This window comes from Microcebus murinus, chromosome 7 (genome assembly GCF_040939455.1).
Source record: "Microcebus murinus isolate Inina chromosome 7, M.murinus_Inina_mat1.0, whole genome shotgun sequence".
Lineage (NCBI taxonomy): Eukaryota > Metazoa > Chordata > Mammalia > Primates > Cheirogaleidae > Microcebus > Microcebus murinus.
Genome location: NC_134110.1, coordinates 70,836,343 through 70,974,331, shown reverse-complemented (window position 1 = coordinate 70,974,331; position 137,989 = coordinate 70,836,343). Strand labels below are relative to the sequence as shown.

General features: G+C 36.6%; 3 protein-coding genes and 2 pseudogenes across 5 annotated transcripts; 3 read left to right on the top strand and 2 right to left on the bottom strand.

Annotated features, from left to right (window-relative positions):
• Window positions 1-16,846: 16,846 nt before the first annotated feature.
• LOC105860684 (14-3-3 protein zeta/delta pseudogene) lies at window positions 16,847-17,516 on the top strand (annotated as a pseudogene).
• A 23,801-nt stretch (window positions 17,517-41,317) lies between these two features.
• Window positions 41,318-41,385, top strand: LOC142872062 (uncharacterized; annotated as a pseudogene).
• An 11,704-nt stretch (window positions 41,386-53,089) lies between these two features.
• On the bottom strand, window positions 53,090-60,842 carry LOC142871966 (uncharacterized). Its single transcript, XM_076005343.1, has 3 exons — window positions 60,754-60,842; window positions 60,053-60,656; window positions 53,090-54,280 (listed from the first exon to the last, which is right to left on the bottom strand). The coding sequence occupies exons 1-2, from the start codon at window positions 60,840-60,842 to the stop codon at window positions 60,059-60,061; spliced, it is 687 nt and encodes a 228-aa protein (XP_075861458.1). The 3' UTR covers window positions 53,090-54,280; window positions 60,053-60,058.
• On the top strand, window positions 59,763-86,352 carry OSGIN2 (oxidative stress induced growth inhibitor family member 2). 2 transcript variants are annotated; one of them, XM_076005173.1, is made up of 6 exons: window positions 59,763-60,062; window positions 68,693-68,847; window positions 74,158-74,294; window positions 74,813-75,004; window positions 81,327-81,418; window positions 84,455-86,352. In XM_076005173.1, exons 2-6 carry the CDS (start codon window positions 68,781-68,783, stop codon window positions 85,485-85,487), a joined length of 1,521 nt encoding a protein of 506 aa, XP_075861288.1. In that variant the 5' UTR covers window positions 59,763-60,062; window positions 68,693-68,780; the 3' UTR covers window positions 85,488-86,352. The 2 variants fall into 2 exon arrangements, with proteins under 2 accessions (XP_075861288.1, XP_075861287.1); XM_076005172.1 differs by lacking the exon at window positions 59,763-60,062 and adding an exon at window positions 60,549-60,884.
• A 1,333-nt stretch (window positions 86,353-87,685) lies between these two features.
• NBN (nibrin) lies at window positions 87,686-127,594 on the bottom strand. Of its 2 annotated transcripts, XM_012763197.3 has the most exons (16): window positions 127,424-127,594; window positions 125,785-125,918; window positions 124,584-124,732; window positions 123,961-124,120; window positions 120,932-121,035; window positions 116,286-116,403; window positions 115,499-115,692; window positions 112,436-112,533; window positions 106,330-106,459; window positions 102,825-103,100; window positions 100,350-100,794; window positions 97,807-97,890; window positions 95,977-96,126; window positions 93,919-94,032; window positions 89,004-89,053; window positions 87,686-87,862 (listed from the first exon to the last, which is right to left on the bottom strand). In XM_012763197.3, exons 1-16 carry the CDS (start codon window positions 127,458-127,460, stop codon window positions 87,832-87,834), a joined length of 2,274 nt encoding a protein of 757 aa, XP_012618651.2. In that variant the 5' UTR covers window positions 127,461-127,594; the 3' UTR covers window positions 87,686-87,831. The 2 variants fall into 2 exon arrangements, with proteins under 2 accessions (XP_012618651.2, XP_075861286.1); XM_076005171.1 differs by lacking the exons at window positions 87,686-87,862; window positions 89,004-89,053 and adding an exon at window positions 89,088-90,181.
• Between the last annotated feature and the right edge of the window lie 10,395 nt (window positions 127,595-137,989).

The following is a 137,989-nucleotide window of genomic DNA, read 5'->3' as shown; positions in this document are numbered from 1 at the left end:
CACTGATGCAGCTCACAGCTCAGTGTGACCCTCAGCAAAGACTATCATGATTTTTAATTTATTGGGCAGAGAGAAATCATGACCAAATTCTTTAGGAAAACAGCATTTTTGTCCCCGGTGATGTTCACATGAATAACGCTTGCAAAAGCGCATGGAAAATTAGTAGTGTGCATTAATAGCAAGGAAAAGATGGCCCTACATGTCTTGGGCAGAATGCCTCCAAACTACTGATCCCATGAAGAATTTTTAGAATGCTGGTATGTTTGAAAAGCTCATTGGAAATAACTGGGAAGATTCGTGAAGGGAAGGACTTGGTGAACCAAACTATCACGAGACCAAGTGGCAGCTATTTATTGACAGACAGGAAAAAACTGGTTCTCTCAAACTTAGAAAATATATTGTTTTTAAAACTTGTGGTAGAAAATGTGTTCTTAACTACAGGATATATTTATTAAGTGTTTTTGAATTGGTGTTCAGCAAAGAGGAAGTTAACAGACTTAAGTAATACCAGTCTAGATCTCAGATTTGCCAAGACATGTTAAGATTTGCTTATTCCTGTCCCTATTCTGGTTTTCATAAGGGTTAAGAAGAATATCGAGGGTTTCAGAATATAGAATGATTTTGAAAAGGTCCAGAGCAGAGAGAGGCTCATTTTACCTTAAGTTTCCCGGGCTGTATTTTGAGTCTATCCTGTGCTAATTCAAACTTACCTGTATTCCTACAAACTTCCTTTTTTCCTTTGACTGTTATTTTCAACTTACAACAACACAAGAAAACTATTTAAAAGACTCTGATTTTGCTGTTTACCTTCTCAGAAGTAGTATGCCAGTGCCTTGCAAGAGGTATTGTACAGTTAATTGCACAATTGACCACTTGAAAATAACTTCCGTCATCCTAAAGAATAGAGTGGGATTATAAATAACATAAATTAAACACATGAAATGTTGTAACTCCTTTTCTAAACCCAGAAGTACTCTTTACTCAAAGAATCCTTGAACTTTAAAGTTGGATGGTTTCCCACTCAAAAATAGTCAAATAGTCCAGTTGGAAATCATCTACTGCTTTAAAACTTGACCTTCATGAATAAGATAATAATTATAAGTAACATTGATTACATATTTAGGATAGACCAGATCCCGTACAAATTATTTAATCATCAGGAGATTCCTATGAGCTAGGAACTATTATTCTCTTTGTTTTTATTTTAAAAAAGAAGAGACCAAGGATCAGAGACTTCTCCAAGTTTATGCAATATGACAGCAAGTCTGACAATGAAACCCTGTTTTCCTAATGTCTTTGTGAAAACCTCTCCAAGTTAATAATTTTTCATGTGTACAAAAGAAAAAGTTAAAACACTGCTTTTGAAAATTATTCTAGGCAACACAAAACCTGAACAACCCATTGGAAGATTCCATCCTGACCCAGGACACACTGCACCAGCTGTGTATCCAGCACTTCATTCCCACCTAGGATGGGATGTGGTGAATTGAATTGCTGAAAAAATAAAGAGCTCTGAAAGGTACTGCTCATTTCTATTCTTATGGCCTGAAATTTTCTTCATATGTAAAAATCACATATGGAAGATTTAGATATGAAACTGGGGCATGATTTGGGGCTACTGTGATTATACAGATTTAATATAAAAAGTATAGAAAGCTTGGAACTTAGTTATGTCATACATGTTCACAAGAATTTTTGAAGAAATATTTGTAGGAATGGGCTTAGAAGGAAAGGCTGGAAAATTAGAGGTGAAAATAACATGTGAATAAGGGTTTAGAAGCCAGGCTGGAAGGAATGTAACAGAAGTGACATCACGAGCCTTGAGTGGCAGGTTCACCTCTGTGCCATCAGAGATAGTGTGGGAGCCAGCCTAAAGACATTCTTTCTAGACCTCCACACATGCTGTGTCCACTCTTTGCACCACTCATGTCCACTCTGCAGCATGTGGTTAACACTTCTACTCATCCTTCAAGTTTTGACTTGACCATCAATTTCAATAAGCCTTTCCTAAGCCCACACCTTGGAACCGTTCTTGTCCCTCTTCTGTGTTCCCATAAAGCAGTGCATTTCCTCTATCTCTCTCCGTGTTGTGGGTATTCATTGATTTTTCATGAGTTTCATCTAAACTGCAAACCCCAGGTCTCTCTTCCTCACTGTTAGCCCCCAGAACCCAAAGCAATGCTGGCACATAGTGGTCACTCAGTATTTCCCAAATAAAGTCAGCAAAGGTCAGGTGCTATCAGATGACTGGGGATCTTCAGGGCTGCAGGGAGAATTGACACCTTTGGAGAGTCTCAGTGAGGGAGCGTAGAGTGAAGACTGTAGGCTGGCGTTTGCTGTTGGGATTAGCTTTCTTTTGCTGCCGTAACAAATTACCAAAACTCAGCAGCATAAAACAACACAAGTTTGTCATCTCATTTGTGTGTGGGTCCGAAGTCTGACACATGTCTCATGGGGTTAAACTCCTGGTATGATAGAGCTACATTCCTCTGGAGAAGCTCTAGCTAGGGGAGATGCCATTGCCTTGTTCATTATTGCCAGAGTTCAGCTCCTTGCAGCGGTAGGACTAAGGTCCTCCTTTCACCTGCGGGCAGCTGAGAGCTGTTCCCAACTCCTCAGGGCTGCCCATGCTCCTTGGCTCATGGCCCACTTCCTTCAGGTTCAAAGCCAGCAAGGATGAAGAGAATCCCTCACACTTTACACTTCTCCTCCCTCTTCTCTAGATAATCAAGGGAATCTCTTTATTTTTTAAGTCAATTGATAAGCAACCAAAATTCCATCAGCAACCTCAATTCCCTTACTTTAACATAGTCACCATAATGCAACGCATTTGCAGACTTAACAGCGAGATGAAGATCATAGGGTTAAAATCCTGCCTGCCGGACTATCAGTGCCTCACAGTTTCCTCTTTCATCACATGTCAAGGATAAGCAAATGTGTTTTCTGTAATGGGAAGGGTAAGGACTCTTCTGTAACTATAAATATGCTTGTAAAGAAAGTGAATATAATTGACTTTTTCAAATCAAAGCCTCTACCAGTTATTTTTATTTCAAGATCAAAGTTTCTTAAGGGAAGAGGGAGTAGGGGATGGAGAAAGAGGAGGGAGAGAGAGATCTTAAAGAAACTTTTCTAAACTCAGAAGAAAATCACCACCTCTGTCCACGTGAAAATCTTCCATTTAGGATGCAATTCTAGTATTCTTCCGTTATTTTTCAAACATTCGAACAGTATAATGTCATTTACATTTTTCCTCTTAGGAACCTACCAATGGCCATTTGTGTGTCCGGGCCCACTGCCACCATCATTTTAGGTACTAATTAACGTGGTTTCTCACATCAGACACTCCTTCTCTCCTGGCCAGTGATGCTGTTGCCGTGGTAAGTTTGAAACAATCTACTGCCCTTTCCCTCTACTGAGTTCTTTCACAAGGGGAAAATGTGACCCATTTGCCTCTCCCTATGCCAGATTCATTGTTGAAAAAGAAATGAGGGAATTAATAGTGTGGGAGCATTGTGAAAGTGAAAGAAGTTAATACATGTCATGCTCACAACAGAGCTTGGCAGAGTCATCGAAGCTTACTCACCACAATTCTCTCGTTACACTGAGTTCGGATCAGTAAGAAATACTCACTACGGTCACAACGATCAGGTAAAGATCACACTGTGCATATGAAGGATCCTCAAGAGGGGTGGTTCTGATTCCCTATGGCAAGTGAATACGGACCCACAGACAGAGGCATAGGATTTCCTGGACTAATCTATTTCCAGCTAAGAGGATCAAAGATGGGAATTCCCCCATCATGCTTGTGTCACCATGTCCCTGACCTGGGTGGTTTTCAAGGGCCCTGAGCTAACTTACCCAATGTGCTGCCCAACAAACTAAGACTGTGCCTGCAAGAAATTCCTTGGAGGAGACTGCCTGATAAGAGTTGTGTTAGGGATTAACTATATCCCCAATATCCTAATATATGGACTGATTTCATTCCTTTTCTTTTTTAACCTTTTATTTCCAGCTTTGGAAACACTCCAGATTAGATATCCCTAGGTCTGCTTCCCAACCTGCCAGTTTTAGAAATGGATATTCTAACTCCCTGTAAAATTGAGAAACAAAAGAAGGAAGAATGCTATTTTGAGGCCTAACAGAACAGCACAGTGTGGGCTAATGTGCCTTTGTAAATGTAGCATTAGGTGCTTTTTAGAGGAACTAAACGTATGGAATATTTGTAAGCATGCATGGTATAAACATTCATTACTTTTCTTTTAGGTTTTTTTTTTTTTTTTTTTTTTTTTTTTTTTGCACCCTTTATAAGATCTGATTCTTTTAGGTTTTAATTGGATAATGTAGAATTTAGATATTTCCCTACACAAACCATAGGGATCATCATCACTGGGCAATTTTGATATTATTTGTACAGTTTATCAATTTCTCAAGTAGCATCAAGTCCATTCCATTTTATTCCAAATCTCTGTACCTATAATTAATGCTAAAAGTAAATTGTGCATGCTCAATTATGAAGGTTTTTTTTAATAAGCATTTTATTTCACTACCTCTCCCCAAACATTAATAATAAGGTCCTTGGCAGTGTTCAGTGCCTAATTCTATTACAGTCGTAATATCTTTTTTCAATGGACTGAAGTCATTGATTATTAAAGCATCCAGGTAAGTAAAACCAAATGTGCTGTGAGCTGTTGGTGTTTTCAAAGCTCAGCTAAGGGAAATCAGTAGCTTCTTAAGTTCCCTGATTCTAATGAATTTTAGCCAAGCCTTTTGATTACTTCTTGGTCTTGTTTTCACCATAACCACATTTCAGGGATTCCAAATGCCAAAATTAGGACTCTTTTTAGTCATGTTTGTCTTTCACTAGTTATGCATGAACATGGCCCATAACTCTAAAAAGAGTCAATCTATAAATGAATTCAGTAAAGTTGCAGGATATGAAACCAACATACAAAATTTGTGGCATTTCTACTCACAAATAATAACCCAGCTGAAAAAGAAATTGAGAAAACAATCACATTTATAATAGCATAAAAAAGAAATACCTAGGAATAAATTTAACCAAGAAGGTGAGAGATCTATATACTGAAAACTATAAAACACTGATGAAATTGAAGAGAACACAAATAAATGGAAAGATATTCCATGATTATGGATCAGAAGAATTAATATAGTTAAAATGCCCATACTACCTAAAGCATATATACCTTTGATGCAATCCCTAGCAAAATCCCAATGGCATTCTTCACAGAAATAGAAAAAAATAATACTAAAATTCGTACAGAACTACAAAAGACCCCAAATAGCCAAAGCAATTCTGAGGAAAAAAAGTTGACATAAAAATGGCCAACAGGAGTATGAAAAGATGCTCAACATCATTAATCATCATGGAAACACAAATCAAAACCACTAAGAGATATAGCCTCACACCTGCTAGATAGCTGTTAACAAAAAGATAACAGATAACAAGTGTTGGTGAGGGTGTGGGGAGAAGGCAACTCTTGTACACTATTGGTGAAAATGTAGATTGGTGCAGCCATTATGGGGAACTATATTGAAATTCCTAAAGAAATTAAATAAAAACTGCCATATGACCCAGCAATCTGTCTTCTAGGTATATACCCAAAGGAAATGAAATCACCACCTCATAAAGATTTGCAGTCCCATGCACATTGCAGCATTATTCACAATAACCAAGATATAGAAACAACATAGATTTCCATCAATAGATAAATGAACAAAGAAACTATGGTATATACATGCAATGGATATTGTTCAACCTTACAAAAAGGAAGCAATCCTGACATTTGCCACAACATGGATAGACCTGGACTGCATTATGCTAAGTGAAGTTAGCCAGACACACACGGAAAGATATTCCATGATCTCATTTACATGTGGAATTTTTTTAAAAAGTAGTCAAATATATAGAGATAAAGAATAAAACAGTGGTTACCAGGATTGGGGGTGAGGGAAGAAATAGGAAGATGTTAGGTCAAAGGATACAAAGTAGTAAATATGTAGGATGAACGAAAGATCTAATGTACAACATCAGGACTTTATAATAGTGTATGGTGTTCAAGACTTTGCTAAATGAGTAGATTACAGCTGCTTTTGCCATAGAGGGGAAATGGGGAACTCTGAGAGAAGATATGCATATTTGTTCTACCATAGTAACCATTTTACTATATATATATATATATATATATATGGAGCATCTTATAACAATATGTTGTATACCTTAAATATACACAATAAAATTTATTTCTCAAAAAAAAAAAAGATAGAGGGAGAAAGAGTCAGCTTTTTCTAGGATGTGGGAAAGGGTTTGCACGCAGCAGCTCAGTCACATCACATACTATACATAGTTGTTGGTCAGGATAATTACACAGCAAAGTACTAATGTGGAAAAATGCTGAGCAGATGAATACAAAGTGAACGGAGCCAACTGATGAGCACAGCAAAACAGGCTGTGAAAAATCAATACCCAAGCACACCCTCTCACAATGTACTTAAAATTCCCTCCTGCCTGCCCACGCAGGTTTGCTGCTTGGCCATCTTAGCTACGGTAAAGCTGGCTAGACTACTGGTGGGCAATCAGAGAGCTGCTCAGCAAACTATTACAAAGAGAAAAGAGGAGATAAGGCTATGGGCATGTTTGGAAGAAAATTTTGGGAGCATGTTCCTGTAATAGTTGGGATGGTGAATAATAAAGATGGAGCAGTTACCACAATCATTTGAGTCTAGTCTATTTTTTATTGAAATGATAATAACAAATTAGCTTTGCTAATCTCATTTCATTTACCATAACAAACCCTGTAAAATTATTGCTGCTGATGGAATCATTATCCTTATCTTTGAGTTGAGTAAACCAGCTATTCAGCATGATGTAACAGGGATTTATCCAAGACCAGATGCCAGTAAGGGGCAGAGCTCAGGACTCAATCTCACATCTCTGATTGCAGCTGCTGTGACTTTTCCACCACATCATGCCCCCTCTAGCCAGTGGTGAGTGATGCTGGCTTCTGTCCAGTGTAAGAAATGGCTCTAGTTTTTCATTTCCTCTTATCTATAGTAGCACTTTGTCCTGTCTGCCCTCATCCCACTCTTCCCCTAACTCCTGATAAGTGACTAAACCAAATGGTAAGTTTGAGGGGATTTCCAGTTCTACTAGCTTGTTCCCATGTGGTCTTCGGTTTTTCAGAGAGTAATGAGAAAAAAAAAAAAAAAAGTGCCTCATTATGTGTGCCATCTGAATTTCTCTCCCTGTCTTGCCATGTGTATTTACATAGAAATACCAGTTGATGTGTTTTCAGAGTGTCTAGCTGATGACAGCTAAAGCCTCTCATTCTTCACACCCATTTTCCAGGCTCTTTTATGTGGGCTCAAGAGAAGGGCACCTCCCCTGCAGTTAAAGCATGATCCACGTGGAACAATTCACACCAGTCCCCACTCTTCTCTTCAATGTAAGTAAATCTGATGTTCATCTTATAGAAACTGTTATTGGCAAGAATTCCTCTCTTGTCCCACTCATTTTCTATTTTCATATATCTGAGAATATTCACAGATCTCTACCAAGATTTAAAATAAGGGAAGTGCATCTTAAAGCTCCTTAAATCTATGAGGAATCTAAGAGCCTGTGCCAGAGACTAACCGGAGACAAGTAAGACATGAAGCCTGTACCAACACATGCCTCCTTTGGGTCTTCTGCACTCCTTCCCCTTTGATGGAACCATCAGGAGGCAAGGTCACCTCTTTTCTTCTTGACTTCCTATTAGAGTGTCAAGAGTTTTGAGTTTGTAGACTTGATTACAGTATGGCCACCGAAGCATTAGTTTTTCTCCAATAAATAATGGTGATTAAAAATCTCTTCTTCCCTGCCTACACACTGATGACAGCGACACTATCTTTTCAGGTTGTACTTGTTTCCTTTTGTTGTTGTTGTTGTTGCTTTATGAATTTGAGAGCGAGAGAAAGAGAAGAGGGCAGAAGGAACCCAATCTCTCCTCTATGCCCGGAGGGTCATTCGGTTGGCTGTCTTCTAACCACAAAAGTAGACAGTGCAGACATTCATTTGGTTGAATTCCTAATTTTCCATTGTAGCTGTCCATGTGTTTGAAAATAAGAATAAAAAACAAAGACTTACCTTAATGTTACTTTCAATCTATTGTGTTTCCTTGCAAACTCAATAGCTATTAGCATGACCCACAATGTTCAAGATCTGTCCCCAACAGTTTTGACAATCTCATCTCCTGCCACATTCAAATACACCAGTCCCTCTGGCCTTATTGCACTTACAAGTCTGAGGCATGGGTTATCCACTATAGCTAGAAAAACTCATCTCTATGCATTTATATTTGAACATTATTACCAACTAAATAGAAGGCAGATAGATTGCTCTTAGCAACTATTAAAAAAAGATTACTGGGTTTTTTTCTAATATATGGGACTAAAGTCTCTGTTCTGTCTAGTTTTTGACATATGAAGATTTATTTCTATGAATTATTGCAAGGATGAAAATACATTTTCTGCCTGAAAAATATTTATTCCTTGGAAACACTGTAAGTGGAGGATTTTGACATCTTTTCTACTGCTATAGCTTTGTCTTTATGTCTATGGAAAACATCAGTGGATCACAGCTTTGAGAAGCTCAGACTCATAATAATTACCACTTGTTTCGTGTTTGCTATGAGCCAGACATGGTAATGAGACCAGGGATTCAGAAATAACTTAGATGCAATTCCATCTCCAAAGAACTAATGCCTAATAATAACAATAGGGTTATGCCCATTGTGCGGGTAGCTGGAAGCCAACTTTGAGTGTAAAATAAGAATTATCTCGGGTGAAGCTATAATAGCGTGAAGGGAGCACAGAGTTGGCTTGAGATTAGAACGGTTTTCTAAAGAGGTCGCCCTCTCTAGAGTCAGCTTCAAAGTTGGGTGAAAATGATGAAATACACTGACAGTTACGGGAAGTTTAGGTGGAACAGAATATGTTCAAATCATCTAACTTAGTCACTGAAGATTAAGTAAGAATAACAAACAAAACTTGCCAAGCACTATATGGAGGGAGAGACAACCCAACCAACCATTATGATAAGATATGACCAATATTATATTAGAAGCAAGCACAAAGTCCAAAAAATGCATATAGGCGGGTGCTTTACTGAACTCTGCAGATTAGAAAGGCTTCCCAGAACAGTAATGCTTTAGCTGAGTTTTAATGAATAGAAATTTTCCCTATGGCCAGGGAAGTGGGGACAAAAGGATAGTTAAGGAGAGTTTATATAGGAGAAGGTATTGGAAGTAAAATAAATAATTTGTAGTTAGTTATTTGGCATTTATGATGTGCTTGACACTGGATGTGATTACAAGACAGGGTGAAGATTGACCTTGGATGAGACATGCAGCAGCCAGAGGGTCTTTTCAAAAAGTAAATCACATCATTCCACTCTCCTATTTAACCACCTCCAAAGGTAGGTTTCCCTTGCAAACACAGTAACTATTGTGGGCCCTTAGCATGACCCACAATGTTCACCATGATCAGTCCCTGACAATTTCAACAAGATCATCTCCTGCCAGATCCACATATTCCTGTCCCTCTGGCCTTTTTTTCTGTTTGGTTACTAGGACAAACCTTTTTCTTCCCCTGGGCACTTGCAATTACCGTTCCCTCCACTTAGAGTGTTCATGCCTCATTAGTCCGGTCTTAGCTCAAATACTTTGAGAAGCCTTTCATTACCATCCTAAGATAGTAGATCTTTCCCCCCAACTCATCACCCAAGACTATCTCTATCCCGTTTTCCTGTTTTACCATTGCATCATATTTATTGCAACCTTAAAATGTCTATTTATTTGCTTTGAGTTACCTGCCTCCTCCAACAAAGAAGCAGAGACCTTATTTGTCTCTTAGACACTGCTCTAACTTCAGCATCTAGAAGACTCAGCAATTATCTGTTAGATGAATGAATAACGAGCATGAGCGTGAATAAGCTAAGGAGTGTTCATGATCACGAGAAATGAGATTAATGTAAAGGGTTTTCCTGGGTAAGGGCAAGCTCAGAGTAGGAAACTGAAAGGCAGAATTTATGAAGACATAAATAATCATCCATGAGGAAGCATATTATAAAAGTTTCTTAAAAAGTGATCTTAATGTAGTAAGCATGACTATATGCACTGTGAATGTTTATGCAATCCTGGAAATTTATGCCAATTGAATTTAAATTTTCATCTGTATAACACTATAAATATGTTATTTGCTTTGGTAGGGCACAGTAGCTATGATGTATCTTCTGGTGGAAAACATCTTTCAACTAACTCATTAACTATTATTCCTTCACCTACTGGTTCTATGTTGGGCTTTCCACTATAAAATTAATGTACATAAGGAAAACACAGCCTGAAAGGCCAAGGCCATCAGAGTAAATAAAATATATGCTATCTGAACATGCCTCACAATGTTGTTTGAGGATAGCCTATGTTATTTGTATGATTTCTTGGTAAAAATATTTAAATAAAAGAAAGATATATAAGAAGCAAAGGCAACTTAAAAAAAAAAAACTCACTCTTTACACATCTAGAAATTTATCCTAAGGATAAAATTAAACAGAAGTGAAAAATTAAGTATGACAATGTTAATAATACATTTATTTGTAAAAGAAAAAGACAATAACAGAAGAAAATATGCATCAAAAATTTTATTGAAATGCCCCATTAAAAATACTCACCTAAAAGTCATTTACTTTCAAAAATTGTCACCTTCTTTGCAACACACTTTGTATTATAGATTTAACATTTATGTCTTACTACAAATACTAACTAGCTAATTTGTTCCTGCATCACTCCTAGCACTTGATGAATATTACAAATACTAATAGGCATTTCTATTGCCTCTTTTATAAGTTTATTGAGATACATATATACTCTTTTACCTAGAGTAAAATGTTTGTAGCTTCCATGACAGGAAAACATGAAGGGTTTATCTCACAGGTAAAAAAAAAAAAAAAAATGTATTAACAGATCCAGATGCTCTCATTCCTTTTCATTGTATCTTGCATCAGCAGAATCTCTGTGCTAAAGCCACTATTTTAAGTGACACTTTGCAACAAGTTATAAGTGTTGTTAACTATACTCCTGCAAATGCAACAGAGCATCCTCAGTTTCGTAATATGCTAAAGTTGAATGATGAGGTATTCAGTGTGCTTTCTTGCTTTTCAACCACTTATTGCTGTGAATCTACATTCTCCTACCTAACCCAAATCAAGATGCCCATAAGGTCACAAATGACTGATTCCCATCTGGAGGATCAGTTGAAACTATGGACCTCCATGCTGCAACCAAACATTCAAATGGATTCCAACAAAAAGCAGGCACAACAAAATCATTAAAAGGTTAGTAAACTTTAAAATTATCAAATAGTTTTCATTTTTTGAAATTAGTAAGTACATAGTAGTTAGATTTTCATGAAATACTATAGATTGTTAAGTATATCTAATGGAAGTTTCCTGAATGTAGCCTTATTTGATTACAGCTAAATTAACACAGCCTTCTAATATGAAAAGTTTTCTCACCACTGTTACTGGTGTCCAGCACAAATCTATTTTTATACAGATAATTGGGGGTGGTGGGAGTTGAAGTGTTTCTTAGTTGGAAGGCACAGATGAAATAATTTTCGTTTCTCATTCTTGATGCTTTTCATGACCAAGTGAAGATTGGGCTAAAGATTCTGATATTGGGTGCTTCCCATAGACGGTCAAGAGTCAAGTCTTCACACGGTCTAATTTTGCTGGGGTTTAGGGGCCATCTTAAATGTCACAATCACCTCTGAATTTATCACTATATTTGCAAAACTAAATCTACAAATCTAGACCTGTTGCTTTTATCACTTATGTAACAAGGTATAGCCACGCACCTTGTGGAGTAGAACAAGGTGACACTAATGGAAGAACTTGTAAGCATCTTACACTGGGAAAATAGTGAAATAAAGAGCAGTGTCAGAGAGAACAGGCCACCTGGTAGCTCCTATATTTATATAATTGTTTATTTTGTTTTCTTATATCCCTAGCTCTAAGTCTCTTTTTTCCTATGGCTTTTTGCTTATATACCTTATTCCTGGTGATATTCCCACTATACACTGATACAACCAACTCCTTAATTGGAATTGGAATTTCTCTGTCTGGAATTCCTGTATATTTCTTGGAAGTATATTTACCAGTAGAAATACAACCTTCAAGTTTACAGAGATTATATGGTAAGAAATCCAAGCTCAATTTTCTTCCTATTGCACTATTTGATTTACAGTGGTAACCATGCAAATGGAGTAAATGCTTGGATGTGCAATATGAAAGGACTTCCCTCTTTCACTTCGCACATGCACACACATACACATCTGAAATACTCTTAGCAATGTGTTCCACACAAAACAGACACTAATGAATGCTACTTTGCCTTTCTTTTGTGCAGGACAGTGTGTTAACCACCAAATATCACCTTACAAATTAGTGGGCAAAGCAAAAAACAGGGATAGAATAGCTTAGTACTTAGAAATAAAATCTTTGGTGTTAGACCTGGTTTTAAATTCTGGCTTTACCATTTAGCAGCTCTCTGTTCTTAAGAAAATTACTTAAACTCTGATCTCAGTTACTTCACGTGCTTATGCACGCAAAGCTTGTTGTACAGTGCCTAGAACATAATATGTACTCAACTATGAAAACAAACTGTTTTACATTTTTTTAACAAGCATACCCACTAATCATTAGAAAAAATGAAAATCAAAACCACAATGAGATATCACACCCATTAGTATGACCACTATGTTGTTTTCTAATAACAAAGAATTGATGAGGATATAGAGAAATTGGAACCCTGTGTATTGCCAGTGGAAATGTAAAAACTCTGTAGCCACTATGGAAAACACTATGGAGCTTCCTCAGAAAACTAAAAATAGAATTACCAATCACCATATGATCGAGTATCCCACTTCTGGGTACATATCCAAAAGAATATAAAGCAAGATCTCAAAGACGTGTTTGTACACCTATGTTCATTGCAGTTCACTATTCACAATAACCAAGATGTGGAAGCAGTCCAAATGTCTATTGATACCTGAATGGATAAAGAAAATGTGGTATATAGTGGAATCTTATTCAGCTTTTTGAAAAAGAAGGAAGTCTTGTCATATGCTACAACATGAGTGACCATTAAAGACATTATGCTGAGTAAAATAAGCCAGTCACAAAAGAACAAATACCCTATGATGATCCACTAATATGAGATAACTAGAGCAATCAAAATCAAGGAAACAGAAAGTAGAATGGTGGTTTCCAGGAGCTGGGGGGAGGGTGAAATAGGGAGTTGTTATTTGATGGGTATAGAGTTTTAGTTTTGCAAAATGAAAAAGTTCTAGAAATCTCTTATACAACATTGTGAATACAGTGAACACTACTGAATTGGTTAGGATGGATAAATTTTATATTATGTGTTTTTCACCACAATATTTTTTAAAAATAGAGCACACATTTAAAAAAGAGTGCATTTATAAGAATCTTTTCTCCAGTTCTTCTTCAATGCCAGAAGAGAGAATGGGGAGGAGAAAAGAGAGAAAAAGATAAAGAAAGCCAAAAACCACTTTCAGTTTTTAAAATTGTTTAAGGGATTCCTTCAGGTTCCTACAGGGAGAAGAAAATCTGCGTAATAGGTAGACAGGGCTGCTCAGAAGTATCCTTTCTCCTTCAACTTTAGGTCAAAAGAGGATAAATAGAAATAACACATCATGGATATTCAAGTATCTGTGAATGTATTTGTATAAATGCTTTGCCTCAAAATTAGAAATGAAAAGAGTTGAGAGGAAGAGAACAAAACTTTGAAAGGAAGAGCAGGAAGAAGGTATCATAGAAAAAGCCTATAGATTAGAATCAAGATGATGAGTTTGAATTCTCTTTCTATAGTTGCTCATCTTCTCTGGGGATGCCTTTATTTATCCATAAAAATGGGGATGATTGTACTGTTCTAACAGAAATGTTATAAGACTTAACCCAAGATATTGTATTTGAAATGTTCTTTTCATGTCATGAAGCACTATTCACGTCTTACTTGTGATTTTCACTGATAAGCAAACTCTAGCTAATGATCACCACAGGGAAAACCAATAATTTCTGCCTTCCTATTCATGGGGCTGATCACTTATTATTTTGACACCTATTGTTAGTCTTGTTAATGAATGTCCATATTAATTCAATATGGGGAAGTGTGGAGTAATTCTTTTGTTCAAAGTAAAAATGTGACAACATACTCCCTGAGCATCATAAGCAATAAATCAGAGTGTTCTTTCTTAAAACAAGGAAACAGTGTAATGTTCCTTAAGGGACAAATAATTGTCTTGAATCATAGCTCAAGAATGTGGTTCTATTCATTGTTCTCTGTTTCTCTACAAATAATCTTAAGTATTTAAAAATAATAGGGGGGAAAGGGCATTTATTGAAACCTTAAAATTTGTACCCCCATAATATGCCAAAATAAAAAATAATAATAATAATAACCAAATTCTTTTTTACTTCCAAGGAGAAAGGAGAAAATTTTACCATGAAAGATATGAAACAGAAAAAATTTTGTACAATAAGGCTGATATGATAATGGATCTTTTTCCCAAAAGGAAATATGGAATTATTTCCTTGGTTTGTTTTTTATTTGTTTTGTTTTGTTTTTGAGACAGAGTCTCACTTTGTTGCCCAGGCTAGAGTGAGTGCCGTGGCGTCAGCCTAGCTCACAGCAACCTCAAACTCCTGGGCTCAAGCAATCCTTCTGCCTCAGCCTCCCGAGTAGCTGGGACTACAGGCCTGTGCCACCATGCCCGGCTAATTTTTTTGTATATATATTAGTTGGCCAATTAATTTCTTTCTATTTATAGTAGAGACGGGGTCTCGCTCTTGCTCAGGTTGGTTTCGAACTCCTGAACTCAAACGATCCGCCCGCCTCGGCCTCCCAGAGAGCTAGGATTACAGGCGTGAGCCACCACGCCCGGCCCTGTTTTGTTTTTTTTGAGACAGAGTCTCACTCTTTGCCCAGGGTAAAGTGCTGTGGCGTCAGCCTAGCTCACAGAAACCTCAAACTCCTGAGCTCAAGCAATCCTTCTGCCTCAGCCTCCCGAGTAGCTGGGACTACAGGTATGCACCACCATGCCCGGCTAACTTTTTCTATATATTTTTAGTTGGCCAATTAATTTCTTTCTATTTTTAGTAGAGATGGGGATCCCACTCTTGCTCAGGCTGGTTTTGAACTCCTGACCTTGAGCAATCCTCCCACCTTGGCCTCCTAGAGTGCTAGGATTACAGGCTTGAGCCACCGTGCCCGGCCTCATTGGGGTTTTTAATTAAAGGTCTTCTTCATCCTAAAGTATGATGGGAGAATGTTCATCAGAATGCCTCATGGAGTAATGGTTGACAATACTTAGAGTTAATATTTTCCAAAATTGTGTTTCAATAATGTGAGTTTCCATGTTTTGTTTTTCTGTGTGTGTTGTGGCTTCAACAACAAAACACATTGAGTTCTATGCTACTCTTGCCTAACAAATTTGGACAATGGGCAAGAAAAAACAGGAAAAATCTAAGTAGAACTCAATGGATATTTACAATCATGTGCTATGTTCTAAAAGAGCTTGGATTTATCTATAGCCTAGCTTCTTCTTTTTTTTTTTTTTAGTTGAAAAGTCCACTCATAAAACTTTTATTCCACTTACATGAACTTAATACACATGTTCCTAACAATTATGCTTGCATTGTTCATGAAAATCTCATAAGACATTTAAACAAAGCTAGCCATCATCTCGAATTATTTCCCTGTTAACTATTTTTTACAGCACATGCATGTTAGGCAAGTATCAAAAAAAAAAATCACAAAAGCAAAAAACCTAAAAAAAGTTAAATACATGAGTTTTTTTGTTTTACTGCTGTGCTTGATATACACGAAGTAATGGATATCAAGCAATTCATTTTACTGCATCTTTACTTTTACATTTGTTCTTAGGTTGCCTAAAACATTTAAATACAAATAAAATGAGTGTAGCAAAATAAAGCAAGCAAACAGCAGGTAACTTTACAAAACATGGAATGTGAACCATTTCTGCCCTTATCCAGAGTAAATTGGCCCACAGTTTTGTCTGAAGTAACGCTTTGCAGCTGCAGTCAAGGGTGTGCACATTAAGATTGAGTATCCCACAGATACACATGGTTTAACATGTACATGACATATCTGTTTCTGTCACAGCCTTATAAGTGCTCCAAACCTTAAAAGTACCCACAATAACTACACCGGTGACTGGAACCAATTATCCCTTTTATCCCCCACCAGGACAAACCAATATGTAGGCAGTTTTCTTTGCTTAGACATGGAAGCAGTTTTAACACTGGCCCTTGTGAAGCCACAATGTACCAAAAGTACTATGCCGAACATTTATAACTTGCATAAAAATCCCACATCCCCATAGTGGCCACCTCAAGATGAAAACAGATAACTCCCTAAATGTTAACTGGCTCTACTCTCCTAATATTAAACATAAAAACCACATGGGAAATACAGAAATTCAAATAGAAGTAACATAAATCTGTCATAAATCATAAACAAAAAACTATTTGTGGGACAGCATGGGTGACAAAATGGTCTACTCTGTAAATTTTAGAATGAGGCAGACAAAAGTTGGAAGGCCGGTTAATTTTCCCTTCCTTCTCCTGCTTCAGCTTCATCTCCTTGGGTATCTGATGTCCACAATGTCAAGTTGTCTCTCAGCAATTGCATTATTAGCATGCTGTCTTTGTATGACTCTTCACTTAATGTATCAAGTTCAGCAATGGCTTCATCAAAAGCTGCTGAGCCCCTGTCCATCCACCCACCGCCACCCACTGTGGACATAGAACATACAGTGATGGATAAAAATGAGCTGGTTCACAAGGCCTAACTGCTGAACGATATGATGACATGGCAGCCTTCATGAAGTCTGTAACTGAGCAAGGAGCTGAATTATCCAATGAGGAGAGGAATCTTCTCTCAGTTGCTCATAAAAAGGAGCCTGTAGGTCATCTTGGAGGGTCGTCTCAAGTATTGAGCAAAAGACGGAAGGTGCTGAGAAAAAAACAGCAGGTGGCTCAAGAATACAGAGAGAAAACTGAGACCGAGCTAAGAGATATCTGCAATGATGTACTGTCTCTTAAGGAAAAGTTCTTGATCTCCAATGCTTCACAAGCAGAAAGCAAAGTCTTCTATTTGAAAATGAAAAGAGACTACTACCATTACTTGGCTGAGGTTGCTGCTGGTGATGACAAGAAAGGGATTGTGGATCAGTCGCAACAAGCATACCAAGAAGCTTTTGAAATCGGCAAAAAGGAAATGCAACCAACACATCCTATCAGATTGGGTCTGGCCCTTAACTTTTCTGTGTTCTATTATGAGATTCTGAACTCCCCAGAGAAAGCCTGCTCTCTTGCAAAAACAGCCTAGCTTCATTATCAGTTTACTTTTTTTATATTATGATAACCCTTTCTCTGCTGGAGTTGGTTTACTTTACTGCTGAAATTTTTAGAATATTTGTTAAATATTTTGTATCAGTATTTGTTATGCATTATTTTAGCATAAAATTTCAACGAGTATCATAATTTGGGCAGAAAGATACATACCCAATATTAACAACACTTGCTTATGATCTTAAGGAGTGCATTAAAGGAAAGTTAATAAGTAATATTACCGTAATAAAAGTAAATAAGTAAATGAAAGTTCAGCTCTACCTTCCAATAGTTATTGTTTTTAGCAGCTCACAATGAACCAGCATTAGTTTCTTTTGTCACTGTTCTCTGAATACCAACAGTAAAGAAATTGTTCCATTGGTTTTCCACTTCACTGATCTACTCTTGTTTCACATCAACAGCAAACCTTTCCACTTAGTTATCTCTTTAGACTGGCTTTCATCATATCCTGTTTATGTGCAGACAGTGGGAAGAAAAGAACTTACACCGCATATGAACAGAAAGAGAAAGATGAAGAAATAAAATGGCTTTCAGAAAAGTAGAAATTTCTATGAAAATCCCTAGCATATTTTTTAAAACACTATCAACAATCTTTGTGAATCATCCAATCTGACTCTTAGCTGTCATCCAGCAAACCCTTTAAGATGAGGAACTTGGACATTTAAATAGAACTAAATGACACATATGCTTTGTCACATTGTCTTACTTCTCTAACTAAACCAAGAGTTTGTCATGGAATTTGTTCTTGAATTAGGCTTCACGTCCATGGCATTATGGTTCAGAGATACAAGCACTAGAACTGGGGTCTGGATTCTAGGCATCGCTGTCTTGTGATGGGACCTTGGGCAATTTCCCTTAATTCACAAGGCCTTACTTACTCTGAAACTGTCTAACATTTCTACCTTTAAGAATTTGAGAATATTGAATTTAACAAGAATTTGTAAGTCCAAACATGTCAGCTAAAAAGAAAAAGAAGAACATCCTGCTCTGGGCCTCCTTATGAAGACATCAGTTTGGGTTACCTTATTGAATTAGGAAGATGCAGAAAGCTCCACGGTGAGGTGTGGGGACAAAGAACAGACACAATTGATTGAGGCTGAGTGTATCAATGAAAGGAGAAATGTAATGGGTTATCCTGGCATCCTTACTCTGCTCTTTTCCCCAAGGCCGCACACAGTTGGCTGAGACATTTGGAAGTGACATGGCTTGAAAACCGGCTATTGAAGAATGGAAGGAAGACAATTGACCCAAAAGGCACCAGGAAGCTAGGAGAAAGCTGTAGCCCTGACACTTGTCAGTAAAGTTCAGGAGTGAAGATTATATCTGAGGTTGCATAGAAAGAATAGAAGATCAAATATGGAAGCATGGAAAACATAAAAAACTATATCTCTGTTCAGTTAACATACATTTATTTGTTGAAAAGTTCAAAGTTATAGATAAATAACAAAATAAATTCACTACAGATAAGCACAAAAATAAGCACTGCTAACATTTTGCGTTATATCATTTCAGGCTTTTAAATATATAAATCTATAAATAAATATACACTTTAAAAATTAGGCATATTCTAAAGTGCTATCAATTTCTAGGTTTAGTAGAAATCGTATCATATTGATGGGAGGTTTGTTTGCTTTTCAAGATGTATAGCAACAGCCTTTAAGTTTGGGAGCCCCCATGTCATTGAAACGTGTACTTCTGCAGGTATGAAAAGTGTCAGATTTGACTATCTGTGGGTTGTGCTTGCTAGACAAGTCTTAAATTGTGTATTTTTTAGATAAAATTTCTATAATTTCTTGCAGATCATTGGGAAAGGGAGGGTCAAGCAATCAAGATAGCTGTTTCTGTAACTCCCATTTAAAATCTAATCATCTCACATTAGTAGGACAGTTAGCTTGTTACCCAGCAGAACTACATTTAAAACAAAATTTAAAACTATTTGTGGCCTACATGTGTGTAATCTCGATTAGAGATAAAGCTTCACAATGCTGTTTTATTCATCACATTAACCAGCTGTAAAACACAGACCTTTATCTACAACAGAAAAAAAATTTCAGGATTTATATACAGATAGCCTGTAAGTCATGTGATTTTAAAATTAGTGTTTCATTATGAACTATGAAGTTGCTTGTAAAGCTAATCTAATTAAAAGTACACTTAAATGGTTTGGGGCCAGGCGCGGTGGCTCACACCTGTAATCCTAGCACTCTGGGAGGCTGAGGTGGGCGGATTGCTCAAGGTCAGGAGTTTGAAACCAGCCAGAGTAACAGCGACACCCTGTCTCTACTAAAAACAGAAAGAAATTAATTGGCCAACTAAATATATATATATATATATATATATATATATATATATATATATATATATATATAAAATTAGCTAGGCATGGTGGCACATGCCTGTAGTCCCAGCTACTCGGGAGGCTGACGCAGTAGGATCGCTTGAGCCCAGGAGTTTGAGGTTGCTGTGAGCTAGGTCGAAGCCATGGCACTCTAGTCCAGGCAACAGAGTGAGACTCTGACTGGAAAAAAAAAAGTGTATTTAGAGGCCGGGCGTGGTGGCTCACGCCTGTAATCCTAGCACTTTGGGAAGCCGAGGCGGGCGGATTGCTCAAGGTCAGGAGTTCGAAACCAGCCTGAGCGAGACTCCGTCTCTACCAAAAATAGAAATAAATTAATTGACCAACTAAAAAATATATATACAAAAAATTAGCCGGGCATGGTGGCGCATGCCTGTAGTCCCAGCTACTTGGGAGGCTGAGGCAGTAGGATCGCTGAGCCCCGGAGATTGAGGTTGCTGTGAGCCAGGCTGACGCCACGGCACTCACTCTAGCCTGGGCAACAAAGTGAGACTCTGTCTCAAAAAAAAAAAAAAAAAGTGTATTTAGATGGTTTTGAAAAAATAGGCTTTTGTTCTAAATACTACTTTTTTATTGAGGCGAAATTCGCGCACAAGAAAATGAACCATTTTAAAGTGAACAATTCAGTGGCTATTAGTATATTCACAGTGTTGAGCAACCATCACCTCTACCTAGTTTCAAAAATGTTTTGTGGCCGGGCGCTGTGGCTCACGCCTGTAATCCTAGCTCTTGGGAGGCCGAGGCGGGCGGATTGCTCAAGGTCAGGAGTTCAAAACCAGCCTGAGCAAGAGTGAGACCCCGTCTCTACTATAAATACAAAGAAATTAATTGGCCAACTGATATATATATAAAAAATTAGCCGGGCATGGTGGCGCATGCCTGTAGTCCCAGCTACCGGGGAGGCTGAGGCAGAAGGATCACTCGAGCCCAGGAGTTTGAGGTTGCTGTGAGCTAGGCTGACGCCACGGCACTCACTCTAGCCTGGGCAACAAAGTGAGACTCTGTCTCAAAAAAAAAAAAAAAATTTTTTGTAACCCCCCCCCCAAAAAATTTCATACCTGTTAAACAGATGCTTTCCATTCTTCCCCCCTGCCCCCAGTCCTTGGCAACCACTATTCTGTGTTCCATCTCAAAGGATTTGCCTATTTTGGGTCTTTCATATAAATGGAATAATGTATCATATGCCTTTTGTGTCTGGCTTCTTTCACTTTGCATAATGTTTCTGTGATTCATCCATGCTGTAAGTGTCAATATCTTCTGTAAAAAGTGTTGAATACTTTTTATGACTGAATAATATTCCACTGTATATCTATATCCATATATACACACATATCTGAATAATATTTCACTATGTGTATATATATATATATACACATATATATCCCAATTTGTTTATCCACTCATCTATTGATGGACATTTGGGGCCATTTCCACCTTTTGGCTATTGTAAAAGTGCTGATATTAATATATATGTACATGTACTTGTTTGAGTACCTGTTTCCATTTATTTGAAATTTTAAGCATAAAGAATACACTAAATTGCAATTAGAGTAATTTGTTTTAATTCTTTTCAAAGTATTGATATAGGGCTCCCTAGTTATAGACACTGTTTTTCTTCTGATGAAAAAAATAACATTTTTTAAGAGCTGGCAAAAAGTTGGGAACAAGTTATAGCTACAACTGTAACCTGTTCAACCTCCCTCCCCCTCCACGCATGTATCTCTCCTCCCATCTCTCACCCTCACTCTAAAAAGTTAACCAGAATAGCTAAGTAGCCCATGAAAAGTAAAAAAAAAAAATTCCTTTCAAGTAAAATGTTTAAATGAGTTAAAGTATTCACAAGTATTAGGCCTGCCAGTTCTGACCCCTTTAAATCAATATTAAGATGGACATACAAGACTTGGTGGGGAGATAATTGCTCACTACAGACATCTCTGGCTTAATGTGATTCGACTTACATTTTTCCACTTTCCAATGGTGTGAAAAGAGTACACATTCAGCACTCTCCTCAACTTATGTTGGGGTTACTACAAGATTTTCAACTTGGATGAGTTTATCGGGACATAATTCCATTATGATTCAAGGAGCATCTGTACTTGCATATACCCAGGTGGTTCTAGACATTTCCAATCAGCCTTCCTAATTTTATTTACAATGGTTGTCATTATTCTGAATTTTTCACTAATATAATGTAACAAAAATGTTTCAAAATACAATGATAAATAAGTTTAAACAGATTTTAAATGGGTTAGTGAAAGCATCAGAGTATTTCTGCCTTTTTTTTTTTTTTTTTGAAGAAAAACCATATTTATTTTGGAATTGTGAAAGATTACCCCAACACATTTTGAATATACTGGGCCTTTGGTTGCTTTTCTTTCCTTCCCAAATTTAGCTTTCATTTTCAGTAAAGTGCTTCTCACTTGGCAAAAATAACATACCAAGTTAATTAAGTTTCATAAAGAATATCGTTTTGGATGCTGCAAGCTTCTGCCTTTTCAAAAGAATTACAAGGTTAATGGATGAAAAGAAGAGGAGAAAGAAAAGGAGATTCAGAAGGACCAAAAAGGTAAGAGGAAAGTCAAGAGCGTGTAGTATTAGGGAAGCTGTGAAAAAGTCTCAAAGGAAGGGAGTGATTACAGAAAAGGAACCAGGAGAAAAAAGGCTGCACGTCCCCACCTGAGGACCTGATCTCTCTTCCCCTCCTGGCTCCTTCCTCTGTGCCTGAAAACACAGTCAGTTCTCCTCTGGCTACTAGCTCCCTCCTTCCTTTCAAAAATTGGTATGAAAACGGGAAGGTCATTTAAGTGTAATAGCATAAGTGAAAGAATGGAATCTGTAGAACGCTGTACGTGATGAGAGTCAAGTCAAAGTCTGCTGGTCTTCTAGATGACTCGGACATGTCTCCCCAGTGGAGAAGAGTTATAACACAGATCAGAGGCGACTGATGGGTCCGCCACCTCAGGAAGAGGAACTATTACGTGTGAGATGTTGCACAGCAAATTTTTCAGAATTTGCTACTTATTCTGCCTCTATTTCATCATCAGTGATTCACTCCTTATTCTCTTACCTTAATGCCCCTGAGTTAACAACATCATGCAGAGAGTTATTTCAAAAGCTCAGACTTTAAAAGGACAGTTACAAAATTAGTAGCAGGGGTATAAAATAAAAAACAGATTGAGATTCATGGCTGTATCTCTATGAATAATGCCAGGAATGCCAAAGCTTTAAATGAGTTTAGACTTGAGAAAAACAATTAGAGGTGAGAGATAATAAAGACAAAAGGGATTCCTTATCATTATTGAAGATGGTGCAATGTTTAACAGGTGAAAAAAAAAATTAGAACTGCATAACTTCTGCTAATTTTCTTCTTTTCTATCAAGAAAAAGATCTTTAATGAAAAGTTTCAACACTTGAAAAGATAGAACAAGCACATTTAAAAAAGAACTGAAGCACATTTGATAAGTAAGGAATGATAAGACCATTTAGTTATTTTCAATGTTCTAGTGAAATATTTTTTCAGAGCACTATAAGGAGTTGTCCATGTCAGCAAAGAGCTATCAGTAATCTTTGAAAATTTTCAGAGAATGAAAGAGATGCGAGAGCAATAGACATAGGCAAGCCCTAATTTAGGAACAGAGAAAAAATGTTGTCTTCTAGAAAGCATATACTGGACAAAGTTGCTGTGACCCCCTAGGGGAACTTTCTAATAATAACCGGTTACCATAGAATGCAGTGGCTGCCTGGAGACATGCATTCACCTCTCTTTCCAAATCCCATAGAAATGTCAGAAGACTGAAATTAAAAACAAAAATAAATCTAAATAAACTTTTAAAAATTCAGAAGGGGTAGGCCGGGCGCGGTGGCTCACGCCTGTAATCCTAGCACTCTGGGAAGCCGAGGCGGGCGGATTGCTCCACGTCAGGAGTTCGAAACCAGCCTGAGCAAGAGCAAGACCCTGTCTCTACTATAAATAGAAAGAAATTAATTGGCCAACTAATATATATAGAAAAAATTAGCCGGGCATGGTGGTGCATGCCTGTAGTCCCAGCTACTCGGGAGGCTGAGGCAGCAGGATTGCTTGAGCCCAGGAGTTTGAGGTTGCTGTGAGCTAGGCTGACACCATGGCACTCACTCTAACCTGGGCAACAAAGCTAGACTCTGTCTCAAAAAAAAAAATTCAGAAAGGATTACTGGAATTTATCGAGAAATTTTTGGAATATATGGATGCTGAAATGTAACAGAGCTAAGCAATTCACAAGTCCAGACCTATGAAAAAGAACTCCATTTTCCCAGCAGAATTCTGCAAAAGCCTCACAATCAAAATAAATAGGCTGGCTGCAAGAAGTGAGCCCTGGGGAGCGGCCGGGTAACTACCGTGTTTCCCCGAAAATAAGACCTACCTGTAAAATAAGCCCTAGCAGGATTTTTAAGCATTTGTGCAATATAAGCCCTACCCCGAAAATAAGACCTAGTGATGGGCGTGGCTACGTAGCATATCTGCACAACCCATGCATTTCCTCACTGAGCGGGTCCTTCTCATCTGCCCCATGAGAGCTCTATTGCTCCACATGAGAGATTGGGGCCAATGGTTCTAAAGGAAATAGAGTCGCGAGAAATTCAGGATGGAATTCGGGGTTTGGAGAGTTATGATGATGTTCCAGAAGAAGACGACTTAACTATATTCAAATAAATGTAGATTGTTGTACCGTACTTAAAAAAAATAACACATCCCCTGAAAATAAGCCCTAGGGTGTCTTCTTGAGGAAAAATAAATATAAGACCCTGTCTTATTTTCGGGGAAACACGCTAATAAAGGCAGAGCTGGTCCTTGAGCCACAGAAGGGCTGGTGCCGATATGTGCTCCAGGGTGTACATAGTGAAGGTTCTTACAGAACAGACTCTCAAATGGACATTGAGTCCAGAGAATCAGAGCTCCGTCACAGGCAAATGAGAGCTGCCTGTCTTTTAAACAAACTATATTCACATCTAAAGGAAAAGCCCACCCTTTCTCTTCCACACACAACTACTTGAGTCAGAGCTGATTTAACCCAAACTTGAGTTTCTAAGCCACGCGAACAAGAATTCTTCCACTTTCCAGCCACCAATACTATTCAAATTAGTATCTTATTTCCAAAATTACCGAACAATGAAGAAGATGGCAAGAGAAGCACTAAACTCAATAAGCAGAACTAAAACCCAAGAAAACGCAAGACAGAGCACACAGTACAGTGCTAAAAGAAGTGTGTTTAATATCTTCAGAGAGGTTCCAGGGAGTTCTGAACCTACTACAAATGAAATACAAATGGCTATTAAACATTAATAATGATGTTTAAGATTATTCAAATATTTAAACTAAGAAAAAGAATGAAAAAAAGGGAAGCAGTGATCATTTCAAGTCAGCGTGAACTTGTGAAGCACAAGTCATGCCTCAACCATTTCATTTCCCTTTTCGAGAGATCATCAGACTGGTAGATAGGGGAATGACAGTGGCATGATGTGTCTGGTGTCTAGCAGACCATTAAATAAATTATTTCATGATATTATATACACTGAAAACAAATTATATTCTACCATCAAACAACAATTGACAGCTAGAACAACAAGCTAATAGAAATTTACATCACTGAGTACAGAAGTATTTTGTTTTGTTTTGTTTTGTTTTGTTTTGTTTTGTTTTGTTTTGTTTGTTTTGAGACAGAGTCTCACTCTGTTGCCTCGGCTAGAGTACCATGGCATCAGCCTACCTCACAGCAACCTCAAACTCCTGGGCTTAAGTGATCTTCCTGCCTCAGCCTCCCGAGTAGCTAGAACTACAGGCGTGTGCCACCACACCTGGCTAATTTTTCTATTTTTAGTAGAGACGGGGTCTTGCTCTTGCTCAGGCTGATGTGGAACTCCTGAGCTCACGTGATCCTCCTGCCTTGGCCTCCCAGAATGCTAGGATTACAGGCGTGAGCCACCGTGCCCAGCCTGTACAGCAATTCCTAATTTGTCTTTTCCCTCAAGATTGTCAACTTCTTGAGAGAACGAAACATATTCTGTATTACACTCAGCCTATGCTCATTGCCTAGAACAATACTTAGCAAAATGATAGAATCTCAATGAATATTGATTGAATAATTAAATTTAACTGTAGTCAATACAAAGTCTCTGTTTAAAAGCATATAGGAGATGAAAGGGGAATAGCTGGCTGCTCAGTGCACTTGGGATTGATGTGGGGGTTTAGCTGATTTACTGCTTAATGTCATTACCGTTGTGACATGGCTGACAGGACAGCTATTGATAAATAGTGAGGAACACAGAAGAGCTGAGGCAAATCATATTTTTCCAAACAACATCTGCCATCCCACATGCTCGTCTTACAACATGACTTGGACTTTTGACACTCCTCCATTTGACTGGTGGGGGTGGGGAGGGTCCTATGTTTCTGCCCCTTGAATCTGTGTGGGTTTGTCACTATGGAAGAAGTACTATCTTGTGACTTCCTAGGCCCAGTCAGAAAAGGCAATACAGCTTCTGCCCAGTTTTTTTGTGGGATACTCACTCTTGAAACCCAAGATGCTACAGCTTGGGCTTCCGCTGAAGTCTCAGTTGACGGCCAGCATGAACCACTAGATATGTAGGCAGACAGGCTTTCAAATGACTCCAGCCTTAGCCACCAAGTCATCCCAGCCTTCACATCTCCCCAGATGAGGTCCCAGACACTGAGGAGAACGGGCAAGCCGTCTTCCTGTGTGCCTTTCCAACTCTTGACCCACAGGATCTGTGAGAAGAACAAAATAGTTTTTGTTTTGTTCCACTGAGTTTGGGGTGATATGTTATGCAGCCATTGATAACTGGAACAATAAGGAAATGGACGTGCAAGTTGTGATATATTTACTCAATGGACTGTTAGGCTGCCACAATAAGAAGAGTTCACATTGAAACAGGAATAGAATGTTTGTTACTATTCATTTACTCATTCAATAAAGATGTTTGAGTATACGATGTGCTAGAGCATATCCTCTGTTGAGGATACAACATTGAACAAAACAAAGTCCCTACTCCTTGGGTTCAAATACCCAGTTCTATCACTTGCCGGCTTTGGAACCCTGTTACTTAATCTCTTTGTACCTCAGTTGCTATAACTATAAAGTGAAAATAAAAATGACCATGTCATTAGAGTTGTTATGAAGATTTTTTTTTTTTTTTTGAGACAGAGTCTCGCTTTGCTGCCCAGGCTAGAGTGAGTGCCATGGTGTCAGCCTAGCTCACAGCAACCTCAAACTCCTGGGCTCAAGCAATCCTGCTGCCTCAGCCTCCCGAGTAGCTGGGACTACAGGCATGCACCACCATGCCCGGCTAATTTTTTCTATATATATTAGTTGGCCAATTAATTTCTTTCTATTTATAGTAGAGACAGGGTCTTGCTCTTGCTCAGGCTGGTTTCGAACTCCTGACGTGGAGCAATCCACCCGCCTCAGCTTCCCAGAGTGCTAGGATTACAGGTGTGAGCTACCGCGCCCAGCCTGTTATGAAGATTAAGTAACGTGAAGTATAAACAAATTCCACTGATAGTTTCACTACTGAATTCTATCGAATATTTAAAGAAGAACTAATACCAGTCCTTCTCAAACTTTTCCAAAAAATTGAAGAAGAGGGAAAACTTCCAGCCTCATTTTATGAAGACTGCATTTTCTTGATATCAAAACCAGACAATGACACTACAAGAAAATAAAATTACGGGCCAATATTCCTGATGAACAGAGATGCAAAAATCCTCAAAAAAAAAAAATAGTAGCAATCAGAATTAAACAGCACATTAAATGGATCATTCACTATTCACCATGACCAAGCGGGATTTGTCCCTGGCATGCAAGAAGGTTCACTGTACACAAATCAATAAGTGTGATGCACCACATTAACAGAATAAAGGACAAACCAATACGATCATCTCAATAGATGCAGAAGAGGCATTCAACAAAATTCAACATCCTTTCAGGATTTAATAAAATAAAAACTTCTCAACACATTAGGCATAGAAGGAATGTACTTCAACACAATAAAGGCCATATACCACAAGCCCATAACTAACATCACACTCAATGATCCATAATCTTCCATGAATGGATTTAAAAAATTCCACACAATGGAAATCCTGTTGTCCTGTCATTTGCCACAACATGGATAAACTTGGAGGATAATGTATTAAGTGAAATAATACAGATACAGAAAGACATATAGCTCACTTATGATCTTATTTATATATGGAGTGTAAAAAGGCAGACTCATGGAAACAGAGAGTAAAATGGCGGTTACCAGAGGCTGCGGGGATGGGAGGCTTGGGGACATGTTGGTCAAAGGACACAAACTAAGCTTGAATGTTGTCTTTTTCAAACTCTGCTATAATCACATAAAACATTTTCCATTATTATAATTTCTGTTTTTAGTTATCCTTTAAAATTACAGTTTTACTAAATGTTTCTTTTCTGACTACAACCTCAACTCCTAGGCCCAAGCTATCCACCTGCCTCAGCCTTCCTAGTAGCTAAGACTACAGGCATGCACCACTACACCAGGCAAAAAAAACACACACACAAAAAAATGGGTTTTTTTGTGTTGTTTTTTTGTAAAGACAGGTTCTCGCTTTGTTTCCCAGCAGGCTGGTCTTAAACGCCTAGCCTGTAACGGTTGTCTTGCCTTGGCCTCCCAAAGTGCTGGGATTGCAGGTGTGAGCCACTGTACCTGGCCAATCTAAATGTTTCTTAAACAACATTTCTGACTTGATAAATACTTGTTGTTGTATAAAATTAAGTGGAAATAAAAGCAATTAGGTTTAACAGAATTAAAAATAACTGAACTGAATTGCAAAATACGTGCAAGCATCACAGTTCTTAAATGTGTATATATTATTGTCAGTAGGGGGAGCTCAGCACTTAATTTGTATTCTAAGACAGTCCAGCCCCCTGGCAATCAAAATAGCAGTTTGCATACCATTGCCCTGTGTGTAAGGGGCTTTCAAATAAATCAACACCATTATTTTTCTGAGAAAATGAAAGTGACAGAATGCATTAGCTCTCATGGTTTTCAGGGCATTTGGGGCAAGTATAAATGCCTTTGTCTCCGTGGCGCCACTGTCAAAATAACACACACACTTCTCTGAATGCAGCTTCAAAATGGCTCATGCCCTTTGCAGTGGTCCAAGATGGAAAGGAGGAATAATGATGAGAACAGCATGCATGAAATGTGCTCCAGCAGCTTCAGCACAGCGGTCTTAGGCAGAGAGTCTACGCAGGACAGACAGCACAGTAACCACAGGGACAAGACCTGGACCTCAGGCGGTTCTCCAACTTTAAAACCTGTATCATTATGATGTGTGATGATGTGTTCACACATCAGAGTGATACACCTCTTGTGATGGATGCATTTTACAAAACAAAACAAAACAGGGAGACCTCTATTTTGTCACCACTATTTATGACCAAAACCCACTGAACTTTGGACTCAAACTGTTTTTCAAAAAGATTAGTTGAGGCATTTAGAAGACAATAAAGCTTTGCCAAGTTCTAACCAAGGTGGAGGGATTTTGAACAAAAATAAAAGACTGCTCTGGGCTTTATAGAAATAATGGAATCAAATAAGCCTGCCAATAAAAATTAAAAGGATATTAACATCACACATATTTTTTTCACAAGTCTGACTTCTAGTGAAGAAGTAAAACTTAATAAAAATAAGAGATCCAGGCATTCCCTTCTACATCCCCAGGCAAGAGCCAGTGAGTGTGAGCCTCAAAACACTCTGAACATGGTTATTTGCATAGTCTGGGCAGAGTGTTGAAGTTCATGAAATCACAGACACTTAAATCTGGAAGGAACTCAGGAGCAGTGTCTCTACCTCATCTACCCAGAAATGCCTTTTGCCACCTCTGGTCCCTGTGCCTTCTTGGGTAATTGTGGTGTTCACATAGTGGGGAGGGGGTCCCTGGACTCTTGTTGGACCAGAGCAGCCTGATCTCTTATTGGATAGCTCTGAGTCTGCTAAAGAAACTTGTCTATCTTTGAAACTGGAATTTTCTACTGTATAACATCATACATTTATTCTGATTTTGCTCTTTGGCAGAAGGTAAGAAAACTCTTTCCTTGTTGTCAGGAAAGTGTTGAATCTGAACATGGACAAAATGTGCTCCCCTGAGGCTACTTCCTTCTGCCGCAGCCCCATGCTCCTCCCACCAAGACTTTGCATATACAACCCCAATATTACAGGTTTATATGTAATATTTTTTATTAAAATGTACTTTTATCATTTTTATCTTGCTATAAAACTTGGAGAAAAACTAGAAAATTCAGACATGCCAAATGAAGAAAATAACTTTAATGCTTAGAAATAACCTTAATTTATCTTTTTCCATGTCAACAACATATCTATTTATTAAATTTTTTCATTAAAACGTATTTATTGTTTCTAAACTCTTTCTCATATAGCCAATTAATAAATCATCTTTTAAAAGTAGAATAGTACATTTTTAAAGTTGAATGGCACTCTATTGTGTACTCATACCATATTTATTTAAATAATTCACTACTGCTGGATATTTGGGTAGTTTTGCAATTTGGCTATTATAAAAATCACTAAAACATTCTTGTGGATGTATTTTTTTTACAAGACACTTGTATTATTTTCTTATATGTTTGTTTCTAAACTAAAATTCCTAGTTTTTAATGTAAAAATACCACTTTAAAAGCAATATTATAAAAGTAATATGTTCTTTGTTTCCTCAATAATTTCTTATGAAACATTGTCTAAATCCATTACCATCATCATAAACTTCAAAATCAGAAGAAATGTCTCTGGACACTTTTTCTGAAAAGCTGCCTCCCCCCTCAAATATCACTTTGTCAAGGAAGCTTCCTGAGCTCCTGGTCTAGATTAGCTCTCTGTCATCATGCCTCATCACTCCTTTTACGTGTCCTTCATAGTATTTTTCATTCTTGTAATTAAATAGGTCATTGTATAATGATTCGTTTAACTATGCTGGCCTGTTAAATTCACAAGAGTAGAAACCATGTCTGCTAATTCAATGTTTAGCAAAAAGCATGTACTTAATAAATAAAATATTTCTTGAATAAATGGAAAGATTTGTAGATTTTAAAGCAGAGTGCATGTGGACCAATGAAGTCTACCATCTCTGGTGGGCAAGAAATATGATTTAATGTTCTATTAATACATTCTGAGTCCTTACTCTGCAGGGCTGGTAGAAAGCTTAACCACATCCTGTCACCTCACCTTCCACTGAGCCATAGTTTGGAGATTTTCTATACAGGGCTAAGGCATTGGAGAAGTCCTTCTGATCATCGATCATCAGTGTGAGGAGGAAGCTCTGTTGGTAGCATGTGTTCCAGTACAGGCTTTGGAAATTGGAAGAAAAAGTGAGTGGCATCAGGCAGGTGAGACATGTTCTTTATTGTCCGGGGGGATACAGCAGCGAATAGCACAGCTGAGAACATGGCCAGCGTTTATATATGGCTCTGAACAATAGTGGCAGCCTGCCATGGGAAAGCATGATCACATGGGTTCACATAGGAGATAACACCTTGGTTACATGAGTGTGCTGACTCATGCCTCCTCCAAAGGCCTGCTAGTTTGTGGGGGGCGGAGGATTGGTGGCCAGGCCAGAAAATACACTGCAGTAGTCGTCTTAGTTTGGCTTAAGAAACCTGTTGCCTATACAAATGCATTTTCCCTTACAATGGGTCCAAAGACATTACCTGTCCACTGTCCTTTCTGCATAGACTCATTAGGTTTGTTGCTCTTCACAGCTTCTATGACAGGCCTGGGACATGTCTTCCTCCACAAAGGTCCACATCCATGACACACAACACTCAGCCATCTCTCTTTAGGCCTTGCCACCTCCCCAGTAGGTGCAGGCAACCGTAGATTCCCGCTGCTCTGCTGACCCACAATGACCTTTTTCTGTCTCTTCCCCCATCAGCCTATTGAAACCTATTTCTTACCTAACTAAAAATTCAATAGAAATATAGGTAGAAGTTATGAGAATAGTTTATACACACACATAGAAGGAAATACAAATGGTTTTTAAACACATGAAACAATATTAAACCTCAATCACAGTAAGATCAATGCAAATAAAAATTACAATGAGATATCATCTTTCATTTAGCAAAATTATAGAGATCTGAGAATTATAGAGAATACAATGCCAGCAGAGCTGTAGATAGGTCCTACTTTAGATAAAAGCTGGCTGAAAATTCTTTGTCCTCAGCCCCTAACTGTTCTAGACCTTCTAGCCCAGGTGCCAGACATGTGAGTGAAAAGTCTCCAGATGACTCTGCCCTCAGGAGCCATCCAACTGCAGGTGTCCGGGAAGCCCCAAGCAAAAACCGTCCAGCTGAGCCCATCAACCCACAGAACAGTGAGAGGTAATAATAAGTTATTAAGTTGGCAACAGTTGGACATATAGCAGAAGATAACTAGAATACATCTTTTGGTAATATAATTTGAGAATAGTTATCAAATTTTTAAATTGATACATGCTTTAACTCAGAAATTTCATACATTTATTCTACAGATATACTGAAACACAAACAAAGTAACATGTAACAAGATAAGCTTTGTTTATAATAGCAAAAGACTGGAAACAATCTACCTGTCTCCATTGAGGAAAGGTTAAATACATTCTGGTATATAGAAACAATGGCATACACTGCTATTAAAAACAAAGAGGAGTCACAGTATACACTAATTTTCCAAGTTATTTGTCAACTTTATGACAAGGTTCAGAAGAGTGTGTTTAATGTGCTATTATTGTATGATAAAAAATAATGTGCACATGTATAGACTTGTAAATGCGTGGAAAATCAGTAGAATCCACAAGAAAAAGGGTAATAACAATTACATCTGGGAAGGGGACTTGGACATCTGAAGGAAAAGAAGGGAGAGAAAGACTTTTCATTGTAACCTTTTTCAACTCTGTATCAGGAGCATGAATATATTACCTACTCAAATAACTAATAGTGTGTTGTACTTGATCCAGTCACACTAATACGATATCCTGATTCTAAAGATGAGAAAACTAAGCTCAGAGAGCTAAGGTGATTTGTTTAGCAAGGTCTGGAAATGATTCCTCACATGTAGCTCTTTTCTTTGGCTAGAATCCCTTAAGTTTACTCCTTTTTAGTAAGCTCTTTCTCTTAGCACCTCCAGGAAGTACATTTTTTTCCTTCCCAGTTTCATCCTGTTTCTACTCCCAGACTAAGTCCCTTAGGACTGAACAGATGTGTGTCGTATTAGTTTCCTATTGCTGCTGTCACAAATGATCACAAAACTAGTGGCTTGAAACAACACAAATTTATTTTCTTATAGTACTAGAGGTCTGAAGTCCAAAATGAGTCTTGCTGGGATAAAATCAAGGAGTTGGTAGGGCTGCATTCTTTCTGGAGGTTCCAGGGGACAATCCATTTCCTTATTTTCCTTTTCCCCAGCTTCTAGAGATGCCTGCATTCCTTAGTTCTTGGCCCTCTTCCTCCATACTCAACTTCACTTAACCTATCTCCTTCTTTGATCATCTTTGATCCTCCTCCCTCCCTCTATTAAAATGCTTCTGATGGCATTGGGCTTACCTGGATAGTACACACAGGATAACCTCCTTATCTCAAGATCCTTAACTTAATGACATCTATAAAGTCCTTTTATGATGTAGGTAACATTTACAGGCTCTGCGGCTTAGAACCTGGACAACTTTGAGAGGCCATTGTTCAGCCTACCACATTAGCTCTAAAGGGAAACAAGTCTCATGAACACTCTCTGTCTCAGGTTCTCCATCTATAAAACAGGGATAATGCTATTTATTTTGTATGGTTATTGTACAGATTATATAAATTAACATATTTAAAGAGGATAAAACACTGCCTGACACATTGAAAGCACTGGACATACATTATTTGTAGTAGTTGTTATTTTCCTGATCCACTAGTTGACCAGCATGTCAGAGCTTTTCATCAGGAGGATTGATAATCTCTTACTTCTTCCTTTAGATCTAACATACACTTAGGATACAGAAGAGAAGATTTTACTTACGTTTAGCAAAACACGCTCTTAACAAAATCAGTTTTGAGGGGAAAAATAATACAACAGATGAGTAGAATTAATTTAGGATACTAATTAACATTTTATATAGTCTTTTTCATCCGTGCACTTTCAAATATGTAACATACACAGTGAGCCCCTGTAATCAATCCAAAGTGTTTATTGAGAATGTACTATACACAAGCCCCACCACTGTGGTTCTCCTGGTCTGTTCTTTAGAGAATTTTCCCTGCCAGTCTCTCAGGACAGAAACACCACTCGTTGCCACTATCTGGCATTGAAGTGGCAATTTTTGAAATACAGTTAGTCTCTCTTACTGAGAAAAACAATAAGGCTTTTCATTAATATAATCCTTTCAAGAAACAAATGTCTTGATGTGGAAAGAGAGCTAGATTTATAGATAATTGGATCAGGGACCCGGCTCCACCACCTTGTAAGCAACCTTGGGCAGGTCAGTTACTGTTTCCAAACTAGTTCTGGAGATAATCTCTGCCTATGTGAAATCCAATATTTTAGTAAAAATTATATAAGACATTTGAATGAGTCAAAATTTCTGTAACTCAATGTGTATAAGAATCACTTGAGGGCCATGATTAAAACGTAGAAAGCAAGTCTCTACTCTCAGATATTCCAATGTAATAGGTCTATGGTGGGGCCCAGGAATCTGCCCTTTCAACCAGCATCTCTCCAGCAGTAGAGTCAGATAGGTCAGGAAACTCAGAAACACTAATTAAAGGTACTGCTTATTTAAATAGTTGCAGATATATAATTTCATGCTCTCGGCAACCTTTTAAAGTACTTTGAACTGTTATCTTCATTTTATAGGTGAGAAGACTGAGACTTTAAAAGCATGATGACTGGCAGCCCCAGATCTTCTGTGCAGGTGAGGCCTTGGTGTGGCAATCTGGCCAGAGGGCTGGAGGACTGGTTTTGTAAACACTGCTGCATAGCAGGTACACTGATTGTACTTAGGTTCAGTGGAGCTTGAGGCTGCTAATGACCTCTCCCAAGACCCTGCACCTTGCCCCTTAGTCCTGTCCCATTAGAGACTTGCTTAACTTCTCTCAGTCACTATGCAACAGAGTCAGAACCAGAGCCAGGCCTTCTGATCCAGTTATCCAAACACTCCTGCCTTACATTGGCACTAGGTTTGTTTTCAGAAATACAACACCTGCCTGTAGTTATGCTATCTTTTTAGTTAACATTCTGCCCTTAGTAAATCAAGAAAAGTAATGCATTCCGTAAAAATTAAGTATTTAATCAAGGGTTAGAGACCTATTTTTCTAGACACCTGCTTTGCCTACCCTAGGAGGGGACATTAATCAATATAACAATGGTAATTGTTATTGCTACTACCATGTCATAGAGTAAGTAAAACATCTGCTTTACTGATGTTTTATTCTGTGGCAGGTAGTGTGCTAAACTCTTTACATATAATACGTCTAATCCTTACAGCAGTACAATCAGATAAATGTCATATCTCCATCTCATAGATGAGGAACTGAGACACAGAGACATTAAATAGCTCACTTAAGTTCATATGGCTCACTACACAGAGTCATCATTTAAAACCAGGTCTGTATGACTCTAAAGCCCTGATATTTCCTCTGTGTCACTTGGTCTCCCCGTGTTAGTAGTCATTACACTAATGATCAGAAAGGCTGAATCTGCCTGATATATAACACCTGTCTATATAAATGTTTGTCTACTAAGCTATATGTTCCTTGAGGACAGAAGGGCATTCATTTTTTGTATCCCCCATACCTAACAAAGTGTCCGGCACATAGCAGATGCTCAATAAATGTTTAATGAAATAAATTTTTAATTTTTGTTGAATATATAGAAATATCCAGTATTTCAGACAAGCATGCTTTAAAACACTTTTACTTTTTCCAAGTCAACAAAAGTCTTGACCTCCAGAAAAAGTCTTTGTCAGGCTACAGTTTTTACAAAATATAAACCTTTCTTTGTTTCTCAATAGCTGAGCTAAAAGTAACTTTCTCACAGTTAGGGAAGGATCATGAGGTCAGTCAGTCCACCCTGGAATGGAATGCCCACTTGTTGCTTGTTCAGGGAACTGATGATGCCAACAATTCTTTGTCTTTGGTATAATCAGACTCTGAAGTGTGTCCAGGCCTCTCAGTTCTGGCTGCCAATGCTGGCAGCATCGCTTCCAGATAATTGACCTCGGTTCTGCTGACTCGGAAAGTCAGCTCCCAGAGGCAGACAGGGCTCCTATTCAGATGGGACCAATGTTTCTTAACCTTTTATTTGGGGGCAGGGAGGAGATTCATGAAACTCTATGAATTAAAAGGGGATTCATCTGAACCCTGATGCCAACGTCAATGAACACCTAAAATAAGATTTTGAAGGGAAACTATTTTGCAAAGCCAAATATTTTCTTTCCCTCTTCTGAAATATTTTCTACTGGGAATGATTTGAATTGGGTAAGGTATAGTTTTCAGTGGCTTATCTAATAAACTGAGAGACAACAGAGTGATTTGGGGTGCTTCTTAGGACCCAAAACATTATCCAGCAGCAGCTTGTCCATGACTATTTTGTCATTCTATTGTTGGCATTGGCACATCTGGAAAAAGTTTATAGTCCCATCAAAGACAAGCACCAGACTAGATGCAGTGGCTCATGCCTGTAATCCCAGCACTTTGAGAGGCCCAAGTAGGAGGATCGCTTGAAGCCAGAAGTTCAAGACTTACCTGGACAGTATAGCAAAACCCTGTCTCTGCAAAAAAAATAAAAAATAAAGAAAGAAAGAAAAATTAGCCCAGTATGGTGGTGTGTACTTGTAGTGTCAGCTACTCAGGTGGCTGAAGGCAGGAAGATCACCGAGCCCAGGAGTTTGAGGTTGCTGTGAGCTAATGATAACACTACTGCACTCCGGCCCAGGCAACAGAGGGAGACCCTGTCTCAAAACAAACAAACAAACAACAAAAAACAAAACAAAACAAAACAAACAAAAGACAAACACAGGTTAAAATAAAAAGAAATTGGGTCTGGAAGTTTGTTAATGACAATGCCTATTGCAAAGAAAACTATACAATATACTTTTATTTCCACTAACTGAGCCTGACAAGCTATCACAAATTTTACACCTGAAATTCAATATGTAAAATGTTAATTAACAAGGGGTTATAATCGCTTCTTACACATTTAAAGGCAGCAATACATGCTGAGTTATAGAATAAGAAGAGTCTCCCTACAGCCATTCTCAGAGCCAAAAGAGTGCCCCGACCACCATGTTTACAAGTGTTTTTGACTTTGCAGTATCTGCAAGTACAGATAGCACACACAAAATGTCCCCAAACAGTTTCTTGGCAAAACCAGTTTGGAAACTTTATCTTACTCATAAGGCATGTTTCTCTTTTGTAATATAGCACCTTATGAAGATTCACAAGGCCAGGAAAGACTGACTGTACCCTGTCTGGTATTCCTAGATCAGAGGTGGAATAATAAAGAAGTGTGAACTGATAAGACTATAACGATAAGATGTTTTATGAAGTTATTGTTGAGGCAAATTGGCCTTTACCCAAAGGCCTTCTCTTTCCTCTGGCAAATATCATTTTACCATTTTATAACCATGAAAACCAAACTTTGGAGAATTTAAGTAACATCCCCAATATCACCTAGCTAAGATGAGACAATAAACTCAGTCTAATGATTTCATATCCTAATACCACACTGACTTTAATATTTTTTCCTTAACTTACTATATGTGAAAAATAGAATTGTTTAGTTATTTCAGATACCATGGGAGGCAACAATAATGTGCATAATACAGTGTAAATAAAAGACGTATCTCCTTAAAGTTTGGAGTGTGTTTCTATATCTATGTTTGGATATGAATGTTGCTAATACTCTGAAAATTCATAGAACTGCCTCATTCCTCAAAGCCAAGATAGGTAATTATCTTGATTTCAAAGCAAATCTCATATTTATTTCCCTTTCAATGACTTTTGGATTTGGAACTCCAAAACAACAAAATGAGATCAATGTACTTATGGGAATAAAAGCACGGATTTGAAATAAGGATTGCCTGGAACACATGAGGGGTGTACACTGGAAAGGTGATAATATTAACAGAGAAGTTATTAAAGCTGAGCCAATGAAAATGTTATGGGAACGTTAAAGGCAAACAAATGTCTGTTTTTTTTCCCTGCATTCCCAGGACGAGGCAGGTGATACTTTAGTGACAACATGCCTAGCTATTTCTAAATCACCGAGGAGACAGAAAAATGTTTGGAACTAAAAAAGCCGCAGAACGAACTAATTTGCAATGGTGCTTTCAGACTGAAATGTTATATTCTAAGTTTCTGAAAGAGTTACATTTTATAGCCGGCTAAAAATGTTGGAAAGGAATAGACATGTTAAACATCTTGACAAATATTTTCCTATCTACAGGGGTTTTAAATCACTAAAATGTCTGCAGCATATGATAATAATGGAAAATCTAGGTAAAACTGTTTTATACAATATAGGGTTGTGGTTTTCATTAAATAATAAAACATCAAAAAATTAAATCAACAATAAAAGCAATGTACACTTTTGGAAGATTTAAAACAAATTTTAAAAAGAAAATTTTAAATTAAATTAAAAATTCAATATATTGAAAGGTAAATAGCAAAAACAAATCCCAATCCCCCCCCCCCGAACACAAATATTGATAACATTTTGATGTGTTTTCTTCTTATAATTTTTTCAGACAAAGTTTGGGCATTTTTTTACACATATAATTGAAATCCTACAAATCTATATACCTGCTTTGCATTCTGTGTGAATTTAGCTTATTTTATGTAACTGTTCTCTTATAGTCAGAAATACAGAATATTTTAGTATTTTCAAATATAAGACACATTGTTGTGAACATCTTTGTATACACATTTTTCTGCATTTATTATTTATTCAGGATACATTTCTAGCAACAGAATTGTTGCTAGCAAGAGGATCAAAATATATAAATCATTTAAAATTTTGTTCACAATTACAAACCATTTTTCATTGGTTCTATGATGCACATGTTTTCAAATTTTAAAATCTCTGAAATTGGGGGATAATATACAACCCATGGCATGAAACATCACTTTCGCCAGAGAGCAGTTTTCATTGCCTGTGTATGTATGAACTTAGTGGTTATACCTGGTGACAACTGGATCACTGTACCCTTCCACATTTTGGTCCACAAGCCTGTTAGGGATCATTTGAAGAAGAAATAACAGCCTTGGTTATTCTCTGAAAACTTTTTATTGACAACTTCTAGCAAGATCAAGAAAGCATGTTTCAAAATTTACATAATGGGTTTTAGCCACCTGGAGCTCTCCTTGAAGGAAGTATGTTAACACTTTATCCTTGATGGTACAGAAGACACAATTGTATAGAGAAATTTGGACATAAACAACTCCAAGTAAACTCCACATAATTTAGTCTCTTCTTCACAACTTACTATTCTTTGTCCATAAATAATGGAATCTAACTGCTTCTTTGGGTCTTCATTTCTTTATGACACCTTCAGTGCCACCTAAAACTTATATTAAATAAATTTGTATGCTTTTTTCCTCTTATGCCAATTTAATTCTAGGACTCAGCAAGGATTCTAAGAAGACGGAGGTGGAATTTTTGCTGCCCCTACAAGATCAATGACATTTTAGATTCAACAAAGCACATTGTATTGCCAAATTACTTTTCAAAGGTGTTATATAATTTTATAAACCAGTAATGTATGATAGTGGCCAAACAGTTAAACATTTTAAAATTCTATTAAATGTAGAATATATTAGAAGATAGAAATAGAGTAATATAAAATATGAAAAACATTAAAGAATTAATATTTATGAAAGACTACTGAAAGATAAATGTCTATACATCTTTCACCTTGTGAAAGATAGGTGCACAATAAATATTTGTTGATGATAATATATTTCTTTGTGCTTTGGCAGCAATTTTAAAATATAATATTATTGAGGTAATATTTAAACATTAAATATTTTAACATTAAAATAGTCTACTTTTTGAAAGATATTTGTAATAAAAGAAAAGTTATAATAGATTCACCCTTATCCCCTTTACAACTAATACATCATAGTTTTTCTGAAGCTGTATCTCCTTAATTGTCAGAACAATAACAGTTGGGTTCAAATCAAGATGAACCAAGATCTAGAGGTTCTAGAGAACATGATAATAAAAATAGAGAACAAAATATTTTTAGTTTTCATTTATTAAGCATCTACAGGATCAGGCCAAGTATACACATCATATCAAACAAAAATTTCATGTAGTAGGTATTATTATTCTTAGTTAACAGAGGAGGAACCCAAGTCACAGCCCAAGAATTTAGTGTGAAATCGCCATAGCAATCAATGTCAGTGAGGATTCAAACTTAGGTCTCTCTGACCTTGAAGCATTTGGAAGCTCATGATCTCAACCATTACATTCTCAATTTGTAAATTCAATATTAAATCTCTTCTATACCCAAGCAAAATTCTGTTCTCTAACTTTAGAGTTACAAGAGCTAATGAAAATATTTTCAACATGTAAGATGAATGATTTATACCCCTTAGAAACAAATTGCTCCCACAGACAATGCTAATAATAGTCATACATGACAAGGCAAGTCTAGGGAATGGCTAATAAACATATTTAAAATACTTAATCTTACTAATGAATGAGGAAGTACAAATTAAAGTAAGATACCTCTTTCATTTATGAGCTATACAAAAACTGAAAACATTCCAATGGAGGAAAGGACACTCTCTATACTATTTCTGGGAATATATAATAGTACTTGTTTTTTAAAAAAGTAAAAATACACATACCCTTTGACTTATCAGGTCTATTTTTTAGTATCTCTCCAATAGAAAAATTCATACAAATGGGAAGGAATATAATATTTGAGAATATTCTTAATAGCATTTTTAAAATTATAAAGAATTAAAACAAATTTAAAGTAAATCATCAGGGGACTGGTTAAATAAATTGTGGTACATTCTTTCAATCAAATAAAATTCAGACTTTTAAAATAATGAAGTAGATGTATAAGTAGTAGAAGGATAACTATGATGTGTTATTGAACAAAAAAAGCAAGTTACAGAATAGTGTGTTAATCATGATACAATTTGGTTAAAAAAAGATATATATGTCTGTATTGCATAATGAAAGGAGTAATGGGATAGAAACTGACTTGTTAAAAATGGTTACATCTAAGGAGAGAAAGTTGCAGGGAAAAGTAGATAAAGAAGAAACATAATTTCAATAAGATTTAATAATTTTCACCTTTTTAAATAAAAAAGATAAACATTTTTAAAAGTGAGAGGAGTACATTCCTAAATGTGTTGCATGGATAGAAACTGATTTAAGGAAATCTCAAGTGTTACAGCTCTTTTAGAATTTGTCTAACAGGTTTTCCTTCCAGTCCTCACCAGAAGAAACCCCCCACAACAAAAAAAAAAAAAGAAAAAAAAAAAAAGAAAATCTCAAGAAGATCAAGTTAAAGAGAGTTTGAAACCATTCAGTCCAACCATCTATCAACTGAAAATCCTTCTAACACTAAGAATTGAAAAGTGCTATCTTTTGTTTACTTGATTTTTTTCATGAGAATTATTAAAGTATAATTTACATATAATAAAATTGAACCAGTTTTAAGTACACAATAAATTTTTACAAGTTGTGGAAGCACCACCATACATTTAGTCTTAAAGCTTTTTGTATCACTCTAGCTAAGGGTTTGATAATTCATCCTTTCAGGCACATTCCCACCTTCACAGAAGTCTGTTCAGATGCTTTACGCCAAGAGTATAAAAATCTTGTTAGAATTCTACTTCTATCAAAGCACTTTATGCCAGGACAAACCACCCATGTACCATGTACCATGTCCTAGGCCACTCATGAAAGCAAGATACAAATAAATATCTGTGAGATCTCTAGAGTTTAGACAATACTAACATTCTGGAAAATAAATTACTCACTGGAATTCCCATACATCTCCTGCCTATTTGTTGCCAAGTCAATGGTGCCTGCCAATACTCTATGCCTCAGCTTCTCTGTTCAGCAGCCTCAGTTTAGTGAGGCTCCCCTTGATTTTGGCTAACCTCTGAACCCTCCCCTTGTTTGCTTGCTGTTTTTACCTTGGCACACTTCTACAGTGCTTTGCTCACTTCATTAGCATTTTCATCTTCTACTCCAATCTAGCGTCTTGGAATAAACTGTCTAACCCCTCCCATGGACACTTGGAATTCAGTATACTTTTTAAAGGAGGAAAAATATTTGGGAACTTTTCCCGGTCAACTCACTTCATACTGTGAAGTCTTTTCTCCTTTGTACATGATTAAATCTGGTCCTCTGATCTTCTTTTTACATCTTAGATTTTATATTTACTTTGCCTCTTAATTTCGACTAGACTCTTTGACCCCATTTCTAATTGAGCAGCCTTTAAACTTGAGTTCACATTTGGGGGTAGTAGGGGAATGACATTATAAACATTTATTTCATTTGATCATTTTTTCCTCAACCAGCCTTTTCCAACTTTTAAAATAAAAATGGCACTTTAAGACACAAAGAGTAAGACAGAAAGGCATAGCTATTTTAAGGGAATCATTTGCCAGACCTTGATCTTCATCATTTACAATGGCTCATCTCCCTGCTCACAAAAGAAAGGCATATTTCTCAATCATCCTAAATTTTACTATAATGCTTCAGGTATAAACATCTCCAGGATACAAAACAAAGGGAAAATCTGAAGTAGTAGAGTTGGTGTTGAGAAAGTGAATTATTCTAATGCCCGTGTAACAACCATTTTTGCAAGTGAGGGGTTTTTCCAATTCTTTGTTTCCATAAGAACTGAAGGAGGACCTAATCTAATATATCAACTGATAGATATTAAAAGTAACTTTTAATAATCGATCATCATGTGCAGGGCTTTGTATCGTATAACTTGGAAAGGCTTCAAAATGACATTGCTATGACCAAGCTTTTACATTTGTATTTGCTTATTTATGTAAACATAGTTTCTCACCACTTAGATGTTTTAAAAAATAAGAATGGAATCTGTCTCATTCTAGCAACTAATAGTATTCATTAATGTAAAATTATACTAATTCAAAATTTTCTTTAAAAAGATCATCCATCTCCTTAAGAGGTGCAAATCCAATAAAACTTTATCTTTCGCTTTTCATAACTGCATAAATTTTATGTAATATTCTTCTTTTATGTGCCAATTATGATTGCATTGAGAACCTGAGAAAAAAACACTCAGAGCTTTAGGATCACAGAGAATAATTTTTAAAATTCAACGAATGTGGATATTATTGTTACCGAAAAGTAGAAGTGATCAAGATAAGATTTTCAAGCTTAAAAATTACATTAAAAGAAAAATAATCATACCTCACAGTTGTGGCTATAGGAAAATCAACCTGTTTCTTCTCTTTTCAGACAAGCATCACACAATTCTCAAATGCAGCTCTCTGAACAAAGGTGCCATGCACACTCCTTGAGCATTTCTTCCCACACCAGAAACACCAGTGTTAGCAGTGGGAAATGGCCTCTTATAAAGGAATTATATCAGCTTTATTAGAGATGTAACTTAAGAAGTGGGTTCTCCTCTGCTTCATTTACATCCAGTGACTAATATGCAAAAAATGATTTCTTATAATATGATCATACATTCTATAATAAAAATATTTGCTTGGTCATGTTATGAGGTTTAAATGGATTAATATGTATAATGATCTTAGAAGTACCTGACAAGCATTCTGCAAGCATTAGTGATTTTTATGTGCCCTCTTCTTTACTCTCATGCACCGATCCCTTGGAATCATGCCAAGCACACACTCCACATCCTTGCTTCCAACTGCTTTCACCAAAATAACATGATACTGAAGGGGTAGCAGTTTCAAGATGTGGTTCTATTGGTCTAACATCCAAATTACCCTGGGTTCATCTGGGGGAGAAGCCGAGGAGAGAATCTCAGCTCGGCCATTTCTAGGCCTGGACATGGGACATTTGAGATGTCTGGAAGCAACTACTTGTTCTTGCTGTAAACTCAGTCCCTGTTGGAGGGCAGAGCACTCTCCATTCTCTGTGAGGAGTGAGGAGGACTTGCTGAGGGATTTGGGAAAGGAGGATTGTGGGCTTCATTCATTCTTGTTCCCCCTCTCCCTCCCACCTCCCCCTTTGTGGTCCCATTACCAATTCAAATTTTGGATTGTTTTATTTCTAACCTAGAGTAGCTGGCCATTGAGCTCTGCCTTATTTATACAATTATGAGGTTGATTTTTCTAAAAATGAAAATACAGGTCTTAAATTTTGGAAACACAGGTCTTAAATTTTTTCTTTAAAATTTTTTTCCAGCTGGTGTTTCTGTGTTGACATTTTCAGATCAAATTAGTTTCCCTTAAAAGTAAGACAATATTGTATACTCAAGTTCTTTAATTCATCTCAAGATTGTTTGGTTCCAGATAAAGAACTTGTTTTTCTGGTAAGTAATCGCTTACCTTACATGAACTCCCCTCTTAAAGCAGTGAGCACAGCCTGGTGGCTAATATAATCTGTGAAAGTACATAGCACCGTTTGCTTTCCTTTCTTTCTTTTGAAGAATTTATGTCAGATCATGGCCAGATTTGAAGAGGAGGAAAAGAACTGTGACAAAGAGAGGGTCATGACCATCTAGCTTTCTCCACAGATAACTGGATTGGATACAAAAAGACCTCAACTCTGAGCCAACCCACACTTGTACTACACAGGGGGGTGAAAACACACAAAGCGTTCAGAATGGAATCTGCCTGGTTTAGTTGTTTAAATTACTAGATCCCATGTTTTATGTCTAAATGTTCAGTAATAAGAAATATAATTAAATATGGTAAAATATGAAATATAGTATATACTATGAGGAAATGATTAAAGTAACATTTTAAAAGACTATTTCATAAACGCAGGATTTTAAAAGTGCGTATATGTACCTATTATGTATTTATATGGGTATATATGTGTCTATTATAGAAAAGAATATACAAATATATTAATAGTGGTTATATTTAGTGCTATGATTCTTATAACTCTCATTTTCTTCTTTTTATAGAAATGTGTGTCCTTCTTATTTTTTTATAATGAGCAGATATTACTTCTAAAGAAATTGAAATATATATTTTTAATAGGAGAGGGTTATTAGCTTAAATGTGTTTGAAATTATTTAGATATAAATGGTTTTAAAATATTTCAGATATTTGATAAACCCAAAATGTCTATCCGTAATAATGTTCACTTTTTAAAAATTATTAATACTAAACTACACATATCTAGATTCTCCTAATTTGTCCTCCTCAACGCTTGTCTATGTCTTTGGGAATAATAAGAAATTTATACTCTTACAAATTTATTCATTTTAACCTATGTTTTTGCTTGTTGCTTGATTACTGATTTACTCATAGCAGTCTATCAGCAGAACATGATGAAAAATATCAGTGACCCTGGAAATTTTCATTCTCAAGATTCCAGAACGGGAACTCTGTGTCCACAACTTAAATCCATGCCTTATCTTTTTATTTTTAATTTTTTTAATTTTTATTTTTTTATCAGGCCTCTTTGCAGGAACATGCCTTATTTTTAACAATAATCAGTTTCAGCTTAGTGTTCCTGAAAGTGGTTAATGCTGAATCATACTTGCTATTCACTAAAACTTTGTTTTGAAGGATTTGGCAAAAATTAAATGAACAATAATTAAAATACTTAAATTATTGCTATTTTTAATTTTATGCCATGTTTCTGCTTCCTGTGGTACATACTGGAGCCAAGAGAGCAGAAAAAGCATAAAGTAAGTTGAAGATAATGAAGATACAAAAGCTTAGACTTAGAAACAATAGACTTAGAAACTTTGAAGTAGGGAAACTAAAAATTATTATCCTCATTTTATATAAATGAAGAGACAGAAATCTGAGAGGTTAGGTAATTTGTCTAGGATCACATAGCTAGCAAATTCCAGCCCACAACTGAACTAAAATCCCCAGCCTCTTCCTTCCACATTGTAATATTACGCTATTGTATGTGCTAAACCAAAAGTTCCTTCCTTGGAAATCTCCCTTATATTATGCAAATCCTTCTCTCCAGCAACCAAGAACTCCATTAATGTTTCAGTTTCAACTCCTTTGACTTTGATAAAGACTTTTAGAAGTAACTCAATTAACTAAATTCTTCAAGAGGTTAAGAAGAAACCAGCAAAATACTATTATATAATGTATCTGTTTGGATTGGGTTCAGCTATCAGGGTGAGAAACCCCAAATAACTGTGGCTTAACTTATTCTCTCATGTGAAGATAAATCATTGAGACTTGGTAGCATGGCTTCACAAACTATTGCACTATCTCTACTGCACCAGTGAATACTTAAGAAGAATTAGTTGATTGAACCCTCATACCCTCATTCTCTACTTGATAAAGAATTGTACCTAAAATCTAAAAGTACTCTCACAACTCCAGAATAAGAAAACAAACAACCCAATAAAATAATGGGCAAAAACTTGAATAGCCACTTCACTAAAGATGACATATGAATTACAAATCAGCACATGAAAAGATGCTCAACAGTATTAATCATTCATGAGAAGCAAATTAAAATCACAGAGAGATGCCACTATATATATTACCAGAATGCCTAAAATTAAAAATCAATCAAAGGCCCAGGTCATGATAGCTCACAGAACAGATCTGGTTCAAGATGTTTTTTCAGAGTAGGCCCGAAGAAGCCTGACTCTATCTGGCCCCCTTTAACAATTGGCTATTAAATCAAGTGGAGTCATGTCCCTCCCCTAAGATATAACACTGCCTATTTCACAGCACGTGGGACCAGATAGACAACTCTAGAAATGAGCCTTCCAAGCCCCGAAGTGGGACCTCATGCTGGTTATTGGCCTACTCATGCATTCCATGGAAGGATCTTTGGCCAACAGGGGGAACTGAGGACTGAACTCTGATCTTTTTCTTTTGCTAAAAACTCTTTCCTAAGGAGGCCAGCTGGGTCTGGCAGACAAACGGTAAATTCCCACTAAACGGCTTTTGTTAACCAAATGAAGCGGTGGTTTACTTCCCAACCTGATTCTGGTATGGCATTAACATCACTTAAAAGATAGGAAGCCCCAGTCTTAACTCAAGCATCCTAGCAGATGCCTATCATAAATTTAAAATATCTTAAAGCATCCTAGCAGGGGCCTATTGTAAATTTAAAATGTCCTCCTGTCTGGACCTCCCAGAGTGCTCATACCCTTATCTTAAAGTAAGCATATCCTTTCTGGTCTTCTAGATAAAGTCTAACTCTCTCAGCCAATTGCCAGCCAAAGAATTTAAACCCGCCTATAAACTCTAAGCCCCCCACTTCGAGATGTCCCACCTTTTTGGGCCAAACCAATGTATACCTCTCATGTATTGATTTGTGACTTTGCCTGTAACCCTTGTCTCTCTGAAAATGTATAAAACTGAACTGTAACCCAGCCACAGCAAGCCCACTTGCTCAAGGAGAGTGGCTTGCTTCTTGAGAGTGGCTCCAGGCCATGGTCCTCAAATTTGGCTCAGAATAAACTTCTTTCAAATAAAAAAAAAAAAGACTGACAACATCAAGTGCTGGTGAAAATACTGAGCAATTGAAACTCATGCATTGCTGGTGAGGATGGAAAATGATAAGATCACTTTGGGAAAGAGTTTGGAAGTTTCTTATAAAGGTTAAGCATAGTCTTGCCATATGACTCAGCATTTCCACTCTCAGGTATTTCCCCAAATGAAATGAAAACATACAGCAACACAAAACTCTGTATGCAAATGTTTGGAGCAATTTTATTTTTTAATTTGTATTTATGATCATTCCAAACAACTCCAATGTCCATTAACTGGTACGTGGGTTGTGGCAGTTCATGTAATGGAATTCTACTCAGTAGTATGAAGGAGGACATTCCAGTGAAAGGGGACGACTGGTACAAAGGCTCAAGACAAGAAACAGCGTGGTATATTGATGTTACTAGCATTTGGGGGTTGCTGGAAGGTTGTGTAAGGGGGTAAGCAGCAGTTAAAATCAACTATGTATCTTGTATGCTTTGCTAAGACTTAAGATTTATATTCTTAGTGAAGGGGACAATCCTACAATTGGGTTTGGGCAAGATAAGACAAACAAGCAGTATGTACTTTTCTACATAAGATAAGTAGAAAAGAAGTATTTGTTCCACAGAGCAAGAATTGGCATATTTTCAAGGAATCCTAACCTGCACATAGGCTAGGAAGTCAAAGACAGGGAACAGTGGCATCTTTTAGAATTTTCCAGAGAGTATGATTTACATATATAAGACAGATGAGATCCACATGTAATTTCTGTGTGTTTGTATTAGATGTAGAGTATGTCTTTCAATGTTGAGGTTAATACATTATTCAAGTCAGCGAAGTAGTGACTGTATTGACACTACCAGAAATATGATGCTTTTTCAAATAACCAAAAGACTATTGAGGAAAAAAGAATGTAATATTTCCTTCTATCAATAGAGCAAATAAAGTTTTAACTCTATTGTACTTCAGGTTTTGGCCCAAAATATATTTTTATAAGATGAAGCCAGACAGTTTTAAACAAATCACATAGAGTTTACAGACCACCCTTCAATTTAAGGAACTTGTTGAACAAAGTCCATCAGAATGGGTTGGCCACATGAGTGTCCTGGATAGAAATATAAGGTAGGATATAAGAAGTGGATTATGGTCACCAGTGAAAAGTTAGAACCAAAGACAAAAAGGAGGTAGAGGAGGCAGGCGCCAGAACTGTTTCCAGAAAGACAAGTTACAATAACAGAGGCTCACTGCCAACTGCTGCCTTTCAACCAAGCTTCCTTTTGGCAGTCCTGAGTGCTCTGCCTGGGCCTGCAGTGTCTGAAAGAGGTAACCAGAGGACCATGTTGGAAGGAAAGAATGCATGTCTAAAGGAATGAACAACAAGTAGGGGATGAAGACTAGGTGTAAGACAATGAATTGGCCCCAGTAGGTTATAACCCCGTCTCCAAGAGTTTGTAACCCACTTGGACTCATTTAATTTGTGGTTGTGCCAAGTATGCCTCAGCTCAGCATGATGGTTCAGCTTGTGCCCTTGTGCCTCAATGCTGGTAACTAGGTTTCTATTGTAAGCCCAAACTCTAGTGCCTGCTTTGACTCAATTCAGATTAAAAAATAGACTTACTTTGTCTGATGTGTCAGTGTCATTTCCTATTGGTTCTCCTGGTAGTTCAGTCTATTTAGAATTTTCTTGGCTTTTGCTAGTACCATTCCATGGAATAGAATTCTGACTCTGAGTAATGAATACATTAAATGTAAATTCTACTGCCAAAGTAGTTTTACTACCTGTAATTAGATGCCAAATAATAATAAAGTGTTATGTATGCATATTAAGTTCAAAGTACAGGTTGGATCCTTTTGAAAGAAAAAAAGAATTATTTTAATCTGCCCTAGGAATGATGATCATTCAGAAACCACATAATATTAGACAAAATTTAGTCAACTATTTCCAGGAGAAAAAAGGAAAAATTCTTTACTTATCATCTTTGTATTCATGATATAAGTAAATATAATTATAATGATAATGAAATAATTAATAAACCCAATCAGAAATCACAAGAATCAATGAAACAATGAAAGATTAGAAAGACTTGCATATATTAAAGAAATGGATAAATTTTAGGTTAACATATCAGCACAAGCTGATATTAGAAGGACCCCTTTCCTACCGATATAAACACATGGACCAAATATTAACATAACAATGGAAAATCTGGATATTTTGTCATGCTAGAAATTGATAGGAAACTCTTTAAACTGTAAGTTTCCTGCATACAACCAGGAGTCAAAAGGGGCTGATCATTCCATGAAATGGAAAAAGGTCAGCCATTGGTCCTGCCTAGGAAACTGCAGAAGCTTGCCCTCTGGCTTGGGTCTTGGATAAAAAGAAGTCATTCACAGGAAACTAGCACCTCAGCCTGTGGGTACCTGTGGAGTCCAAATTCACTGTCTACTTGGCTAGAATGAATAATGTTTGTATTATAACTGGTCCAGTCCAGATATGGCAAAACCTATTTAGTTAGTTCAGGCAGAGGCAAATGTGAAACTGCCCTGTGGTTAAGATTCAACATCCTGAGTACATAGCATGATCCTCTAAATCAACCCCCTGGTGGAGATGAAGATTATAATCTGTTTGAGGAAATGAATCATAGTGAGAAAATATTAGCCAGACATAATGAAGAGGAGAATTTGTATACCAAGGACTAGAAAAAAGGATACAGTATAGTTGTAAAGACATGCTTACATAAATATTGATAAGGAAGGAAGGAATATAAATGACAACCAAAGAACAAGACAGTATTTTAAATAAGAGCAGGCAGCTTTGTAAATGTGCCAAACAGAATCCTCCTGCAAATGAAATACATACTCACAAGAAAAAAAACATAGTGGATAGAGTTTTAATCTTTTTTCTTTCATTAGTTTATCTAAAGCTCTGGTGTCTTTTGTTATATAACTCTGGAGATTAATTCTTGCACACATAGTATTTTTAAACAAGAAAGAAGATTGATTTTTTTCCTCCTGGAACTGCACATGGAAGGTTAGATGTGTTTTACATGCTTTTTTTGGACACTGATTTCAAACTCTAGTTTTGAGCTCTGGATGCCACACTAAATTTCTAGCATACTTAGCATGAGTGCTCATTGATTTCTATTAAATTAACATAAAAGTATGCACAAATAAGCACATTCCTTGTCAATCCCCCAAAAGGTCACCCTTATCAAATGTTCTAGTTATAGCAAAGTAACAAGCAGTTAGATAGTCAAGCAAATGATTATTTTAACTGTGTCATGACTGGTACGTAGTCTACAATAAAATTTAAAAACTATTTATATTTATGATTAAATCTATTATTTCTGGGATTTATAAAAATCTAATTTTAGACTGAGAGCAAGGACAAAAATGTAGTTATTCTAGTAATCCTACGCACCTGCTAATATCACTGTTACACAAATGCAGACAGCTTTATTTTAAAAGTTTTATAATTTTAAATGCCTTAAAATGTCAAGTCAATAATTCTTATTTTACCATGGAAACATATCAAGAATAAATTATATAATGGTGGAAATTTAAGTTTCCTTTTCAAATATTCTCATCTCTGGTATAATTGATACCATAGTTCTTTCAGTTCTGTCAGGAATAAATGCCAAACAGCAGATTTTCAATAGGAGTGAGAATTTATGAATAAGTCACTTATTTGTTAAGTACCTCTGGCAACTGAAATCCAAATCAAGAAGCAATTTAATAATGAATATACATACTATACATATGGAAAAACTGCTAGGTCATAGAAACTTTTGTTTACTGAGGAGACTAGTCTTTATAAGTAAAAGAGAATTTCCCAGCACAGTGGTGCATGCCTATAGTTTTAGCTACTTGGGAGGGCTCCTTGAGTTCAGGAATTTGAGTCCAACCTGGGCAATATAGCAAGACCCCACCTCTAAAAATTTTTTAATTAAAAAAATTAACAGAGAATAAAGAGCAAAATATCAGAAATATACTCACAGAGAAGAAATAGTATCAGTGGCCTTATGAAATTATCCTATTTGATGACATAAATTTAAATTCAAATTCTGAAGCCTCTGAGGTAAAATGTGGGAAATGGGTCTCGTTCCCCAAAATAACTTTACCATGCATCTTAGAATTCCCCCTGATTTAATGGACAAATAAGCATTGAAGAAGATGATTAGGTAAAAAGAACTACAGTTGTATTTGCTGTAAGCCTTTTTTGTTTTTTACAGATAAAACAGATTAAGGGAAGATAATGTACTTTGCAGGATAAGTTTATACAACACAAACAAAGTGGCAATATTTAAATCAAATAAATTGTGCTCTATTAAAGAAGCAACTAAAACCATCCATTTTTCTCTAGTCAATATTCTTTTTTTTTTTTTTTTTTTTTTTTTTGAGACAGAGTCTCGCTTTGTTGCTCAGGCTAGAGTGAGTGCCGTGGCGTCAGCCTAGCTCACAGCAACCTCAAACTCCTGGGCTCGAGCGATCCTTCTGTCTCAGCCTCCCGAGTAGCTGGGACTACAGGCATGCGCCACCATGCCCGGCTAATTTTTTATATATATATATCAGTTGGCCAATTAGTTTCTTTCTATTTATAGTAGAGACGGGGTCTCACTCTTGCTCAGGCTGGTTTTGAACTCCTGACCTTGAGCAATCCGCCCGCCTCGGCCTCCCAGAGAGCTAGGATTACAGGCGTGAGCCACCGCGCCTGGCCCTCTAGTCAATATTCTTTTTATTTTTTTTTTTTTGTGAGACAGAGTCTCGCTTTGTTGCCCAGGCTAGAGTGAGTGCCGTGGCGTCAGCCTAGCTCACAGCAACCTCAAACTCCTGGGCTTGAGTGATCCTTCTGCCTCAGCCTCCCAAGTAGCTGGGACTACAGGCATGCGCCACCATGCCCGGCTAATTTTTTTTTTTTTATATATATATCAGTTGGCCAATTAATTTCTTTCTATTTATAGTAGAGACGGGGTCTCGCTCTTGCTCAGGCTGGTTTTGAACTCCTGACCTTGAGCAATCCGCCCGCCTCGGCCTCCCAAGAGCTAGGATTACAGGCGTGAGCCACAGCGCCCGGCCTCTAGTCAATATTCTTAATAACTTTGCCGATAAAGGCAGAGCTACTATCATCATCCAAATCTTACTATGGCATGAAATTAGCACTTAATTGGAATAAACTCTAAAACGAATATATATCAATATAAATTAATGGAGTTAAATTAAATTATCCCCACATTTACCATTTTCAGATATTGAAAAGCCTAATTCTATGAAAGCCATCAAAATTTTACTGTATTCCTATGAACCCAAGAGACAGAATATGCAAATGGACAATGACCAGACCACATATTAAAACAGAACTTTGGGGGCCAGGCGCGGTGGCTCATGCCTGTAATCCTACCACTCTGGGAGGCCGAGGCGGGAGGATCGCTCAAGGTCGGGAGTTCGAAACCAGCCTGAGCAAGAACGAGACCCCATCTCTGCTAAAAATGGAGAGCAATTAATTGCCCAACTAAAAATATATGGAAAAAATTAGCTGGGCATGTTGGCGCATGCCTGTGGTCCCGGCTACTCGGGAGGCTGAGGCGGGAGGATCGCTTGAGCCTGGAGTTGGAGGTTGCTGTGAGGTAGGCTGATGCCACAACCCTCTAGCCTGGGCAAGACTCTGTTAACAAAAAAAAATAAATAAATAAAAAATAAAATAAAACAGAACTTTGACCGACAGCCAGCAGCAACCTGCACAGGAAAGCAGACTTCCAGGAAGCCAAATTGCTATTTCTAGTGAAAATCCAGGAAGCTAAACAATAACATCTGCAACAATCACTCCCAAATGGATAGGGCTTGATTAATAACTGATAGCTTCCCTAATTTTTGTTCAACTCAACTTAGAACCAACTAGACAAAGCAAAATAGAGGAAAAAATATGCGACCCGATCGCATTAGGATCAATGCAATTGATCCTAATCCATTGCATAGGATACCCTGCTGCTAGTTAGCCTGCCTCTCATCAGGCCATCCCAGACGCTTTGCCACTGTTCTGCCTGCCTTTGAGTCTCTGCCAAAATGCCAGTGACAGTGGCTGACTCCCTTGCTGTAGCAAGCTCAGAAAAAATAGACTTCGTTTTTCTCATTTAGTTGATCTTCATTTATTTCCACAAACCCATGTAACATAAAGTATTAAGATTAATTTTTCGCAAAAAGCCAACAGCTAACAGTTTCTGAGCCCTTAGCGTGAATCATTCACTGTGTTAAATGTTTTTACATGGATTATCTAATTCAATTTCACAATAAATATAACAATGCCTATTGAAATTGGTATTACTACCATATTCATTATATGGATGAGGGAACTGAGGCTGAGAGATGTTGAATAACTTGTTTAATACTGAGGTAGTAAGTAGTAAAGTGAGGGTTAAAATAAAGACAGTCTGGTTCCAAAGAGCATAACGTTTAACTACTATATCAAATTCAGCTTGAACTATGGAGATAGGTGCATGTTTTAGCTGCTTTCAAAAGAAAATACAAAACACGAAATTAACATTTTATTGCATGGGGAAGAGAAGGGAAAGAGAACTTTCAAGCTCACAACTGGTAATGAAATAGAAGGGAAAGAGAACTTGGAATTCATTTTTACCAATCTCTTTCTTTTATAGATCACAAAAGTGAGACTCAGGGGTGAAGTAGGAAAGGGTAAAGCCTGGATCTTCTGACTGCCAGCCCAGATATCCAGCAGGCCTCACAGGGAGACAGAACATCTGCCTGGGGAGATTTATAAATCCACAAAGACTTTATGTAACAGTGTAATGCTAGCACATTCCAAACACATATTACATAACATGGCTAAACACATATCTTTTGTGGAGATAATGAGCTAAATGTTATTGAAGAGGCCACTGAAGCTCAACAAGTATTATTGAGTGCTCACTAGTGTTAGGCACTGTTTCAGAAACTTAAGTTTCACTAGTGAACAAAACCAAAAAAAACCAACTTACCTTATTGGTTTACATTCTAGCGGGAAGAAACAATCATTACACAATATATATAAGTTGGCAAATTATATGTTAGTAGCTGGTGAGTGCTATAATAAAAATAAAAGTAGAACAGAGTGAGATTGGGAGTGCCATTTTAGGATATGGAGGGTAGGTCAGTCTCACTGAGGAGGTGAAGGAGTTAGCCATGCATACATGGGGGAAAGTGTCCCAGATAGAGGGAACAGCCAATGCAAAATCCCAAGAAGGAGAGCTTGTTTGGTATGTTTAGAGAACAACATAAGGAGCACTGAGATTAAGAGGTGAGATTAGAACTATAAATTGGTGTGTGTGTGTGTGTGTGTAGGGGGCTTCTGGCCATTGAATTAATTTTATCTATGAAATAAAAGCTACATATTTTCTATTTACACTAACTATATCTATGTATTATAAGGTCAAAAAAGTGAGTGATGCTCTTAGATTTTAATTATATCACAAATATTAGAATGAAAACGGTTGATAAAGTAGTTTGACACTAATTTATTTTGAGAATTCCATCAATTGTACAGAAATTGCATGTAGATTGTATATTAATGATTTGAATCGCAGACCTAAGGGCTCCCTGGGTATGCAGCCATAGGAGAGAACCACTACTCTGGCATAGGTGACAAAGAGAAGGTTTATCTCATTCCTGCTCCCAAGTAATCTGTTCAATATGCTCACGATCCTTGCTGCTCCTGTGTCATCATTACCTGGAACTCCAAAACCACAAATGCCCTCCACAGAAATCCAGGGACCTCACCCAACCATCCCACTGGAGGGGAAAGGTAGGACAGGTCATATTTTTTCCTTTATTGCACCATTAGTGAGTTCCCTACAACACCAACAAACAAGACTGTGTGGGGGTGTCAGGTGTCAGAGACTGAAAAGTTTGTTAGGGAATAAGAATATAGGAGGAATGGTGAGAGAAGAAGGTAGTGACATGGTTGACATTGATTGGCTAATAATAATTTTTAAGAACATTGCTAATATCCAATTTTATATTTTGGCACTGTTGTGATACAAAATATCCTACTTATGACATTACTGAAGATTTGGGGAGATAGGATATTTTCTCCTGGCACATTTTTTGGCATACAACAAATATCCGTTAAATGAATGAATGAATTCAAGTGGGCCGAATACAAAAAGCAATAGGCCTGAACCCATCCTTTTCCAACCCCTCCAATCTTGTTTCCCAGAGGCAACCACATTTATCTCTGCTTTTGGTTACCCTCCCATCTGTAAATAATATGCTTATGATGCAAATTTTTGATATATAACCTTAGATCTTGCATATTCACCTCCAGCCAAGATAGACAAGGATCTAGCTACTTGAAACCACCTCCCATTTTCCCTACCCTTAACAGCTAATAAATTATATCACTGTTGTTAGCTTTTCCATTGATTACATTTGCGATTTAAAATAATATATTAAAACTTAAACTCAGGCCGGGCGTGGTGGCTCACGCCTGTAATCCTAGCACTTTGGGAGGCCGAGGCGGGCGGATTGCTCAAGGTCAGGAGTTCGAAACCAGCCTGAGCGAGACCCTGTCTCTACCAAAAATAGAAATAAATTAATTGACCAGCTAAAAATATATATACAAAAAATTAGCCGGGCATGGTGGCACATGCCTGTAGTCCCAGCTACTTGGGAGGCTGAGGCAGTAGGATCGCTGAGCCCCGGAGATTGAGGTTGCTGTGAGCCAGGCTGACGCCACGGCACTCACTCTAGCCTGGGCAACAAAGTGAGACTCTGTCTCAAAAAAAAAAAAAAAACTTAAACTCATATTTCTTGTTTCAATATAAGCAGTATCTCTTCATTTTGTCCGATAAGAATTTCGTATCCCACACCCTTCTCTTCATCTCTCTTGTTTCCTTTTACATTACCATTCTGAACATTTATAATGTGTTCTGTATCCATAGTTAAGCAATTCTTGCTTTGTCTACGGTAGACTGCAAACTTGAAAATCAGTAAACAATGTTATATCCATGTAATCACTTCCCAGGAAAGTTGCATTCTATAATTGTTTTTTGTGCAACTTTTTGTCATACATCCTGTCCTCACTGGATTACAAATTGTCTTTTCACTAGATTTTGAATTGTCTACCTTTATGGCATCATTAGAATAAGTTCTTCCAACACTTCTAGAATACTATCAAATCTAGGGACGCCCTTTTTCCTATAGGTAGTTCTTTCTTACAGCCCTGAAGTCTCCTTTCAATCTGGACAGGTAGACCTCTTGCTGCAGATGACAGTTGTCAACCTGGAATTTGCCTTCATTGCATTTCTGAGTTCATTCCACTGTATCATATTTAATAGATCTGATCTGCTCTAATTTCTTGGATAATTTCCTTGTTTTGCCAACCTATCTTCTCATATAACATCCCAAAAAAGAATATTTGGCAGGTAAAGCTTTCTCAGTTTATACTTCATTTTATTTTTCATTCTATCCCCATACTTTATTACTAGCTTGGCTTGGTATAGAATTCCAAGTTCATTTTCCCTTAGGAACTTTCAGGACATTGTTTATTTCTTAATAACCAGTCCTGTCTAAGAGAAATCTGTTGCCAGCCTGATGCTCATTCCCTTATAGAGGACCTGACTTTGTTCCCTGGAAGCTTTTAGAATCTTCTCATCATTCTATCCTTAAATTTCATGATATATTTATATGTACATTTTTTCTTTTTCCTGCTCAGAACTCAGTAGATCTTCTCCATTTGCAGACTATGTTTCCCTTTAGTTCTGAAACTTTTTTCCTTGTTCAGTAAGTTTCATCAACAACTTTATCTAGTCTCACTTTCTGGAACTACTATTCTGATGTTGAAAACCTAGATTCTTAGAACTTACCTTTCCTGTCTCTCTTGTTCTCTACTTCTGCCCTTTTCTCTAATCTTGTAGTAATACGAATAGCGCCTACTAATTTACCTTACTGACCATGAAACAGAGAAATGAGTCTCTTATATTTCATGTTTATTTCTACCATTTAGTTAAAGGCTTACCCAGCATCAGCTCTGCTGGATTTATGGGGTATTACCTATGATTGCTGTATGTTCATTCCTTCAAGCCAAGATCTGTTCTCTCGGCTGGGTATACAACAGTGAACAAAGAAAAAAGTTCATGACCTCCTGGACTTACTTTGCAGTACAGGAAGACAGACAATAAAAAAATTTAAAATATTACATGTCAGGTATAATTCTGGAGTCAGCAGCTGTAGCTACAGCTTTCTGTTTTGGCAGGCAGCTCCCTTAGTGGCCCGCTCTTGCTGTGTGACTTTGGGAAATTTTTTCTTAGAGTTCTACATGTATTGTTTCTTCAGCCCTCCTATGATACTGCAAAATATAGTACCCTGTAAGAAATTCTTATTATCCTTAGAGTGAATTCTATGAATTCTGTTCCCTGCAACTGAACCTGACTGCTACAATATTCACAAAAATAAATTGTACTTTTTAAATTATAAGCCTTCTTGGTATATTTCTGTCTCCTGAGATCAAACTGCAGGAGCAAACCTCAATGTAAGTTCCCAGCACAGCTCCTGCCCCCTGCTCAATTTAAATATACTCAGGGAGGCATTCCTATTATTTGCCATCTAGATAGACAATTGAACTGATGAGAATTCCAAGCCAACAGCTAAATGGAGGTATTCACTGTACCAGAAAGTATCAATGGACTGGAGGACAACAAATCTGAATTATCAGAAGTAATCTGAGCCTCACAGAGCTTTAACAGAGGAGGGACTGTTTGCTAGAATGTTTTCTACAACCCTCTGAGTCCTATGCTATCAAATTACTATCTTTTAGGACATGGTCCATTGATGACCTGCTTAGAGTTTATGAAACGAAAGTTTATTTTAAATAGTTCACATTAAAATTTTTTGTTTGCTTCTAGAAAATGCAAAAACATACTACCTTAGCTCAGCCTGCCATAACAAAATACCATAGACTGAGTGGTTTAAACAACAGAAATTTATTTTCTCACAGTTCTAGAGGCTAAGAAGTCCAAGATCAAGGTGCCATCCAATTCCACTCCTGGTGAGGACTCTATTCCTAGTTTGTCATCTTTTTGCTGTGTCTTCACAGGCACTTTGTGTTTTATCCTCACAACCAATGAAATTCTATAATCTGCATTTTACAGATGAGATGCTAAGAAATTTGCCCAAGATAACACAGCTAGCATAGTAAAGATTCCAACAAAGACAATCCCCTTAGCCACTACATTATAATTTAATGTATAAAATACTGGCACATTATATATCAGTAGGAAGCACTTATTCAGCAAGAATTCTACCACCAGGTGACACTGGAGACGCAGAAGGTACCACGAACTTGCATGGTTACATGTGTGAGATAAGCCCCACCCTAAATATACTAGGGTAGGCACTGAGTGGAGGAGTGAGTTTCTTTCACTCAGGTGTTGGAATTTCGGATTACACACAATTTGCACTCTAACAGTAGCAACCTCACCAACCTGGGTTTTATATTTAAACAAGACTTTACCTACAACTTCAAAATACAAATATGAAAATACTGATCTGTCCCATTTACTATAAGAAAAATCCTCTCTAGTCATTGTGGCCTGGTTTAATCACAAGCCATTATCAAGAGCAAACCATAACAGCAAGTTCACAAGGTTAAATGCAAACCAGATTAAGCCTAAAATTTGAAATACCACTTTACTATTTGATCTTAAAATACTGCAAGAAAACTCAAAATGAAAACAAAGCCATAAAGGAAAAATTTATAAGAAGTACTTATAAACATTCTGATAGTGTCAGATATTTAAATTCTCTGGGTTGGACTTTCAGGAATTTAAGTCCTTCAAAAGTATAATGGTATGAATATTAAAGGAAAAGTAACTACATGCTTCACTTTCAGAACCAATGTTAATGTGAAATGAACGTGTCAAACTGTCAAAACTTCAAAAAAGAGAAAAACATTTTCTTTTTTTAAAAAAGGTAAATATACTCTTAGATTGCTTAGTCTTAGAGGCAGGCTGAGTCCTACGATTTTCTTTTAAGCTCCACAGAATCTAAAATACCTGTTAACCGCGTTTGTTCAATGACGATATTCTTCAAAACTTAAAAGGACATTTTTTGAAGCTACATTTTAAAATATAAATGCATGTACAGTATAGTTTAACCGCGAAAATAATTAGGGCTCTTTTAGGGGTGGGAGACAGACATTGCATAGATGAAATCGATCCCTCCTAGTTTTTGTCCCCCACCCCTTTAAATTTTTACAAACACCGAATAGGGACACTCACTATTCAGTACTTTCCTAACTCCCAATTGCATCACAATCGCCTGGAGGGACTTAAAAAGCAGCTCTCGTTCCTGCCCTTCCTATCCTCCAAACTGACAGGGTGGGTCTGGGAAGGGCATGAACACCTGGATTTTTAACCAGCGTTGCGGGTAATTCTCACACTCGTGGATGTTTGAGAGCCTCTTAGTTAAAGGAGACTGACCCCTTCCAGGAAAACGGACTTCCATAATAGAAAGCCGGAAAGACGGGCGAGGCCCGAGCACCTGCGGTTAGGTGAGTTCCCCCGAGGGACTGTGATGCGGGGTCAAGGGCGGGAACCACCCGGAAGCTTCCGGCGTGTGCACCGGGGCCAGCGCGCGGAGATACCCGAAGGTGGGTTCTCGGGAGCGGGAGGCTCGGCCATTCCCGGGATCCTTGGCGGGATTGCAAAGGCCGCGCCATACACAGGATCTACCCCCGGGTCCTCCCGCGGGCCCGGTTAGCAGCTCCTTCTCTTCCGCTCGGCCCTCAGCTCTCTCGGCTCCCTCAGCTCCCATCCTCCGGCCTCGCCAAGCCCCACGCGGAGGGGCCGCGGAGCGCAGGCCGAGGTCCGGACCCCGGTTGCAGTCGCCACAGCCGCCAGCAACCTCGCCCCCCGGCCCGCCTGCGCAGCCTCGGCTCAGTCTGGCCATCCCTCTCGACCCGGCCGGGGTTCCACCAATCGCCGGCCTCGCCCGCGGCCGCCGCACCTGCGAGGAGGAGCCCGCGCGCCGCCGCCGCCGCCGCCGCCGCCGTCGCAGCGTCCCCGCCCCGCTCCGCCCCCATCGCGGCGCCCCGAGATCACCCGCCGCCGGCGCCTGGCTCCCCGAGGGCGAGGAGCGGAAGCTGCTGTCCGGAGGCGGACTCCGGTGCCTCAGATCCCAGGCAGCCGCAGCAACGGCGAGGCGCTGGGCGGGGGCGCCCGGCGGACCCCGCGACCCCGAACGAGCGGGCGCCCGGAGCGGGCAGCCGGGCCGAGGGAGGCGGTGGCGGCCAAGGTGGCCGCGCTCGGGTGCCCCTCGCGCAGAGCTCCATGCCGGTGTGGTGCTGCCGCTGCTCCCTGACCGGTCATTTCAGGTGACTTGCCCGCTGGGGACGAGAGGGGAGCAGGCCGGGGGTGGAGCGCTGTTGGGTCCTGCAGCCGGGCCTGGGCCGGGGTGGAGGGCGAGCCCCTGGACCGCAGTGTCCCACCAGCGCGACCCGTCTCGGCCGCCCCTGCTCGAGGGGGGTGCCCCTTCCCTGGGAGCCCTACTCTGTTGTCCCCTGTTCCTTGCGCTGGACCGCACCGGTCACGGGACTGTGGGACCAGCTAGGCCCTGCCTGAGTCGGTTACGGCGAACTAAGACTCCCAAGTAGTACAAAGTTTTGGTGAAAGATTCCACGAAGGGCCTTCCTTCTTCAAAAATATAAATTAAAATCTTCTAATAACATAATGGGGTTGAAGGAAGGTAGGGAACTATGTTTTAGTGTCGTCATCTAGTTAAGAATAGGTTCTGACTTACTGAGATATTAGTCATTTTAAGCGGTGTATATTGTTTAAATTTGAAAAATGTTGCTATTTTACACTCAGAATTATGGGGAAAGTTTTTAGGGATGATAAAGATAATGCAGTTTTAAAATAGTAGTGTAGTTCTTAGATCTAGCACAGTTGGCTAACACTTAAATTATAGGGAGAGAGTACAAAGACACTAGAAACTGGTTTTAACTGTGAGGTGAAGAAATGTTAAGCTTAAAGACTTTAGTACCTTGTTTTACATATATGAATATTCCAGGATAATGATCTGTAAAACTTCTTTTTTGGTAAAGTATGAAACTAATCAAAAATTCTTAAATAGGTTTTCATAGGTAGAATTTAGGTGGTGCGTGAACTTGGATGGAAAGAAAGGTATATTATTTTCACTAAACTTTAAAAGCTAACATTTCCTTCAATAGAAATATAAACAACAAATCACATGAAAAGATGCTCAACAGTATTAATCATTCATGAGAAGCATTTCTGTCAACAGAAATTACGATTATTTTCATATCTCATGACAGTTGCAGATATTTAGAAATAGTTTATGCTTATTATTTCTTTAAAATCACAGTAATCACACATCACTGAATTTATTTAATGCAATGGAGAAGCACATATATAAAGCAAGTCTATATTTTAGTTTCTAAGTCTATATTTTAGTTTATAATAAATTTCTTTGTAATTCCTATATGTGTTTAATAACATTATTCAGAGAAGAGGTCTAGAGGCTTCACAAAATTGTGAAAGGATTTAAGGCACAGAGAAAATTTAGAACTCCCATTATAATGGCAAAAACCTAGGCTCGTCCAGCTTCTCAGTAAGTTTTGTGTGAGTCTTTAAATTCTAGATATTGAAAAAAATTGTTTTATGTGATAAAGTGCTTGATTTTAACTTTAAGGCAAGTTTGTTTCAGCCGGGTTTGGTGGCTCATGCCTGTAATCCTAGCACTCTGTGAAGGTGGGAGATGGGAGGATCACTTGAGCTCAGGAGTGAGAGACCAGCCTGAGCAAGAGCAAGACCCCATCTCTACCAAAAAGAAAAAATTAGCTGGATGTGGTGGCATCTGTAATTCTAGATACTTGGGAGGCCAAGGCAGGAGGATTAGGTGAGCCCAGGAGTTTTGAAGTTGCAGTGAGCTATGATGGTGCCACTGTTACTCTACCCAAGGTGATAAAAAAAAAATTTGTTTGTTGACTACCAAAAGACAGTGTTTTGAGAATATCAAATTCACTTTGGAGAGTTTTAGAAAACAGGTTCCCCTAGTGAAAACACATTAAACTGAAACTGTTTAGGAACTAACATATCTTTCAGAAAATACTGTCTAAAAGCCATTTGAGACCTTTTGATATACAGCATGGGATTCATATCCTTTTGATTAACCATAGATGGTTAATACCATATGCTTACTGCTATGCACAGAAATTTGGAGTAGGGGCTGAAAACAAAGTATTTGCTGTATTTTGGTCTAGAGGGACAGAAAGGAAATCATGCCTGCTAGCCAAAAGATAAACAATATGATTAATCAGCCACACTTTCATTGCAAAACTGTTGTGTCTAAAATCGAAAATAAAAGTTGGCCAGCTTCTTTAGGGTTATGTTTCTAATTTACTAATGCTGTTCTTTGAGCAAGTTTTATTAGAAACATACATTTTAAAATAGGTTGTGACAACATTTACATCTTGGATCTTGTTTAATATCTGGATGGGTATTGGGACCTAACTCTCCGCACACTTTTCAAAGGAGTAATTAAAGAAGTATTGCTATGATGTGGAAAACGGTTTTGTGTTATCCAAATATTATGTCTACACCATCCTTAATGTTTCAAAATAAAAAATTGGAAGGCCTCTAAAATCATCTTAAATGTCAAATAGTCTTTTAACTTGATGCCTAAGTATAGGGTTAAATATTTTTTATGTGCATTAAGTGTGTTCTTTACTATTTCCTAAATGTAATTGCACATATTTTCCAATTTAATTGGTGTCCCAGATAAAGGGAAGGTAGATTTTTATTATTCAAAATAAGTTCTTATATTAAATAGAACAAACATTCATCAAATTGGAGATCGAAAGTGGAGATTAACACTGTTCATAGTTCTGTGATATAGTATGCATAGACTATAAAACGTACAGCAATACTAAATTTATAACTTAGGCTCTGATTTTTTTTAGAAAGAATAGTTCCTAGTGGACTTTTATTTCATTATTGCTTTATGTAAAACTAGTGAACCATATTTTTATTTTTTGTTTCATTCTCTTGATTCATAGTTTTTCATATTTCTGTGTTAAGCCACTATTAAATTTATTAGATAGCGAGCAAGTTTATTACAGATAGTTTGTCACACAGTTAATACCAGTGACTACTAAAAAATTAGAACAAATTATCTGTGTAAATTTAGATAAGCTAATATATAGAGAATTTAGGTAAGCTAAAACTTTGGTTCTTATTTTTCTCGAGTCTCGGGGCAGACTAGAGTCAAATTACTTGAGGGCCACACACAATAAAAACTACCAGACCTAATAATTGAATTCAGCAATATTGCAGGATATAAGGTCAACATACCCCAAAAATGTATTTCTCTATATTAACATTGAACAATCTGAAAATGAAATTAACAGAAGTTCCATTTATTGTAAAATAATCAAGAAGTGTCCAAAATAATGAAATACTTAGGAATAAATTTAATACAAGAAAGCAAGACTTGTACATTGGAAACACAATGTTGAGAGAAATTAAAGGTCTAAATGAATGGAAAGGAATCCATATTCATGGATTGTAAAACTTAGTATTGTTAAGATGATAATACTCCTGGAATTCGATCTACAGATTCAATGCAATGCTATCAAAATCCCAGCTGCCTGGCCGGGTGCGGTGGCTCGTGCCTGTAATCCTAGCACCCTGGGAGGCCGAGGCGGGCAGATTGCTCAAGGTCAGGAGTTCAAAACCAGCCTGAGCGAAACCCTGTCTCTACCATAAAAATAGAAAGAAATTAATTGGCCAACTAATATATATAGAAAAAATTAGCCGGGTGTGGTGGCACATGCCTGTAGTCCCAGCTACTCAGGAGGCTGAGGCAGGAGGATTGCTTGAGCCTAGGAGTTTGAGGTTGCTGTGAGCTAGACTGATGCCATGGCACTCACTCTAGCCTGGGCAACAAAGGGAGACTCTGTCTCAAAAAAAAAAAAAAAAAAAAAAAATCCCAGCTGCCATTTTTGCATAAATTGGCATGCAGATCCAAGAAATTCACATGGAAATGCAGGGAACCTAGAATAGCCAGACAATGTTGAAAAAGAACAACAAAATTGGAGGACTCACACTTCCTGATTTCAAAACTTACTGCACAGCAACAGTAATTAAGAAATGTGCTGGTATGAGGGTAGAACTATAGATCAGGGCCGCCTAGCACATTTATCCAGCCCTCCAGGTGTTTTTGCCGCTACTGCCTGTCCTGCTTAGCAGCATCTTGTCCCGGGCCCACAGTGTGTACTCTCTTAACGATCTGAGGGACAGTGAACTGGCCCCCTGTTTAAAAAGTTTGAGGACCCCTACTATAGATCAATGTGATAGAATTCAGAGTCCAGAAATCCTTTTATGGTGAACTGATTTTTGACTAGGGTCCTCAGGCAGTGGGGAAAGAAGAGTCTCTTCAGCAAATGTTGCCAGGACAACTGGATATCCACAAACAAAAGAATGAAGTTGTGTACCTACCTCATAACATACACAAAAATTATCAAAGACCTAAGGTAAGCACTAAAATTAAACTCTTAGAAGAAAACACAGGAGTAAGTCTTTGTGACTGGATCAGGCAGTGATTTCTTAGGACACCAAAAGCATAGCAACGAAAGATAAATTGGACTTTATCAAAATTTAAAACTCATGATTCAAAGAACATCATCAAGAAAGTGAAAAGGCAAAGCTGGGCATGGTGGCACATGCCTGTACCGCCAGCTACTCAGAAGGCTGATGCTCTTGAGCCTAAGCGTTCCAGACCAGCCTGAGCAACAGTGAAATCCTCTCTCTTAAAAAAAAAAAAAAATTAAAAAGACAGTCCACAGAATGAATCAGAATACTTTATTTGTAAACTATATCTGAAGAGGAACTTATATCTAGAACACATAAAGAACTTTTAAAGCTCAATCATAAAAAACCTAATTAAAAAATGGGCAAAGAATTTGAACAGGTACTTCTCCAAAAAAGATATACAAATAGTAGGTAAGCACATGAAAAGATGCTTAACATTATTAGTCATTAGGGAAATGCAAATCAAAACTATAATGAGAGGCTACTTCACACCCACTAGGATGGCTAAGATAAAAGACAAGTATTAGCTAGTATGTGGAGAAATTGGAATTCTTACATATTGGGAATGTAAAGTGGTGCAGCCATTTTGGAAAATAGTTTGGCAGTTCCTCAAAATGTTAGAGAGTTTATGGCCAAGCCTTTGCACTCCTGGGAATATATCCTAAAGAAATGGAAACACTGTCCACACAGAAACTTGTATGTGAATGTTCATAGCAACATTATTCATAATAGCCAAAAAGTGGAAATAGCCCACATGTTCATCATCTGATGGATGCATAAACAAAATGTGGTATATCCACACAATGGAATGTTATTCAGACATCAAAAGGAGTAGGTACTTATACATGCACATGAGTGAACCTGAAAACATGCTAAGAAGTATAAGAAGCCAGACAGAAAAAGCTGTATATTGTATGAGGAGTCTCATTCATATAAAATGTCCACAATGGGCAAAAACAGTGGGACTGGAAGTAGGTTAGTGGTCGCCAGTAGCTTGGGAGAGGGGAGAATGGAGAGTGACTGCTAATGGGTGTGTGATATATTTCTGAGATAGATATTTTCTGGAATTATTAGTGATGGTTGCAAAACCTTGTGAATATATTAGAAACCATTGAATTGTGCACTGAATTTTATGTGTGGATTATATCTCATTAAAGTCTCATTAAAGGTCTCTTATTTTAAAAAAACAAAAACCAAAAAACTTTCTTTCCAAGTCTCCTTCTGTTTACCTTGATTTAGGGCCTGATCAAATGATCTGTTGTTTGTCTTATGTTTTTGAGCTCTTGAAAGCTGTTTGTCTTTTTTAATAAGCCCAACAGAGGGTATTTTATTTCTAATTGTCTTAACTTCTCAAGTTACTTTTTTTTTTTTTTAAATATAAACTGATTTGAGAGGACAAGTTCAGTGTAAGGAGAGGTACTTGTTTGTAAAAGATATAGTCAGTATATAGAATTGATAGCTGTATTAAAAATCCAAGGCTTGAGACATTATGACTTAGAATTATAAATGCCTCATAATAATGAGTTATACAAAATCGAGTTCTGTACCTTTAAGCAAAAGTGACGTGGAATTTCTTTAAGCCAGCATTCCTAGCCGTGATTTGTCTTTAAGGAATTTGAATATTAAGTATTTATTAATATTTCACAGCATTTATTTGTAGACTTAAGAAACTGGCCAAGGCATTTTAGGTCATTTGAGTTTTGCTTATAAAATTAACTGTGGTAGTAACTGCTAACATGTCTTAATTCACAGTTGTTTTCAAAAGATCCTAAATTTGCCTTCAGAATGTACAGGGTATCAGGGAATATTTAAGTAATCTCGTTTAGTATGTATACTCTCAATTTGGCAATCCCCTCCCCCCCGCCCGCTTTTAATGTAAAATGTTTACGTTTTGAAGAAGGAAACATCTTTGTAGTAACCAAAAACTTAGAATGATTATCATTTTTATTAATTATTTCTCATGTTATATATATGGAAGCAACAGTGTTTGAGGTAGGGACTGTCCGAGAGAAACTGAAGATGAGATCTCTATCTCCAGAAAAGAATTGTGGCCTTTACAACAACAGTGATAACCAGGCCAAGATTACTTTGGTCAGACGCCTCCAAAGGGAGCAGAGGAACCTATCTTTTGCACACACTTTGGAGCAGGGGTCCTCAAACTTTTTAAATGGGGCCAGTTCACTGTCCCTCAGACCGTTGGAGGGCCGTTGGAGAGTGCAGCACGCATTCCACACATGCGCACTGTGGGCCTGGGGATGAGTCGGCTGCTAAGCAGGACAGGCAGCAGTGGCAAAAACACCCAGTGGGCTGGATAAATGTCCTCGGCCGGCCGCCTGTGGCCCATGGGCCGTAGTTTGAGGATGCCTGCTTTGAAGAAATATTAGGGACAAGGCCAGAGTATAAAATACTCATGTTGAGTTCAGTTGCCAAGAAGAGGCGCTGGCAAGACAGCAGATGCATCTGGATTTGATCAGAGGCAGTAGTTGGAATGATTCAGAAAGGGATGAATCGAGTAGAAGACACTTCTTCCACGGGTAGACTTGCAGTGTGAAGAAGGGTTTCCCTTAGCAGCCATGCTTGATGCATATGTTTTGGATGCATATGTTAAAGAAGCCATGTAAGGGGAGTCCAAATATTTGGGGGTAGAGGTTACTTTCTTTGACTCAGGAAATTGCTTAGTATATCCTAAGAACTCTGCCCTATGCTAGGCTAGATTGTGAACTCTGAAAGTTATAGGGAAGCAGAGATTCCTATTTCTCCTTAATTCTTTCGATTGATCAGTCTCCTCTGGGATTATTGAGTTGACTTGAGTCCTGTGAAATAACTGATCCACTCCATATTCATTTATCATTTGGGAAGAGTAATAAACACACTCACCCACTAGGAGATACACAGTTTAATACTTCCAGAAATTGTAGCTATTGCTGATTGTATGAAGATGAAAAATAATTTGGGCATTCTGTTCTAAAGTAATGCAGAACAGTGACTGTGTTCATGGCAAACTCCATTTATTGCGTGAACATGTCAAAATGCTAAAACTAGTTTCTAGGGAGGCAAATGGGAAAGAAAGATTGGAAGTCGACATTAAGCTCATTTTAATTTATTTTTGAGGATAAAATATACGATATTTCTTTTACCAAAATGCACAATTTATAAGTATGATAACTTTTACATAAAATATATGTGACTATATATTGTCTTTAGTACACTCACTTTTTAGTTAATAGGAAAAAAGTAAGGGAGAAATTAGCCATTCCTAGGAGATCTCAGAGAATTATAAAATCCCCAATACAATGCCGTCTTTGGTCATTAAGGAGAGCTGCTTATTTAGTAGGGAGTTGTCTACAAGATACTAATGAGAGATAAGAAGTTATTTAGGATTTGGGGCTTTCAAATTGGTACAGGTTGACGTAGCTGAGCTACTAATTTGAAAGCATTAATCAGAAACAATTTCCTTTTCTCCTGTGAAACTATTATATATATTCTGGCTTAAATAAAATCTGTGTAAAGACTATAAATTCTATGTTGACTGTATCTCTTGTTTTTGTTCCTTTTTATTTTTTCTTTAAAGAAACTATAGTGACACTGAAACTGAAGGAGAGATTTTTAATTCCTTAGTGCAATATTTTGGTGATAATTTGGGGCAAAAAGTTAAAGCTATGCCATTAGTTGAAGAAACGTCTTTACTTGAAGATTCATCAGTGACTTTGCCTGTGGTAATAATAGGTAAGTTATTGTATTTTTATCTCTTAAAATTACAGTATGACCCTTACTGCTTTTATAAATCTATAGGTAGATAGTGCAAGTTCTTAAGATTGTATTGAAAAGTATTATTAAGTTGTTTTCTAAAATATTTGCTAAAATAACTAATAACCAAATCATTGGAGTACGTAATGGCTTTATCTGATGTTAGGGTCTGTGTTAAAATGCAATTATCTTTTCATTGAAGGGCTGATATTACTACATTATTTTAAAATATTGCCTATCAGTTGTGTTAACTATATGACGGTTTTGTGGTAGTGATGATAACTACTATTATTAGGGCTTTGTATAGAGAATTCTGTGTATTATTGGATTATACCTTACAACTCAGTAGCCTTCTGATGTTAGTAGGGCACATACAGACAGAGAAACTGACTCAGGAGTGACCTATGCAAGCTGGTAACCAGTGCTCAATTAGCAATGACATTATAGTACTCTACAGTAATGTTTATAATTACTTTGGCTGTAACCTTACTTTTATATGTCCTTTGTACCACCTCAACAGATAGGCATATAAAATACTAAAAATTAAACTATTAATACAACCTAATTCAGAATTATAAATTTTTATAATTTAGTTTTATTGCATGCATCTAATTACTTGTCATGTATATTTTTCACCTAATATACAAACTCAAGGAAGTCAAACAAGTATTATACTTTAGTGTGCAGCTAAGCCAGAGGAGAGAGTTATGGGATGTAGATGTCTTGGTGGCATATGACTTCCTGAATTTCTTTGATAGTTTGTTTCAAAGTTAGTAGGAAAAAAGAAAGATAATTAATGTCCTCTGACTGGCATATGGGAGATGCTATAATGGAAGGAAAAAAAGGAGGAGAACAAAATTGTTCTTTTAGATTCTCCTCTAGAGGATCTAATAGAGACAGTTTTTGTAGTAGTTCCCATCTGAGATAGATCTAAGGGACCAGACATTGTGTTTCATTTTTTTCCTGTTTGTCCAACCTTGTTTTTCTATCCTGTGTATCTTAGAATGAGTAAAGGAACACTATCTTCTTAGGCTGGTTAGGCTATGGGTTGGTCAGAAAAGGAAAGAATACCTTCATCTGCACCTGCCCATTTCACTTCTCTCAAGACTATCTATCCCTGTTTTGCCTTAGCCAGCCCATAGGTAGCTTAACCTGATGATAGGCAAAGAGATAATTTCCCTAATATATGTATTCGTTTTCTGTTGCTGTTGTAACAAATTACCACAAAAGAAACCTGGTGGCTTTAAATAACATAAATGTATTATCTTACTGTTGTGCAGGTCAGAAATTTAACACAGGTTTTACTGGGCTAAAATCAGGGTGTTGATAGAGTCGTATTACTTTCTGGAGACTCTAGGGAAGAATATCTCCTTGCTTTTTCAAATTTCTAGAGACTATTCACATTTCTTAGCTTCTGGCTCCATTCTACATCTTCAAAACCAGCAATGTTTCTTTCTTAACCTTCTTTCGTAGTCATGCCTCCCTTTCACCATAGCTGGGAAAGGTTTTCTGTTTTTAAGGACTCATGATTAGATTGGGTTCACCTGGATAATCCAGGCTATTGCCCATATCAAGGTCCTTAATCACATCTACAAGATAACACTGGCAGGTTCTAGGGGTTAGGACTGGGACATCTTTCTGCGAACTACCCGTTTGTATTCTTTGCTTACTGTCTTTTGTGTATTGCATCTTTTTGTTTCCAGAAACTTAGCTGTTTGCCTCAGATCCTAACTCCCCCATTTGTCATTCATTTATGTATTTATTATTAATAGGCTCTATATTTCACAACAGTTTAGGTTTACAGGGAAATTGAGCAGAAGATAGAAAGAGTTTCCATATACTCTTCCTCTCCTCTTAGTTTACCCTGTTACGAAAATTAACAGCTTGCATTGGTATGGTATGTTTATTACAGTTGATGAACCAATATTGGTATATTATTATTAACTAAAAGCTGTAGTTTAGGGTTCACTCTTTGTGATGTACAGTTCTGTAGATTTTCTAAGTGTATACGTCATGTATCCACTATTACAGTATCATACAAAATACTTTCACTGCTCTATAAGTCTGTGTTCTACCTATTCTTACCTTCCCTCAACCTTCAACCCCTAGCAACCACTTATCTTTCTGCTGTCTTTATAGTTTTGTTTTTTCCAGAATGTCATATAATAGAGTCATGCAGTATGTAAACTTTTCGACTGACTTCTTTCACTTAGCAGTATGCGTTTATGGTTTCTCTATGTCTTTTTGTGGCTTCATAGCTCATTTCCTTTTATCATTGAATAATATGATTCATTGTATGGATGTACCAGTTTGTTTACTCATTTTGTTTACCTTTTGAAGGACATCTTGGTTGCTTCCAGTTTTTGACAATTATGAATAAAGTTGCTATAAACATTCATGTGCAGGTTTTTGCACAAACATAAATTTTTAACTCATTTGAACAAATACCTAGGAGTATAATTGCTGGATCATATGGTAAGACTGTTTGTTTTTGTAAGAAACTGCCAAACTGTCTTGCAAGGTGGCTAGATAATTTTGCATTTCCAGTAGCAGTGAATGAGAATTCCTGTTGTTCCACATCCTGGTCAGAATTTGGTGTGGTCTATATTTTGGATTTTAGCCATTCTAATAGGTAGGTACTGGTATCTCATTGTTTTAATTTGCAATCCATAATGATGTATGATGCTTAGCATCTTTTCATAATATTATTTGCTGTCTCTATTATCTTTGGTGAGGTATCTGATCAGATCTTTTGCCTAGTTTCTAGTTGGATTGTTTTGTTTTCTTATTGTTGAATTTTAAGAGTTCTCTGTATATTTTGGATATGAGTACTTTATTATATATGTGTTTTGCACATATTTTCTTTGATTCTATGACTTGTCTTTTCATTCTCTTAGTAACTTTTGCAGAGCGGAAGTTTTAAATTTTAATGGTGTCCTATTTACAAATTTTTTTTTTATGTATTCTGCTTTTGGTGTTATATCTAAAACTCATTAGCAGACCCAAGGTCACCTAGGTTTTCTTCTAGGTTATCTTCTAAAAGTTTTACAGTTTGCATTTCACATTTAGGTCTATGATCCATTTTGAATTAATTGTTGTGAAAGGTGTAAGTTTAGTATCTAGATTTATATGTTTATAAGAGGATATCCAGTTGTTCCAGTGCCATTTGTTGAAAGATTGTCCTTTTTCCATTGGTTTGCCTTTGCTTCTTTGTCCAAGATCAATTGACTATTTTTATGTGGGTCTATATCTGTGTACTCTATTTTTGTGCCATTTATCTGTTTTTCTATTGGTTCATTAATTTCATACTGTCTTGTTTATTGTAGCATTATGGTAAGACTTGAAGTTGGGTAGTGTCCAGTCCTCTGCCTTTGTTTTCTTTAATATTGTGTTAGCTACTTTGGGTCTTTTGCCTTTCTATATAGACTTTAAAATCAATTTGTTAATATCTACAAAATAACTTGCTGGGATTTTTTAATTGGGATTGTGTTGAATCTATACCTCAAGTTGGGAAGAACTGATATCTCAATAGTACTGAGTCTTTCTATCCATAAACATGGAATATCTTTCTATTTATGTCATTTTTCTTTAATTTCTTTTATCAGCATTTTGTGGTTTTCCTCATATAGATCTTGTACATTTTTTGTTAGATTTATACCTAAGTATTTGGTGCAGATGTAAATATGTTGTATTTTTAATATCGAATTCAGCTTGTTCATTGCTGGTATAAAGGAAAGTAGTTGACTTTTGTATATTGACCTGTATCCTGCCATCTTGCTCTAATTGCTTTTTAGATCCAGGAAGTTTTTTTGGTTGATTCTTTGGGATTTTTGACATAGATGATCATGTCATTTGTAAACAAAGGTGGTTTTATTTCTTCCTTCCCAATCTGTGTATCTTTTTTGTTTTTCTTGTCTTATTGCATTAGCTAGGACTTCCATTATGGTGTTGAGTAGGAATAGTGAGAGGTGCTTCCCTGTCTTGTTCCCTATCTTAGAGGGAAAGCATCTAGTAGATTCTTTGTAGATTCTCTTTATCATGTTGAGGAAGTTCCCCTCTATTCCTGATTTATTGAGAGGTTTTTTTCTTTTTTTTTATCATGAATGAATGTTAGATTTTGTCAGATGTTTTTTCTGTATCTATTAATACTAGCATATCATTTGTCTTCATTAATTTTGTCTTTCTTTTTGATTCAAGCAAACTAGCTACTTGCCTCAGATCCCAACTCCTCCTGTTTACCGTTTGTTTTTTATTTTTATGAAGTCAAATGGTTTATTTTCCCTTCTGTCTTTAGAATTTTCTGTCAGACTTAAGTCTTCCCACTCCAGCAGTATAAGTAGAAATATTACCCTGTTTCTAATATTCTTATGGTTTATTTTTCTTATTTACATCTTTGAGCATATTTTATTTGGGGTAATGTATTAGGCAAGAAATGGGATTCTTTTCCTTCATGGCTAGTAAGTTGTCTCAGCTGGATTAAATTTTTGGTAGAGATAATAAAGAAGTGTCAACCCAGACTAAAAGAACTACAAAAATGGAAGTAGTTCACCATCAAATCCAGTTTAGTTTTATTTAAAGAACATAAACATAGGAAGGCAGTGTTAGGAGTTGGGACTGAAAATATGGTTGAGACCAGAACCCAGATGGGATAGTCAGAAAGAAGCACGAGAGGCCTTTAGAATAGAGGAGTAACGTGAGGACTATGTGTTACCAAAACTTTTCTGAATGTAGTATATGAAATGGTTTGGGAGTGGGTGAATCTTAAGAAGGAGAAGCAGTAGGAGACTTTTATCTTTTAGGTGAAGGTACAGGAGTGAGAATAGTCAAGACAGCTGAATGGATATGGGAGCAAAATAGGTTTAGAACCAGACCTTATTAACTTTGGAGTTTGCAAGTACAATCTTTGGAGATGGGATGGGGTTTGAAAGAGAGAGGTCATCTGAATGAAGTGACTCATGAGTTTCCTTTTAAACACACTGTGTTTAAGTTATTGTCAGTCAGGTGGAATGAAGAAGTAGCATATGGAATGTGGGATATATCTCCTGTCAGCCTGGAGAATTAATTTTGGGAATCAGTAGCATAGAAAGTTGAAGCATTGAATAGATGAGTTTCTCAAAAGAAAATAGAGAAACAAAGGTCAGAATCTTGTGAAACATCTGGATCGAAAAGATTAGAGAAAGAAGAATTGGTGACGGAGAGGAGCCAATTTTGAAGTAGGAGAAAAGCCAAGGAACAAGAATATTAAGTTGCATGATGTATACCTTTCCACCTTTTTTTTTTTTTAAATAGGAAATGGACCCTCAGGAATATGCCTTTCTTATATGTTATCAGGCTACAGACCATATTTATCATCAGAAGCAATACACCCAAATACAGTCTTACATAGTAAATTAGAAGAAGCAAGACATCTTTCCATTGTTGATCAGGTATTATTTCTTACATGTCCATCTTGAAATTTTTTTTTTTTACTGAAACAATTAGATTTTATTTATATAGGCATTGTTTCTTAGACAGAAACAATACCTTCTATCCTTTTTATTTTAGATTCACAAATATATTCTGCTGAGTTAGTTCCATTTATGTTCTTGAATTTGGTAGAGCAGAATTCCTAAATTATTTCTTCATGGAGTTTTAATAGGTGCTCTGTACTAAAATAAATTTGGGAGGTACTGCTTTTTATTATTGGAGTGTCGTGGTAGACATTAGCACATTAAAGACATCTTCAAGTTTTGTGGTATAAGAATCTGGTTAGCTTTATTGAAACAACCTTTTCCTGTATTTATTTGATCAAAGAATCTATTAAGATTTCAAGGAACGTCAGTGTTTTATATTTTATAGCCAGGATATCTGAGAAGTTCTGTATTAGAGTAATGACTTTCACTATTATTATGATCACTGTTTGGGCTTTTTAAAGACTCTATCTCCTTTTTTTTTTCCCATTCAGGACTTAGAATATTTGTCTGAGGGCCTTGAGGGCCGATCCTCCAATCCAGTTGCAGTACTTTTTGACACACTTCTTCATCCAGATGCTGACTTTGGGTATGATTATCCATCTGTTTTGCATTGGAAATTAGAACAACATCATTATATCCCTCACTTAGTTCTTGGTAAAGGTCCACCTGGTGGGGCTTGGCATGTGAGTATATACTTTTTAACTTTTTAGTGTATGTGAAATTACTATATTTCATCTTGATAAGACCATCTTGATTTTTTATCATATTATGATAATAGTGTAAATATATGTTTATCACATTTTTGTCTGAGAGAAATTTTAATGCTGTCCAGTTAGTTAAATTTACGTTAATTACTAATAGCAGTTAATTAAGCCAAATTAGATTACTGATATAGTCTTAGAATAAACATTTCTCTATACTATCTTAGCATTACATAGAAAACATTTCAAGAATGTTTTATATAAAAAAATTCAAAATTCATTTATTCATTTTAGAGTTTACAAAATCTCACATGGTATTTCAAACCAGTATCTGGTATTTCCCCACATTTTCAAGATCTTAAAGGAAAAATATACTGTAAAAGAAAGAGGTTATATTAGTCTGCTTGACCACTATAACAGAATATCACAGAATGGGTGGCTCAAACAACAGACATTTATTGCTCACAGTTTTAGAGGCTGGAAAGCCCAAGATCAAGATTTCAGCCAATTTGGTTCCTGGTAAGGGCCCTCTGCCTGGCATTCAGATAGCTGCCTTCTCGCTGTGTCTTCATGGCAGAGAGAGAGAGAGAGAGTGCCAGTGAGCAATCCCCCTTTCTCTTCTTATAAAGTCACGAATCCTGTTAAGAGGGTCCCACCCTCATGATCTCATCTAACCCTGAAGCTCCATGTCCAAGTACACTCACATTGAGGGTTAGGAGCTCACCATAAGAATTTTGAGAGTATACAATTCAGTCCATTACAGAGGGTAAACTAGAGAACCAGTAAACTAAAGATTCATTTAGCGTATTTCATTAGAGGGCCAGTAACTAATAACTATCCTTCACTCCTGTGTCCTTAGCAGTTAACACAGTATTTAATGTGCAGTAACTGTTCATTTGTTGTACAAATAGATGTTAAATAATTTAGTTTGTTGTATTATAAAATACAGAATTCATGGGAACTTTATTATATTGAATATAGAATTTTTAGTACAGACTTCAGTTGGCTGTTCCTATATTAGTGCAATATTATATACATCTAAAATTGTTTACGTTTAATAAGTGACTGTTTTAGGGTAACGGGACAATTCTAGATTAAATATATCACTGATTTTCTTTTTTGAATCTTGATTTTCTTTATGATAATAAATAGCAGCTACCAAATTATCTGTGCCTTTTACCTTAAGTGTTATCTTTTAGTTCTTTAATATCAGATTTATTTAAGCATAATTTACATACAATAAGCTGTACCCATTTAAAGTGTATAATTTGATGAGCTGTAACAAATGTCTGTAACAGTGAAACCACCAAGATAAGAATTTTGTCGCTCCCAAAGCTTAAGTGTCTATATTTGCTTTATTAATGAGTAACATTCTTAATAAAGCTACATTTCTAGAAAAAGCTGTAATACATTTGGGAGTAGGGAGAGCATTTAAATTGCCTTAAATTCCTGAGGTTTTATTATACTTAAATTTTTCTGCTTAGAAGAATATATAGGCAATAATTGATCTTTGTGTTAACTTCATTTTTTTCACTTACATATAGAAAAGTTAAAGTATAGATAAACCTCGATTATTAAAAACACATTTTGAGTTGGTATAAAGTTTGAAATATACCTAAAAATTCCTGATTTTTTTTTTTAAGGCATTTATTCAGTAGAGAAGGGATATACATAAATGATATCTGAGCTGTGATCCAGTTGTCAAGCATCACCTCTCTGAAGGTTTCTGACTTTCCCAGGCAAAATTATTTGTTCCCAGTTGTATTCCATATCTTATTCTTAGTCTTTCCATTGTTTCCTGTAGTACTACTTACCTGTTTATGCAGTCATCCCCCCGCCTTGCTTTATATGCATCCCAGTTAATCTCAATCATTACTCAAGATATAAGCTCCTTAAGTCATTTCTTCTGTCATACTCATCGCCATATAGTTTTCTGCTTCATAATCATCTCTATGCAGTACTCTGCTTCTCTTGTGATCCAGCTTGTCACCACTCTCTTCTCTTCCAAATTTATTGACTATGCCATCTTGAACCCCACTTAGTGATAAACAAGCTTTCCTACATTCTTAACCGTTTCAGTAGAAGCAGCTATGTGCTGCTTCTACTCCCTTTCTTGAAAGCTTACTCTTTCCTGAAGATAGGGTTCACACTGCCGCCCTCTGATGTGGATCCTGTTCATTCTCCCATAGTTCCATGCCCTGTCTTACAGGTTGGCTAGTGAGGTTGGTGTTCTCTTTATTCCCCATTGCTCTTGTGTAAAATCTCTTGTTCCTTTGAACAGGTCTTGCCATTTTTCTGGCTTCTCTATTATTCCACACTGTCTCCATCAATTACTGAATCTGTGGCACCTAACTCATGGTCTTCCATTATATTCCAAGTTTTAATATCACTTTGAATGAATTTATCTGTACATTCATGACACAGGCCAACACCTTAATCTCTTAGTCTTTTAATCTTCTCATTCCTAATGATACTCTCTTTTATTGTTCATTAGCTACTGTCTTCAGTGGCTCTACTGTAGATCTTATCTTTCATAACTACTCAACTTGTGAAAACCTCAGTTCTCAGATATCTTACTTTCTTATCATAACTTCCTGTTATTCTAGCTGCATCACTCAGTTACTCAGACCATAAGTAATCTTCAAACACAGAAAGTGCTCCAGGCCCTGATCTTCACCCCCTTATCTATCCAGCTTAGGTTCAGTAGTTCATTGATACAACCATTCTCCTTAATTCCCTTGACCCATTGTCCTACCATCACGTGGGTTTGGCAAAAAAAGCAATTAATCTATTCATCTAACTGTCCACTTGATCTTTTCTTATACTTGACCTGTCAAATCCCCAGGTAAAAAAGCCATACAACTGTGAAAGTATTTTTCAGCCTCAGTTGGGCCCTGAGTGCTGCTTGACAACTTTCCTTAAGTTCTTCTCGAAACTTTATCTCTTTTTTTCTCTGTCATGCTTAGAAATGCTCTTGGTTCTTAATTTACAGAGAAAATGTAATCCATCAGGATTGAACACACTTTCAGAATTAAATTTTCACACACAAACCTACAAACTTATCTGTATTCGTGCTAATTTTTTGTTTCTTGACCCCTGTTATAATGGAAGAGGTATCACTTCTGTGTAAGGCTCACCTTCCAGCTACATTCTGGATCCCTAGCTTCTTAAGGACATTATTTATTTGATTTTCCCCTTCTCTTCTTGCATCTTTAATTTCTCTGCTGGCTTCTATTGGTCATGTAAACCAGTATAAGCATGCTAAAATTATTTCCATCTTTAAAAAGATTTTAGGTGCCAGTTTATCTGTATCCTTTGCTTTATAGCCAGCCAACTTCTTGAAATAATTACCTTTACATATTATTTTCATGCCTTTTCTGTTTACTCCTTAGCTTACTCATACTAGCTTCTGTCACTGGTTTTCTACTAGAAATGTTTTTTCTGAAGGTCAGTAACTTCCTTTTTTGCTTAATTTGATGAAGAGTCTCAAAATTTATCTTTCTAGACTTCTACAGCATTTGACAGTGTTAATGTCTTTTTAGGTTCTCTGAACCTTCAGTGTCCTTGTTTTTCTTCCTATTTGGTCACTCCTTTTCACTTACTTGGGCTCCTGTTCTTTTAAAACTGTGCTTCTACAGACTATCCCAATTCAAGCTCTTCTCTTCATACTGTTCATTCTCCCTGGGTTATCTTATCTACTTAAGTGACTTGGGTATGGATGCCAATTGATTCCTAAATCAAAATTTCTGGCCCAAGATTGCTTTTTCTCATGTATCCAACTAAATATATTCCCTTGATTATTTCACAGATTTCCGCACTCAACATGCCTAAAACGAATCACCTTTATTATCAAATGCTTTTAATTTCCTTATCATTAATGGCACTGTCATATACTTACTGAAGTCAGGAACCTGGGATTTCTTGAAACCTTGATTTCTCTTTATTCAACTCCCATTTCAAGTTAATCACCCAATCTATTCTTTCTAATAAACATATTTTGAATCCATCTATTCTATTTCTCCCTGTTATAATTGTAACTTTGCTAATATTTGCCACCATTGTCTTTCACCCAAATTATTGCAAATCCTTTCAAAATGGTTTTCCCACTCATCTTGTCATCTTCAGTCCATTCTCCATACTAAAGCCAGAGTTGTTTTTCTAAAATACACATCTGCAATGTTATACCTATGGAGAAAACCCTTCATTTGCTCCCCATCCATCCAATGTACAATGTGCAGACTTTCTAATGCATTTTACTATATTCCTTGTGATCTATCCCCTCCTTAGCTTTCTTGCCTTACTCTTCTTTCTCTCTCACATTCTGTGCTCCAGCATACTTGTGTTAAGAAGTCCAAGTTCACCCTCAGACTCGGTGTTTACTAGGATTCACAGGACTAAGAAAAGATAGTATACTCATGGTTATAGCATATTACAGTGAAAGGATACAGATTAGAGTCAACAGTGGGAAAAGACTTACGGGGCAAAGTCAAGGAGAAACCAAGTAAGCATCTAGATGTCCACTTCTAGTGACACATGGGGATGTGTGTCAGTCTGCCAACAACGAGGCATGACAACACTTGTGAAGAGTAGCCAACCAGGAAAGCTTAGCAAGCTCACCCATGAGGGGTGTCCAGGGATTTTTTTTTTAATGGGGTCAGTTATGTAGGCCAGCAGTGATTCGCTTTAGCTACTCTGACCTCTGCCTCCCAGAGCAAAAACTGATATTCACATAAATCACATTGTTAGGATAAACCCACATGGTCACACTGGTGCAGCATGGCCAAGGCCTCAGGCATGCAACAAAACACACTCATCAGGTAGAATATTCCAGAGGCTCAGGTTATCTCCTATGAGGTGGCGGCCAAGAACCAGGGATACCGAGTTAATCCTTTGCTGCACAAGGCTGCATTTCTTTTAATTCCTTGAAGGATTTTCATGTTCTTTCTCTTTATTAAGCTGTCACATGAATTTTTTATTTTGCCTGGGATATTCTTCCTTTGTAATGGTACACTCCTCAAAGCCCATTTGTGTCCTTAAAGAAATAGATACTTTTTATATGTTCCTGCTGTACTTCTGTCCCATTTACATCCGTTAATACACTGCAGTCTCCATGATAGCAGACATTCACACACAACATGTAGATTGCATAGGGAAAACAAGAAAGGCAGATTAGGAGAAAAATGAAGAGATCAAGGGACAAGGGTCTCAGCCAACTGGGAGAACGGGTGCATTGGGAATAAAGTTAGGAAATTGCTGTCAAAAAGCTGGTAGTAGTATTTTAAGGTTTTAGAGTTCCAGATGAAACTCTTACGGCTCCAGAAAAATCTCTGATATGTAAAAATATTCTTTAACAGCTCCTCTTATGATGATTGTGGTTTTCCATTTTCTTGGTTCTGATCCTAGTATCAGGGCCAGCCTGCCTCAAAGCAGTGGCTGCTTGCTCCATTTTCTCCCTGTGGTGATCTATTAATATGTCCTGTCACAAATTATGTCTCACAAGGCCTGGCATATAGTAAGTACTCTGTGAATGTTAGCCAGTTGTAATAATAATATGCCTCATTTCCAAACTGGGCTGAATAGAAGCAGGGCAGGAATTTATGAGAAAAGAAGCGATTGCCTAAAATTTAGAGTTGCTTGAAAGAGATCATTGAGGTTATTGGGATAGTAGATCCTTGGCCCCGGGGTTTTTCCTGCTTTGTATTGAGCAAAGTAGAAGTAGGTCAAGGGAGCTTGATGGTAGCATTATTAGTCTCAGCAGTGAGTCTATTTCTCAGGCAACCACTGCTTATTTCTCTATCCTTAGGAAGAGATACTGCTGTATCCAAGTCAGCCTAGACTTTAGAATTATAACTGATGAAGGACTAAAAGCTTGTTGCTAATCTTTAAAAATGTGTTAATAATATTAAAATAATATTAAAAATATCTAAAATTTTGGAAATTAGTGAACATTTTCCTTTTGTTTAAAAAGTGAAAATACTGGTTTGTTCTCTAACATGATACTATACTTCTGAATTATCATGTTGATCATAGGCCAAAGCTGTCAACAATTGTGTAGCCATTGGGTAATACTGTAAATGTATTTTATAAATGTGTAACTATATGAAAGAAGAAAAACAGATGGATAATACCAAATGATGAAAGTTTATAAAAGCTTATTGGAATAAAGTTTTAGAGGTAATTTACGTAACCATTTAGGATTGCTTGACCTTATTGTGATTGTAAATGACATCGGTTTGGCTAAAAAAAAAAATTCAGGTTGCTACTTAATTGTGTTTTTTGACTGTGCTTTTTTTTATTCCAATAGAATATGGAAGGCTCCATGTTGACAATCAGCTTTGGAAATTGGATGGAGTTACCTGGACTTAAATTTAAGGACTGGGTGTCAAGCAAACGAAGGTAAAGATCAAACTCTGTTAAAATCCATTGCTGCACATTGAAAAACAGACTGTGGGAAAATCACAAAATATTTGTGATTCTCTCACAGATGAAGCATATAAATATATATGTCTTTCAAATAAAAATGCCTTCTTAAAGCAGTGAGTATAATGAGCTAGTTTCCATTTAGAGATGATGTAAAATTAAGCACAGAAGTGTAAGGTATTATCTGCAGGTTGGTTTCCTATGAATTTATCCCACTTTCTTGTTAAGTCATTCTCTGTTTAGTTATTTTCTCATCCACCCACATAACTATTTTTTACACTTTCAGCTACTTATTTCTGTGAGTTGATATATAACTTAATATATGCATAGCTCATGTGTATATACCTAAAGTTTTTGACTTTACTGGTAAAGAGTGTGTATTATGTGATTGGTTATTTAGAATGATGGAATAAACAAGAATTTGGGATATGGTTGGCCTCTTGGTATGAAGGTAAATATTTAACAAAAAGTATGAAAGTTGGAGTAACTTAGAAGAAATCTCATCTTAGAAAAATAATGTTTTTATTTTGTAGTAAAAGGACCCAAAGTCTAAAAAAAGAAAAATTAAAAACTGTATCATTTTTCAAGTATATTAAAACTTAGATAGGAATTACTAAAACAGAGAATCTAGTTTGACTATTCACAGAAACAATGAGTCGAAGCAGGAAGTTACTTAAACTTTGTTAGAACAGGGATGTAACATTTGAGTACTTGACTTCCTGCTAGATAGAAAGCATTCTAATCCATAGAAATTTTCCTTAATTTGAGGAGATTTAAGAGAACAAATCTAGATCATTTAATAGCAATTAAACTTTTCAAAAAATTCATTTTAGGTTTTTAAGGAAGGAATTATATATGAGTTTGAAACTTCAAGTTGTAAAATCAAGCAAGATTTACAAGTTCTTGATTTTCTTAAGTAAGCAAGTGAAATTGGGTAACACATTCTTCCCTTTGTAAAATGTGTAAAAAAGGGAAAGCTTTATGATTTATGTTCCAGAAACATTTATTTTTCTGAATTATGCATATCGTATTTTGAAGTAATATGTGAAAATGATTGTTGTCGCAAATATTAGCTTTAGTTGCTGCCTTTGTGTAGGATTGAGAGCAGATTTTTAGGTCTCTAGAGATTGGCAGAGTTTGAGTCCTGACTCAGTAACTTCTAATGTTGTGACCCTGGGTAAATAACTGAAACTAGTTGCCAGTTTACTAGTCTGTAACATGAAGATGATAATACAGTCTTGCGTCACTTTAACGATAGGGATACATTCTGAGGAATGACGAATTCGACATTCTAGGCGATTTCGTCATTGGGTGAACATCATAGAATGTACTTGCACAAACATAGATGATATAGTCTACATACCTTGGTTATATGGTATAGCCTATTGCTTCTAGGTTACAAACCTGTACATGTTACTGTACTGAATACTGTAGGCAGTTATACCACAGTGGTAGGTATTTTTATATCTGAATATATCTAAATGTAGAAAAAATACAGTAAAAATATGGTATAAAAATTAAAAATGGTATTGTATAGGGCACTTACAGTGAATGGAGCTTGCAAGGCTGGAAGTTGCTCTGGGTAAGATAGTGGGTGAGTGGTGAGTGAATTTGAAGGCCAGGGATATTATTGTACATTACTGTAAGCTTTATAAATAATGTACACTTAGGCTACAATAAATTTATAAAGAAAGAAAGAAACTGTGCTATGACTTTAGGATGGCTACAGTGTCGCCAGGCAACAGGAATTTTTCAGCTCCATTATAATCTTGTGGAACCATTATCATATGTGTGGTCCTTCGTTGACCAAAATGTAGCACATGATTGAAGTAGTAACTACTATGTAAGGTTTCTGTAAAAATTGAGCTAATATATTCTAAATCTTAATCATTAAACTTTAAAAAGAAATATTTTTACAAATTTCTAATTATAGACAGTCCCCAACTAATAATGGCTTGACCGAACGATTTTTCAGCTTTAGCATGGTGCGTATCTACAGATAATGCATTCAGTAGAAACCATACCTCAAGTACTATACAGCCGTTCTGTTTTTCACTTTTAATACAATATTCAGTAAATCACATGAGATACTCAACACTTGATTATAAAATAGGCTTTGTGTTGGATGATTTTGCCCAACTATAGGCTGGGGTAAGTGTTCTGAGCATATTTAAGGTAAGCTAGGCTAAGCTATGATATTTGGAGGTTAGGTGTACTAAATGCATTTTCAGCTTGTGATATTTTCAACTTATGATAGGTTTATCAGGATGCATCCCATCATAATTTGAGGAGCATCTGTATAATGAACTATGTCAAATGATTTGTTTTGCTGCAGCTTACCTCTGGGGTAGGGGATTTAGAAACATTACTGCTCATCACTTTAAATTGTACCTTTTTCATAAAGAACAGATCATTTTTAGATCGCTTTATGTGTAGGAAAACAGAATTGAATGTTATCTCTGATTTATTTAGACGTAAGATGATTGATTAGCAGAAGACAGATCTGAATTATTTTCGGTCATTAGGAAAACAGAAAGCAACTTACTAAAAATTGTGTCAGGATGGTATATATAATCTTTAAGAAGTATAGATATTACAATTAGACCGGTAGTGTCTCAGTGATTATAATCTAAATCATTCAATCATTACAGAATATAATTGTGAGAAATAAAAATAAAGTCTGATTTTCAGATATCTACATTTTAATCCCTTCATTTATTTAGTGAAAGATTATCAAGCAGCTAATTTGTGCAGACACTATATATGGCACTGGGGAAACAAAGATGCATTAAATACAGTCTCTGTCCTCATGGGTCTTCCTTTGTTGCTAATTCATTAACATTTTTAACTAAAAAAAGAAAAAAAAAGCTTTTTTGGTAAAGTGTTAAGATAATTTATAACAGACAATCCAGAAGAATTTGAGATACAAAACTTACTAGATGGAGAAGTAATAACCATGGAAACTAACAGTACTATTCTTCTCATAGGATATTTTTTCTTTTCCTTTTATAGGAACCTAAAAGGGGATCGAGTTATGCCAGAAGAAATAGCTCGCTACTATAAACATTATGTGAAAGTCATGGGTCTTCAGAAGAATTTCAGAGAGAATACTTATATAACTTCTGTATCAAGACTCTACAGAGATCAAGATGATGATGATAGTCAAGACAGAGACATTTCAACAAAGCATTTACAGATAGAGAAATCAAAATTTATCAAGAGAAACTGGGAAATCAGGGGTTATCAGCGAATAGCAGATGGTTCTCATGTTCCCTTCTGTCTTTTTGCTGAGAATGTAGCTCTGGCAACTGGAACATTGGATTCTCCTGCTCATCTGGAAATCGAAGGGGAAGATTTTCCATTTGTGTTTCATTCAATGCCTGAATTTGGAGCTGCTATAAGCAAAGGAAAGTTGCGTGGCAAAGTGGACCCAGTGTTAATTGTAGGTTCTGGGCTTACTGCGGCTGATGCAGTACTGTGTGCTTACAACAATAACATCCCTGTGATACATGTATTTCGCAGACGAGTAACGGATCCAAGCTTAATTTTCAAACAGCTTCCCAAAAAGCTTTATCCTGAATATCATAAAGTCTATCATATGATGTGTACTCAGTCATATTCTGTAAACTCAAATCTTTTATCTGATTATACCAGTTTTCCTGAGCACCATGTGCTTTCCTTTAAGTCGGACATGAAATGCATCCTTCAAAGCATCTCTGGATTGAAGAAAATATTTAAGCTTTCTGCAGCAGCAGTATTGATAGGTTCTCATCCTAATCTGTCTTTTCTGAAGGAACAAGGATGTTACCTAGGCCATAAGTCCAGTCAGCCAATCACATGTAAGGGTAATCCCGTGGAAATAGATACATATACCTATGAGTGTGTTAAAGAAGCCAACCTTTTTGCATTGGGTCCTTTGGTCGGAGACAATTTTGTTCGATTTTTAAAGGGAGGGGCACTGGGTGTTACACGCTGTTTAACTATACGACAGAAGAAAAAGCAGCATTTATTTGTTGAAAGAGGAGGAGGAGATGGGATAGCTTAAAGCAAGTTTACAAGAAATTTAAATGGACGGTCTACCATTAAAGTTTTTAATAGTGGTTTTGCAGTGTACTGGCTTGAATTTTTAGACTCGACTGAAGGGAAAGCCTCAAGCTATAGTAACTTCATTTTTTAAAGTTACTGGAAGTTGGTATTCTGATTTATATTGTAATTTATCAAAGGTGTCACTGTCAGACAAGTAGAAACACTGCCAACTTGGTATACTTTAAGCTTTCACTTAACTAAAACATTCTTTTCTTCCAAGACTTATTTTTTGTGATATTTTTGGTATTTCTTATATTTGATTCCAGAATATTACAGTCTTGAATCTATAAAACCACAAAGTCATTAGGCCAGAAATTATCAACTATATAGTGGGCCACCTTGTTGCTAAAAGGTGGTCCCAGGACTAACAGCATGAGCTTCATCTGTAGCTTGTTAGAAATGTAGACTCAGGCCCCACAACATAGAGTCAGAAACTGCATCTGAACAAGATCCCCAAGGGGTATGTATGTATGCTCAGAAAAGATTGAGTCACTGGTCTAAATGAATATGGGATATAAGGTATGTATGCCGGGATTGGGTGGGGGTAGGAGGCATTTACAGCTCAGGTTTTATTTATTTTGAAATTATCAATTGTATAAATCTAATTTATTACCAAATATGATGGTCTTTTGAAAATATTTTTATTGTTGAAGCCTTGACAGATGCTTCATATTCTTCTAATAATTTAAACAATCCAGTTATGTTGGTATACACTTTGACATCGAAGAACCCACTAAGGTATTGTTCAGAGATTTATTCTCTACTTAACCACCATAACAATTAATCTGATTTGCAATTCAATAAATTGTGAATGGAATTACTTATCCCTGTGTGTTCACTGAGTTAATTTCTATGACTGAAACTAAGATATTTGGGCATGGTAAGTACTTCTAAAATTGTATTACTGTTTGGGTATTATCAGAATTATTATATAAGTTAAAATTGAAAAGATTAAAACCCTCTTTCTCCATTCCCAAGGTAATTATTACTTTGAGATCTCTACTAGTGTTTGTTCATTGAAGATGACATGGCAGCTCATACCATGGTCTCACTGGATTTATTGGCTGTAATTATCTTGACTTCTATTTATTTAGGTGGACTTAATGTCGGTATTTTCACACAAATTGCTAGAATTTTTTTTTTTTTTGGAGACTCGCTTTGTCGCCCAGGCTAGAGTGAGTGCCATGGCGTCAGCCTAGCTCACAGCAACCTCAATCTCCTGGGCTCAAGCAATCCTACTGCCTCAGCCTCCCAAGTAGCTGGGACTACAGGCATGCGCCACCATGCCCGGCTAATTTTTTCTATATACATTAGTTGGCCAATTAATTTCTTTCTATTTATAGTAGAGATGGGGTCTCGCTCTTGCTCAGGCTGGTTTCGAACTCCTGACCTCGAGCAATACACCCCCCTCGGCCTCCCAGAGTGCTAGGATTACAGGCGTGAGCCACTGCGCCCGGCCTAAATTGCTAGAATTTTTAGTGTCAGGAAAGTCTTCTGAAGTTCTCCATGGCAAATTGTGGCAAATTGAATTTCTCAATCATTTTCTGTTTTTTTGGTACAATTATTTCATCTGGAATGTGTTCATTGAACCTCTAATTCTAAGAAGTGGGTATCATGAATTTTTTTCTGAAGTGAACCAAACAGCTAAGATAGTGGTTGGAAAGGTGACTTTAGTAATTTACATACTCCTACAATGTTGAACTGTGACTCTCTTTTTTTTTTTTGAGACAGAGTCTCGCTTTGTTGTCCAGGCTAGAGTGAGTGCCGTGGCGTCAGCCTAGCTCACAGCAACCTCAAACTCCTGGGCTCCAGTGATCCTTCTGCCTCAGCCTCCCGAGTAGCTGGGACTACAGGCATGCGCCACTATGCCCGGCTAATTTTTTATATATATATCAGTTGGCCAATTAATTTCTTTCTATTTATAGTAGAGACGGGGTCTCGCTCTTGCTCAGGCTGGTTTTGAACTCCTGACCTTGAGCAATCCGCCCGCCTCGGCCTCCCAAGAGCTAGGATTACAGGCGTGAGCCACAGCGCCCGGCCAAACTGTGACTCTCTTAACTACTCAATAAATAAAACCCATTTAAAAATGAAAAAAAAAATTTCATGAGATGACAAAGGCAGAAAACAGAACAAACAATATTCACAAATAAAAAGAAATGGAGTTTTATGCATTTTATTTAACAAATTTAGGCCATAAAATATCTGTAACTTGAATATTCTCTATATTCATATATCCCAGTTAGCCTTAAGTAATGCTTCTTACTAGGTAAGATTTTTCCATTGCTTCTTTTAAAAATCCTCAGTTATCTTCTCCTTTTTACATTAGGATTATATCTGCAAAGAAAAAAATAGGGTTAAATGATATTTAGATAAGGGATGGTATTTCTTTTAAAATCAAAGGGCTTTAAAACTAGTCACACTTTGGCAAATGCTAATTTTGTCTTTAGGATCAGATATTAAGCACTGACATTTTAATTTTCATTTATCCCTCTGATGTTGCTTTGATGAATATTTGGTAAAAACAAAATAAAAAAATCATGTAAAGCATTAAAATAATTAATCAAAACAGTTTAAAAATCAAGATGTGTTTATACCTCTTCCAGTAATGGCTTCAAACAAATCCCACATTTTACCTCCCCCAAATTAAAGTATATCATGTACACAAAGGACCATAAGAACCTAAAATATAGTTACCACTTTACAAAATTTCCTCCTATAGCAGCTGAACAAATCTAGCTGAGAAAAAAATCAGTATTGTTTGTCAACGTTTTCACCTGTGATTTATATTGTGCATTACGAAATCAGAGAATGCAGCCAATCAGAAATCTAATTGGCTGCAAAACAGACTCAAAAATATAGTATTTCTAGGGTAAGAAAGTCTGGGAAAATGTTATTAATACTTTCCCTTAGTATCTACCTCTAATATTTTATTACTATCTGAGAGGTAATTCTTACAAGGTTTGTTAGGCCTGCAGGAATGCTGAAAGTGTACTAAATCAGAATTAAATTATAATCACCTATTATAACTCCTTTAAAACCTCCCAGAAAAACCTGCTTTGAAACTCTAATCCAGTCTTTCGTTTTCATGCATGTGCCAATGAAAACTAATGAAATAGTCTGGCATTTTGTCTTAATTCAAAACCCATTTTACTTGTAATTCTACTCAGAGCTGACAAATCTCACAAATTTAATTTATAAGCCAAATTCACCCAGTTGAGAAATCTTTTTTGCCTGAATCCCCCAAATTTTAAGTATCTTGTGATACAGTACAACTGACCAACCCCAAACCTCAAAGCTATATCCAGTAAACCCAATTAAGAGGTGTTCAAGTAATAAAAAGAAACATTAAAAAAACATTTTTTAGGTGAAGGAACTAGGTGTCTATAAGGACAAAAAAAAAATATTTCTATGAATAAGAACTAGATTTTATATACATCTCTCAAAAGGTACATGAGGTAGTTGAATCAAACTTTACCTAAAAAGATCATCAGCAAGAGACTCTTCTTTTGCATGTTGATTTTGTACCTGTCAAAATTAACATAATTTCAAACATTTCATAGTGAATATATGGTTAATGAACTGATACACTGGTAGGTCACTGTCATCTTTGAGATTTCCACATACTGGAGGTCACTAAGTCTCTTTCAACAGATCTTTATTTTCACTTCATGCTAAGATTACTGCAAAATGGCTCTAATTAAACTATTTCCTCCGGCCGGGCGCAGTGGCTCATGCCTGTAATCCTAGCACTCAGGAAGGCCAGGGCAGGAGGATTGATTGAGCTCAGGAGTTGGAGACCAGCCTGAGCAAGAGTTAGATCCCATCTCTATTACAAATAGAAAAAATTATCTGGGCTTGGTGGCATGTGCCTGTAGTCCCAGCTACTCGGGAGGCTGAGGCAGGAGGATCAATCTGAGCCCAAGAGTTTGAGGTTGCTGTGAGCTAGGCTGACGCCATGGCACTCTAGCCCAGGCAACAGAGTAAGACTCTGTCTCAAAAAAAAGAAAAAAATAAACAATTTTCTCTAATCAATCTCTGTTCAAAGGCAACCAACATATATTGGTAAGTTTTTTTAACTCTTTCCAGCACAACCCTTTTACTAAGTGAAATTTCAGTGCTTTGGGGTCAGACCAGTGATGAGACTGACCAGGTGCTATTCACCCCACTTTCAACTAGAGCAGGCTCTGCAGAGAAAACATCTCCCATCCTTTTGGTCCCAAATCAGGATGTATAAGCTGCTGCTAGATTACCTCACCTACAAAATACTTTTAAATGCAAACTCACCAAATTCCTAAAGCACCTTAGAGAGTTAGGATCAAAAAAGCACTGTGTTGAATGCATCTTCCTGAAGTCTAGCTAAGATTCTATCATTTGCCATTTGAAACCCTTCAATGACGTCTCCCACCTACCAAAGAAAACACAAACCCATGAGTCTGAAAATATGCAAGGGTCTTCATAATGTGGCTCAATCACTCCTGTTCATGGACTCTGTATGCTAGTTATAACTGATTCACAAAAAAAGAAACAAAACAAAAACCTAGATCACCTCCTAATAAAGATCCTGTGACCTTCTCTCTGCTTTTGTTCATGTTTCTTCCTGTGCCCAGAAAGATACCTCCTTTTTTTTCTTTTGCCTCTTCCCACGTGGAACCACTGTTAAAGGAGTATTCATTCAATAATTATTTAGTGCCTGCCGTATGCCAAGGAACATATTCTTTACCTCTTTAACAAAGTCTTCCTGATCCCCTTTATTTAAAAAGAATGCCTGCTATGAAGAAATCCCCAAAGACTTCAGCTACAGAACTCCTAGGATGCTTATTAATTTATACCTTCTGTTGTAATTATTTATATTTACTTCCTAGCCTCACTAAATGACTATAAAAGTTCCTTAAATCTGGATACAGTAAGTCCTCACTTAATGTCATTGACAGGTTCTTGGAAAGGATGCATAACAAAACTAATTTTTTTTTTCCTCATCAACATTATAATGAAATGACATAATTCAAGGACCTGCTGCATGTCATCTCACTTAAAGTTGCAGTTTCCAAGAACTTATGGACAACATTAAGTGAGGACTGTTTACTCTTACTGTTAGTAATTTACATTTGTGTACTTGCAGATACTCTCTTAAACTCTTTATTTAAAAAAACCTCATTTAATCTTCATGTAAATTCATTACTGCTATTACATTGTTATCCAAATTTTAACCATTGAGAGAACGGAGACTTAGGTTAAGTACTTTGCAGATGAAAAAACTATCAGTTGGAATAGCTAGGATTTGACCAGGTCTCCTTTAACAACTAAAAAATCTGTTTTCTTTGATGTTCTCTTGGTCTTCTTTGACATGATGGGCTGTTAAGCAGACAGAATTAAAAAATACTGTCGATCTGTGCAACTATTCACAAATTCCACTTTAAATAGAAACACAGGGCACCACTGTCAAAAGCTGATAACTGATAACAGACTGGTGTACTTGACCCCCATAAACTCTCACCAACCAGCCTCCTGTGGTAGTGGCACCAGTCAGGCCGGGGAAGTTAGACCTAAATTGTGAGTGTAGCAGCCATCACTTTAGCCTTATGGCTTACTAATGTCTAACTGCCAGTCAATCTGGGAGGATTATTTGAAACTTATTTTATTCTTTAGTATTATATTCATTTAAAAAATAAAATATAAAAGATGAACAAAATCATATTAATAAAAATAAAAGGATTTTTGTTCTGTAAAATCTGGATCAGTCAGAAGGCCACACTTAAGGACCTAGAAGGCCACATGTGGCCTTAAGACCAAAGGTTCCCCACCCCTGGAGATATCTGAAATCTGAACTTTTGACATAATGAAAGAGCTTAGGAAATCTATAGTGAATGTGGAAAAAATAGATGTGGAGGGCAAAGGTGATCCAATAAAAGAATAGTTATGTCTTAAACGTAGAAAGCCCAGCAAATATAAAAAAATTCCTAAAGATATAAAAGATCCTTGAAATGCAAAAGAACTATACACCACAAATCAAAATAGCATACTGTATTCCAGGAAAACCTAATGAAGAATGATCAACCCTGAGATATATTCCGATTGTTACTGGCTTTCAAGCTGAAGAAAGAATACTACAGACATGCAAGTCACCTAAAAAGAGGAAAAATAGGACTGGCATAAGGTGGGGGAGGGGAGGTGGGAGGAAGTGCAAATAATGTTCTCACTCCTCACAGCAAGGAGCCAACCATTAGTCTCTAAAATTGAAATATGCAGTCTAAAACAAATACTGATTCCAACTTAAAATGATTTTCATATTTTCCCCCCTTAAGCTTAGAGGGATCTCAGGAACTAAAATATCTTGGAGGGAAGAAACATTTACACAAATCAGCAATGCCTTCAGTTTAACTTCCTTCTGTCAATGTCTCTCCCTCCCTTCCCCAGTCTATCCCTGCCTCTCACCACTTGTCAATGAAGAGATGTTTAAAATATTATTCACTTAACGTTTAAACAGGTGATCTCTGGGCTTTGGGTTTCACTCCTTCATTCTTTTGTACACTGATATAGTTCTTTGGAATGCACATTTATAGAATAATAAAGCCAATTATTCTTTCAAAAGAGAGGAGAAAGGATGTAACTTCTCATTCTTTCATTTTATGACAATAAAATGAGTTACCTTCCTATTAACCCTTATTTAAAAATAACCCTGATTAAAAAAACATTAAAAATAATGAATTGGTGAAGGATACATTATACCTAGAATAAAGCAAAATAAGGAACTCTAATAGGTCAACAAGTACCACAGCCAGCTTTTGCTCTGCCCTGCTGGTTTCTGCAAACTGTGAAAACTTGAGCTCTGCTTTGATGTATAGGCCCATAAGGTATGAGTGATAGGAAGGAAAACCCAAGATGGGGACTTTAAAAAAAAGACCCAGCACTAAAGGAAGAAAGAGAAAGAAACCTTACAACACAGAAGAAGATAGCAAAAAAACTTGCCTGTCTTGACCATGGCACTTGAAGGAAAGAAATGAAAATCTCATTTAAGTTTATAATAACAAGCCAGCCTCATTCACTCAGGCTTCTGGTCCAAATACACACTAGTAACTGCCTGGGTGATTCAGAAAAATCACAAGAAGAGATTTTAATTTAAGGTGGTCTCACCTAGGCAGAACAAGACTGACCAGATACAAACATCTTTCTGGAGGAAATAAATCTGAACCAAAGATTCAAGGAAATCCCATAGATCAAGTTCCAAGGAAAACAATCAGTTTACATTCAAAGATCACAAAAGATATACTCGAAAACAAGGTGCCATAAGAGCAGAAAGCAGATCAACAAACACTTTGGATACTGACATCATTAGGCAAAGAATATAAAAGAGGAGCTTAAAAATATTAGCAGGCCACCAGATGTGGTGGCTCATGACTGTAATCCCAGCACTTTGGGAGGTCATAGAAGGAAGAATGTTTGAGGCCAAGAGTTCAAGACCAGCCTGAACAATATAGTGAGACGGACCCTGTCTCTACAAAACTTAGAAAACAATTAAATTAGCTGAGCATGGTGTCATGCACCGGTAGTACTAGCTATTAAGGAGGCTGTGACAGCAGGATCACTTGAGCTCAGGAGTTTGAAGTTGCTGTGAGCTATTAAGATGCCACTGCACAGACAACAGACAGAAACCCTGTCTCAAAAAATAAATAGCAAGAGATTTAGAAAAGACTTTCTGTAATGAAAAAAAATGCAAGGTTGATTTAAAACTCAAAGGATGGATGAAATACCAAGTAGAGTTGAGAAGAGAGAAATAAACTAGAAAACAATCTGCATAAACTACCAAAAATATAATACAGACAAAAAGATGAAATAGATAGAGAAGAACTTAAGACACATGGAAAAGAAACCGAAATAATTTAACTTATATCAAACTGGACTTCCAGTAGATAACAGAGAAAACAGCAAATGGGTAATATTCACAAAAATAATGAGAAATTTTCAGAATTGTTGAAACACAATTCTCAGATTTAAAAAGGGCAATCTCTTTACATTGTATACAACTGATATTTTGTAATATCCTGCAGATAACTACATGGCCAACCTTTTAATTATTATTCTTTAGTTTCCTTTTAAATTATTATGGCTTAATCATTTTTCCCCCTTTTGCCTCCTTCACATTAGAATGAAAACTTACTTCATTTGTTTAGGTCCCAGTTTTTTTCAACTAACAAAAAATAAATCTAGAATTCTCTTTAAGGAAGTGTTAAGCAAAAGTAAAGATTAATCTTACTGCTCTGTAGCTCAGGAATTTTACTGAATGATCTTAAGTTACTTATCTGAAGTTTGGTTTTAAGAAGGATTTGTTCTACGGAAACCACAAGAGACCAAAGTGCAATTCAAACAAGTCTGTGGGCCTCATGTCTACTAACCTCCATTTCCTGCTTTAACCATTCTTCTAATTCTGTATTCTTTCGAGCATGATGAGCTATTAGATCTGATCCTCCAATGATGTGTGGAAGTTTTCCTGCTCCAGGAAATGTGATCTGTTAAATAATAAAAGTAGTGAGGTTAAAGATATTAACAAATTAAGATGACTAGTTTTTAAAAAGCAAAGATTGTAAATCATGCATAATCTAAGTACTGGAAATGCTTATACCCCACAAAGGTGAGAGAGAGGTTAACTCTGAGCAAGACCCATCTGTTTTTGCCCTTTTCTTTTCTAGCTATTACTATTCCAGATTTGGACATATCTTTGCAATTTATACACTAAAAAGAATTGAGAATTTTAAATTTAAAGATTTTATTAAAAAATGACCCTAACTTATCATTTAACAATTAAAGGAACTCATGTTGAACATATAGTATGATTTAGAGCATTATATTTTGTTCTAAAGATCTCAAATTTTAAGCCCTTTCTAGTATTGATGGAAATTTAAATCTTTTCAAATTTTCCCAGTTTATAGATCTCTAGCAGGATATGTTGGAGATGTGAACAGTTTAAACTTTTAATTAACATTTTAATTGTTTATAAAGAGATGCTTAAAAAAAGAAAATTCTATGCAAAAATACTTATCAAACACATTGCTAATATTCTATTTAGGAAGTAATAAATCCTTAATATTTATGGAACATGCTTTTAAAATATATATGAAGTGGTAAGGAAATTTTAAATTAGTTTTCATCATTAAGCAGCATTTTAAAAGTACAAAAAGAGCCATGTCATGGATTTGGAGATTGAACGAAAACTCAAGATAAATTCCTCCAATAGAGGCAATCTAGTCAAACATCTTTCTATACAAATTTTAGTTTGAATTTCTTCTATAGTTTCAAAACAAATTTCCTGGTTAAGGATATCAGTATTTTTAAGGGTTTTAAATCTTTCTAAACCACTTTCCAGAAGTTTACACTAATTTATACTTCCTTAGAGCTATTTTTATACCACTTCTGTGCCAATAGTGAATTGAACATTATAGCTTTTTCTTTGGTAACTTAACCAATAAAAAAAATCCTTCGAATTTTGATTTAACAATGAGATTTTGTAACATAATTTTAAACATGAAGTAAACATGCAATAAGAATGCCCATGTGCTATACATAAGTCACAGCTCTGGGATGGGAAAAAGTGGTGTTAAACAAAAAGGTATATCATGTTGCCATGCAAGTAGGAGATATTTCCATCTTCCTCCCTAAGCAGGAGAAATTCTCATCAAATGGAGTTCAGAACCCTTTAGATACTGTCATAGTAGGAAGAAAACTAATTTAATTGGGAAATGTTAATAGTAAATGCTCACACTGGAGAGAAACGCTATACCACCTTCCAGTCATAGCAGGAATTGTATAGATCATGTTATAGAGAGAAGCAGTTTTTCATAAAAATTACTTTTGATATAATTACTGCACTCTGATCAAATACACAAGCCAATGCTAGGAGTTAGAAGTCTGGAACAAGAAGCAAATATCTCTGAACAGACAACAAAAGAATACAGACTGGATCATAAATATTCTTTTAACCATACTGATAAAATAAATATCAGTTCCTTAATGAGGAGAAACTCAGGTCTCATGGTAATACTCAGTGTATGTATTTTTATTTTGTTTTCATTATTGTATATGCTGTTATTTTGACAAATTTTTATCTTCATAAAGTCCTGAGCTAAAGAACCCCTTCAAGTCCCTGTGGATCAATATCAGAATGACAAGAAGACCCTATAATTATAGATAAAGCCACCTGCTTAAGGTGGAGAAAACCAGATAAACAACAACCTGTAAAGAACTGTCTTGATGAAATCTGTTTCATTCTAGGGGTCCCATATATTCATGAACTGTCCATTCATATCCTTCCTAGATTAATTTTTTCAACTGTCTTAAGCAGAAGAAATAGCATCAGTTTTCAATGTAAACTGTTTTTTATTATTGTTTAGTATCAACAGTATTTCTAAAAGTATTTCAAACACTGCCCTCTTGTGATACAATTAAAAAATACCTACCTTTTTGAATTTCTTGAAATTCTTTAGTTGGCCATAATCATTATTTACAATAGATGGGTTTCTGGAGTTTTTCACCACCAGTGATCTAAATTCAGTTAATAACACTTTGCTTGGAAGCATCTCACTATTGTCCTGAAGATCGTCATTGCTCTTAAATGGGGTTAAAATGTATAAATAAAAAGTAAAAGGGAAAGTTACTTGTCACTTAGGGGTCTACAGAAAAAAGTTCAAATACCTGAAAAAACAGTAAAAATGGTTTATTTCTGGTACCTGAACTTTTATTTGGAATCAACTCTTACCTATTTCAAAACCAGAAAATTACTCACTCAAATGCTCTGTAACTTTGAAAACATTTATAACATACTCCATCTGTGATAGAAGGCCTATTCTTAGGAGCCTAGTCTAATAAATATCATCTCAATAAACAATTTACCTTCAGGTATATATATATATATTTTTTTTTTTTTTTTTTTGAGACAGAGTCTCACTTTGTTGCCCGGGCTAGAGTGAGTGCCGTGGCGTCAGCCTAGCTCACAGCAACCTCAAACTCCTGGGCTCGAGTGATCCTTCTGCCTCAGCCTCCCGGGTAGCTGGGACTACAGGCATGCGCCACCATGCCCGGCTAATTTTTTTATATATATATATATCAGTTGGCCAATTAATTTCTTTCTATTTATAGTAGAGACGGGGTCTCGCTCAGGCTGGTTTTGAACTCCTGACCTTGAGCAATCCGCCCGCCTCGGCCTCCCAAGAGCTAGGATTACAGGCGTGAGCCACAGCGCCCGGCCGGTATATATATTTTAACATGAAATCTTAGCACTGCTTCTTTTCACTGAAATTGTACACTGAGATTATTATATATTTTGTTCTACAAAGCCTCATCTACTATATTTAAGCGTCCTTGGATTCTCAATAGTTTGTATTTTTTATTATTTTTGATACCTCAAAAAAAAAATCAGTCATTAATTCTCAACACACCACCTAATTAACTGACAAGCCATGTTAAGTTCAAGATTAATAGTCATTAAATCAGCCTTAAGATTCTTCCTATTATCATTCAAATGTTGGATGAGATTTTTTTTTTTTTGGTTTATGTTATTTACTATTAACCATCTAGTCAGTTACAGATCAGCAGTGTTACAGCTGTTTAAGATGGACCATCTTAGTTCTTTTAACTGCTGAACTGTATAATTCATATGGAAACTGCTAAGGTAGTTTCAGGTCTAAGATAAAGGAAGGAATAAAAAAGTGGAAAATCAAAAGAAAAGGTTCATCTGATAGTGAGGGAATGTAATCAGGACATCTATTAAATAATAATAGCCTAAAACTTTTATTTATTTATTTTTAAAAACAGTCTCTGGATATGCTGCCCTGGCTCATCGCGAACTCCTGGGCTCAAGTGATCCTCCCGCCTTAGCCTCCCAAGTAGCTGGGATCACAGGCCTGAGGCCAACATGCCCAGCCCATTAATCTTTAAGAGTTTACAAATATGTCACATTCAATTCTCTATTTAATATAAACAACCATCCTGCTGGAAAAGCATCAACCTCATTTTATGAATATAAATAAAGTACTTGAGGTTCATAAATGTGAAAATGACTCGCTCAAGGTCATACATCTATGGAGTGGAGGGCAGGGAGTTATACTCTGGCTTTTCTCTACACTCTTTTTACTGTATCATGGTTATAATATGATCTATCCATTTATCTATTTATAAAACAAAATTATGTAAAGAGAAATCGTCCTAAGGATGTACAAAGACAAAAACTGATGAGATGATTGTCCTTCTAAGTCAAATCCTTACAAAAATTAAATAAGTAATTTCCTCACAGATACTTCTTCTTTCATTGACCATAGTGATTCTTTCTTGAGCTCACATTTCTTCTCACATTTCTCTCCAATTTCATTTTCTTGCTAAAGAAATAAAATAAAAAATATTGTTCATAGGAGTTATAAAATGGTACCTTTCTTTAAATTCCTGGCCTTTCAGCAAAAATCAAATATGATACTCGTATAAAAACATTCATGCTCTGACCTAGTCATTTTAATTTCAAGTATCTTTTCTAAATAAATTATGAGATGAATATAAAAATAAATGTAGAAAGAAATACTGCAGTGCAAGAATTAGAAATAATCCAAATTCATATAAATTACATACTTAGAGACTATATAGGAAAATAATCCTAGTATAAATTTTAAAATGACTACAAAATTGCATTAACAGTTAATTTGAAGTCTTCAAAATAACATTTTTTTTAACAATAGCAAAATTTAACTTATGGTTGTCTGTAGACGGTAGGATTATCAACAAATAGTCTATTTCCTTCACTTTTTCCACATTTCTATAAGATGTGTTACTTTTATAATAAAAAAATTTATAAAAAATTCTATCTAAATTGTGTTTAGAATGGAATCTTAAATCATCCTTAAGTGTTCAAAATATTTGTCTGCAATAAAAGTGGAGACTGCCTTGTTTATAGTCATAGTATCTTTCGCATTAACATACCCAGATCACGTCTTAGACAAAACTGTTACATAAATGGCTTTCTAATACTTTCATTAAAAACTATAATCTCCTTGGATACAATGCGGGGCATATCATTTTACATCAAATATTCAATGATATAGCAATAAAAATTCATAGAAATTTAAAAAAAGGAAGGTGTAAAGAAAGGGCAGAAAAACAAATGTACTTTGTGCTCATTTAGGAAATACAGAGAATTAATGTTTTTATTTATCAATAGTCAATAGTAAATATCTTATAAAGTCGAGTTTCTTAGAAAGTCCCTTAGAAAGTAGGGAGGAATTCAGCCTGGAAAGGCCTTTACCCTGTGCCCTCCCCACCATGTTCTTCTCTGGAAAGCAGACTTGATGGCCATAGGTACCATCTTATAGAGCAGAAAGACAGACACCAAGGAGATTAATACCATGGAAAGTAGCTTTGATTTTTCTTTTATAAGCAAAAAAACTCCAAAACTCTTATTCAAGCCACTGATTTTAGAATTTTTAAAACCAACAAAGGAATTCTTAACTAACATTAATGAGGGAACTTTGTGAAGAAAATCAGATGTATTCAATCAGGATATCTGGAGCTTTGGCCTGGGAAATCAGATTTTTAAAAAGCTCACCAGCTGACTCTGATGCAGCTGATCCACAGGAGGGCATTTAGGATTCACTCATAAGAAGTAAGAAATGATGAGGATTCCCTTCTCTGTATGAACATGCCAATATATAGGCCAAACAGACATATACACTGTTTTTCCAACAGGAGTTATAGATTTGCATAGTCCTTGATACAGACTAGGTTCTCAATGCTTAGCAAATTGACTACAACTTCTAATCACTTAATCCTTTCACTTATTCCTGTCCTTATGCCACAGATGATACAGAAGGGGATGATCACAGCCAGGAACAGTGGACCTAATCACAGATCCATGTGGGAGATCAGAATATAAATTTTCATTACATCAGGTCTGTGCTCTCATGTAATGAGCTAATCAGTCTACAGATAGGTCACCTTTCTGATATACAAAAGAGAAAATTTTAAGAGTTTTCACAGACCAAAGTGAGTAAGACAAATTATCAACATTTATGAAAATAGGATAGGACATTAAAGACCTAAATGAAAATATAAATTCCTAGTGGTTATACATATGTTTTACGCTAAAAGTTTATTCAGTAAATACTTTGTTTTACTAACTTCCTTTATCTTTCTGTGCCTCTTCTATGAAAGCATCTCATATATCATGGCCAAATGTCTTTTATCATAGTACAGACTAATCTTGATATCTACTAAAACAATCATGTGTAATAGTTTTATTCATTGTCATTTGTTTTATACTGTTGAAGAATCACTGGTTTTTTTTTTTTTTTTATTTATTTTTATTTTTATTTTTTTTTTTGAGACAGAGTCTCGCTTTCTTGCCTAGGCTAGAGTGAGTGCCGTGGCGTCAGCCTAGCTCACAGCAACCTCAAACTCCTGGGCTCAAGCTATCCTCCTGCCTCAGCCTCCCGAGTAGCTGGGACTACAGGCACAAGCCACCATGCCCGGCTGATTTTATATATATATTAGTTGGCCACTTAATTTCTTTCTATTTTTATGGTAGAGACGGGGTCTCGCTCAGGCTGGTTTTGAACTCCTGACCTTGAGCAATCCGCCCGCCTCGGCCTCCCAGAGTGCTAGGATTACAGGCGTGAGCCACAGCGCCCGGCCAGAATCACTGTATTTTTAACACTTACTTTATTGATCAACAAATGTCATGCTCAATGCTGTTGTTGAAGACATTAATGGATGCTTATAAATACAAAATCTAAAGTACTTTTTAACATTTTAAGTTTTTATTTGTAATACTTCTTATTAAAATGTTACTTACAGATATTTTGTTACTTTCTGGTATCACTTCATCATTAAAAATGTCACTTGTTTCTATATCCATCCTTGGCCTTTTTCTAATATTGACATCTTCTTCTTGTTTTTGAACTTGCACTTCAATTTGTAACTCTGGTTTTGTGTTTTTGAATAACTCTTCCAATACGTCATCTTCTATAGCCAAATCATCAATTTCTTTTCTTTTATTTGATCTTAGCTTTTCTGTAGAAAAAGCTGTATTGGCAGAATTTTTCACATTGGAATTTAAATCTATATCTGTAAATAAGTTATCTGATTTTTCGTCCATAGATTCATTCTGAGACAGATACTGCTCCTTATTTTTCCATACTGAGGGTGTAGTAGGTTGTGTTTGTTCTAAAAGAGAACAAGACATTTCTGTTCTTGCTGATTTGCATGAAGATGTTTCTTGATTTTCTGCATCCCTTTCCCTGAGATTTAAAAAAGAGAAGAAAACAAAACCAGACAATGAACACAACTAAGTAATCTTTTAGTTTGGCAATATTCACAACTCCCACCATTTAATTCACAGTGTACTCTGGATTATCTAACAATATCACTGGAATCAACAAATAGACATTTGAAAACAGTGTAGAATTCACATACATTCTGCTGTTTTCACAGAACTGATGGAGCCTGTGGTTAAAGCAATACGGAGATCTCCATCTCTGTGGAGAAGTAGCAATAGGTGATAAAGCAATTGTAGGAAAAGGTAGAAAAATGCAAAAATACAAAGGACCTGTTGCCCAGAGACAGCAGCTTACCTTACAAAGCAGGAAACTTGTGGGCAGGGAAAAATTACCTTGGGAATATAATCTGATGGGCTAATGAGACATGATTTCAAGATACTAAGTCAGAGTGGCTAAGTCTAAAACTTGGTATTGACGGTATACTGTAAACACTATGTGAATATATCACTAAAAGTTTTCTATAAAATATTTTATCATTCACTCAATAAGTACTGAACACTTTATGCAAATTGTACCGAGGCCTGAAGAGGATATAAACACTTGGATTTCTGGTCTCCAGGAATTTACTGGATTCATGCTGAATTGGAACATTCAAGGTGATATTTTATTCACACTAATTTAATGTCAGGGTACTGGAAAAACAAACTGACCAAGACGTTTCTGTAATAATTTAGATGGTTTGGTTAGAGATTCAACCACAGAGCTGGCAATACTTGGAAAGGGAAGGATTGAAAAGACACTGAAAACAAGAATCAACAGTATTGATTTGGGAAGGCAGAGGAGAAAAAGAGTCAAAGTTTATAACACAGTAAATTACTAAACACATTCAGTGAGAGGCCAGAAAAGGTTAGTATTTCTATTATTTGGAATAACAGCAAGAAATTCCTGTAGAAAAGCAGAAGTGAAGCTTAAAGGTAAAGTTGGTGCCAAATATATTATTAATCATTTGTAATAAAGTAACAAGACCTGAAAGCGGAGCATACAGAGCATAAAGATCAGCATAAAGATCAGGAGGAAAAGAAGTCCTCATGGGGGAAAGTCAGAGAGGCAACACAGCCAGGATAGGGCACTCTCACAGACACTGAGAGGAGACCACAAGGACAGCTGAATGTTACCAAAAGGCCACCAGAACTGGCAATTGTGTCAACAGTTAATTTCAAGGATGTTATTTCAAGATGAAATACTGCTAGTTAAGCAATAGTTCATACGGAAATGGGAAAAAGAACAATCATCTTTTTTGAAAGTTTAATTAATAGTGACTGTAAAATACAAAAGGGAGTAGTAGCTCAAGGAAGAAACCAAGTTAAGGGAATGTTTTCAAAAATAAAGGTGATGACAGGTGGGGTGGCTCATTTCTATAATCCTAGCACTTTGGGAGGCTGAGTCTGGTGGATTGCTTGAGGTCAGGAGTATGAGACCAGCCTGAGCAAGATAATGAGATCACATCGCCACAAAAAAGAAAAATTAACTGGGCATGGAGGCTATAGTGAGCTAATGATGCCACTGCCCTCATCCCAGGCAACAGAACAAGATCCTGTCTTCCACAAAAAAAACCGAACAAAAACAAAAACAACAACAAAAAAAACCATGAGACTGAGTTTTAGAAATAAAAAATCTAGGATGATGAACATATTAAAGTTATTAGAAACTGAGAAAAATAACTGATGGAGTATGGTCTAAGAGGGATTAAAAGAGGTGATCAAGAGAAATGGGCAGAAAGGTGATTTTGGAACTCAGATATGAATAAGTTCTTCTTCAAGAGAAGTCTAGCAAATAAAACAACAGATAAGCTAAGGTATAGAAGAAGAAAGAGGGAGAATCTGTCTTACGGTCTTAGTGAAAAAGGAGATTAGGACATTTCTGAGAAGAAATGAGGTCAAAGGGCCATAGCTTTCCATAGAAGCAGAACAGACTAAATATCAATCTACAAGAGTATAAAGAAATTAGTATTTTTTCAGAGACACAAGAGAGATGATTAAATAAAAACATACCTTTTTTTGGTAGCTGGCTGAAAGTAGTTTTTGATGGAGTTGGTCTGCTGCTGCTGGGAAGCTCGAACTCTACTTTTATTGATACTCGAGAATTTAGTTGGTGAAAGCTGATAGTTTGGGATGTTCACCTTAATCTGAGTATTTGATGTTATGATATTATTATTAGAGCTTGTTTTGGGAGGAAACTTTATAGTGGATGTTTCCTGTGAAAGCATTCTGAGGTTTTGTTGTATCCTGGAGCTTTTGATTTCTTTTGGCTTTTCACTCAAATCCATACTGTAGCAAAAGAAAAGAATGCAAGGTAAACAAGTTTACAGTAACTTTTAACCAGAGATAAGGATCTTTAAATTGTTTTAATGAAATATAACTTTAGAAGATAATTATCTTTAGATAATAAGTCAGTGAATGTATTTTACCATCCCAAGAAAGTAGCTTCTTTGTCATCTAAGCCTGTGGTTCCCAACCCTTGGGCTGTGGAACAGTACTGGTCCAAGGCCTGTTAGGAACTGGGCCGCACAGCAGGAGGTGAGCAGCAGGGAGAGAAGTTTCATCCGTATTTATAGCTGCTCCCCATTGCTTGCATCACCACATAAGCTCCTCCTCCTGTCAGATCAGTGGCGCATTAGACTGTCATAGGAGCGTGAACCCTATTCTAAACTGCACATGCGAGGGATCTAGGTTGCATGCTCCTTATGAGACTCTAATGCTTGATGATCTGAGGTGGAGCTGGGTAGTGATGCAGATGCTGGGGACCAGCTGCAAATACAGATTATCATTAGCAGAAAGGTCTGACTGCACAATAAATGTAATGTTTGAATCATCCTGAAACCATCCTCTCCATCTTGGACCATGGAAAAATTGTCTTCCATGAAAATGGTCCCTGGTGCCAAAAAGGTTGGGGATCATTGATCTAAGCATCCTGACGAAGAATGATATATTACTCTAATTCATCCGCTATAGCACATATTGTCAGGCTACAACTGCCAAACACATGGAGAATATCAATCAACCTAGTGTCCTATTATAAATTAAACTAGGTGATAATCCCAGGTAATTTTTGTTTAAAATTTTAAAATTATTCCATGTAAAAATGCTAAAATAAAAAAAATGGAAAATCAGAATAATCTCCTATCATTCTAGTACCACATATAATGGGGTATTTAGATCACTTTGGATGAATTGATATGGTTATATTGCAGCCAGATGGCAGTCTCTAGAATAGAACTCTAGACTACCAGAAAAATATTTTAAATACACATACACAGAGTTTTACAAAGTATGGTTATATTAGACACTGCCTTTGCTATTTTAGTTGTCATTCAAGCATCTTCCAAAACATTAACAGTCTCACTTAAAAAAGTTAAATCTGGCCTCAATATAAAACACAGGTGCAGCAAAAATAAAAATAAATATAGTTTAATATAGTGATATTTTAAATACTTTATTATGGAATATTTAAAATAAAAATATGTAAGTGAAAAATACCACAGAATACAAGAGTTATCCTTTTCCATTCAAAAAACGAAACAGAAAGCCCCAAACCCCTCTTCTAATAGAGAACCTCTGAAAAACTATCTTTATGGACAAATATTAACTATTTAGATAGCAGGATAGATACATATAAAGTATCTCCAAAATTATACATAATATTCAAATATAGTCAACATCATACAGTACAAATATATTTATTTTAAACTTATATCCCCATTGCCAGTCACAAATGAAGTTGTATAATTCTTTTTAGTATTCCACGTACATTTGCAAGGAATGAAAACTATCTTAAGATAGGAGTTGGCCAACTATAGCCTGTAAGCCAAATATGGCCTGCCATTTGTTTTTGTAAATAAAGTTTTATTGGAACACAACCACATTCATTCAATTATAGTCATGTTCTGCACGATGACATTTCAGTCAACACAGACCACATATAAGTTGGGTTGATCCATATATAATAATGAAATATTCCTATTGCTTAGTGATATTATAGTGCAACCCATTATGTGTTTGTGGTGATACTGGTGTAAAATCTATGCTGCCAGTCATATGAAAGAATAGCACATGCAATTATGTATAGTATGTAATACTTGATAATAAATGGCTATGTTATTGGTTTATGCATTTACCATATTGTATTTTTTATCATCAGAGCATATTCCTTTTACTTATTAAAAAAAAGTTAACAGGTCCTTCAGAGATATTCCAAAAGAAGGCATTGTTATTATCATAGAAGATGACAATGGCATGTGTTATTGCCCCTGAAGATCTTCCTCTGGGACAATATGTAGAGGTGGAAAACAGTAATATTGATGATTCTGACCCTGTATAAGCCTAGGCTAATGTGTGTAATTTGTGTTTTACTTTTTAACAAAAGAGTTTAAAAATTAAAAAAAGGATAGGAAAAAAGTGTATAGAATAAAGTTATAAAGAGAGAAAATATTTTTGCACAGCTATACAATGTGATTTTGTTTTAAGCTAAGTATTATTACAAAATAGTCAAAAAGCTGAAAAAATTAAGTTTATAAAGTAAAAAAATCACAGTAAACCAAGATTAATTTATTATCAAAGAAAAATTGTATTTTTATAAATTTAGTGTAGCGTAAGTGTACAGTGTTTATAAAATCTACAGTTGTGTACAGTAATGTCCTAGGGCTTCATATTCACTCAATACTCACTCACTGAACTCACCTAGAGCAACTTCTAGCCTTGCATGCTCCATTCAAGGTAAGTGCCCTATACAGGTATACCATTTTTTATCTTTTATACCAGGTATCCTCAAACTACGGCCCACGGGCCACATGTGGGTGTTTTTGCCCATTTGCTTTTTTACTTCAAAATAAGATATGTGCAGTGTGTATAGGAATTTGTTCATAGTTTTTTTTTAAACTACAGTCTGGCCCTCCAACGGTCTGAGGGACAGTGAACTAGCCCCATGTTTAAAAAGTTTGAGGACCCCTGTTTTATACCATAATTTTACTATACCTTTTCTATGTTTAGACATGTTTAGATACACAAATACTTACTACTATCTTATAATTGCATAAGTATTCAGTACAGCAATATGCTGTACAGGTTAGTGGCTTAGGAACAATAGGCCATTCCATATAGCCTAAGTATGTACTAAGCTATACTAGGTTTGTGTAAGTATACTCTGTGATGGTCACAAAACAAACAACAAAAGCACCTAAGGAAGCATTTCTCAGAAAGCATCCCTGTTGTTAAGTGACACTGACTGCTTATGTTGTCTATAGCTCCTTTTATGACATAATGGCAGAGCTCAGTAGCTGGGACAGACACACCAACAGCTCACAAAGCCAGTATTTATTCTCAGATCGTTTATAGAAAATTTGCTGACCCTGTCCTAAAACATCATTTTCCCTGCCATCCCACTCTCCCATGCTCTATCTCCCAAGAGACAACTGGATAAAGGCATTGACTTTACTTCTTGAATATACTATCAATTTATTGGTAGAATAATAACAATAGTTTGTTAACAAAGAAGCTTTACCACGTGTCTGCTTGCTCTGATTCTGTGTCAGCTACGTATGTTGTAGTATTCACTGGGATACTTCGAGTTAGTTTTTCATTGACTGACAAGCCTTGTGAAAGGCTTGGTCCTGGAGTAGTTGTCTTTAATCCTGTAAATCACACAAATAAAGAGAAAGAATCACAACTGCTAGACACAAGATGGACCTTTGGTCATTTCAGACTGTTAGACTATGCCATGCTGAAGGGATTAACTGGGTAATATAGCACACAGTTGTCTCCAGTCAGTGGAGCCAACAAACACATAGCAAAACAGTCTACAAGCAGCCTGTTGACATCTGTGACGGCCTTATCTAATCCAAATCATTTTAAAGCTACATCAAATCCTTTATCATGAAGTATTATCAACTTAAATAAAATTAACTCAAATTCTGATTCAAATTATGTTTTAAGTCAGTAGACCAAAAACTTACATTTATTCTCCACAGAATGTGTATCTACCCAACCATCTACAGAAAATCAAAATCAATGTGAGTTCCATTTTTACAAGGAATACATTATTTGAAATGAAGACATGTAAAGCCATTTTAGACATAAATTTTTTGGCTACTCCAGAAAACCATGATTACCTCATCATTTTATTTACTAGAATAGCAACTTAGTTTAAGCACACTCTCTGGAATACTTTTTGGAACCTCTTCCACTGAATTAAATGCTCCTCATTTCTGGTCCCATACCACCACGCACATCACTCTATTAATAATTCACTTATAGCCAGCTGTGTGACATAAGTTATTTAACTTCTTCATGTTTTAGTTTCCTCATCCATAAAATAAAATTAGAATATCCTGCTAATAAAGCTGTTTTGAGAGCAAAATGAATTTATATACAATAGCAATTAGACAAATGTTTAGAACACAGCAAGCACTACGCCAGCATTAGCTGTTAGCATTATCATCAATTTATTTGTTTACTTGTTACTTTCCCTTATTAGATGGGAACTTCCTTGAGAACAGGGACTACATCATGCTGATTTCTTTATTTCCAGTGCCTAGATCAACATTTGGTATACAGTAAATATATATACATTTATGGATTAAATTGTTAACTGAAAAATGGTAAAAGTTGATGTTTACTAAATATCTAAGGTAACTTATCACTCTGTTAGGTCCTCATAATGTAGGATATGTTTAATAAATGTTTATTTGTGATTCTAAATTCAGATATTTAAATGACTTCTCCAACTTTCCCTATATAAACTCCTTAGAAGCTCATTGGCATTTCCTTGAAGATATATACCTCAAGCTGGGTGTGGTGGCTCATGCTTATAATCCTAGCACTCTGGGAGGACCAGGTGGAAGGATTGCTTGAGGTCAGGAGGTCAAGAGACTAGCCTGAGCAACATAGTGAGATCCTGTCTCTACAAAAAAATAGAAGAACTAGCCAGGCGTGGTGGTGCTATGTCTGTAGTCCTAGCTACTCGGGAGGCTGAGGCAGGAGGATGTCTTGAGCTCAGGAGTTTGAGGTCTCAGTGGGCTAGGATGATGCCCCTGCACTCTATAGCCTGGGCAACAGACCAAGACCCTGTCTCAATAAATAAAAAATTTTAAAAAAAGACACATATATATTTGGAATTTCACTTACACACATACATACACACACACACATATATCTGGAATTCACTTTAGCTTACACAGTTTAAAAAGAATAAAAATGACAAATGTTTATTACTAAAAGAAGCACTTATAAATCTAATCTAATGACCCAGAACAACTGATGTTTGTCAATAATTTACATTTACAATGCCCTTCCTGCTAAAAATACCATGAGGGCAGAAATCTGGTCTGATTCTTCTTTATTCCAAGTGTGTAGCATAATTACATGTATATAATAAACGTTCAATAAATATTTGTTGAATAAATGAATAAATATGAAAAGAAAGGAGACATGCATTCATTCTGTTCCCCCAAAACTGGCTGTGTTATAAAAATTATTTGTAAGTCAGAGGTCCATGACATGGAACCCACATAAACTTACCTACAAATATGTGCAAAAAGTAATACTACTAATTATAGTGTACATTTTTATTCACTCTCATAAGCTTGTTTCTATATGAAATAATACACTTTAAAAAAATTATCAGTCTGGTAGTCAGAAAAACACATTTTAGGACTGGCTTGGCCATGAAGTAGTTATGGAACCTGAACTTATCCGATCTCTGTTGCCAGGGCTGGAATGTGCAGAGGCATCATCATAGCTCACTGAAGCCTTGAACTACTGGGCTTCAAGTGATCCTCTTCTCTCAGCTCCCCACATAGCTAGGGCTACAGGTACATACTACCACACCTAGCTAATTTTTACATTTTTTGTAGTAACAGAGTCTCACTGTCACCCAGCCTGGTCTCAAACTCCTGGCCTCAAGCGATCTTCCCACCTGGGCCCCCCACACTGGTAGGATTACAGGTATGAGTCACAGAGCCCAACCAACATCTCTCATCTTTTAACAGAAAGATCAAATGCTTTCTAAGGCCCTTTCAGCCATAAATACAATTCTAATAGTATAAGACAAAATTCCAAAAGTATAAGAGCGAAACTTTGTTGCTCCGTACCAGAAAAGAAAATCTTTTGTATGAATAACTTAACTCAGTTAAACAAATATCTATACTACAAACAAGTACTATGCCTGCTGTTGTCAGAGAATCCAAAATTAGTAAGAACATATAATCAATCTAGTGTGGCCAAAAGAGGCATGGGAACGACTGGTTATATTTAAACGTAGAAAGAAACTCAACTGCTGAAATGAAAAAAAAAAAAAAAAAAAAAAAAAAGTTACTGGAGTAAACAGAATAATTAATTCTGACTTAAAGAACAGATGGGAGAGAAAACTTAGGAGAGCTTCATGAAGGAGGTAAGCATTTGTGGAATGAGCCGGAGTCTGACGAGCAGTACTGGTATTCAAGGAACAGGATCAAGGTGATGCATGTGGGAACTATGAAAAATATGGCACATGTATTTTGTAGAGAGTCATATAAAAGAAGGCAAAGTGTGGGAGGAGGCAGGCTGCAGCTAAACTACTGAGGGCTCAGAAGTCAAAACAGAGGGTTTGGGCATTTTTTTCCATAGATAAGAAAACTAGTAAAAGTTTCTGAGAAAAGACAAGGTCATTCTAGTGGCATAGTGAAATGTTAATGGTAGAGATGAGTTTTCAGTAACGACCATCACTGGGGCAATTACGACAGCCCTCAAAGAGAAAATGTTGAGGGTTCAAATTGGGCAGCAGCTGTGAGGAGGGATGGTAGCATCTCTTGAGCAGAAGCTGCAGAGGGAGAATTTCAGGTCCTGGTGATAAAATGGAAAAGGAAGAATAAACAATGACCAAAGTTTGTAGTCTGAGTGCCTTCTCCATTTATATAAGAGAAGACTCAGCTTACGTACAGTCCTTCCCAAGATACTCTAACTCGGTGGTTCTTGGGGTTTGTATGAGAAACAAGAGCTTAAAATTGGACAAAACAGGCCGGGCGCGGTGGCTCACGCCTGTAATCCCAGCACTCTGGGAGGCCGAGGCGGGCGGATTGCTCAAGGTCAGGAGTTCAAAACCAGCCTGAGCGAGACTCCGTCTCTACCATAAAAACAGAAAGAAATTAATTGGCCAACTAATATATATAATATAAAAATCAGCCGGGCATGGTGGCTTGTGCCTGTAGTCCCAGCTACTCGGGAGGCTGAGGCAGGAGGATCGCTTGAGCCCAAGAGTTTGAGGTTGCTGTGAGCTAGGCTGACGCCACGGCACTCACTCTAGCCTGGGCAAGAAAGTGAGACTCTGTCTCAAAAAAAAAAAAAAATTGGACAAAACAAACCAAAAAATCCAGATGCATAGGCTGCATCCCAGAATATTCTGAATTACAAAGAATGTGAACTTTCATTAAAAATAGTTTCTGAAGCATATATCTAGTTGAGAATTAGTTTTCTAAACAAACAAACAAAGGACAATTGCCCCAAATGGGTGCTGGGACAAGGGGAGCTACTGACTTATTATACAATGACTCATTTTTTATATTTGCTGTTGTTAAAGTCTAAAATTATTGATACTGGCTTTTTTTTTTCTGTTACAGAACAGAAATCCACTGTCAACAAAATATCTATAGCACCTGTCATTTCTAAACGCTGGGCAGATTTCTGACAGGGAAGGAGTAGCTTCTCCAAGGATATGGCTCTCTTTGGGTGTCCCCATTAAAACAGTTCTCACACTAAGACTCTGAGGAGTTGGTCTTTACATTGTCACTTTAAGGATTAATTCTGGGAATTGTGAAGAAATGTTAAGCATATCACAATTCCACCAAAGTAAGTTATTTGGTCATATCTGAAATTTCACACTTAAAATTATATGTATTTGAACGTTATCTATGTATAGACACAAACATACTTGGTGTTCTCAGGGAGAGGATAGAGAGATATCAGGTGAATAAACATCCTTATCCACATAATAAAACACTAGCCTGTTGAAAATTTTCTTATCAAATGTCTATCCTTTTGCATCTGTTCCTAGTCATCCCAACATTGTCATTTCTCAAAAATTCACACATCAAAATATAAGCCATCTGTACTGCACTATAGGAATGTCACAATAGCTTTGACTGTAGAGTCAGTTTGAATCAATCCCTTGTTATGTGACCTCTGGCTAATTTCTTGTCTGTTCTCTCATCTGTAAAATGTAGATAATGTCTTCTATCTTAAAAGGATTGTTTCGCAGATTAAAGTTTGGTGATGTATGTAAACTACTCTAGTTTCTGCACATTGAGTGATAGCAGTTATTACTACCAATCATTACTAATAATTTATATACCTAATCAATTCCTGGTCATTGGGCCCTAATGACTTACTCTTTCCAAAATCTAGCTTAGCACCTTCTTTACTTGTTTAAACCAAGGTTGCAGAGCACTCAGCAGACACACTGCCCACCTCCATAGGTGCCATTCAATGGACTATAATGTGAATGACTCCCCTTGGAATGTACAATGAGGTCGTGCTGTGCTCTAACTTGTCTCTTTTAGCCAAACAAAATCTAGTAACTGCCAATGAAATAGTTATAGAAAGAACCCAGGAAGCAAATAACTGTATACACTAATACAGAATGGATGCTCTGATAGGTAGGCAAAGAAAAGTTATCTGGGAGAATAAATGTAAAAATCTCTTAAGATAAACAAGCAAGAAGAAAAAAAAGAAGCCATCTTTGCAATGGCAGTATTAGCATATTTTTTTTTAAAAAATACTAAAATGTGTTTTAAATAATAAAGCAGTAATAGTGACTGTCTCTGAATACTCTGAATACACTGGCTTTTTGTGACCATCAATACTGAAATGATCATAATACACATTCTTCATCTCACTAACTGGCACCACCATACACCCAGTTACTTATGCCAGAAAACTAGGAGTTGTTTCTCATTCCTTCACTGGCAAGTCTGGTGGGTCAAGTTCTAAAATATATCTTGAATCTGTTCATTTTTCTGCATCCTCACTACTACCACACTGGTCCAAAGCACCATGCTCTTTCTCATCTGGACCTCCAAAATAGCTTTCTACTCCCCTATTCCCACTTCTATTGTGGATTCTTAGAATCCACTCTCCCCACAAACACTAGAGTGATCTGTTCCTGGAATTCTATGCCACCCAGATCCTCACATGGCTGCCTTTTCTCATCATTCAGGATGCATGAGTGAGGCTCAATTGTCACATCCTCAGTGAGACCTTCCCTGGTGACCTATCTAAAATAGCCCAGTCTCAGCCACTATTACATCATCTTGCTTTGTCTTTATACTTGGCCCTATCTGAACTTATCATGTCCGTTTGCTTGACTATTTACTAAATCATGGTCTTTAGAACATAAAGTTCATAATAATAGGGATCTTGTTTACTTTATTCACCAATGTCTCTTCAACACCTACAACAGTGCATGGCAGCCACAAATATTTATTGAATGAATAAATGAAAGCGTAAATAGATGAGTTTTAAAAGGTGGTAAATATGGTCACCTCTATCAAGTATAAGAGTAATGTACATACAGCTTATCATCAATTTATTTAATAATTAACATCGCTAAAGAATCAATAAAACAATGCTTTAATTACCTGAACTGGGCTGGCCCTGAGGATCACAGTAATTCTCTGTAGTCATGAAAATAACTGCCAATCCAATTTCTGCTTCAGGAATAGGTCTAAGACCCTGCCTATTAGAAAAAAACAGTTTAAGCATGACAGCATATTAAAACTAGCAACTTTTATCAAGAGGACATCAAGCTAAATCAACCTTTTTCCCTCACCCAAAGAGATATCACAGTTTTATGGTGTGGACAGAATTCCAAATACACAGAGTGCTGGCTTACTCACTGGGGCACCGTTACACTGGGCAAATCCACCACCTTTTAGTAACTCAGCTAACTTTATCTATAAAGTAAGGGCTAGAGTAGAGAATATGGATCTTTCCAGTACTAAAATTCAATGATTTTCAGAATAAGAAGAAAACAGTAATACTCAGATACAACAAAACAGGCTTTTGGCTGGGTGTGGTAGCTCATGTTTGTAATCCCAGCACTTTGAAGGGCCAAGGAAGGAAGATCACTTGAGGTCAGGAGTTCAAGGCCAGCCTGAGCAAGAGCAAGACCCCATCACTACAAAAAAATAAATTTAGCTGGGCGAGGTGAGTCATGCCTGTAATCCCACCTACTCAGGAGCTTGAGGCAGGAGGATCACCTGAACTCAGGAGTTAGAGGTGGCAGTGAGCTATGTTTAGTCTGAGTGACAGAGTGAGACACTGTCTCAAAAAAACACAAAAAGAAAAAACATGCTTTTATAAACAAATCTATGGTTATTATGACCCTAAGATAAAACTTTAAAGAGAGAAAAATAAAAAGAGGAGAAAGGGGAAGAAAGAAGTACAGAGAACTATACATAAGCTATATCTATATGTTATAAACTTTACATTTAGTAAATCAAATCATCATACCAAATTTACGTGTATTAAGGTATCTCCATATTAAAACAATCTTATGGCAAACCTATTTTTTTGTTGTTCTGTAATGTGAATGACTTGATTTTATAAAATAAAGATAACTTAATATAATTTAATAATAATGCTATATAGAAATTACACTCAAATTTTAACAAAGAGCTATAAAATACCTTTTAATACTCATAAAGATATTTTAAGTGGTTATATTAGTTTAAAAAGTCTTTTTCAAATGCTTGACTTGTTTTTCCTGTGTACTGAGTTTACTTAAATAGGATTCAACTACATGTGCAATTACAAAAATATTGGACTTAAAAATATCAGATTTTAAAAAGCATTATCATCAAGTGATCACATATACCTATCTATAATCCAAGCAATTCAAAATCGATATTTTATTACCCTACTAACTTTTTTGAAACTGTAAATTATACTATGCGAATTAGTTATAATGACTGGCTACATAAAATAAAAACATTGTTAGGCCGGGCGCTGTGGCTCACGCCTGTAATCCTAGCTCTTGGGAGGCCGATGCGGGCGGATTGCTCAAGGTCAGGAGTTCAAAACCAGCCTGAGCAAGAGCGAGACCCCGTCTCTACTATAAATAGAAAGAAATTAATTGGCCAACTGATATATATATAAAAAATTAGCCGGGCATGGTGGCGCATGCCTGTAGTCCCAGCTACCCGGGAGGCTGAGGCAGAAGGATCACTCGAGCCCAGGAGTTTGAGGTTGCTGTGAGCTAGGCTGACGCCACGGCACTCACTCTAGCCTGGGCAACAAAGCGAGACTCTGTCTCAAAAAAAAAAAAAAAACATTGTTAATACATATTTATAATAATGCTATACAGAAATTATACCACCCTAATTGGGGAAACATTGGAAGTATTTCTTTTAAAGTCAATAGTAAGATGAGTGTGGCCACTACCCCCACTTCTATTCAACTTTGCTCTGGAGGACACAGTTGGTACAAAATAGACAGCAAGAAAGAAAAAAAAGAGGTATCAGAAGCATAAGGATTTTCTATAGCAGTTAAAACATCTCCATTAAGTAGAATATTTATAGGACAGATGGCTGAAATTTTACTTTTTATTTCAGCAAGCCCATAAGAAGAGATTAAAAAAAAAACAAACCAAACCAATCTCCATGGTCAGAAGGACTAGTGAGACAGAAGAAAATGAATCTTTTGTAGCAGGTTGGCTATGGACTTTTCAGGCATATTAACACTTTAGATCCCACCTACTTTTTGCTAAGTAAACTGAAATTTGATCAAAAGATGGCCAAGCTCGATACTTGTACAGTATTTTTTGGCTTCACCAATGCTAAGATTATTAATGCCAATAAAGGTCTAAGGAAAAAAATCCTTGACTTAGCTCTTCTACAGTCTCCCTCCCCAATACAAACACCATTCTAAGATACCTGATTTTTTTTCCTGCTTTCCCCTAATATCCTATATAAGAGGAACAGATAGTTTTATATGCATTTTTAATGGATAATAATTATCAAACGGCAAATACATTTCACTCCTGGGCAATTGCAGAAAAAACTTTATTTTTGAGTTTTAACCCTCTTAGCTGCAACATAATCTACAGAAAAAATACTATTATATTAATTTAGAGAGGCAAATTCTACAAATTCTATTACAGTAACAAAAAAATGCATAAATACTTAAATAAAATTGGCACAGATACAAAATATCCTATTTCTTTTTTTAAGTTTAAATTTTAACTTTTTCTTAGAGACAGGGTCTTGCTCTTCTGTTACCCAGGTTGGAATGCAGTAGTGTGATCAAAGCTCACTGTAACCTCCAAGTCCTGGGCTCAAGCGATCCTCTTGCCTCAGCCTCCCACCTCCCAACAGGTGTACACGTCATCATACACAGCTAATTTTAAAATTTTTTTTGTAGAAAGGGGGTCTCACTATGTTGCCCAGGCTGGCCTCGAACTCCTGACCTCAAGCAATCCTCCCACCTCAGCTTCCCAGTGCTATGATTACAGTCATGAGCCACTGTGCCCAACCCCAAAGATATTCTATTTCTAGCATACCAAGTCATAGTTGATTTTCAAATATACCACATAATAAACTTTGATAATAACATCTACTTTTACATTGTTAAGTGTAATAGAAAAAGTTAAATATTAAATCTCCCACTTGCAATTATTTTACTAATAAAAAATTATTCTGTACCTTTGGAGCATATCCATTATTGATTGAATCCATTTTTTCTGAGAATCAGGAATTAAGGTCTGTGAGTTTGTTGTTCCTATTTCAACAACACAAGTTCCAGGAGTTGAAAAGAAACTATCTTCTTCTTCATTTTCTTCTGTTATCAACCTAGCTTCTCCACCTCCAAAAACAACTGCTGAACTTAACTTCTTATACTAAAAATGGAAAGAAACATTTTTAAAATGTAGTAATTTCTTAAGAAGATTATTATTATGTAAGAGACTTTAACTTGGGAATTAAAATAGAAACAATCAAATTAGAATTGGTTCTACTTCTTAAGTGGGCAATTTGAACCTGCACTTTGAGAAAATCCCTAGTTTGGCAGGTATCTGTGCAGCCCTGGAATTGTTATGCTGTCTACAGTTCCTCATCACACTAACCACACGGTACCTAACTGTGGCCTTACCTGCACGATTTCCCCACTACAACATAGATTCTTGGAACCCTCATTTCAGCACACAGAACACATTCAATAGAAGTTTACAAAATGAACAATTTCAAACTTAAAGTTTTCTGTCTCCCCCCTTACATATCTATATAAACTTAATAGGCCAACTAACAGATATTAAGAAATATTATAATCACATACATCATCCAGGCAGATTCTGGTGCTTGAGCAGTTTTTTATTCTACTTCACACTTTTATACAAAATCCCCAAATGAAATACATTAACAACTATTGATATGAGTAATAACATATCTTAGTTTGTAATGTTTTCTTTAGGAAAATTTAGCTTGTAACAATTACCTGTTTGGCATTCAAAAATACAAACGTTTTCCCTTTGAATATTTGTTTTCTTTCCTGTTGTCCTGACAGATCAATATTTTTACTTCTAATAGATGGTTCATCAAGAGGTGGGTAAAAACTGTAATAATAAAATATATTCTAATTATATACCACTCTGTATGTTTACTGTTAAATTTGTAAATGGGTGAGTATCTGATACTAGAAAGCCTTAATTTCTATAATACCATTAGGGTATACTTTTTAAAAAAGTAAGAGTTTCATCTGGTACAAAATGACCAAAAGTGTCTTAATGCTTTTTCTAGAAATATGGTGGCAGGTGACAATATAATAGCTAGAATTGGTCTTTATTTTCGCAAAATAAATAATCCAAAGAAGATGCATTTTAAATATACACGTGATTTATGACAGATTGAGAGAGACATCATCCATAAAGATCAAGTTTTTTTCTATGATCTTCAATAAATTTCATCTAACCTACATCACGTTCACCTCTGTACCAAGATTTTTGAAATATAGAATTTTTCTGAAACCATGTATAATTCTGGCCATAAAAACTGTCTGCAAGCCACAAGTATTTATTTGCCCAATATCTAGACAGCTGTTTATTTCATTAGTCCTGCAGACATAGGATCATGATTTCTAGAACCACTTACTATAGTCCTTTATTTGCTGATCTCTAAAAGGCCAGACTACATTGACACCCACAACTTGCAAATATGAGGTTCTATCTAAAAAAAAAAAAAAAAAAAATTACTAGTATGTGCTAAATTTTTTGCCTTGGATTTTAACTGATTATATAAGGTTATCTGCATAAGCTTCCTAAATTTTCAAGCTTTCATTTATTTGGATTGTTTCAGGCTAATGGGTCTGAAATTTGATTACAGGCTAATAAGTCAACCTGTTCCCATTTCAAAAATTACTGGCAGAAGACAGAAACTCCTAGGTCAGAGACAAAGCAAGTGGCATGGGCCTCAGTACGTTTGCTGCAGGTCTCCTCCCTGACCAAGTCTCATGGGGAAGATGCAGAAGGTACATAAAGTGTACACAGCGTTGCAGGAAAGAGAAACACTGAACTTGGGAATCCTCCAGTTTTATAATAAATTATACACAAGCCTGTTTCTTGTCACAGGAGGGAGATTATCACTTCATCCCTCAAGGTTTCTGACTGCAAACATAACCTTGAGAAACGGCCTACGGAAAGGACGGTCAGGGCCTTGCATTCTTGGCACATCCAGCAAGTTGTTTATGAATGCAACGGGTCCACAGAGGACTCCCCACTTCCAACGGTTATCTCTCTAAAACAATACCTGTTGTTTGAAATGAATTAAGAGAGCACCTCCTAATATGAGAGATTTGCAAAAATTCGAATAAAAGCCAATTCCCCCTCTTTCTAGGGCAGGGGTCCTCGAACTTTTTAAACAGGGGGCCAGTTCCCTGTCCCTCAGACCGTTGGAGGGCCGGATTATAGTTTAAAAAAAACTATGAACAAATTCCTGTGCACACTGCACATATCTTATTTTGAAGTAAAAAAACAAATGGGCAAAAACACCCACATGTGGCCCGCGGGCTGTAGTTTGAGGATGCGCCTGTTCTAGTGGATAATTTCCTTACATTTAGATGTAGAGAATATTTTAATAAATTTCCTCTATTAGAGTACAGATTATCAAAATTAAACACTCCTTTTAAATGGAATCTTCTAAAAATGACTTTATCTACTTTGATGACAATTTAGGAAAATGAGATATCACAAACCATGGCAGGTACATGAAACTATAATTGTTTGAACTTCTTTCTTGGGTAACAGTGCAAAGATATAGATCTAGTTGCATTAAATAAGACTGTACTTTTTGTTGGGTAAAAATATAGTATGCCTCCTCATTTAAGTCCAGGACTAGTGATCATGCTTTTTCGGAACTAACAAAGGAGGTATTTATGCACTTAAAAGAGTCGCCACGTTTAATTCATATCCCTTGTGTAACTCTTTCCTACTACTAGTTAGTGTTTTAGAGTTGAATCCTTTTTTTCTATTAATAATCAAATATTCGGTCACATAAGTTTTCAACAAGTGTATCAAAATGTATCCAGATAAGGCCCAGGATTCTATTAAGCCAAATGACTACATATATTAAAATAATATTAAAAATTTGATTATCAATTGCCATCATCAAATATGGGCTTATGTATTAATAATAAACCTTTCCTAGTTACATTGAATTAGGAGTTATTCAACAATCTTACAGCAGAGATATTTTATTATAGTAGAGATGTTTTGTTATAGTTATCCACATTAATAGTCAAAAACTGAAGCTAGAAAGAAATTATGCTTAACTTAGTCAAAAGTGGACCCAGATTAAACATTAAACATCTGAAAATCTTAATAGAAGGAGGAATCAATGACTAATTCTAAAAACTCTAAGACAATAAATCACCAGTAGTGATAACCTGTCAGACCTCTCGATCCTCAAGCTATCTAGAACTAACAGTAGTTTATCACTATCCTCAAGTTATCTAGAACTAACAGTAGTTTATTACCTGTAGCAACGGTCATTATTTACCGGATTTATGGACTCGCCCAGGAAAGTTCATGAAGAGGCTTCAAAGGAAAATGTATTCTACTGAAATACTCTGCAAGTTTGTAGTATGTACGTGAAATTTCCTGAGAAGAGATCAGTGCTTTCATATTCTCATAGGGGTCATGGACTCGAAAAAGGTTAAGAAGCATGTATTTTAAAATCTGAGGATCTTTTTCCAGAGCCCAAAAATATCATATTACCTGTTAACCATGGTATAAACTACGAAAAGCTTTCTAGATGAAAATGATAAATGAAGAGATAAACCTGATTTTTGATTACTTTAAAAGCAGGCACCTATTATCAGGTATAAATAGTCCTAAAAAACTCCTGCATTAAGCAAAATATCTTATAACAGTTTAAAATCAGTCCTAACTTGAATAACATTTTAATTTTTTAAATCTCAAATATTCAAAATTGTCCGACATAGACAAGATACCATGTAGACTATAATCTACTGACATGTATCTTAGATAAGAAAGTTCTCATGCTATTAAATTGACTAAAACATCCACCAATTTAAAACCCTCAGCATTTTAACCTGCAATCCAGAACAAAAACAAAAAAAACCCCACGTATCTTTCTCCTCAACTATAATTTATATCATCTCAAAGTTTCACTACACAAAATATACAGATAGATCTTTTAGTCTAGTGGCTCACAAATTTGGCAAAGCATCAAAAAAAAAAGTAAAACAAAATAATAAAGCTATTATGAATTTTCCCAGATACTGTTGCAACTAGCAACAGTAAACATTTCTTTTAACAAGCACTTGTTCCCATACCAGCCAATGTGCTCGGATTTTATAAAAAGTCATGCACCACCTAACATTTCGGTCAATGACGGACTGCATATATGACAGTGGTCCCATGAGATTATGGTCTCATATTTTTACTGTGCCTTTTCTATGTTTAAAAACACAAATACTTACCATCATGTTACAACTGCCTATAGTATTTAATACAGAAACATGCTGTGTAGGTTTGCTGCCTAGGAACAAAAGGCTACCACATGTAGCCAAGGTATGTAGCAGGCGATATCATGTAGGTTCATGTAAATACACTGATTTTTGCACGAGGACAAAATCACATAAGAATGCATTTCTATGACTGCGTACCCATTGTTAAGAAACACATGACTGCATTACTAATACTTAAAATAACTTAGCTAGACAGGAATTAGTCTCATTTTTGAAATGAGGTGTGAGAACAAGAGTGACTTTATTTGTTTAAATGCTACTTCACTTGACTAACACCCAGTACAGGAATGCATCCAAAATGTCCAGTTGATTGATAGTAATGTATCACTCTTTATGAAGAAGCACCTATTCATTTTAAGTTTCGCCTTTCCTCCAAAACAGCCCATGATGTTGTTGCAGAAATCATAGGCTGTGATGCCCATAGCCACCTACACATTCCTTCTACAGGATGTATATTTTTTCCCCAAGACTTAAGCCCTGGGTCTGGAAGGTTGCAGTGTGGAGATCTACCTGTCTTGTGCCTGCCCAAGAATCTGCTTTTGTCAGTAAGTTCCCCTAATAAATCATCCTGTACTGATAAACTGGATTTGTCTGCCTCCTTCTTTGGTTTCTTGGCTCCTTTGGCATTTGGGGGTGGCTTTGCATATATAGCCCTTTTAAGGAACATGCGGTAACTGAAGCTCAGAAGAAATGAGCTCCATTCCCAATGCCACATGCTGTTAATAACTTGCCCCAGGACTATGTGGCCCCTGCACATAGTGGAGGAGCTGCTGCACCACACAATTCCAGAGGTACCTCTCACATGATGTCTGGCACTGGCACATGTGCTCTTTCGATCACACTTCAGTGCCCACAGTGCCATTTACTGTCTTTCGATTTTTTTTCTTTAAATATTAGCACATATTTTAACATTTGTTTCACAGAAATAAGAAAGGACTAACAAAGATTTTGGGGAATGCTTTCTTTACATTTGAACAAAAAAAATTCCATTAACAACCTGAACTATAACAGAGCAACCATTACATCTTGAAATAATCATTGAGGGAGAATTAACCTAAATATATCATATCTTATTATATTTGAAATACATAACATACCTTTCAATTTGTGGAAGCTGCTTCTTGGACTGAACTGCTTTGAGAAATTCAGTAAAATATTCTGGCTTTACAATTGGACGTCCACAAATGAGTGCACATATTGTCTAAAATGAATAAAACACGTGAATATACATACTTATATCCCTGCTATTTTAAAGAAATATTTTAAGTTATAAACTACAAAGAGACTGTTCTATACTGGGTTTTTTTTTTCCCCATCTCTATAAATTTATAAAGGAGTGACAATATATAAAATATATAAATAGAAGTCAATATTTGGTCACAGCTTAGTTTTAGAACACCAATCACCTTATAATCAGTCAATTATAAAAAAACCACCAATTACAATATTAACTTAAAAACTGCTTAATGAGAGTAGAACATAAAATAAAATCAGTTTTTAAAATGCATTCCAATTTCAAAAACATTAAAATGTTAAAAGTATACCTTAGAATTGAGGAAGTGTAACATATCTGCTGTAGAGAAGACAGTATCAAGAGATAAAGACCAGAGAGAGCTTTTTAGCCTGAATGCCTTTCACAAAGATTATAACTATGCAATAAAGCCCTTTCAAGAAAGTAAACAAAAGAATAACTAGAGTTAAATAAAAGCTCAAAATAAATACATACAGATAAGAAGGGAGAAAAAAAGAACCTTCAACTAACATGTGAATTAAGCTATAAGCCTCAAGTAAGACACATCAAAAAATCTGACAAAAATTAGAAAATGTCATAGTGGACAATGAAAATGAAAATAATGAAGCATTAATTGTAGGAATGAATCCAACTAACAAGTTTATATGTATGCTTTTAATAACACAGGGTATTGCCTAAATAGGAGCAAGAAGATTTAAGGTGTCGATCTCAAAAATGGAAACTGAAAGACACCAACCTCTAAAGTGAATGAAATAATTAACTCCCAGCATGAAGTAGTAATGTGCAATTCAACACTGGACTGAGTAAATTCTAACACCTGTGACTTTGGGGAAAATTATTTAATTGCTCCATGCCTCAGTTTGTTCTTCAAAAAATATGTCATTTTATCAAAAAGATACCCGCATTCAAATGTTTATTGCAGAACAATTCACAATTGCAAAGATGTGGAATCAACTCAAGTACCCATCAACTCAGGAGTGGATTAACAAAATGTGGTGTGTGTGTGTGTGTGTGTGTGTGTGTGTGTGTGTATACACATACATACCATGGAGTATTACTCTGGCAAAAAAAGGAATGAAATAATGTCTTTTGCAGCAATTCAGATAGAAATGGAGACCATTATCCTAAGTGACGTATCTCAGGAATGGAAAAACAAATACCACATGTACTCTGTAATAACTGGGAATGAATCAATGGACACTCATGGTAACAGAGAGATGCAAAGGTCATTGGAAATCAAGAAGGGGGAAGGGGAGAGAGGGAAGGGTTAAAATCCTAATTATCAAGTACAGTGAACACTATTCAGGTGACAGCCCTGACTTAAGCATTATAAAAGCTATCCATGTAACAAAAACATTTATATCCCGCTAATATTTTTAAATTTAAAAAACTCAAAAAACAAAAACAAAAAATAAAAGTTAAATCGAATGTTCTTTAATTTCCCTTTTGGTTCTAATAATCAACAATTTTAAAAACATAAGCTAACCTGTACTTTTGGAAAATTTATCAAAAAATAGTATGAGGAGGTTTTCTTTTTTGGCACATGACTGGTCAGAAATATTGAAGAGGAATTATTCTGTAAACCATGTTGGTATCTCTAATGGAGAGATCCACAAGGTGGCCATTAGTATCCCAGGCACTAGAATAGTGTCCATTTCTGTCACAAACTCAGAAAAGTACCTCTGAAGATGATTCGACTGCCTTTGATCTTATTTCAGACCTACCAAGCAAACATATGATTACCTACTCCATTTCTTAGGTACTTTACTATCTTAAAGGGAACTGTGCTGGAAACCACATTTAAATATCCTTGTCACTCTAAACGTATATCCCTACTGTAAACTAATGAACATTATTATTTATAAACCTACTATCTGTGGATTTATCAACATAACATAGTACTCTGGAGGCTAATCATGCTACTGAGTTTATAAAATCAACTTCATAAACTTGCAAAGATGAAAAAAATCTTTGATCAGAGATAACCCCATCAAGATGCAAGTTTAACTTGAGGATCTATCCAAGTAGCAAGTCTTTCTTCATGACACCTCTTTAGTTATAACACACATACTCTAATTTAATTGACTATATTAAATACTAAAAAAATTTTTATATTATCCAATAAAGGAATCTAAATACTTGTTATTTTTACTATAGATATTAACCTAAAATAATACCACAGATCTACAGTCAACCTATTTAAAAGGAGATGAATCACCTCCCAACGCCATTCTTCAATTAGCTTTGAATATAACCAAATCTGATGAAGATGCAAAATCTGAAAATATATCAAAATATATTACTGCTTTAATGAATAGTCAGCATCTTCTAAAGGTATTTATCTACATATCTCTAGGTTATAAAAATACATTAAGGTAATCTTAAAGTATAAGAACTTAAAAGTCTTTGTGATTAGGACCTTAAATCAAATAAATATTACATAAGAGAGCATGAGTTCATGATAGGGTACCAGAGACTAGAGGAAGACAACTTGATAGAAGAGACATGAGATGCTAACTTTGAAGACTGGCAGTTAATCTCCAGTTGCTTTGCTTTTAGACTGAAAACATAAACTATGCTCTGTAATAAACTTCTTCGTGAAAGGATATCAGCAATCATTTTCTAAAATGCTAAATCAAAATCTAAGATCTAATTTTACATGCTCTGTTTATCTCAGATAATAAACAGGTTATCTAAAAGCCATTAAAGCCTAAATGGTATATAAAGACACGGAAGGGGTACATAAAAATCTGCAACTAACAGTTCTAATAGGTTTTAAAGTAAATTTTTTAAAAAGTCTACGTATGGTTACTCAATGACTAAGCTTAAATTGATAGAACTTATTTTACCATAATAACAAGACATTCAACCTACTTTAATGGTAACTTTAACTGATATCATGACAAGATGAGTACATTCTTCTGTCCAATTGTTTACAGTAATTCCTCCAAGTTGCAATATAGCTTGATTTAAAGCAGTTTTCCCAGAGACATCTAAACAAGAAGAGCATGCAACCAAAGGCTCATACTCTACTCTGAAAATGAGAATAAGTCACATAAAGTTATATTATCATAATTAAAGAAATGGCAATTTATAGTACTTTGAAACTTTAAGCTCACATCATAGCTTTTTATGTTAATCTTAATTTTTATGGATTACTATGTATTTTATGTATTATTACATTCTAACCTATGAAATTATCAATTCTTAAGTCTTGAGTCCCACTGAAGAAAAAGCATTGATCAAAAGTTAACATTGTACTTTAATCTATGAGGAATGAACATATATAGCTCCCATCAAAACTCTCAGGGCCCACTCAAACTCTAATTCACTATCTATGATTGACAAACACATTAACCACATGTGGCACAAAGTCCACCACCGTGCTAAGTAGGAATTGTTTTCAATTATTATCTCTAAACACCTTTTTCCTTCAAAATTTTTTTGGTATGAAACAAAGCTGCCCATTCTTTAGTATCAATTTTAAAACATCTTACCTGAATTTACTTTCAAACACTCCAAACGTAATTCTATCTCCTGTCTTCAAAGTTTGAGAAAGGCCATTCTGCATTTTTTCCTCATTAATGAAGGTACCATACTTGGAATTATCTTTTATTGTCAATATAGGAATTTCATCCGTTTGACTCTGAAAAATCAGCAAATAAGTAACACTTATTACATTTAATTCCCAGGGAAAAAGGTTTCAACAGAAAAAGTCGATAACTTTTTGATTGGGCAACAGATAGGTGGCTAACCTCCCAGCACAGCAGGTTACTGCTTTGGTTGCCTTTAGAGAATGATCACTCAACTAGCAATGAATATTTCCTCTTAGGGAAATTTCTTAATTCCCTGAACAAATTTTATTTCTGTAAGTCAGTGGGAATTTTCCTGACCCTTCAATTTCACACAGTTGTGAATTTCTTGCTTTGGTATATAGTCTGTTTCATGTATAAAATGACAACTTCATTCCTGATTTTTTTTCATTATCGAAATCATATTGTGAAAACTGGTCCAATGAGAATAAGGAGTGAAAGGCCAGAATTTCTGACTTACAGTAACAATTTTACTTTTTCTGTGGAATTTCAACAATGTTTTTCTATACCTAAAAGAATAGACACTAAACCTAAATAACTGAACAAATACAGCATTTGCATATATGTAATCTTTGCTCAAAATAATAACTTTTCTTTCTTATTACCACTAGTATTATCATGAGCATATATATTTTTATCATATTTATCACCCATGGTTGTGGTTAAAACAAACTCAAAACCATTCAAAGGAGCTGTGGGGCATAAGTAAGCAACAGATCTTTTCCCTAGTGAAACATTAATTTCCACTGCAAAAACTTATATGAGAAATGTCTGTGTCCACACAGCTACATAACCTCTTCAAAAGCAGTAGTCATGAGGATCTACTGCTCTACACTCCTCTATTCCCAAGCTTGGCACAGTGACTGGCACAGAGTAAACACTCAATAAATGCCAGTTAAGTAAATAAAAATAAATATGTCCTACTTCCTCTGAGTTTCTACATCACTAAAACAAAGAGTACAATACTGAAACTTCAAGTTTCAAAATAAAATCTAAACAGCTTTATGAAAAGTCACTATAAACGCTCCCACTATATGCAACAAGATAACCTTCTGAGATTTCAACCCCCTCACTGAAAGTTAGTGAAATAAAATGAGTAACATACCAGGTTGGTGACAGAAAAGTTAGCAGTTAACACAGCATGATTTCTACTGATTGACTGATCATTTTCAACTAGAATGGCACAGTTTTTCCTTCCAACAATGTACTCAACACCAGTCAAAAGTCTGTATGGTTCTCCTAAAACAAATTTTTTTTAAAAAAAAAGGTAAATTAGTGGATACATACACGTGTACATGTAATACATGCACATATACATATGTGATATAGGTATGATGATAAATAAAACATTTATATTTTGCTATTCAAATGTTAACCAACTTTTTATAAGTCAAATTTGTGTTTTCTAGTACAGCCTCACTGAAGGATAAAAAAATTAAGTAGATGGAAAGAGATATAATTTTTGTAAAGCAAAAGCAATACTGAAAAGAGTCAATACTTCCCCAAAGTAACCTATAAACTGAATGTATTACCAAACAAAATCATAATAGTATGTTTGGAACTTAAACAAATTCAAAAATTCATTGGGAAACTATGTAAAAAAAAAAACAGTCAAGAAAAATTTGTAATATTATGGGAACTTGCCCTCCTAGATGGCAAAATATGCCATAAAACTATAGTTGTTAAAAAGTATGGTGATGGACCAGGAGTAAACAATACAGACCAATGCAATAACGTCCAGACTAAATGCAAGTGTATAGTTTTTGGAATTTTGTTTTCATGTTAAAGATAGCATTTAACATCAGTGGGAAATGGTTATCAGTTCTTAAAAAAAAACTGTTGTAAATCACAAACTGTAGGAGTAACAGCCTATATGCAGGAGATACGTGGAGGTCAGTCTGGTAGCATGAGGTTTCATTACCGGAGTGGTGCAGCGATCATAAGGGCATAACCAGGTAGGTAGGAAGGAGTCCAAGAAAGCCAGGTCCACAGGGATGCTTGCATGAGTCCTTTTAATTTCGTCTGGCCCTATTCATGCTCCCTTACAATATCAGTCCGTTTAGTCTCTACATAGATCTCTTTTCCAATCCTAATGTCAACTTCCCGAGGACAAGACCCCACTCATAGTACACCTGCTTACCCTTCTATCAACTAATAATGACCACTCACACGAAACAAATTAACCTATGACAACCACGTTCCACTGCTGCAAATGCAGAGAAAAAAAAAAAAACCCTACTTTTTCACTTGTTCTGACCACCTCACATTAAAAGTCTGAAACAAAACTGAAAGTAATCGTTCCCCTGGTTGCGTATACCCAAACCACCACGTGGTTCTTCACCAAAACAACACGCCCCAGCCATCTGCTGCCACCGCGCCGCCTGGCCCGGGAGACCCTCCGCTGACTGCGGTGTCCCCCAAGACCAGCTGTCCCAGCAGGTCCGCAGCCAGGGCTCACTTCCCCAGAGCACGCGAGCCCGGGCTGGAGCCGACCGCGGGGAACCAGGCGGCGGGGACCCGCCCGCAGCCGCCGCCCGTCGCGCACTCCGCCCCCAGCCCGGCTCGCCGCCGCCGCCGCCGGGAGGAGCGCGCCCTTCCCGGGCTCCAGCCTCGCAGCTTTCGCATTCGCTCCCGCAGCCTCCCGGGGCGGGAACGGAGGCGGCGCAGGAGGCGTCGCGCGCGGGCCCCCCCCTCGGCCGTCGTTCCCAGGAACACCGGCCCCAAGGCTTCCCTTCCGCCTTTACCTCGGTCCGGGCCCGCAGCTGGGACCAGCTTCCACATTGGTCCGGCTCCCCAGGACCCCGGCCGACGAGCGCGGCCACGGCGCCTGCGATCGACCGGCGTGGGCTGCGGGACGTGCGCGCTCCCGGGAGCAACGCGAGCTGCGTTGGAAACCGAGGGAAGAGGCGGGAGTGCGGCTTGGGCGCTTGGGCGCCACCTGCTGGTTGGGAAAGGAACAGAGCAATCTGTATTGAAATGTGCTGTCTTGAAAGGTATTGGAAGGGTATGAAGTACGGATCCCTTTTCAAGGTGTTCGCTGAATGTAACATTACCTACTTTTTCTTATTGTTAATGTAAAGAATTTTAAAAGTTAACTTCAAAACAGCATAAGGAAAGCTTGTAATTAAAAACGTTAAAATATTGAGCAGTTAGGTAGTCCCATGCCTTTGCAATTTCTTAAACCGCAGTCTTTCCTTTGCATGCATCCTACTGATGGTGATAATAATGGTGAAGATAAGGATTTCACCCCAAAGTCAACTCATTATTTTTACGCTTTTCCAAGTCCAAATCAAATTTCCCTATCTTCAATATTTTATAATGTTACACTTTCATGTAATCACATGTTAAATACCAGACAGTCGCCCTCTCCTTTTTATTTCCACTGGTCCCAGACTGGTTCAAGCTCTCCTTAAATACTCCAGTAGCCTCCTAGTCCCTCACTACCTGCTTCCCACAGTAGTCTATTCTATGTCCTGCACACTGCCACATAAACATCTGAGAGCACACTTCTGATCATATAATTTCTAGTTTTCAAAGGCATTCTGTAATAGGACAAAAGTCAATTTAAAAGGCTGGCTAACAATTTCTGTTATAAATGTAGATGCACAAATCCTAAACACAACATTAGCAAATTGAACGGAGTGGTATTATAAAAAGAATAATTATGACTAAGTTGGGTTTATTCCAGAAACAGAAGTGTGGGTTAACATTTTGGGGTAAGGAGTCAATGTAATTCACCAGAATAATTTTTAAAAAGGGAGAAAAATCATATGATCATTTGAATAGTTGCTAAAACTTTGATAAAATTCAGCCCTTATTGATGATAAAAAAAAAACCCTCTGCAAAGTAGGAAATGATGAGAACATCCTTGATCTGATAAAGGACATTTATGAAAAAACTACAGCTTAAATTATACTTAAGGTAAATTATTGGACATTTCCCCATAACATCAGTAATGAAACGAGGACATAATATTGGACGCTATAGCTAATGCAATAAAGGAAACAAAAGACATATATATTGAAAGGGAATAAATAACACTGTTACTATTCACAAATGAAATAGAAATAACACTGTTACTATTCACAAATGACATGATGTGCATATATTGAAAATATAAAAGAATCTATTGGCAAATTATTTTAATTAATAAGTGAATTTAATAAGGTCACTGGATATGTCTAGATATAAAATTTAATTATGTACCTTTATTCTAGAAAAATAGAAAATGACTTGTATAAGAGATAATTATGATAGTATCAAATCATCAAATTAATAATAGTAATAAACATAGTAATAAACCTATCAAAATATGTGATATAAAACATTATTGACTAAAAAAATTATTGACAGCAATTTTTAGAAGTCCTAAATAAATGCAAGGATAATATACCATGTTCTTAGATTGTTGTCATTTCTCCCAAAATTGATCTATTAATTCAATGTAACTTCAATGTCTCAAATGCTTTTTTCCAGAGGAAATTGATAAGCAGACTCTAAATCTATGTGGAAATGCAAAGGCCTAGAATAGCCAATGCCATTTTGAATAACAAAGCTGGAGTACTTAAACTACCAAATATCAAGGTCTATTATAAAGTTATAATATTAAGTCAGTGTTCTGTTGGCACAAAGATAGAAAATGGGCACATGGGTCAGAATAGAGGAACCTAAAAAAGTGGACATAGGGTAATTTAATTTTTCAAAGATGATACTACAGAGTAATAAAGTCCCCCCTCCCAATAAATGATTCTGGGAATACTAGTTAACATTAAATAATAAATGAAGGCTGACCCTCTACCTCACACAGATATAAAAATCAATACTATATTGATCATAATCTAAATATGAAAGTAAAATAATAAATATTTTAGAAGAAAACATGATTGAAAAATAGGCAGATCTTTCTTTAACCAAACACAAAAAAGTCTGCCCTGGATCATAAAATTCCTAAATTTCACTCTTACAGTGTATTCTCAATAATGTGTAGGAATATTTTGGAGTATACATATCTCACCAAGGCCCCCAACATGTTTGCCAATTCTTGCTCATCCAATTCATTAGCATGGTTCCATCAATGTAGTAGACCAGTGGGATGTTCTGTGGAATGTCTAGATCAGGCGTCCTCAAACTACATGGACAGCAGGCCACATGCGGGTGTTTTTGCCCATTTGTTTTTTTTTACTTCAAAATAAGATATGTGCAGTATGCTTAGGAATTTGTTTATAGTTTTTTTTTAAAACTATAGTCCGGCCCTCCAACGGTCTGAGGGATAGTGAACTGGCCCCCCTGTTTAAAAAGTTTGAGGACCCCTGGTCTAGATAGTTCAGGTCTCTTAGGGCTGTATTCTGACAGAGATTAAGAAGAGACATATAGTGCTGGGGCAACACTGTAAGTTTTTTCTATTATTTATTCCACTTGAATATGAACACTTTTGTATTCTACTTTCTGATAAGGTTAGGAAAGAGCATTCATCATTATCAATTACCTAACAAACCATTACCTGAGGTCATGTTGCTCTGTTCTTATAAGGATTTTGCATCTGCTACAGCAGCTTTCATTGGGATTATTACTTGGTTGAGTTACAGCAGTCTGTTTATTCTCCAGGAACTGTTTGGCTTTCGTAGGGCAAGTGTGGTGGATTAAATGGAGATGTGAAAGGAAGCAAAAAAGGCACTAACATCTATCATTCCCTTGTACTGTATTTTATTTCCCATCATGGCTGTGCAATATCAGAGTCTCCCTGTTGACCTTTTCCACTTTGATAGTTCTTACCTCTAGACCAAGGAACTGATGTATTGTACTAACAAACAAGTGTGTCCATTCCAAGTATATATTTGGAAACTAGGGAAATGACCACCATATAGGTATGTGTGCTCAGTGGACCTTCTGTAAGCCAGACCTGGGCAAGGACTTTGTTAACTATTTGGCTCCTAAATACCTTCACTTTAACTGGGGGCCATAATATTTTGGGTTCATGGGTATTGATAATGATCATGTCTAACAGCCCTCAAATGTTTGAGCATTCCCTTCTTGTCAGTGTATGATTTTCCAAGTGAATGGCTATAGGTCCCTTAAGGGAAGGACTGGGGTGGGGGAAGTCATTACCATATGACTTCCTTTTCCTCACCATGGTGTTACAGGGGCCTTCCTCCTGCCTCTCCATCTGTCAGTGGGGTCCAGATTGGTAAACTGGCTCAAGTCAGTAAACGGGGTAAGAGACTGTGGCTTTTTTTTTGAGGCTGCTGCTCTGGGTTTTCTGTCACCCATCCTTGATATCTTTTTCATTGTGTAGATTGAGTGTACCCTATTGGTTAGCTTCTGGCTTTCTCCATAGGGATGATTTATTCTATTAACCATTCTTTAAGCTCTCTCTAGGTCAAGAGCTCTGGCTGCCACTCCAATCTTGCCACATTAGGATAATTGTACCTTACTGATGGTTAAATGCCACCATTTGGCCTCTATTATTTCAGGATTTTATTATCCTCATTACAATCTATGAACTCAATCCCATAGCAGCAGCATCTTTTATTATTAACCATGACTACAGAGCAGAGATACCACTGAGCTTCTCAGTGATGCTGGTTCCCTTCTCACCAGAGAATTCTTTGTCACTTGAATAAATGGAGCATCTGAATTGGAACTTTGATATCTAGTGGGGTTTTCAGCCTTACATGGCATAGTCACTCTAATATACTTACTCCTCTGAGCATTTTGATTCTGACTTCCACTATCTGCTGTGGCAAATCTGACATTTCTACTTCTCTTAGTGTGGGATACCACTTTTCCTCAAGCTTCTAAGGGCCATGATGGAAACCTGATAGCAATGTTTCCCAGGATCCTTGCCAGGGTGTTAAATCCCCTCTCTCTGGAGAGTGCTCCCAAATCAATAAACTCTCCCTCACCTAAATTTATTTTCCATTCACCTCCTGCTCAGCATCCTCAGAATACAGACACATAAGCACTGTCCTTGTTTCCGCAGTTACATGTTGGCTAGGTCCAACAGCTGCTCCAGGGTGAAGTCACTTCCTTCCCTTATCAGGCCCAGCTGGCTTACGCTATAACTTAGCCCTATTTACTGTCTGATCAGCAGGAGGAGATATGGCAGTGGCAGACAGATAAGGGAAAACTGAGACCTTGTGATTTCTATCTGTTGCTTGGCAACAAAACAAGTCTGATAATCAGAGCCCAGAAAAACTAAAAAGAGGGGGAATGATGCAAATAGGGCTTGAGATCAGTAGTAAATTGGTTTGCTTACAGCTCCTTACTCTCTGCTTCATGTAGCTTGCTAGCATCTCCTCTTACCTCTGTTCTGTTATAAACAAACCCTCCTAGATCTTCAGGGACTTAACAGCAACTTCCCTCTACATCTTGCCCTAAATGAAGCATAGCTCTCACCCTAGACCACAGCTTCCCTTGAAAGTTCTGGGATAGTTTGCTCCAATTGTAAAGCCTTAGACTAATTGCTTTCATTTAGTTTATGTATATTGCTTGTTTTTAGGAAGTTGGGTTGAGAGGGCCAATCGCAGTAAATTTGGGGGATGAAAGGAAAGGTCAAGCGCGTGGGCACAAGGGACCAACCAATGTAAAGGTCAAGCTCGTGGACAGGTTATGCACCTAGGGTATAAAGGGCTCTGTCCCATGTTGGAGACTAAGACCCTCCACATCCTAACGACTTGTCCTATGCACAGGCCTCGCCCTGGAAAATAGCCTAAGACAAAAATAGCACCCAGCCCTCCAGCTATAGTTCTGAGAAGAATGCATTCCATGACGTGCTTGCTCCAGGGCATGCTACCTGCAATTGTTCCCGACCCCCTGCCAGGTTGAGGTTAAGTGATCAATCACAAACAGCTTCAGGTGCCATTAGATGCTGATTGAGGCTGATTAGCCCACACCCAAGCCTCATCATCCCCCCACTCTATTTTTCTGTTTCTACTTCCTTGTTTCTGTATATAAAACCTACTAAAAATCCAAATAAAGTAGACCTTGACAACCATTTGCTTGGTCTCGTTCCTTTCTCTCGCCCATCTCTTTCAGGTACGGTCCCCCTCGCCCCCGTCGAGTAACAGAAGGTCCCACGGGCCGGGACAGTCCCACAGTATGCAGGGTCTTTTTCCCAATAGAGGCCGCCATATCAGTGCTCTGGGACTTAGACCCTAGCTCGAGCTAGTCAATAAAACTCCTCTTGATGATTTCAGCCTCAGTGACCCTGTCTCTTTGCTCTGTCCTATGGTTTCCCGCTCTAACACAATACCTTTCCCACTGATATCCAATAGGGTTACTACTTCCCTCTAAACCTTTACTTTCCATTTTAACGTATTACTCTTCCCAACCTTGCAAAATCTCTCTTTGGTTAGGATCATTTTGTGGGACTATCCACCCTCGAGACCTCCTTTTACTATTACTTGTTGTAGGCATGTCCATGTCACTTGTCCATATTCATCGAGAACAATGTCACCTATGTGAGAGTGTTTTGCTCCATCCCAACTACTGATATCATTCTCAAGTTATTGTAAGATACTCTGAAAAAACCCATTATACATGCTTGGCTCACCTTTCTTTGATTGTCTCAGCTCCTGTGACTTTCATCTCCTCTCCACAAACACTACCCTCTTGGATGGCTACAGTTTAGATCTTCACATCGCCAGAACCCTCCCCACCTTTATTATCCTACTTTCCACCTGTAGCTTCTCGCTTCCTGTGTGCTCACTCCCAATACTTTGCTGTTTAGCCGCATCCAGGTCTCCAGCCACACAATTCCTCCACTTTACGCAGGTGTCAGTCCCCTTCTGTGCTCCTTCATATCCAGGCTGGACACCAGGCTCTATAGCTTGGTAACCTTGGCTTTAAGCTCAGCTCTCAGTAATGAGCTGTGGCTCTCAGAACTACTTTATGCTCAGATCTCTCAGCTTTCCCTTCCAGTTCTATAGCTCACTTGTCTAGGAAGTCCTGAGAAACCCCCAAGCATGAGTCAATCTTACAACAACCTTCCCTACCGAGGTGCCTGGGTAAAATCTGTCCATCTTCCAAAATATGGAACCAATACCAATTCATAAACCCTAATCAGTTGGACTACAGAATACAATTCATCGGTACCTTTTCCTGCTTTTAAGACAATTCATTCTCAATAATAACTCTGAAGAGCTATCTCACAGCTTTGCCAAACTCCTCACATCTGATAATCTCCTACCTTCCTTCTAAGAGTATGTATGGAATCATATTTTACTGAGGAAATTGACGCAAGAAATTTCTTACAGCTTCTGAGGCTACTCTGCCTTTGTCCCTATGACAATATAAACTTCTTTTCTTCTAAAATCTGTGTGAACATCTCATCCTTGCCTTCTTATCTCTGGCTTCAGGATGTGATTTGATCGTTCGGTTCAGGATCAATTCTTCCATTTCTGCTTAAATCCATCTCCCCACATTTTCCCAGGGTTTTGCTTTATCAGTTACCCTTTTCTCCTACATGTCTTCACTTTCTCTCTTTGGTTCCTTCACCTTATCTTAAAAATATTTAAATGACTGTCTTGTCCTCTCCCAAGATTCCATTAACTCTGCCATTAATTTCTAACTCATGTTAAGCTGAAGTATAGGTTTAGTGGAGATAAGATTTAATTCTTTCAAGATTACATAAGGGATAACTAACAAAGGCAAATCTGTCTCTTCTTATCTATACCTGGACTTAAATAATAGCTACCTTGCTGTAGTATTGTCAGAATTAAATGAGATACTGCACTATATACACGGTAGATGTTAAACAAATATTAGTTTCTTTCTCTTCCTTTTTAATTCCTTAAGGGTAGCGGAGGTGTCAAAGTCATTTTTGTGTTTCTACTGTGTAAATCATTTTTTAAAATATCTAATATTTACCATAGTGTTGAACACATGGCAGACACATAACTCTTTGTTTAATTTAAGTACTCTTTGATCCTCTTTCACCCTTTCCAACTTTTATTTCTGTTGCAGTTGTGATGGTGGGAGGGCTATGGGTGAATGAGAAGCATGTGGAGAACAAGTATTGATTCAAGTGTGTCTTTATGATTCTGAAGATTATCTATAGTAAGGAACAATGAGTTCGATTTTTATATCCTGATGCTAATTTTACTTTACCACAATGATTTTATTACAATGATTTTATATTTTACTAGAATAAATAATTTAGCTTCTATGTGTCTTACTAGTTTCATCTTTATATGGAAATGTTAATATATTAATAACAGTATATGTACAGTTAATCTGTATAGAGTTAATCGAAGCATCAGTGGATTACTTGAATCATAATGGCTGTTTGATCCTAATTTATTTAAAAAAATTGAAAGATAAAAGAATGTGAAACTCAAAATCAAACAGTGTAAGACTTGACTTTGCAGAATGAGAACCAATGAGCCTATATAATGGGATCATGGACAAGCCTCCCTTGCAGTAGTGATTTAAGAAGCTAATTAATCATTGCAAAGCACTTTGAAAATCTGAAGCTTAATATTTATCTAAGATATGTAAATTATCCTTTGTCAGCCAGAAAATCAAAAAAAGAAAAATAAATAAATAAAATAAAACATGTAAATTAGATAAAGTATTAAAACACCAAAAAAAAAAAAAAACACCAGAGATACATAAGAGCTAATATTCTAAAAAAAAAAAAGACATATCTATCAGTTATTTTATCTTTTTTTTTTTTTTTTTTTTTTTTGAGACAGAGTCTCACTTTGTTGTCCAGGCTAGAGTGAGTGCCGTGGCATCAGCCTAGCTCACAGCAACCTCAATCTCCTGGGCTTGAGTGATCCTTCTGCCTCAGCCTCCCGAGTAGCTGGGACTACAGGCATGCGCCACCATGCCCGGCTAATTTTTTATATATATATCAGTTGGCCAATTAATTTCTTTCTATTTATAGTAGAGACGGGGTCTCGCTCTTGCTCAGGCTGGTTTTGAACTCCTGACCTTGAGCAATCCGCCCGCCTCGGCCTCCCAAGAGCTAGGATTACAGGCGTGAGCCACAGCGCCCGGCCTAGTTATTTTATCTTAACAGCATTTCACAATGATCTCCTTAGTGCTATAGCAGGTGGTCTATAACAATTATGCCAACTCCAGTTTATTTGTAAAACCACAGATTTCTAGAACTACAAGCGATCTTAGGAATAATTTATACTAACATCCTAATTTTATGGAAGACAAAAATCAAGCTAATGAAGTTAATTTGCCCAGCAGCAACAGAAAGCCAACTTGTGGTAGAGTTATAACAGAGATAAAGTTCTGAAAAAGGCCAAGAAAATGTTTTGTGGGTTGTCTCTTTAAAACCCAGTTTTGGGATCTGCTAAGTTGGGGATAGGTATGACTTTGATTAATTGAGTAATACTTGTGTGGTGTGTTATCATTTTGGTATAGAGTTAAGTCAATGCTAGTTGTCCTGCTGTAGGACCATCTTCCAGCAATATACTTTCTATCCACCCCGTGACATGTATGTATAGGGCTAGAGGTGGTATTAAGATGTAGATGCATCCTATTGTGCCCATCCCTGGAAATATATGGGGATTATAGGAAAAGCAAATTTGAATTGTTTATAATATATGGAGCAAGGAACTAGTATCAAATTATGTAAAATTGTTAGCAGAGGATATAGATTCATGGATGCATGAAATGGAAGTTTGCTCCTGTCATGAATATTCAACAATGCAGTATTTACTATAATGAACGTACTATAAGTTTTTTGTGCAGCGAGACTCACACATAATAGAATTTGTCAGAATTTCTGTCCTTTTAGGATACAAATCTGTAGCAATCCTACAAATGGCAAGTCTGTGTATGTGTGAAGTCACATGGTTTAGCACCCGAACTCCCTCTTCTCTCTACAAAAAAATGTGCTTATACTATCTTTGATATATGAAGAGGTGGTCGAAGAGAATGAAGCCAAAAATGTAGGAGGAAATTACAAATTGAAGTGTGTTAGGCATTTAAATAATTTAAAATAATAAATACCTCATTTTTCTGGATTGTGTGAAATTTATGGTACTGTGACCTTTTTGAAATTTTTAACTTATAATTTATTTTTTACAATCTAAATTCATATTCATTTTTGCACCTAATTTTGTATTCTGTTTCTTAAATAGTGCTCCCCAAAGTGTATGAGTTTCAGATACCATCACACTTGGATGCTTGCTTTTCTAGTAGGAAGATCCAAAATTGCATCAAAGTCAAGCTTTCCTTGAGAAAATGACAGCCAAGCTGACCCCTGGTTATGGGGGTCTGAGGCAGCCATATTAAGGTGGTGATGTGAAGGGGGAGGGAAGGGGTGTGAAGAGCAGCCGCTGCTGGTGTGTAGGAGTCTGCCAGACATTACGGTTGAATCATCAGATGGTAGAGCAGAAGCCATGGTATGTTTTTAGGCACTTTGATTTCAAGAACTATTCAAAATTTAAAAGATTTTAACATAACTATCTTTTTTCTATTACATCCAAGACATGTATAGTTGGTATATATTATATCCTCAACCGTACATTCAAAGGTGAAGGTAATATCACCCTATTTTATCTAAATTTCTCTGCCAGCCCCCATCCATCTCACTATGGTTGTGGGAATTGTGGGGGAATTCAAACATAGTCATCGCAGGATCAAGAGAAGGGTCCCAGGTCTTACAGAGGCCTTTGGGGAGGCCTCTCTGATTTTTGGTCCCTTGTAGTTGTATTTTCCCTACCTGGTTTGTTCCCTTGAAGTTCTAACTCTCTGCTCTGTACCCAGCTTGGGAGACCAGTAGTGAAGCTGAACCCAGAGTCCAGCCTGCCTAAATGTATCATACAGCTATTTCCCTCCAATAAATGGTAGATATGGGTCTACCTAAAGCTTCTGCGGCCTCCTTTCCTTCCCAAGTATAGTGTTTTGGTTGTGATAGGCAGATTCTATGATGTCCCCATGAGCCACACTCACTGGCATGCCCACCCTATATAATCTTCTTCCCTTGAGTATGAGTGGGACCTCTGACTCACTTCTAGACAGTAGGATACAGCAAAGGTGAAGGAACTTTGCACTCTACCTCCATCAGCTCTCAACCATTGGCATGGGCCTTGGTGTGCAAATACCCCAGCTTGCTCATTCCTTGGATGGAATTTCTCTGAGGCATGTGTTCTCCATTTTCTTCCAGAGTGCTAGCTGGCTGGATAACTTACCATATATTGCCTGCCTTCCCTTCCCTAAGGTGCTTCCCAAAGTGCTTAAGTGAGCTGCTAGCACTGGATCCTGGTCTCAGGGTCTGCTTCAGGGGAACCCAAACTGAGACAATGAATTAATACTTTAAGGGCACTGTCAAGGCCCAGCTACCAAAG

Bases quoted from the DNA above. Each gene is read 5' to 3' on its own strand.
- OSGIN2 (XM_076005172.1), top strand. From the start codon at position 60,841: ATGCCGGTGTGGTGCTGCCGCTGCTCCCTGACCGGTCATTTCAG. The intron at 75,005-81,326 runs GTGAGTATATAC...TTATTCCAATAG, and splicing joins CACCTGGTGGGGCTTGGCAT to AATATGGAAGGCTCCATGTT. The intron at 81,419-84,454 runs GTAAAGATCAAA...TTCCTTTTATAG, and splicing joins TGGGTGTCAAGCAAACGAAG to GAACCTAAAAGGGGATCGAG.
- NBN (XM_076005171.1), bottom strand. From the start codon at position 127,460: ATGTGGAAGCTGGTCCCAGCTGCGGGCCCGGACCGAG. The intron at 115,693-116,285 runs GTAATTGTTACA...TTCCATTTTTAG, and splicing joins TATTTTTGAATGCCAAACAG to TATAAGAAGTTAAGTTCAGC. The intron at 112,534-115,498 runs GTACAGAATAAT...TTTTTCTAATAG, and splicing joins ATAATGGATATGCTCCAAAG to GCAGGGTCTTAGACCTATTC.
- LOC142871966 (XM_076005343.1), bottom strand. From the start codon at position 60,842: ATGGAGCTCTGCGCGAGGGGCACCCGAGCGCGGCCACCTTGGCCGCCA. The intron at 60,657-60,753 runs GTTCGGGGTCGC...GCCTCCGGACAG, and splicing joins CCCGCTCCGGGCGCCCGCTC to CAGCTTCCGCTCCTCGCCCT.